Source organism: Callospermophilus lateralis, chromosome 5, assembly GCF_048772815.1.
Source record: "Callospermophilus lateralis isolate mCalLat2 chromosome 5, mCalLat2.hap1, whole genome shotgun sequence".
Lineage (NCBI taxonomy): Eukaryota > Metazoa > Chordata > Mammalia > Rodentia > Sciuridae > Callospermophilus > Callospermophilus lateralis.
In genome coordinates this window covers 5,757,487-5,901,665 of record NC_135309.1, presented here as the reverse complement: position 1 = coordinate 5,901,665, position 144,179 = coordinate 5,757,487, and the positions used below count along the sequence as shown (strand labels likewise).

Here is a 144,179-nt window from a genome sequence, read left to right as displayed (position 1 = left end):
GGAAAGGTGGTAACTGGAAGAAGACCAAACAAGAGAAGCTTCTGGGCGGCTGGTAATTTACTGTCTTTACCTTGGTACTATTTACAGAGCATTCACTTACAGAAAATTCATCAAGCTGTCTGCTTTTGATATATGCATTTTCATATATGCAAAACTTTAATTAAAAGTTTACCTTAGAAATGACATATTTTGGGAGCTATGAAAAAAAAGTGATTATATATGGGTGAGTCTCTCAAGAAGGATCCTATTTCTAACTTAAACACTTTACATCTCTTTAGTTATGCTGTGACTAAATCACCATCCGTGTAGGCTAGTGGGGGTAAATTCAGTAACGATTTACATATTTGCTGGCTATTTTCAGAAAATTTTGCAAGTTAGTTGATGTGTACAGCTATAGCCAATGTCTGTGAATAGGAGTGTTTAGGAAGAAAATGAATTTAGGTGTTTTGATGAACAGATTGAGAATCCAGATGAGCCTTGTTAGATATTTATTCACACCTCCCCACAACATATGAAAACCAAGTTTTTTTTGACCTTCTCAGGGAAAGATAGACCAAATTGTATTTACTCTCTTCCATTTCCCTCAGCAAGGCATTGTTCTAATAAAACATCACATCTAAATTTACTGAGTTAAATTCTGCATGAGTTTTCTCCTGCTGGATGACTAGAAATGGTTCATTTAGGGGGAAAAAAAGGCCATAAAATTATGTCAGTTGTAAATAAAACAATATCAATGTTTTTAAAAATTTGACAGCAGACTATAAACTGAAAAACCAACAGGCTTGCATGGTAGGAGGTGCCATATGGAAATAATGAGTCACTCAATCTGTCAACAAACATTTGTTGAACATCTACTTTGAGCCAAACACCATTCCAGCACTAAGAATATACCATCAAACAAAACGAACCTGACACCTGCCCTCATGAGGCTTGCTGTAGAAGAACTCTGTTCAGTTCATCAAAAATAGTTGAAATGAAAAATCATTAAAATGTTACAAATAAAGTCTAAGCACTTTATTTTATCCTTTATACATAGAAAAATGTTTTTTATTAGTTTGTGGATTCAATGTCAAGATTTTTATTGTACATTCTTATTTTGAAGTTTTATACTTTTTTAAAAAAAATTAAACACACACGTTTGCTCTGTGATATTCAGATTCATTTTCTTTGACTAAAAGTTACCAACACTCACCAAGTGGCCTGAATATAAAATCTTTCTAGCTTTGGATTATTGTCCTATATTTTGTTATCTCTCACTACTCCATCTATTTAAAAAATTAGTCTTCTTTCCAAAGCATCTATGCTAAACATTAAGCCTAATATATAGATATACTGTTTTTATATACTCAGGATCCAACCCAGGGCTTTTCATGTACTAGGCAAGTACTCTACCACTGAGTTATAACTCCAGTCATATTTAACCTAATTTTGTGGAAATAACTCTATTTGTTTACCTACTGATATTTCATTGGCTTATAAACAAATTAAATTATTGCAACTGCATATAATTAGCATAAATATGTTTGAAAACTTCCAACTGTTTCTACATTAGCCTGCAGTTCAGCTGGTGGGAGAAGATATCCATGAATGTATAAAAATATTGTTTGTGAGTCTGGAATTCAGATGCTATAAGCATATTTTGTTCACCAGAAAGAATAAAGAGAAGTAGTTAATCAAGTTAGTTGTTTAAATAGGTGTAGGTTAAAAGAATGAATAAACTGTGAAGGTCAATAATAGAACCACCAGCCAGGTGTGACCCTTCAGCTTCTGAAATGTGGCTACTTCACAATGTAAAGTGCTGTAGGTATATTGGTGTACTGGTACAACTATACACTAGACCATAAGTAGCTTCTGTGTTAAAAATGTAAAAATACATCCTGAATCATTTTTATACTGATTGTATGTTGAAATGATAATATTTTTGAATAAATTGAATTGAATAAACATTTATATTGGGTAAACATTAATTTTACCTGTTTCTTTTACTCTCCTTGAAATGACTACTAAAATCATAAAATTATGTGGCTCATATTTGTAGTACTGATTATATTTTTGTACAGTGCTCTAATGCAAGTTAAAATATGCATGTATAAATTAAGAAATCTAGGGACTGTTGCATTAAGAAACACACTAAACACCACATAGGGGGCAGCAGAGAGCTGGGCTTGAAATGAGGCTGTTGGTTTCCCAGGCTGTCCTCTCCTAAACACTACGCATTCTACTCCTACTATACAACATCCTTGACACTAGTGCAACAATTTTCATATGCTCCTGCAATAAAATGACAATTCTGACCAGAAATATTCAAACCGGATAAGTTGAAAAGACTTAAATAATGGATCAATTTATAAAAATATGGAAAATTTTTGAGAAAAGAAATAAGGAAAAATATATTTACTCAGATTAGCTATAGCAGGAAACCTCACTCCCCCTAGTGCTGAAAAGATGAAGTAGTTATCAGAGCTCAGAGAAATCACACAGGGATGCATTTAACTCATGGTAACTTAGTAAAAAGGAGCCAGTGGAGTATATAGCCAGGCTTCATCCTCCTATCCTCTGAGCTTTTGCAAGTGTCTCCCATTGATCTAAGTCAACGGGTAGCCAGAGGGCAAGGGCACCATTAAGTAAGCTATGTGGATCAGCTTATATCAGAGACCACAGAGCAGGGTGGAAAGTGGATAAGGGTAGATCTAAAACGGTAAATGAAAGGTATCTATAACTCTAATAGAATACAGTATGGACTCATTTTTCTAACCATCAACTTCTACACTATATAATGTACTTGAATATAATAAATGACAATCACAAATGTTATTGTATCAAGCTTTTTATACACCTCTGTGGAAATAATATATTGTTTAAGGGAGAGGAAATAGTTACATTGTGATACTAGCTTTAAGCACTTGCTCAACTGAAAAATAAGAGTATATAAATTTTGGAGTCAGATCCATAGCTCATTAAAAATATTTTATACCAGAGTTAAAAATTAATTGTGTAAAGCAACAATAATATTGCCCCAACTATGCAACAGGATTATTATAAGGGTCAACATTTTAATACTTGAAAAATACAAACTATGAAGTACTATACAATATAAGACAGATGTCTGGGCTATGGCACCTTAATATCAGAAAACTTTGCTCTAATATCTAAATAGTCCAAATATCTCCCCAAGGTTTTAGCCAATCCACAGGCAAGTATGTTTTCATACCTACCATCTCCTCATCCCCGCTCTAGGCTCCTAACTTTTGCTGAATCAATTTCAAACATGAATTGCCTCATTGACCACTTTTCACTTTCTCTGTACTGCAATGCAAAACAAATATATTTCTCAATTCCCATTAAAAAAATAAAATCCCCTTCAGAAAGATATTTGTGAGTGAAATAGTTTTGATTTTCTTTTAATTTTAAGTATAAAATATTCACTGTAGCAAACCAAATATAGTGCATTGTCACTACAAAATACTTGGCTTAACTTTGGGCACCTTACTAAAATCATTATCCCTGGATGATTTGGCTGGAACATATTTATAACTTTTGAGATTTTTTTGCCCTAAAAATAGCAATATAGAAATATAATAATATATAATAACAAGACAATATAATTATTAGTTTGCTCAAACATTTTCACTTCCTAGTGATGATGTTGATGTTATGTAGCCAGAGTAAATAGAGATGCTCAATAATAATTAAGGTAAATTTAGAGTTTTATAAAACCTCAAATAAAATCTCCAAGTCATTTTCCATATTTAATCCAGATATATTTTTTAAATCCTAAGTGGAATTATGCCAGTTGTTTCCAAGTACAAAATACCTCACCAGCTTTTTCAGATTCAGGGTCAACTTTAAACTCACCATCAAAAATGTGTATTCTCATCCATCCACTGGTATCTACTACCCGCCCCATTCACCCTTACCACAATCAAGGCTGGAATGAGATTATTTGTTGAATGTGGGTTTTTTTTTTTTCCCCCAAAATCCAGCTAAAGTAAATTGGCAAAACCTACTCTCCCCAGGATGTTGGAACTCAAACCCATGGCCTTGCACATGCTAAGCATCTGCTGTACTACTGACTGACATCCCCAGTCTGTACTATGTTATTATTGCGTTTATTTACTTCTCATTCGATTATCAGAAAATTTAGGACAGAAAGTATGTCTTATTCATTGTATTCCCTATTCATATTCATTCTATATCTTATTTTTTCATAATATGTATTACTTCTACTTCTCAAATACATGAAGTAAAAAATTAGCCACTGGTAAGAAAAGTAAAAGCCATTTGTTATAAATATGAAAGTTGGACAAAGTGATTAAATAGACAAACCAAAGAAGAAGAAAAATATGATAAAACAGAGGAGAAATTGATAATGAAGCCAACCCAGAGAATTAATCCTTAGGCACAGAGGTGTGTTACTACAACACCAACAAAGATGTTTAAATATAGGATGACAGTTAAGAAGCCAATTACGATAAATTTTGAGGGGAAAAAAAATCAAGTTGCAACACAATGATAGTGTCCTATTTAGTATCTTTCAATATTTCTGTCCAACTCTTTTCTTTTGATAGAGTGACACACACACAAAAAAAATGTTAGGTCCAAAGAGTCACTGGCTGTTTTTTATGAGCTGTCAAACCAAATTAGTTTTTACATATAAATTTGAAACTGATGTTTTTCTCCTTGCCCACATAGTTAACTACCCCTGGGGCTTTCATAAAAGTGTAATTGTTCTGGGAGAGTGTTATACACCTTAGCCTTAGCATCAATAAAGCTAAATTGTAAATCTGCATTGCAAACTGATATTTAAGGTCTCTGTCAAAGGAAAATTGTAGCAGATGGAGTTAAACAAGCAAGGAATACTTGAAAGGCTGAACTCAAGTCCCTTGCAACAAAGGTAGGAAAGTTTGTAAGTGCTGAGATGAACTTGTGGCAAAGCACTGAAGGATACTGGAGTTTAGAGGAGGCTGGGGACAGTCCATGGGGTAGGAGAGAGGTGTTAGTCTATGTGATCAGTCACCAGCGTTTGCTGGTTGTCACTGATGGACATCAGGCACCAAGTGTCCCGAGGAACCTGGGAAACGAGAGCACCATACCCTTCAATGGTCATATTTAAGACGAACAGCCCTGACGTTTCTCGAAAAGATATTTCTATGTCATGGAATATTTCTATCTCAATGGCTCAGAGAATAAACTTATAACTAGATTTTCCTAAATTAAATGCTTAAAGAAAAGGGAAATCAGGGGATTACAGCCAGAAAGAAATCTGCAATACTATGACGATTCCCCTGAAAGTTCCTCTCAAAAGAAGAATATGAGCTTTTTCTACATCAGTGTCTTTGCCTTTGACATATGGCTTCTCCCATTAAAAACAAATGACAGTAGAACAAATGCTAATTATGCATCTCACAATATCTCTCCCAATAGCCCCTTTTCTAAACAAAGCATGGTATTTTCTAATCCTTAGGTAAAAGAGATGTTTACTAAAAAATCAATTTTCCCTTTTATCAACCATATACGACAATATTCACAAACATTTACTGAATGCCCTTCATTGCTTAACCCTTTGCTTAGAAGAGCTCTAACTCTTAAAATGTCCTAGAAATGTTTTATTACACCTAATTTTTATAGGGGAACAATGAGGTTTGAAAAGCGTTTAATCTCATACATAGAGATGGCATCAGTCATGTTTTTATATTATCAGACATCCTAATGCCTTGTGAGATTTTGAAGATAAAACTGTTTAGAATACAGTTTATTTAGAATATACAGTCTATTTAGAATATAGAAGAACTATTTTTTTGTATTGAAACTAGTTTAAGTACACACACTCTCTCTCTCTCTCTCTCTCTCTCTCTCTCTCTCTCTCACACACACACACACACCCACACACACACACATACACACAAACATAAAAATATATATATATAGCCTCTAGAAATTCCACCATTATGTAGAGAGTATTATCTATTCAATTAAAAGTTGTATTTTCAGTAGAAATTTGAAAGGTAAAAAAGGGAATAGGTTTAACCAAAATGAACAAAATTTTTATGGAGAAGACTTTAAAGCACTTCGGAAAGAGAAGTAGAATTGAATAAATGGTAGGACTCTGATGTCTTCTTTGGGCTATTTCAACATTACCAAGATGTTAGTACTCCCTAAGTGAATGTAAGTTTGAGGAAATCCCAGCAAAAATTCCAAAAAGCTTTTTTTAATGGGGCTATAACAGTTGACATATAAGGATATCAAGGTAAAACTGTGGAGTATAGATAGGGAACTAACTGCACAAAACCCCAAAGCAAACCATAGAGCTGCTATAATTAAGAGTGTTCTGGCACACAGAAGGACATAGAAATGAATGAAACCATTGAGAAAGTAGAGAAATGGGAAAACTACTCACAGATATCTCATATGTGTGCAAGGTAAAATTGTGACTCAATATTTTTGTTGTTTGCTTGTTATAATAAATAATTGTGGTTCACCTGTTTTGGCTATTGTGTAGAAAGGTAAAAATTAAAACAAATATTCATAGCATACACAAAAGTAACCTGCAAATGAACCAAAGATCAAAATATTTTTTAAAGAATGTATTTAAGTATTAAAAGAAATTTAGACTGAATTCCTGTTTAAACTTGATATAAAGAAAATTTAAAATAGACTGAAACTTAAAATATAATTAAAAAGTAAAGATTTTCATTTTTTAAAAAGTAAAGATTTTTATTTTTTTAAAAAGTAAATATTTTATTTTTTTAAAGTAAAGATTTTTATTTTTATCTTTTGACAAGATTTAGAGGAACATATGCACACATTTACTGGAGAACAACTGTATAGCAAAATCAAAAGGCATATGACAAAGGTATATGCGAAAATATTTGCCACATATACCACAGAAATGAGAAAAAATGTCCAAGAACTGTATAGAAGAAAATATATAAAATTAATATGATTCTAATAATACAAAAAACATTGAAAATGTGTTCAATTTAACTCATGGTAAGAGAATTGAAAAGTAATAACATATAGGGTTATAATTTCCCAACTATGAAATGGGCAAAATTCCAAATACTCAACAACATAGATTTCAGCCAGAATGTGGCAAAGAGCCACTCACATACTTTGTTAGTGAGAATGCAAAATGACCCAATCCCAGTGAAGGGGAATTTGGTTAAATCTAAGAAAATTGCATTTATGCTTATCTTTCAATGCAGAAGTTCTACATCTAGGAATGTGTCCTAAAGACATACCTCCCTAGTAAAATTCACAAAGACAAGATTATTCATAGTAGAATTCTTATAACTGTAATATATTGAAGCTACCTAAATATCTAACCATAGAGAATGGGTTAAATATACACTGTTATATATATACAATGATATCATATGCTGCTATTTCAAAAGAAAAACAGAAAAATAGGAGGATCTCTATGAATGTATATGGAGCCATTTCTAGACAATACTGTTGTTCAGTTCAACAAAGCAAAGAACAAAGCATATATACTATATATATAGAATATATGCATATATGAATGTTTATGCATACATGTATATGCATATATTATATGCAATGCTATTCTTTTTACAAAGGACAAATAAGGCAGAAGAAAATGTACACATATCTGCTTATCCTGTCATAAATACCCCATAAAGTCCATCAATATACAGTGAAGTTTATCACTTCAGCAGATGAAGGGAGGGTGATGGGATTGATAGAATATAAGAGGAAGTAACGATGAATGTGATTGTTTTGTATTGTTTTAACTTTGGGAAACACACTAACACTGTACATAATCTAAAAATAAAATTGTGGCCTTCTTAAGAGTTAATTATAGTACCTGCTGATGAAAACACTTTATAGCAATAACTATAGGTTGTGGTAATATCTTGCAGCAACACATTTTTACCCTTTGAGGTCACTGCAGGACCTTTCCGTTTTCTTAAGAAAAATCTACAACAGTAACCAATATGTTGTGTTTTTATCTTACAATGTCAAGGTTTAAAATATGGGCATCAAATAGGAATGGCAATGGCTTTTCTTTTTTAATTATTTATCTACTGTTAAAAATTTGGCTTCCCATTCAGTTACTTTAGATCCTGTTGATCATAAAGTCTTGATTCCCAAGGGTAGGGAGAGAGAAATTGTGGTATAAAGGTGTATTAGAATTGTAATGCAAATGATAATAATAATAATAATAATAATAACAACAGCTCATGTAAAAATATATAAATAAATAAATTTTAAAAAGAAAACCCAATAATTGTTCTATTTGAGTGGAAGTTCAAACTACCATCATTCTACCTTGGGGTCCTTATATTGGTGCATTATAGGGCAAAGACAGAGGTTACTCACTCTGTCTAAAGTGTGTGATTCTGATTATTAAGTAGAAACTGGACTCATCTTACACAATAGGGATATAAAAATAGGTACATATCTGGAATACAGGAGACTCCTGAAACAGTCCCTAATATTCATATATTCAATGATTAAAATTAGTGAAAAAGTAGAATAATTCAGTATCAATGGAGCTGCTAATGTTCCAGGTTTTTCAGCAATGAACATTTGTTTTTCCAACCCATTAGTCAAAAGTCATCGCCCATGGCTGGGTTCAATGGCACACTCCTATAATCCCAGCAACTTGAGAGACCAAGATAGGAAGATCATGAGTTCAAAGCCAGCCTCAGCAACTTAGTGAGACCCTGATCAACTTAGCAACTGAGTCTCAAAATAAAACATACAAAAACCTGGAGATGTGTCTCAATAGTTAAGAACCTTGGGTTAAACCCTAGTAACAACAACATAAAAAAAAATCACCCCTCACAAAGTAGCTTGCTAAGAACAGAGAGCATATGGAATGTATTGTTGGAAAACAACAGTTTTCAGTAAAAACTATAGCCATGTGACCAGCTGTAGACAAGGACTATAACAGCTATAAGTATTCATTTTGTGTTTGCAATGTTAATATTTGTGCATATACTTTATTCCCATTCCCCCACCATGGGACCCATTACATGTTAGTAGTATTTATGGTATATTTCCTTATTAAAGTCCCAAGATGTCAAAGGAGGAATGTAACTCAGAAGAGATATGAACACCAAGGAAAAATGTACAAATCCTGATTTGTGAAGAGGATTTGGACATGTTTTCCATATAAGGAGTAATTGCCTGAAGTTAGGCAGAAGCACATATTTTTAACTAGATCTTTTTGAAAGTTAAATGTGGTCAAAACTTTGCAGATGAAAAATTAACAAGGGTTATCATGGTAAATTTGTTGGGTGTGAAGTTAGTGAAATTGGACATATATTTCTCAGACTCCCTTTCCATGGTGTGACACTCAAAATTCTGTTACTGTAACACATGCCAGAGGTGATCAACATATAAAGAATAAAGGTTTACTTTTTCTCACAGTTTTTTTAGGTTTCAGTCCATGGTTGGTGGGTCCCATTGCTTGGGGGCCTATGTTGAGGCAGCAGATCATGACAAAGCATGGGACAGAGCTAAGTTCTCTATGGTGGCCAAGAAACAAAAAGAAGAAAGGGCTGAGGTCCTATTATCCTCTTCAAGGGCACATCCTCAGGACCAGAGGTTCTCCCACTAGTTCCCATCACTTAAAGTTTCCACATGGATTTTAAGGAGATAACTTACAACTCATGGATAGGTCTGAGTTCACTTGGATCATAGAAACTTTGCCAACGGAAATGAAAGGGCACCTATAAAGGAGTGGTTATGGTCTTTGATGTTCGGGAAATCAATGACAGGCCTGTGATGCTGCTGCAGATCATGCATGCTATTCATCTGCTGCTTCAGATTGGCAGTGTGTCAATGACCAGGGCAACACTCCTCTAGTTTGGGCTTTAGTTTTTCTACCTCTTGGTTCACAGGGCTTTTACCTTCAAGATGTGGGACATTCCCAGTAGTGAAACTGGTAACTTGAATGTTTTAGGAGCTCAATCTACAAAGTTCAATTGTATGGGTTATACCTAAGCCTCAGAGATTTTAGATTTTCTTTGTTTTCCACCACCTTAGATCTAGCATTCCTATCAGCCTCAGCCTATAATGCCAGATAGAAATAGCCTCCTATAGATGGTTTAACCTACAACCAGAATTACAGAAGGTCAAATCCTAATAGATATACTGATGTGCTTATCTGATCAAATCATACTTACAGAGTTACCTGTATTAGTTATATCATAAAAATACTGAAGTAGAGAAATAAAAAACAATAATCCAAGTAATTTATAAACACAGAATAGGACTCTACTATATCAATCTTTGGCCATGTCGGAGAAAATACTTTTTAGTAGATTTAGGTTTTTAGAAGTTAAAATAGAGTATCGGTTTTTAGAAGTTAAAATAGACTACCAGTCAATTTTAAAACTATTTTAAATATTTTATCCTATTTTCAAATTATAAGATCTAGAATATTCACTAAGAAAGAACAACCTACAAATATATAAAGGAGAAAAGGAAGAAAGAATCTTGTGGAGATGAATTAGATTTGGTAATATTGGTATAAACTCATGATTTCTAAAATAGATAGAGGATAGATAGATGCATAATTTTTGTATATGCATATGTGCATTATGTGGGTGTATATATGCAATGTTTCTCAGCTTTATCTGTTGGAAGGACTTAGAAAAGGATAATTCTATATCAGTATATCCAATAACTAAATCTTGTTCTCTGGTATCCTTCTTCAACCAAGGGTACTCAGATAAAGAAGTAAATAACTAGCTGATATAAGAAGAGAGGAAAGGTGGGCATAAGAGAGTCTTAAAACATGTTCCATCAGAGAAGAAAAAAGTGCATGAAAAGTTAAGTCAGAAGCCAACTTGAAGGGCAATTTGTATATCAAAATAATGAGAGTAGTGGATTATTGATTGGGAAGAAAAGATCCTCAGTACATATTAATAATGTAAAAGAGAATAAATGGAAGAGAATGGAAGTTTCTTGCTAGAAAGCCAGCTGGTATATGGGGAAGAACTTTCGGAACTGGAAAATCAGAGCTTTGAAGGCATCATAGTAAAGACTGGTTTAGGCAAAATTATCAGTTGCTACATTTTGATGAAAGGCAGAATTTTTGTATTTCACTGTCTATATTTGATTTATTGAATATAGGAGAAATAATTAAATTACCAGTGGAAGAAATCAACAGTCTTTTAATCAGATAATAAAAATTAAAATTACCAATGAGGATAAAATTGGGTGTCCAATATCTGGGAGATATTTTCAGGTGTGATAATCCCAGAATGACAAAACATTGTTTACAGGGTGTTATATGTGGGAAGACATAATCAGAGCTGATTCTGAGGCATATTGGACAAATACGGAATAAGTGACCTTATGTTTAAAAAAATGTTCTTTGAAAATGTCATTATAAAAATAAAAGACAAAGGAAAGCTGTGTGAATATTCTAAATAAACAGAGAAACTGAGAAACATGACTTCGGAGCACCATATCTGACCCTAGACTGACTCCTGTAAAGGATAGGAAAAAATGTTATTCGGGGCATGTTTGTGTCAGTTGGAACAATTGAAATATGGATGGTATGCTAGTTACAAGTATTATTTCAGTGATAAATTTGCTGAATTTATTGTTATACTGGAGTTATGCAAGAGAACATTTCTATTTTTAAGGAAATAAATAATGGAAGTGGGATTGATGAATGAAACTTGCTCTCCAAATATTTACAAAAATATTACATTTGTACAAATATGCACAGAGAAAGTGTGAAAGAATAGATTAGTGTATTATTTTTTCCATTCTTATAATTTTGTATAACCTTAAAAGCATTCCTAATTTTATTTTTTATTAAACATACTTGAAACTATGATAACAGTTGTTGCCTAAACAAAATCTGAAATATCCTTATATCAATAGCATATATTTTATCTCATTAGATATGCAAACACAGCTAGAATATTTAATTTAGCATATATAAAAAAGGAGCATCATAAGATTTATGTACACTGAAACGTGGATAAACTCTTTTTTGTGTTGGTGAGAAAGGTTTTATTGGAACAATTGTCTTCTTCTCCTTCTTTTCCCTACTCCTGTTAGTCTCTGGCTCCTCCTCCTCTTTTTTCTGTTTTCTGGAGTCCTGAAGTATGAAAGAATTAATGAGTAGTTTTCACAAATGCTGATTGTTTCTCCCTTTTATATCAATTCTAGCAAGCTTCGGGAAGATTCCTATTTTATTATCTTTGCAGAGGTATTAAAAGAAGTAGTACATAATCCTTTAATTCAAATATACATATGGAGTCCAACTTAGTACTTGATGGATTCCCTCTTAGTTTGTTATTAGGAAGAAAATGTCTTCTACGGGTCGAGTAAACCCCAGAGAGTCTGATACATTTCAAGGAGCTAGTTGGGGGGCTTTAAAGAGATTCTAGATTACTGCTACTTTAGACAATTCAGTCAGTGAGGTAATTAACCTAAATTTATTAATAAAATTTTAAAAGAGATAGTGTAGAGCTAGTGGCTAAGATGATCTCAGAATTATCTTCATTGTTTTCTTGAGGTTAATCAACCATATTCAATTGTAGTATGAGTGGATTTTGAAATTTACTGAGTAATCTCTAGATCAATGGTTGTTTGAGTCAGTGAGTGATTCAGAGCTCAAATTGCCTAGCCAATTGTTGATTTAGGTTGACTAAAACTATTTAAGAATAAGGCATTGCCAATGCAAAAATGCATGGTTAATGACAAACAGCTTAACTTAAAATCGTATTTTCTTTTGTTATATTAGGAGCTATTTGAATTGGATTCCTGAATGTTCACAAACATGGAAAAGATTCTTGCATGTCTTTCACAGAAAGCAATTTTGGCCAAAGTTTCTCCTTTTCAGTTAAGCTGTGAAATCCATGAGCTCAGACCTCTGTGTGTTGCTGTTCTTCCTTTCTTTGGCTAGGATGAGGGACAACTGTGCTAAGAGACAGGGAAACTTGACCTTCTGCCTTGTGAGTTATTTTTTAACTCACGTTAGGCAGGACAGACAGGTTGTTATGTCCTTCCTTTCTGTAGACAAAGGGATCTTTTTGAATCTTCCAGAACCATTTTGTCTGGATAATATCAGTAGTCAGATTTGATTGAGGTAAAAATATAATAGTAGAATATAATAATATTTTACCATAAAACTTGTGACTGTCTAATTTTTATCCACAATCTGTCATTGATTTTCCTGAAAGATCTGCAGGTTGGTACATATACAAATAAAGCACACCACAGAAATATTGTATTCTGCTTTGCCCATATATTCTGAAGTGAAATTACAAGAAACTGAGTGAAATCATTTGAAAATCTTCTTTATTTTTATTGGTAGATATTTTGGTATGCTATTTATAATCAAATAAGTAGAAGAACCTCTTTCTATAGACACCAGAGTCCAAATCTTGATCTTTAAACTTACCCATCAAATGGGATGAAGGTTTGGGAGGCCACAATTTTCCAAACCAGAAATGGCTCAGTTTGTTTGATACAGATTTGATTATTCTATCTATAAAATGTAATCCAAAGACAGGTCTTAACTCTGACCAATCTGGGTAACTATTCCTTGCCTTTGGGCATGGAGTAAATGTGATATGAAAAAACTTCTTTATTCTGGTGAACAAATAAGGAGACAGCATGAGGAAATTTCTTATTTGAATCTATGTGATGTGAAATTAGAGACCCACATGATATCGGGCAGGTAAAAAAAAATCTGCTCTAAGAGTCTTTGTGATCTATGTAATCTTAGAACACTACAACTTTGAGGACAGTCTTTGGATTCAAATTTAGATTCCATTGTTTACTACTGGGTAAATATCAATAATTTTTCTGAATTATACTTTTGTGATAAATAAATATGACTCCTAATAAGATATATTTGAAAAGGTTAATATCAAGCTGAAATTCTGTGTAACAGGCACAAACTACTTGCCAGGCACTAATTTATCATTAACATTATGAAAACTCAAAGTTAAATAAGATAGAATCACTTAAATTGAAATATTGTGGGAGGGGTAGATATTCACATGAAATGTAGATAATTGGCAGGTAACATAATAAGCACTATGATTTTGGTATTCATGGGGCAGTGGGTACATGAATGCAAGACAACTTTGCTCAGTTTAGAGGCTTGATAAACACTAGTTAAAGAATTTTTTTTTTTCCCTGAGCCTTGACAGATCTATAGGATTTACCCAGGAGAAGAAAGTGAAATATGCATTCAAGGTGTTAAGCAGAAAGATAATATAATATATTCAGAGCACAGCTAGGAATTTTATATTAATAGAACAAAAATATGAAGAGTGAAGCTTAGAAGATAAATCTTTAGGAAGTAAAAAAGGGTCAAATCATGAAAAAGTTGGCTTAAAAAGTTTAGAGCCAATGAAGGCTTATCAGAACCAAAAAAAAAAAAAAAAAAAAAAAAAGAAGAAGAGACAAAAACATGTTGAGCAAAGAAAAAATTTGAAAACCTAAAAGCACTTAATTAAAACACTTTATCATTTCAATGTTTGTCTATTCCAAAAAGCTTTTGTAAAGATACAAAATGTAATCACTCTGATTTAGAATCATTGATTTCTGTGATTGAGTTGGCCTTAATAGACAATTGGAATTATTATTTTTGAATCAACCCAGGCTTACCTCTGCTCCTCTTGGGCCCTCCTTTTAGAGTTGCACATCTGATGTTAAGCTACTGATTTATGCTGGATCTTAAATTGTATGCAGTGAATACTAGAGAGATTTAAAGAACCAGAATATTCACAACCCAACACATGTAACAAATGAAAATAAACATGCATTTTCTGACCTACATGATTCTCTCTTTTTTTCATCCTAAAAGATGGAGCCAAGTTATTTCTGTTGTCAAAGTATTACTTAAACTATTTTAGGTGTGAACTTAAGTCAGACTGGGTTCCTGGTCTGTTTCAACTGGAGAAGCTGTATGCTAATCTGCAGCTGCTACAGTATTTGAGGAACATTGTTATCAAGAGCTGAACTGTGCTGAAGAGGGTACAGCCAAGTAAGGTCAGATGCTCAATTTATGGTAGTTTCAGGAGTGGAGAGAAAATGCTTGCAAAAACAAAGTCTGATGTTAAAAATAAATGGATAAAAAAGGATCAATTCTAGGCACAAATATCACAGAAGCAGATACATATTTTAACTCAGAAAATGAGTACAGAATATAAATCATGGCTTAAAGCTAAAGGTAGGAAGTTGGAAGGTTGTGTTTAACAACTGAAATTGCATAGTTTGAATGGTTAGGGTCAGAGGAAGATTAGGATCAGAGTTGGAGGAGCAATCTTCTAGAGAACAAACAGTATAATTTCAGTCAACATTGTCTCCTGTGTGTACCTGTGTGTACATCTCTTCCCCATGATTTATACTCTGCTCTACTTCCAGAGAAAAATCTTCTTGACCTCAGACAATATATGATTCTTAAATCCTCACTATTGAGGTGCTATCTACAGATCATATCTGCACAATGACCCTAGTGTTCAAATGCCCCCCCCAGGTATTGAAGAGAATTTTATTCAACATACAGAATTATAATATATCCCTTTACCTAATCAATCAGCAATATATAGAGAGGAGACTGCAACATATTCTTCTTGATGCCATAGAAGTTAAAGTATCTAATATACAATGACACAGAGTAAATGTTTCCATTCCAAAAGGGAGGAATAGCTGCATAAAGAGAAAGAATGGAAACACAACAATATTAAAACCCAGTTGGGCAAATATTTTCTGTAGTTTCACATCCAGAATTTGGGGAACCTGGTGGGAAGATATGATCTCCAAAGGGCTTGCGCAGCTTCACTCATTTGGCCTTTATAGCTGCAACCCACGTGACCTCTCTTTCATCTTGGCTTTCTCTATAGCCAGCAAATTTCCCTGGTACTCAGTACACATTTTTTTATTGGCATCTTTTACCCAGAGAGCTCTCCGTTTTAGCTTGAGTTTCAACTTTACAGCTTCACATGTTGCCCTTTCAGAGGCATCCTGCAGGGATTTTCACCCACTATACATTTACTGGCCTCACAGTCTTTTCTTTGAAATTTCAGTGGAAGCCTCCATGATACATTTAGTCCAACATCCTGCATTCCTACAGAACCAGCATTTATGTGGACAATATCAAGGTTTACCCCCAGCTGGAATAGTAGCTGGGCCCCTTAGGAGGATGGCTGCAGTGACCTCTGTGTCTGTGCAGCTGAGCATGGTAAAACAACTTCCTAGTCCCCAATGGAGAGCATGGTGCCCCTAAGATCTCTTGGGTCTATAATGGGTGTGGTCTTGCTGAATCTTGAGATGCTCTCAAGGCAACATCCTCATTGTTTTCATGCAAAGTACTTAACTTCTCTGTAGTGATTGTAATATCTTTAATGACCACAACTTCTTTAGCCCCAATTTTATTTACATCTTCTTTTTTTTTTTTCCAAATAACAAGTCTGTAAAAATTTTCCTTCTCTATTTCTATTCCTGATTCTCTTAGTGAAACTGGCTAAAAGCTGCCAGCAATGTCCATGCCATGGCCTGAATGCTGTGCTGCATTGAAATATCTTCCATTTGTTAATTCAGCCTCAGAAAGTCTCAGCACATGGACAAAATACAGATACCTTCTTTGTCAGAATATAACATAAATGACTTCTAGTTCAATTTCCAATAGAGTCCTTGTTCTCTGAAATCTTTACCGTCCTCACTCTTGTCACCACCAGAATTGCCCACTAAACTTTACACACAACATTGCAAGTCTTCTCCAGTTTGCTTTTACAAACCATTCAGAACTTTTCCTGCAAACTAGTCCCAAAGGCTGCTGAACAACATGGTCAAGTTAGTCTCAGTAATGTAACTCTCGGTGCCAATTTCTGTGTTAGACAGTTTTTTGTTTTTTTTTTTTTTCATTGTGGGCAAAATAACTGTCAAGAAAATGTTAGAAGAGAAAAATATATTTTCAGTTTCAGAGGTTTAGTACATAGTGAGCTGATTTCATTACTGTCAGTCCAAACTGAGGAAGAACATAATGGTGAAAGGGTATGACAGAGAAGACTACTTAGTCTACGGCAGGTGGGAAATGGTGGGGAAAGGCATCAGGGAAAATGGACCCTTTCAGAGCAGTTCCCTGGTGAACTACCTCCTCTCCCCATGCCCCTCTGCCTATAGTTAAGACCCCATTAGTCCATTAAAATTAGGACTAAATGATTAGATTATAGCTCTATTAATTTGATCATTGTACCTCTGAATATTGCTGTGTTAATATAGGAACTTTGAGGGATATCCCATGTCTAAACCATAAAACATACTGAAAAATAAAATGGGATATTAAAAAAAACTTTAGATAAAATATGCATGATTAATAAATAATATATTTGACAATGCAAATTAAAACAAAAACCACAATATTTCACCCATCAATTGACTGAAGATTCTTAATATTTAAACTTGTCAAGAATGTGACCTTCTAGCTGTACATATTATTAAGGAGAATATAAAATTAATACAATTTTCCACAAAGCAGGATGGCCATAAATTTCAATAGCCCTAAACACTTTCCTACCTTTTGACCCAGTAATTAAGTATTTTAGAATTTAGAGAAATAGCCTCATTTAGACAAACATGTATGCATTCAGATTTTCATTTGATCTTTACTAAAAACAATCACAAATCATTTATAGTGACCTACATTTCTAGTAAAAAGAATCATTTAAGAACATATTTAAATGATGTATGATTATAGACATTACAAAATATATCTTCAAAAATATTTGATAAAATGGAGAAATGCCCAGAAAAAAAAATTGCTGTAGGATTCTTATTGCCTTTTGTCTTTCCCTGGGCTGTGGGTGATGGGTGCTGCAGAGTAACAGCTACAGCTACCTGTTCAGTGCCCAGATCCTATTCCCAGATCCTCCTACTCTCTTCTTCTAACAGAAACAACTCACTAAATGGAACTTGATAAAATAAGTTGCAGGGCTACATCTCAACTCCACATCAATCACTCAAATAAATAAATTACATAAGGAGGTCAGAAGATCTAAGTTAATCCATTGCACAGCCAGGAAATGCATATCAATTTTCCTGAAGAAGTCTATTGGAAGCAAAAAAGAAATAATCTAGGAATTATTCAAAGTTGCCTCAGTTATTACAATAGGAATGATGAAAAATGTGTAAGGGTTTCACCTCGGAATACATATCAGTGTGACCTGGTTCTTGCATTCATCCGTCTACTTCAGAAAATTTTGTTTGAAAACTCCTGCTCCACATCTTCTATTCAAAATAAAACTAATAGTTATTTTCCATCCAGTTCTTAATTTCTATTATTCTACAATTCTAATAAATGAATGACATATTTTTATATAAAATTGAGAAAAGTTAATATAAAGATTGAATAAATTATGCAGAATGACTTAGAACACTTAATAACTTTTCAAAAACATAATTTAAGTAGTATAATATATAAATATCATTGTTATATATAATATAATAAAATTTTACATAATAAAAATAGCAATTTAAACCATCTTCATTTTCTCACTATCAAATCAAATAATTTTCTTGTATTTTGTGATATTTAGTATAAAACATATCAATGTGCCACTAAGTTAAATATCAAAATCCTTATGCTTGGTTTACTTGTAAAGAATAAGTTAAAATATTACAGTGGTCTCCAATATTTAAATATTGAAAATGAGTTCAGAGAGACAACAATATTTATAGTTGTGAAACACTGATATAATCAGATGTTAAATTTTTGTTTTGTTTTACAAAGGACTGGGGATGTAACTCTGTGGTTGAGTGCTTGCCTAACGTGCACAAAGGCCTAGGTTTGACCCACAACATCAAAGAGAAAAAAAAAAATTTAAAAAGCAAAACAGCGACCTTTTTTCAGAAGTTCAGATTTTGATTGCATAGAAGTGTTTTATTTTCACAGTATAGCCAAACAAATAAATAAATACAAAGTGCTTTTATAACCTGAAGGCAAAGTCATTCTACCTAGTATGTAGGTCATCCGTTGTTTTCTGGTTCTGTTTTTTTCCAAACAAATACTTCTTTTCACTCATCATTGACCATTAACGCCCACTACCATTCTTTGAACACTATTTCTTAAATTGTTTTCCATCAGTGAAATCTTGAAATCGTACAATGCAGAGTTTAGACTAGGCTTCGGCTGAATAAAGGCAACTCTAATGACAAGCTCAAGGGGCTCCACAGAAAGGAGGGTGGCATCAGGGTGATGTGGTATCACACTCTTCTCAAGCACAGATGGAAAGGCAGCCCCTACTCCATGTGGCTGGAGAGGCTCCAAACTCTCTCCGTCATTAACATTTCCCTCATTAATCTGTTTTGATTTCTTCCCCACTTACTTGGCCTAATTTTTTTCCCCTTATTTTTAGAATGTCAGTGATTAAGTAAATAAAGACAGAATAACCTCTTTATATGACAGCTTGGTACAGCAGTAAGAATATATATAATTTCTGCAATCAAGTGCCTTTTTTGAGTTTTGGCTCAGCTGCTAAAATTTAACCTATGTGGACCTCACTTTTTCAAAATGTGGAAGAGGAAAAGAGTGAAGAAAAGAGGAAATATTAAGAATATTTTTACTTCTAGTTTAAAGTGTTATTTTAAGGATCAAATAATATCAATAATACATACGGTCATGCTCTACAAACCTGATGACATTGTACACAAATTTGACAGTTTTAAGTTACATGTTTTATTTGGTTAGAAAATAAAGGGCCTTCTACCATTTCACTACATGATTAATTGTGGAACATCACATCACATCTGAGAAAGGAATTCAAGGAAGGTAAATAGAATATATAAAAATGAAAAAAAAAAAAAAGGTAGGAGGAACATTTTACAGCCTGACCCATGAATCTTACTGGCAGGAGGTATAAAAGCCAAGGTACAGGAACTTGGAACTGGAATGCACATTTCAGAGCTGTTCTTGGGAACTACCTGTGTCTGGATCTCACCTGAACTAACACCTTTATTTGGCTGCTTCCCCTTTGCTGTCCTGCTCTCTATCTCTATCCCTCTGGTTTCTCTTGGAAGTGGGTCCTTAAGAAATCATTTACAACTCACTCAATCCTTGGCTTCCGAAACCCAACCAATTAATTTGTTTATTGATTCAGCAAACATTTATGAAGCACCTTAAGTTCCAGCAATGTTCTCTTCCAAAAGGCAGAACAGAACACATTTGCTCATTCTCTATGCAAGGCATATTTTTATTTAAAAAAAGTGAGAAAATAAATAAAAAAATAGTCTATAATACAGTTTTTAATTTTTTTCACAAATTTTCAAGAAGTGATTAAAAATGCTACAACTAAAAAAATTAACCAAAGTAATTTAGAGAAGAGATAGAGAAGGACAGGAAGTTCTATTTTAGATAGAGAGGGCTGAAGGGGCCTAAGAATCATTTTTTATATGTGAACAAAAAACATATTCTCCTGACTAGTATTTATTTGTTATTACATTTCAAAATTGAAATGCTGGGTTATAGCTCAGTGGGAGAGTGCTTGCCTAACATGCCAAAGGATCTGGGTTGCATGCCAGGACTATGGGAAAAAAAAAAAAATCGGTGGGGAGGGTCTGGAATATTGCTTAGTGATAGAGCATTTGCCTAGCATGCACAAAGCCCCGCTTGGGTTGTCTTCCTAGTATTGCAAGTAAATGAATAAATATTAATATTCATGTTGGTTCAAGCCAGTGTAAGAACTTACCATGTGCTGAGTACCCTGGCCCTTGGAAGACATTTTATCACAGAGTAAGCAAGGATAGAGAAGGGCACTGGGCTGATATTAGTAGAGGCCCTGCGTAGGGTGAGCAGGAACTGGTGCTTCTTTCTTCACTGCAGGACCATGGCAACACAGGCAGAGGCAGAGGACATGTGAGGATTCTGGGATATATTTCTGAAGGTTGATAAACAGAGGCCATTCATACCAAGTACAGACTCTAAGAAAGAAATTTATTGCATTGTTTTCTTTCTGTTCTTTTAGGGAAAATAATGTATTTTCATCTATTCATATGCTCCATAATTAACAGAAATGGTTTTCTGCATACAATAGGTATTTCTTAAGTGATGGTTGATTTGTATGTGTGTGTGTGTGTGTGTGTGTGTGTGTGTGTGTGTGTTTGTGTGTGTGTGCAAGTTCAAAATTTGATTTTACACATAGACAAGTTAGTTATCATTCTGTCCTCCTGCTGAAAGTCATAATTAGATATTTTTCTTAACCCAATATTTACATGAATTATTGTATTTGGAACCAGATAAATGTAAAATTAATACATTTACTGAAATATACAGAAGGTATAGTACACAATAGCATTTATAAGTCGACTTTTTTGTACATTGATTTGGCCTTTTTACAACTCTTACTCAAACAAAGCAGTCTTCCTCTCTGAGGCATCTGTCTCTGCCTGCTATTGCAATAGGGTATTCTTAGAAAGAGCTAATATATAATGTATCCTAAGTCTCTTATGAATTTCAACCCTTGGAGAAAAATCAAAACGGAAATATAGCCCATAATTCATTCTATAAAGTTCAACTTACCCATAATCTTAATAAAATATCATCAAACTAAGCATCAAAAAAAAAAATCCCTTTTCGATAATCAAGTGCTGCCGACTTTGTTTCCTGGGAGGAAAGGCTAACTGGAATATTTTAAGCAAATCATGGATGCAAATGTGAAGCATTGCCTCAGAGCCTCTGTGCCTGATTTCAAGAACATGAGTTCACAGGGCTGCACCAGGACCTAGTCGAAGATAAATGAACCATTTGGACTTACTGTTGATCTGGATGGCAGCAGTTCAGTACAAGTTATTTCCATCTTGTGAGATTGCAATCCTCTTTCTCTGTTTCCGTGAAGAAAGGAAAAATAAATAAGCCCACCAATGTAATTTCTTTTTATATTGATCAGACTTTTGGCATTAAAAATGTCTGCCCTTTAACCTTATCTTTTTCAGAAACCTTTCAGTGACTCAGATGTGTTTGACATGAATATGTTCCCCAGAGACATTATAACCAATACTTTTTTTATTACTGACAATATAAAAAATGGACGTGTTTTAAGCTTTCTACAAATTACTATTTAAAAACACAAGACATGATTGATCACCAGATGGAGCAGTAAAAAATGAAAACTGGGAGATAAAGATGGAATACAAATATTTAATCATAAATGGGAAAACAATGAAAATCTGATCTGAGGATAACTACATTCTCCTTGCAGATAATAACCTTTCCTATGAGAATGAGTCACTTATGGAATCTAACGAAGGGATGTAAATCCAGTTGCATAGTAAATAAAAATTTTTGCTTATGACACAGTCACTATGACTGAAAACATGTTTTTAATTATTTTAATTTGGAAAAATCTCATATATTATAATTTTCCATCACACCATTTGAAAAACATCCCTTCACTTACCAAGTGAAAAAAAAAAAGTGATTTTCTTCTGTGACTTAAAGAAAATATGACAATATCATGAAACATATTGAAAGCTTTCTGACAAAGATATTTGGATCCATATAGTAGAGGCTATATGTCACATTTTCTTTATGAAAAACAGTGTATTTCTGGTAAGCCCCCAGAACACTGATGGAATGAAAATTTATTTGAAAATATTTAGCAGATAGCATTGTATTATTTTTTATGCAATTAAAGCTTTTTAAGTTGTGTGTGCATGCACATAAGATGTTATACTGTGTTTTAGTCAGTTTTTACCCTGCTGTGACCAAAATACCTTTTAAGAATAATTTTAGAGGCCGGGCATGGTGGCACACTGTAATCCCAGCAGCTTGCGGGGCTGAGGCAGAAGGATTGCGAGTTCAAAGCCAGCCTCAGCAAAGGCAAGACACTAAGTAACACAGCGAGATCTTGTCTCTAAATAAAAATACCAAATAGGCTGGAGATGTGGCTCAATGGTCAAGTGTCACTGAGTTCAATCCCTGGTTCAAAATAATAATAATAATAATAGTTGTTGTTGTTATTATTATTATTATTATTATTATTATTATTATTATTATTTTAGAGGAGGAAAAGTTTATTTTGAGTTTTAGAGGTCTCATTCCACGGACAGCTGGCTCCAATACTCAGGGATCAAGGGAAAGCAGAATATCATGGAAGAACAATGTGCTCACAAAGTGACAATGAGAAAGCAGACACACACATACTCACAAAGAGTGAGCATGAGTGAGCTCCACTTAGCAAGAACAAAATATATAGTTCAAAGGCACAATCCCCTTGGAACTCATCTCCTCCAGCCATAACCCACCTATCTATAGTTACCATTCAATTAATCCCTATTAGGGGATTAACAAACTGATTATGTTAAAGTGTAACCCCTCATTTCACCTCTAAACTTTCTTATGTTTCCTTTTGGGGAACACCTCACATCCAAACCAAAACGGACTGTAGCACATCATTTTATTAAACATTTACTCTTTTAAATATAATAATAAAATGGTAACATTGAGGCTCATTATACAATAATAAATAGGTAAGTATGGCAATTGAATTTTGTCACCATGCAAATTATAACCAAAAAAACTACTAAGTTAGAAGTTGCATTATAAATTTTTCAGCATCTAGCATGAGCATTGAAACTTAGTATTCAATTAAAGAAGATATGTTAAATTTATGAAATCAAATCATCTTCTGTCAACTAGTTGCCACACTAACTTCTCCTCCCCATTTCAGGGTACTCAGCAGAGATCATTGCCCATTCTAACATCCATTCCTATACTATCCACACATTCTGAGAGGCTTCCACCTCTGAAAGTTTAACATTTGGCATCTGCCTAAATACATTGCTGTAAATAAAAATATCCACTGTGAGATATGATTACCAATGAATATGTTATCATTTCATACTCACTGTGACTTTGACTTGCTTCTAAAATGCTTGAAAGTAGGCTTTTCCTACAATGTTATTTCCATTCTACAGTTGTGTACATTTAGTTTACACTCTCTGGTTCACTGACGAACAAGAGGCCCGGAGAATATGACAGTGATTTCTACCAAAGCACTTAATATGAGAGTCACAATATACTTTATAAGGATTCATATTTAAGGAGAATAAAAGGCTTGAATTTCAAGAATAAATGAAGTTGATACTGGTCTTGCTTCTCTTCCTTCCTGTAGTCTGTCAGTGCTGATCAGGATAACACATTCAAGAAAGTTCAACTGACAATACAGAAACATAGTGAATTCCACCCACTTGAAGAAGAATCTGAATTAAGCTAAGTAAGACAATTCTGCCTCTATCAGTCTGGGTTATTCCAATAAAAATATCTTCCAGGTCAATATAAAATATCTTCCCAGATACCACTTGTTTTATAAACATGTTTGGTTCTTTTATTCTTTCAGTTTCAAATTGTACAATCTTGGCCAAATTAACCACTGGTGCATGAAATTTATCAGCTTAGATCAAGTTAATAAACGACTTGAAAGCACACATTTTAGTCTGCCTCTGATATGTTTCCCCATAGCTCCTGTGATAATGCAGAAATATGCAGCATGATTAGATTATGAGGGCTATAACCTAATCCATCCATCCTAGTTGGAATGGACTAACTGGGTGGTAACTATAGGCAGATGGGGCATGGCTAGAGGAAATGGATCACTGGAGGAATACTCTGGAAGAGTTCATCTTCCCTGCATTCCCTCAGTCCCTCCTTCCTGGTCATCATGAGCAGAGGAGTACTGCTTTACCACACCCTTCCATCATTTTCTTCCTCTCGTTGGCCTCAGAGTAATGGAGTTGGCTGACCAAGGAATAAACCTCTGAAACCATGAGCCAAAATAAACATTTCCTCTTCTAAGTTGCTCTTGTCAGGTATTCAGTTTATTGTAAAGAAATGAGACTAACAGCAGCATGGAAATTCCAACAATTGTGGATATGTTTTCTTATCTAAAGCAAAGAAATGCCAACTCAGCAATGTTGAACTCAATATGAAATTTGCAGACCTCTCTTTTTGTTCAATTTCTCAGTTTCTTTTTGTTCAGTTTTACTTATTCTAACTAATGAGTTAGTATTCATCTCCTAGTGTCCCCACTCTGTTTGGAACATCTAAATTATAGCTCAGTGCTTTGGAATTCAGACCATTCAATAGGTCTAGGTTATTTGCTCAACAATTCAGTTCATTCATAGAGAATGCTTAGCAGATTATACAGTAATCCATAGCAATCTTTCCTTAGAGATTTTGCATGCCACTTCAAGGTAATATCAATCTGAGAAAGTAATATTTTCCTAGGGGAGACCATTTGCTCTATTAAAGTTTAGCTTCTTAGACCTAATATTCCATCAGTTCTTGCTAGACCTATTAGCTTTCTGGGAACAAACTGGAAAAGGAATAAAATATAGAAAACATAAGCTGTATCAAATCAACCAACTGCTACCTAGGTGGTAGCTTAACAGAAGCCTAGGGTCTGACCTATTCCTTACTATTAACCTGAAGTTAGTATCAAGGGCTACATACATGAGTAGAAACTAAATTAATAAAAATGATACTACTCAAGTGGGAAAATCAAGTATTGGATAGATACAATATTAAATTTACTAAATATTTATTATGCAAACTGAATAAGTTTATATACCTTGTTTCCTGGGTAGTTATCTTTTAAAGGATCATACCAGAGAAAAAAGAGCTTTGCATAATTAGAACAGTTTAATTTTGAAAGGTTTAATAACATTTGATAAACTTAAGAATATTAAGTGGAATTACACATGGCAAGTGGTTAAGACTTGGAACAATTAGAAGTGTTCATCAAATGTTCATTTTCATCATTCTTATTATTTTGTGTAGGTTAATTTTCCTGTATTGCCCTGAAGGGTGAAAATCAATGTCTCCCTGCGCAGTTTGAAATAGCAACTCAATATACTATAATCCCCACCTCAGTAAAAACAGAAGCAAAATCATTTGTCCTCACTGATTCTAGATGATCACATAATCTAGATGTTATGTTGCTACCTTTATCTTACAACATTGGCCAATGAAAACAAAAATTGTGACTCAAACCTAGAATCCTTATGCAGCAATCTAGGCAGCAGCAATTCTGAACTATGCCCCTCACATGGATCTATTGCTCCTGTGTCTTATCATGCCTGACATGTTTCAGTTCCTCCATCTAAAGTTTTCAATTCTGCATATTATACTTTTGACATGAGTTACTTGCATCAGCTAGGTTATGTGACATGCTACCTTAGAGAAAGTGCTGATGAATAAAGAGTGTTTGCTATCTTTCCTTAAGAGAGAGCATATTTGCATCTTAATAGTGTTCTGCTGGTTGACTTGAGTCACTCTTCAGGGTGAGTCAAAATCCAGGCTCCTACATTCCCACTCAGACTTGTGACTCATCCTTTCCCAAAGGATGTCTTCTGGTGAGTGCATTTGTGTTCCCCAGGTTGCTCTTCTCTTTGTGGGCTCCTTAGTGAAACATTAACTACCCCAGCATAATGCCACCTTAAGAATGTGCCTTCTAGTAGTCTGGCTGTATAAGGATCACTGGGGATCCAGGAAGTAGAAGAAGGAGAAGCAAGATTCCAGTCAAAGGCTGAGCTGTGTCTTGTAATCCTAGTTTTATTGGTTCTTAAAAATTAATATTTTTGATCCCCATCCAATTCCTCTACGTATGGTTCAATTACTTCTGGATATGGAGAGGAAAAGGTTCAGATGATCACCCAAAAGATGAATAGAAATTTCCTAAACCTCACAGTGAAGAACCTATTCCTTTGAGTTTATGAGATATCATGCTGTGGTTCTCGAGGCAAATAAAAATCTAAGAAAGAAAGTCAACAAACCTGAATGCAGAATGAGGACCACGTGACAGGAAAGCTGGTGATGATTCAGAGATGCAGTCATTAGTAAATTCTGGCAGGAAAACTGTATAGCAAGTGGAGCATCCACTGCCTTTTTAATAATACCTGCTGAGCTTCCAACTCCCAAAGTGAAAAGCAGATGTACTTGGTAGATTCATTTGTCAGGGTTTTAGTCAGCTCTTCATTACTCTGAATAAAAGACCTGACAAGAACAATTAAAGGAGGAAAAGTTTATTTGGCTCACAGTTTCAGAGGTCTTAGTCCATAGTTGGCAGACTCCATTGCTCTGGGCCCAAGTTGAAGCAGAACATCAGGGTGGAAGGGTGTAGCCTAGGAATGCCGCTCTGGACAAGAAAGCTTGAGACAAAGAGAGCTCCACTCAACAGGGACAAAATATAAACCCCCAAGGCACATCTCTAATGACCTATCTCCTTCAGCTACACACTACCTGACTATGGTTACCACCCAATTAATCCCTACCAGGGGATAAATGCACTGATTAGGATAAGACTCTCATAACCCAATCATTTTACCTCTGAACTTTCTTGCATTGTTTCCCACACAATCATTTGGGAGCACCTCTCATCTAAATCATAGTAGTCAGCCACCAGTAAGTCCAGATTTGAAAACAAGGCTGGTACTTCTCACTCTTTCTTCTTTTTACACTGTTATCGTATGAGCCTAAGCTGAAAATGTGGGAGTTGAACATAATATTGAGAGCCCTCTCTTGTTTCCTAAAAATGTTTCCATTTTTACTTTTTTGAATGATGCTGCTTTATCATGAAAATCATCACTGAAAATAATTGCTTCATGAATACCCTATGAATTAATTGAAATAGAGAGTCAAATGCTATTTTTAAAAAAGAAATCTCATGCTCAAGTATAAGGAAACCACTTTTTTTTCTAAAGCATGAAATATTTCACTTGATTCACAATAAGCTGCATTTTTCCTGCCTGACAGAGAAATGTGCTAAGGCCTAACAATGACAAGTAGATGTGCCCAGGGAAAAAGCAGATGCATTTTGTAATAACGAGGGATGATGATGATAATGATGATGATGATGATGATTTTAATATTCTTTTTGTTTGTATGTTTTGAGATGGGTTTACTATGTTTCCCAGGCTGACCCCATACTGTTGGGCTCTAGCAATCCTTAGTCTCCAAAGTAGCTGGAACTAGAGGTATTTTAGTATTTCTTAAAGTTATAAAACAGTTCCTTAAAGATTAACATATGCATTTAAAACTAGGATCTCTTAGAATAGGATCTCTTAGAGCCCCATCATACTTGTGCAAATCAATTAGTAAATTTTCACTTTTGCCATATTAATAAGGTAAAAGAATCAGTAAAGTTTTAGTTTGTGTTTTTGCAATTAGGAATGAGGTTCACTATTTTGTTAAAGCTTGAAGCAATTTCTTTTTCTATTCCATGAACAGTCTATTCATTGTTTTACTTGGTTTTCTATGACTGTGTATTCCTTTAGCTATTTGTACAAACTCATTATGTATCAGGAATATTAGTGATTTATGTTATAATTAATGGATTTTTTAGATCATTATTATTATTTTGACTTTGCTTATTATGATGTTTTTGTGTATAGAATTTTTTTTTATTTTCATGGGATTAAATTTAATGATTTTTCTAAAAATTATGTCTACTAGAATTTGAAATACTATAAGAAAAATCTTCTCCATTCTAACATGACAAAATAATTCTGTTTTCTGCAAGTATATTTATGTCTTGATTTTTATATATTCAAACGCTGTGGCTAGTTGGGATAGATCCCAATTTGTGATGTGATGTATGAATTCTTTCTAATGTTTTTATCTGACCATTATCTTACTTATTCCTGCATCATTACCTAATCATTTATAAACTGAGACTGTTCCTGGATTTTCTTTTTTGCTCTCCAAAGGACTGTCTTTTCCCCCATGTGTTGGGTGTATGGGAGACCTTGCCTTTTGGTTTTATTTCCCCCATTGGATTTCTCCCTGCTGAAGTTAAGTTTCCCTCTTGCAAGAAGAACATCACTTAATCCCTTACTCCTCCCCCTCCTCTCTGAAGGGCACCAAGCCTAAGGGCCCCAAAGTCAAAAAAGTTTTCTTGATCAACCCCCATGGGATACAGTGTCCCCTCACCCATTCCTGCCAATCAGCACCCGCCATGTCACCTGTGCAATCCTTCTTAAGCTGAAGCTTGCAAGAGCTGTCTGCTCTCTTCCTCTCCTTTCTGCTGCTCTTTTCCTTTTCTTCCCCTTCTGGCAGCACCCCACCCCCAATAAAATCTCTGGGTTGAATTTCCATCTTGGGTGAGTCACTGGCCTTTCACCATGTACCAGCAGCAAAATGCTTTAATTATTGACAGATTTTAAGATCTTAAAGAGCTAGTTTTTTTTTTTTCTATGCTTTCTTTTTAATTTTCTTGCTATTCTTTCTTATTTATTTTTTCTTTGGAATTTTGATTGATTCACCTTGTCCGGTCTCTTCTCCTCAAAAAAGACTTATTTGACTCATATTTAATATTCTCATACTTAACTCCTATTTAATATTCTTATATGTGACTACCTCAATAAAAAATGTTGGATTTTTCCTTTAAAAATCTTCTTACATTCCTCTCTGTGTCAATTATTGGCGTCACACCTTTGGATTCAACTTTACTATTTTATTGTAGCTTCTCCTTAGCTAGATCACAAAGTGGTTTTTAAAAAGTGATTCTCAAGCCAGGCTCGGTGGTGGCACATTCCTATAATCCCAGTGCTCTGGAGGCTGAGGCAGGAGGATTGCAAGTTTAAAGCCAGCCTATGCAAAAACAAGGTGTTGAGACACTCAGTGAGACCTTGTCTCTAAATAAAATAGAAAGTAGTGCTGAGATTGTGGCTTAGTGGTTGAGTGCCCCTTACTTAAATTCTCAGTAACCCCCCCCCCCCGGAAAAAAGTAGTCCTTAAATGTTTTTTTTTTTTTAAGTTATTTTCTTACAAAAAAAATTGTGTGTGTGTGCATGTATGTGTAAACCCACTGTCTTCATTCATTTCTCAGGATTCTTTATCACTTCTAAGTGCTGCTGGTCCTCAACAATTTACACAATCAACTCAGACCCCCTATTTTAAGTAACAAATAAAATATTTGACTCTGTTTTAATAAACAGACAGCCTTTCCATATAGCAGCAAGGCAATATCCACAATGCTGCCATTTTGTCATCTATCCAGTTTTTAATCACTGACAGAAGTTTCCCTCTCCTCACTCTGCTGCCAAGAATTTATAGGTTCTTGGGAATCAACGTGCAACAAGAAATGGATTTGTCCAGAGGCAGCAGCTAACTCTGTGGTCTCTGGTAAAGCTGGACTGTAGCTAGACCAGATGGCAAAAAAGCTTCTTGTGTGTTCTCTAAATGGAGGCACAGATTCCCACTGTCAGGTGATACTCAGGATAAAAATATCTCTTTTAAGAGGCATTGAAAACCTAAATTGAGTACATCTGGCATCCCTTCTTTATTTACTCTTTGTTAAGCATCATAAAGTATCCTTTCAAAGCAGAGAGGGAATGATTTACATTTGCAAAGCCCAGGCTGATTTATTCCTAACGAATTTTGCTCACCCAGATGATTTGTGTTCCACCTTCCAAGATCTTTTAAACTAGTTTTCCAGGTGCAGAGGTGAGAGTTGCCAATGTATAATTTTTGGATTACCCTTAACTCCCTTCTGCAAGATGTTCAACACTTTGGCTATACTCCAATTTCCAGCTATAGTCTCTGCTTGAAAGGATAAATTACATATTTTTTGTAATTATATAGAAATAAAAACACATTTTACCAGTGAAGGAGCCAAATCTGCCAACTATCTTAAAACATCTTTATTCTCATGCAATCCAATCTAAAAATAAGTTCTTTTGCAAATTACATCCCTTTTGCAGGGTTTTACCAGCTTATAATGAACCTTAAAAACAAGTGCCCTAAATTTAAAATACATTGAATTAGATAGCATAATAAATGATTATTTAATGAAACACATAGCAGAGTAACTGTATTGGATGCTAGACCAGACAACCCCATGAAATAAGCCCCTTATTCTGTTTCATCCGTAATCTTCAGTTTACCAAGACTTTTAAAATGACATATATCATTCTGTATTTCCTCAATCATAAAATAAACATTCATATATGTTTTTATTAGTACTTACAATATCAACAGATATTACACATGTGAATAATGTGTCCAGAAGGTGAGTTGGTCAGTTATGATGTCATCATTGCTGCATTAGAGAGAAATAGCAACATTTGGATATCTTGTCTATTAACTCCAGGTGTGTGGTTTCTCCTCAGAAAGCTCTCCTGTAATAGTTCTTTTAATTACTCAACATCAATGCATTAGCCCACTTTATCAATAAAATAATAGAGCATTATCTCAGAAGTATTTGCACAAAGCATGGACCAACATGTTTAAAATGGCAGTCAGGATGAAACTTTGTATTAAGACTTGAATTTTTCCTGGACTTTATCCAGGGAAGTAATCTTTTCTGTCCTTTCTCAGCATAACAGAATTTTAAAAATTACTACTAAAAAGAAAATTAAAACCAGCAAAAAATTAAAATCACAATCCCTAGCACCACAAAAAAAGTTAAAATCATATAATAGTTAATAAATAATAAACAATCTATAATAGTTAATCAGCAGAATAAACAGAAGTTCTTGTAAGAGAGGTAAATTAACATTAAGCCTTGTTAACTTTAATTGATCAATGTGTAAATATATACCGAGACCTAATGCATTTGAGGAAGTATATTAGCCTTTCTCAAACTAAAAATCCAAATCCATGACCTTGCATTTTAAATGGGTTTTTAAAATGGATAGTGAGGGAGAATAATTGAAATTAACCATAACTTTCCTAATGTATGCACAGAATACCCTGCATAGCTATCAATATTCTCTTTTTCATATTGCAATATCATTTATTTTATTTCTATAAAAGTAATTCAAAAAAGTTTGAAAAAATCAAATGCTACCAAAGTGTGCAATAAGATTAATAATTAATACCACCTCAATTTCCCTCATGCCCAGACCTTCTATCCAGAAACATTTATTTAAAGTATTCTTACATTTAATGCATCTAATGAAAACTTACAAAATTATAAATGGAAAAATAAAAATGTTTCAGCTTTTGATTTATCAAGTTTATATCTTATCTTTTGATGTCTAATTTTAAATAATGAGACTTAAAGCTAACTCATAGTTCATATATCCAGACTTCTTCCAAATAATTATCCTATAATCCTATTTCTTTCTGTACTGGTTCCATCTATAAATTCAAATAACTATTTATGTTAGGTAAACATAAACATTATGCCTTGGTACTCATTTTATTAGATGAGGACACAGGTATCTCCTTTTTTCCAAAACACATTTATTCATAACCTTCTCTTAAAACCAGATTTAGTCTTTCATAATTTGTCTATGGGTTTATTATGAAAGTATAGCACAAATGTAAATTAGAGTTTGGAATACAAATAGTAGTGTGTTGATTACATTTTCTCTTTTATGGTTTCTCCCTAATAATCACCAGATTATATAAGGACAAAAGGTAAAAAATATTATAATAGGATATGATATAGCTCTTCCACATTATTTCTTTGTTTAATTATTTAATTTGCTAGAGCATATTGTCAATTAATTTTCTACAAAGATTTTTGCCAAGAATTCTCCTTCAATTCTTTCAGATTTTGAAATATTTTATTCATTCCTAACATTTTAGTGAAAGCATGAGTAAGTCTGCATTGAAAATCATTGCCCCAAGGAATTAAAAACCATTTCTCAGTGTTCATCTAAGATATCAAGTTAATGATGGTCTGATTATCAGTCATTTATAAGTGATTTTAGGACCTCCAATCTTTGTTTTCCTTATTATTTTGTTATGTGATACTTTGTAAATATTTTAAGATACAATGCTTGCAAAGCCTTTTGGATTAGATTGTTTCTCCCTTTAGGAGAAATTTTTTGTACTTTGATTATTTCATCCCTGTTCTTTTTACCATCTTTATCAAGAACTCTTAGATAAATGCTAAACATCCTAAATTAATATTTTCTCTTGTAGATTCCTTTGTTACTATTACATTTGTATCAAATTAGTAATTATCTCACATTTATCTTCTAATTTTCATGTTGAATACATTATTCTGATAATGACTTAATTTCAAGCATGTTTTACTTTTTCATTACTTATTTTGTTATTTTTTGCCTTCTGGTCATTTTCATTATGCTGCTTAGAATGGAATGCAAATTAAACATAAATTGTTTTATTTCTGGAATTCTCTGTTTAATATTTTCATACCATAGGTCTTGAAGAGCCTTCTCAAATTCACCAGAGCATACATATGAGATTTTTTTTAGTTATCTTTATTTTCTAATCTATTTTCTAAGTTACTCCTATTTCATCACTGCCATTATTTACTTACTATGCCTTCACTCTTGTTTTTCTTATTGTAGTAGTTTTATTAATTTCTGGTGAATCATGATAGTCATTCTATGATTAGATTCAGAAGACTAAGGGGAGAATTTCTATTTACCAGGAAGTGCTTCAGAGTGAGAAATCATGGGGTTGACTCTTATGCAGGGAGTCTCATATAACAAGATAAGAAAATATTCACTCTGGTCTCTATTAATTAAACTAACTATATTTATTCTCCTCAAACAAGGTTGTCAAATTTGTAATCGGGTTAACTTTGGTACTGTGTGGCAACATGCAAAGTATATGATAAAGCCAGGCATTGAGTAGAGTCCATGCATCATCAAATCCAAAAATGTGGATGACAGCTGTTTTGTTTATGAAGTGGTTTTACCAATGCTTTATCTCAGATATGAAAATATATTTGGGAGAGAAAGGATTACAATTTAAAGTCCCACAAATAATACACAATGTGCCTGGCCATCCTTAATCTTTTTGCCATGAAAATCAAAATATATAGCTTGTGTTTTTACCTCTAAGTACAACCTCATTGCTTCAACCCTTTGATCAGAACATTATTCAGCTTGTTGAGGCCACAACTAGCTTCCTGTTATTTGACCACGCTTGATCAACAATTGATGCAGACCTTAATCTACTGGAAATAATTCACTATTGATGACAAAATAACATTCATGAAATATGCAAAGGGTAAATTAAAGATAAAAACTGTGTCTACTAGAAGAACTTATAAAATCATAAATGATTTTTAAAGCTTGTTGGGTAATGATGGAGAAGTTAGAAAAATAATTCACATGGCAAAATAAGTTGATGAAAAAGGATTTGCTGACATACTGGGTAAGAAATAGAAGAATATATTGAAGGCCATAGAAAGAAGTATTAACAAATGATGAATGGGGAAAACTTACAGAGACATCCACAGAAGAAAAGAAAGATGATGAAGAAGAAACTAAATAGCATCAGCAGTGCAAACATTCCCAAAATTGCCTGAAGTGCATTGAATTGCATAAACATTAAAGGATGAAATTATGAAATGCAGCATTAGAATCATTTGTGTAATCACCAAAGAATTACAATCTCCAATACCTCAATGAACTAAAATGAAAGAGACAATGTTCTTTCAAAATTTTCAACAAAAAAATCTTTCATTTCAAGGATCCACAACCATTGACATTATTCTATGATAGACAACCATCAATATTGTCATGCTCCATGATCCTGGGTCTCCCAAAGCAGAAGATTCCCTTCTGAATTATCACCTAGAGGTCAATATTAGCCTGATGCTATGTCACAATGCCACGCCAATCATCTCACTTCATCATGTTATGTTGGCATTGTATCATCTCACCTCATCAAAGTGGGATTAGAACAGGACAGTAAGATATTTTGAGAAAAAGACAATAGTCATATAATTTTTATTGTACTATGATATAATTATTCTATTTTAATATTAGTTTTTATTAATCTCTTACTGTGCCTAGAGATTAAACTTTATCATAAATATATATGTATCAAAACAAAAAATACATTTGAGGTTTGGTACTGTCCATAGTTTCAGGCATCCATGAGGGTCAGGAACAAGTCCCCCACACATAAAGGAGGAAAATTTTGGGGGCAGATGCTCTGCCACTTTGTCCTGACAAGTCTGTTTCCCATCTGAAACAGTGAGTTCCTGGAGGGCAGTGATCAGACTTTTTTTGCTATTTGTTTTCCTAGTACTTATCATGGTGTCTGGAATAGAAAAGAAAAAGTAAATTCTATTCTAGGCAATGTGTGGTATCTAAAGGTCATTGTATTTCTACTGTACAATTCTTCTAGAATACGGGGTTGTGCTGTTTAAAGTAAAAATGTCTCATTGATGACTATCACCATTTCCAATTCTTCATGTGATGATTATAGTGATATTATAATGAGAAAAAATATAATTATTTCCTTAATAAGGAAAACAGTTAAAACCATGAGACCATCAGATTAATATTTGTAAATGGAATATATTGACAATGAAATATATTGACAAGGAAAAACTCATTCAAGGGAAACACTTCATTTACATGAAATCCCTGCAAAGAACAGCCACAATAAATAAATTTGGATTTAATGGCATGTACTCGTCAAATACTCATGTCTGTGCATCATATAAAACATTTATATACAATTATGTTTGTCACCAATGCAGGCTGTTGATAGCATAGTAACTCATTCTACATTATTGCTTCAGAACAATGATCTTTAAATATCACCCACATGGTAGCTCTTGAAGGATTTTAAATGAATAACATTATTATAACTTCCAGAGTGTTTATGGAGAACATACAATTTAGTTTAACATCATAGTGAAATGCTGTCTTTTTAAAAGACAAAGTAAACCAAAAACAGTGTGTTTTCCTTTTAAAACTCGGGGAACATTTTTCTAAATGTCATTTAATATCTTACTTACATGAAAGAAAAAAGATAAATTCCTACTTAAAAGTCAACTGACACTCTGATGCTGTACAATTACCATCCCATTTTGCTAGTTTTTGAGACAAGAAAATAAAATACTAAGGATAGCTTAATGTGCACCCAATACTATAAAGTTATTTGCAATGTTAGCACTAGAAGTGAGGCTACCTGAATTCTAGTTTAATCTACTGTTCTTTGCATCACACAGTTTGTAAGACATATGTCCATATAGGGTGAAAACATGGGGAATAAGGAAACAATTTGAAAGGCACTGGCTTAAGCAGACCTACATTTTAAAAGACCAGGCTCCTGATTCCAAAGGACAAGGATATAATTCTTAACAACAAAGAACTTCCCTGAAGAAACTCAGGGAATGAAGTCATTTGAAAGAACCTGGGCTTTGCAGGAAAAAAAGTAGAAATGTTGCTTGATGATTTCATTGAGATGACTGGATATGTATGCATCACTCCCAGGCAGGATGTGTGCATGTTACTCTCCACGGAGCTACTGACCCATTCAAGATGAATAGCACTTTCAAAGTTGTACCTCCTCAGGTCAGAAGATGAAAGACTTGGGGCACAGACGGTGTTGTCATCACATCATCTTCTAAAGATATAGGATTTGGGAAAGAAAGACCTAAGATGTGAACAATGGACTGAGCAGATGGTATCAACTAATGTAATCCTGATTCCTGGATAATGGAATTATGTGTCAGAATTATGAGCTAATACCTGGAGTTCATCCCATAAGGATAGGACAAAAACATTTTACTAGAGTCTGGAGGACCTTCGCAACAGGGCTCTGAGCTAAATATAGATAGGTGAGGGAGGGAGGAAAAGGTAATACATGCAAGGCAGTGACTAGCAAATGAGTAAAGTAAAAGAGAGAATAAATGGTTTACATGCAGTTGCACATCATCACAAAATGCTTGGCTGGGGTTACCAGGTTGCCCCTCTGGCCACTTGCCCAGGCAAGTGCCTTGGCCACTCTATATTCATTTTGCTCCAAGGTTTTAGTGGTCTTGTAAAAACATTTGAAACGGCAGCCTGAAAAATGTAACATGACTGATAAAAGATGATCTGTTATTGATCTCCATATGGGATATTTCTAGGATGAAGATTGATACTTTCTGTAACAGGAATATTCTAGTCATGTATTAATAGTACATACTCTAAAGATCAGTAAGCTGTAGGATGTGCTGAGAACATAAAATGAGTTGTTTTTCTAAATATTTACTTTAAGGGGTACATCATCAATAGATTTATTACAGAATGGAGGTACGAGGACTCACTGTATACCTCCAGTGACAAACACTGTCTTCTTTTAGATTGAGGCCCCCAAGTGAAATACAGAGTAAGGACAGTGATTTCCATCTTATTTTACAATGAATCTATCATATGCATGACTGTAATATGTAACAATTTTGAGCCCTACATACTGGTTTTCTGAGGTTTTATATTTTCTTACAGTTGTTTCTGCTTGGAAGGCTAATAATTAGTTCTATATGGCATTATTTTACATTCATTGAGCTCTGAAAATTTCTGTTTTCTACTTTAGAGGTATTATATTATATATGTATATATGCATATATGTATGTGTATACACATATACATACATATATATATGTGTGTGTATACTTTTTATATGAGGACAAGTGTGTGTCTCTCTCTCTCTCTCTCTCTCACACACACACACACACACACACACACACACATGCTAGAATCTCTATAAGTTAACCCAAGAGAGGGTGGATGCAGGAATGAAGGTGGGATGCCTCCTATGGAGTAGAGGAAGTCAACTAGTCTTAAAGTTTTGAAATTTTTGAATGAATCATCAATTTTTAGGAGGTGGAGAATGGGTACTAGGGATGGAACCTGGGACCTTGAACATGCTACTTAAGTACACTATTACCAGGTTACTTTCCCAGTCTTGGATAATGTAAAAAGTAATTAAATCAAGAAAATTGACATGTGTATGTGTGCTCTGAGTTCAAGAGCTGTGAAAATGTAAAAGATATAGATAAGAAGGAGCTGAAAATAAAATTATTTTTCTTTCATATTATTTTTATAAGATTGAAGAGACAGAATGAAGGGGTACTCATCTTGCCCAAAACTTGAAAGATAGATATGTATGCTTTGAAAACACACACACACACACACACACACACAGACACACATATACACACACACAGTATATAACTTATGTTACTTTTCTTACTTCTCTCTTGGAATTGCAAAAGAAACAAACAGTTTCCTCAGTCAGTTGGACACTAAGATTTTAGTCTTTCTTACATAAATAAAAAGTACTATCTAGTTGGGTGTGGCCTGAAATTCCAGCTGCTTGGGACCTTGAGGCAGGAGGATTGTGAGTTCAAAGTCAGCCTCAGCAATTTAGCGAGGCCATAAGCAAGTTAGTGAGACCCTATCTCTAAATAAAATATTTTTAAAAGGACAGGAGATATGGTTTAGTGGTTGAGCACCTCTGGTTTCAGTCCCTGGTACAAGAAAAAAAATATAGTATCTATATGATTTGGATTCAGTTACTATTACCTTAAAGTTAATGTCCTTAAAAATTCTCTATGCATTTTTCTTAAAAATATGTAAAAAATATGATAGGTTTTTTTCCTTTCTTTCTCTCATTCCTTCTTTCTTTCTTTTGTTTTTGTTTTTTTCAGTATTGGGGGTTGAATCTCAGGCTTTGTACAAACCAGCAAGTGCTCTACCACTGAACTCCATTCCCAGACCTTTTTGTTTTATGCTAAGACGGGGTCTTACTAAATTGCAGAGGTTGGCCTCAAACTTGTGATCCTCCTGCCTCATTCTCCTGAGTAGCTGGAGATTATAGGTGTTGGCCACCATTCCTGGAAGTAAGTTTCTTTCTTTCTTCCTTCCTTTCTTCTTTCCTTCCTTCCTTTCTTTTTTAGGCATTTTCATATCAGAATTTAAAATTTGTTTTCTAATTCAGATTATCCAAGATGTCCTTAGATTCTAATGTTAACCAAACTCCTTGAAAAAGAAAAATCTAATTGCCACAAACAGTATCCTTGGACATAATGCATTACTGAGTCTGAATTAGTTCAAGTTGTGTGGGGGAGTCTATTGTCAAAACACTGTATATTAAAAAAATGTTTTGCCAATATATTTGAAATGAATTCATAACTCAATGAAAACATATACTTCCAATACATACATATAACATGGGCAAACCAAATCTGACACTGATAGGTAACAAAGAGACATGAACAGTGGGAACATGAGGTTATCAGGCTAATTCTATAAACTGGGCCTACTGTTCTGATGCCTATATATATATATATTTTTTTTTTTTTTCCAAAACACAATTTACCTGCAACCCTGTCTGGCTTAAGTGGATAAGATATGCTACATTCTTCAGCAAACAACCATTATATGCAGGAGAAATGTAGGCCTGAAAGACTTCTCCTTGCCAGACAACAAGAACATAAGTTTCCCTATAGGAAAGGGGTTATGTGATCTTTTCACAGAGCAGATTTCAGAAGTCAAGGAGTGATTATCAGGAGGAAAGTACCCTAGATATAAATTCTGTTAGAACAAGTTCCAATTAACCCTAGTCAACATGGGCCAAAGTGAACCAGAATTGCCTTTGATCTTTACCCTGGCCAGTAGGGATTCGGACAACTGATGTAATCCTACTATCAGTCAAAAATCAAGAGGAGGACCAGAATGGACTCTCTGGAAAATTCACTGTAATCTCCAAGAAAATTAGAGGACAGCAGGGGTGTGCCGTCCTTCTTTTCTGAAAAGATGCAATTTTTCCCTTGAGTGTGTTCTTTTTTTCCCCTTTTCCTATCCCTTCTAACAAATGGGTATCTGAAGTTAAGGCGCGAGAACTGCAAGTTCAAAGCCAGCCTCAGCAAAAGCAAGATGCTAAGCAATTCAGTGAGACCTTGTCTCAAAATAAAATACAAAACAAGGCAGGGGTCAATGGCTCAGTGGTTGAGTGCCCCTGAGTTAAAGCCCCAGTATGGTACCCCCATCCAAAAAAAAGTGAATAAATAAATAAATAGGTAAGTGCTACCCTCAGAACATGTCCAAAATCTTTCTGGTATGATTGCAAGAACTGGTAACTGAGAACCTCTGCAGCTGCATCAGCTCTGTGGTGGACCCTAGCTCTGTCACAACACCAAGACATATTCGTTTTCACTAAGGAACTTATTTTTGTAAAAGACAGCTTTCAATTCTTACTTGGCCAATCAAACAAAATACTGAATGCAGGCCTCGTAATATCAATTAAAAAGTAGTTTTGCAGAATGCCCCATTCAACGTGTCAATGAAATGTTACCAGCTGGCATTAGGGAAAAAGAATAATTTTCTAAGAGAAAAACATTGTGGCAATTTAGTTTTTTTCTATGCTTAATGAGATTATTTCCATAGACTACTATCTGAAGTAACAATAGCAAGCAAATATTCCACGAATTACTTGTTCCTTAAAACTTCAGATTTTTTTTTTTCTCTAGAGTAAAAACACCTGGGAAAGAAGGAAAAAAAAAAAAAAAACCACTAATACTTTATTGTCTTCCTGATAGCAGATTGGAAATTTCCAAGTAACTATTACTATAAGTGTCTGGTATTTTATTTGCTAACATTATGTGACACAATAACATCATATAATACATGGCATGTTGTAAATGCAGACGAAAATATTACCGGTTCCAAATATTTGGGAGACCTACATTTCATCCAGCTAGCCTGACCTTTTACATTGTATCAGTGTCTACTTAGAAGCCTGATAGATGTGAGTTGGCCTCCTCAGTCCCCATATATCACCAAAGTCCACTCGAATGATGTTATTAATGTAGTTAACATTTCAATTCCCTTATTTCAGGAACCTAGCATGCCATAAATCATGAAAAGACCAAGGGTGGCTGCCTTTCCTCCAAACTATTACAATGACTTTTCATCCTAAAGATTGTCAAAATGTAATTATCTGTTATTCCTAATGATAACTCAAGAGTATTTGAAAAGGGCCAGCATAATCTGGAGAAAGTGGCTACATCATCTGAAATCTTATGATGATTTTTCAAAAGATCCATAATTAAAGGCAAGACAGGAAGTATTTTTGCCTCTGCTTCAGCAACACATCAGATGGTAGTGCATACCAACTGACTCGGAATGTCAGATGGCCAGGGCAGAATATTTTTGGGTGATTCTTCATAATATTTTTTCTAATGTTGGTCAATATGTGATGGGCTAATTGCAACTTTTCAAAAGTTTTGCAAAGTTGAAGGGCTCCAGAGGAACAACCTGTAAAAATGTAATGACATTTAGAAGAAATCTTTAAGAGACAGAATATTAGGAAAAATTCTTTTAAAAATTTAAAACCTTTGAGTTGAGGTAGAAAATAGAACAGATTCAGGAAGCACACAAGTTTCATTGTCCTTTCTCTAGTGAAAAACAAACAAACAAACAAACAAACAAAAAAAAAAAACAGTCTACACTGGTCTAGGGGAGTTCACACTACTAAACTGACCAAGACAGACACACTGAAATACAGGGTATTTCCATTGATAACAAGATCCATTTAGCTGTGATAGAAGTGCACATGACTTTTATTTGTGTGTTTTTCAAGATGACAGGTCCCCAGAAGACCAAATAATTTGATAAGACAGAGCTGCTACTGTGATTCTCTCAAATGTATACAAAAATGTCTCAATCCAATTAATCATACCATACCAGGAAAAAAGGGAAAAACAAAAAAAAAAACTGCTGACACTGATTTTCCTATGACCTGAAACAACTGAACCAACAACTGAGTCATTCAGCAGGGTAGTCACAGATTAAGTTTCTGGAAAGAAGAAAGAAAAAAAATATTATAAAAACCAAGTTCTACTTTCTTCTGTCACTGACAAGGATGAAGATATTGATAATGCTTTATTATGAAATATACCATCCTGATGAATAACAGAATTCAAGCACATGAGAATAAAATTTTCACATGTTACTAGTAACATTTTTTTTTGTTGATATGTTTTTGTCTTTGTTTTTAGATTCAACTACAGAATCCACAATAGCTAGTTTAGGAAGTTGGTTTACTTCAACTCACAAATTATATACTCAGAAGCAAAAAAGTCAGAAAAATGTCCAACTACACCATAGGACTGTTTCAGAAGAAAGACACAGTTGTTACTTCCCAGTCATTGTCCACAAAACCTAGATCTATGCCACAATAGTGAAAGGAAAGAAAAATGAAATGCCTCCATGATCATGTTTGTGGAAGGATCTTCCCTTTGTAGTTTCCATGGGAATGTGTGTGGTAGAAAATTCCTGAGCACATGCAGAACACTAACTGCAAAGGAGTCTGAGAGATGTAGTTTTCAGCATTCAGACTATGAACCAATCCAGGGTATTGTTCACCAAAGTCTGTAAAGATAGGTCAAGTTGGAATCGTCACCAACTGCGAAAAAGAATAAGAAATTATTAGAAGTGCCAAGGAAATTAGAATCATGCTTTCAATGTCTTAAGAATTTGATTTTCCTTCAAAGATCACATAGATTGCATACTACTAGCATTCCAAAAATTATGTATTTATTTTACATTGTATTACAGTAACTGCCTGTTATGGTTTAGATATCAAATTCTCCCAAATTCCCATGTGATAAAGTCCCTATTGAGGGGTGATGGAATCTTTAAGAGGTGAGGCCTAGTAGGAGGTCATTGGGGGTGTTCCCTAAGAAGAAATCCTAGGACTCCAGTCACCTTCCTGCTCTCCAGCTCATCAGGAGGTAAGTAGTTTTGTTCCACCATGCACTCCCACCATAATGAGCTGACTTGCCACTGGCCCAGAGTCTTGGGGCTGACTGATCATAGATTGGATCCTCTATGAGCCAAAATAAGCCTATTTTTCTTTATAAGTTGATAGTCTCCAATACTTTTTTATACTGACAGAAAGCTGACTAAAATACAGTCCTTTTACTTTTTTTATATTATAGGTCTTAAGAATGTGATTCAAGAAGAAAATTGAAAAACAACTACATGAATGCTTTATCTAGCTGTATAAGAGATTCTTTTTCACTTAATTGGTGGAAATGCTAAATCTGAAGACCAATAAGTCTTTAAGTCAAATAACTATTTTATTAGTTTTCATACAAGGAATAATGGTATTTCCATGCTGGACAACCTGTGATCATTTATGATCAATTTAGCTTAAGCCATTTGGAAACAACCACGATTCCATATTCAGTTATCTGTTGCAGAAATTATGGAATGACATAATCCACAATATGATGTGAATTAGATGTCATAAGTTTGAGATTTCATAACCTATGAGAGTAAAGCAGTTTGATTTATAAGCAGTCAAAACAGAAAATAAAATTTAAAAGACTAGTCTGCAAGTTTCAGTCATTCACATTTCCCTAATGTTTCTTTCTACTTGCCAAACAAACATCATAGCTCCTTTCTCATATCAAATGTCCTCTGCCATTTACATAGCACTAGGACCACAATAAGCCAGCACTGCAGACTCACTTTTCAATCTCATCCTACTGTTATCACTAACAGAAATCCTTATTAAGATTGATATGTTGCTTCTGGGACCCATGACAAGCAGTCATTTACATTTACTTAAATAGGGAAAAAGAAAAAAAAAAAACTCTACTTATAAAACTAAGGAGTGGAACACAATACCCTCACCCCTCAGAGTTGTGATTATTCTAAATCCTAGTTTTTTACATATTTTTTCTTCCCATTTATGTACACCACTTTGTCGGGTGTTTTAGTCATCATTTTCACTGCTTGGATGGAAAGACCTGACAAAACAAATTTTAAAGGAGAAAGAATTTATTTAGCATTCAATGTTTGAGAGGACTTCATCCATAAATGGCTGAGTTCATTGTTCTGGGCCTAAAGTTGAAGCAGAAGGGCATGGTAGAGGAAAGCAGCTCAGGACTTAGCACCAGACCTCAAAGAGACTTGTTCATCAGGGATAAAATATATACCCCAATGTTGAGAGCCACAGCCAAGTCGGGATGGCCACTGGCATTTTGCCAGAAGGAGTGGTTGAGAGGTGACACCAGCAAGCCATTGGGATGATGGTGATTAAGTTAAACTGTGTATAATTATTGGGATGGTGACTGATTGCTGTAACTGGATGATGCTGGATTGGGGCAAGCTGTGTAGTCAGGTGTGTATGTGAACCTCTGCTGTCCAGCAGTGGGGCGGCTCCTGCTGCCTCAGGTGCCCACTACTTTTGAGTTCTCGGGGAGTTCCCGTTGAGTTCCCATTGGTTCTCACGGAGTTTCATTGGAGTTCTGGAGAGTTCCTGCGGGGTTCGGGCAATAAAGTAGTTCCTGTTTGAACCTACAAGTGGCTCGTGACCTACCGGTTATTTGTGCCCAGCCAGATGGCGGCACCCCAAGGGCATGAACCAGTGATCTACTTCCTTCAGCCACTCTCCATTTGTATATGGTGATAGCCAGATTAATCCATAACAGTTGTCAGGTTAAAGCTCTCATAATCTATGGGCTGGGGTCGTGGCTCAGCAGTAGAGTTCTCCCTACCATGTGTGAGACACTGGGTTTGATCCTCAGCACCACCTAAAAATAAATTTAATTTTTTTTAAAAAAAAAGCTCTCATAATCCAATCATTTCACCTCCACATTTCCTTGCATTGTCTTACATAATAGCTTTGGGGGGATACCTCATACCTCATATCTCAAACATAACCTCATGCTTCTGTATTTGTAAAGTATCTGTGAAAACTAGAAACATAAGTGCATTGTAAAGAAACGTCCCCTCATCCCTCCTTAAAATGTCAACAAACACAGACACACACACATGCACACACACACAAATGAATATTTGTGCTTCTTTATTTTAATTTTATTTTTTAGTTGTAGGTGGACACAGTACCTTTTATTTTTTTATTTTTATGTAGTGCTGAGGATCGAACCTAGGAGGATCGAACCTAGTGCCTCAAGCATGCCAGGAAAGCGCTCCACCTCTGAGCCACAACCCCAGCCCCTTGTGCTTCTTAATCTCAGTTTATTCAAACAACTCTCATTTTAAAGATATATCTGGCTTCTAATTTGAACGTATTCCTGAATTGATTTCATTTAAAAAAAAAAATGTGTTTACAAGGGATTCTCTCTTGGTAGTTGGAGAAGTGGAAACTGGACATATTTTGTATTAACTAATTATTTTTATCTTTTGAGAAACTTCACAGAATGTTATGCTTCACAGTGTATGAAAATTGTAAAACAGCTTCCTTCTACGAAGAAGTGGAGCTGCTGTTGGCTAGCACTTCATCAGTGAATTTTGTGGGCAGATGTTCATTTCCTTTCTACATAGAACCTCCTGTTTTTAGGACTAAAGATCTTAGTCCTGTCACATTAAACTATGACAGGCCCTGAGCCATGCAACTGATATGAAAACTCAAACAGCTTTATTTACCACCAAACGTACTGAAGGTTTTAGGGGGGTGGGGGAGACTGTGAAATCTAGAACTTTCAGAGGATTTTGCAATACTACTAATGGGTGTATATACAAAGGAAATGATTTGTTTCAAAGAGATACCTGCACTCCTTTGCTTGCAGTAGCATTTTAACATATGAGAAGGCCATTTCATGCTGGTTACGGGAATCATCCAACAAAATATAATCATTGTATATATTTATACCCCAAACATTCATGCAACTACCCACATAAACAAACCCTTCCCAATATAAAGATTCAAGGAAACCAGAACACTGGGAGATTCCAACACATATTTCTTCCCAGTAGATTGATCATCCAGAAATATACTAATTTAAGAACGTTCAGAATTAAAAATCATTATTAATCAAAAGGATCCAGAAGACATCCATCAAATATTTCATTCACTGACAACCAAATTCAGTTCATTTTCAGTGGCACATGGAATTTTCCCTAAAATACATCATATTTTAGGGCTCAAAGCAAGTCTATCAAATATAAAAATTAGAGATAATTCCTTGCATTTGAGATTATAATGCAATAAAATTTTTTAAAAAAACAAGATAAAAAGCAGAAACCATTATAACACCTGAATATTACATAATATAATTGTGAAAGAAGAATCGATCATAAAAGAAATCCAGGGAAAAATAATTTTTTTGAAACAAATGAGAGAAGATACAATATGCCAAATCTTTGAGAGAATATGAAGGCAATTCTGAAAGAAAAAATATATAACTTTTATTTTCTACATTAATAACAGAAAGATTTGGCTAATGTTTTCTGTTGCCTTTATTTCAATATCAATTCTACTGAAAATTGTACTTACTTCTAAAAGGACCAAGTACTTCTTTTAGAGTACTCAACAGCTTTTGACATGTACCATGAGATTAGACTTACAGCATCCCCTTTCTCCAGGAGCACAGGGTTGACCTTACATTGCTGACATCCTCCTCCAAGGATCCCTGACACACTCTTTAAAAACAAGCAAATCTGACACTTTTTAGGCTGCAGGGGACCTAGTGGTAATGTGTTCCTCACTTGTAAGTCTCACACAATCTCTATGATGATGCCATCTACAAATCAGGCAAGCCCATATGGGATTCTTCCACCAAAAGGCTCTGAACAGACAGGCACTCTTAATAGCTTCAGAGACTCCTGTACTGCAGAGGCTTTCACAACTCTTTTAGGAATAAAGAAATCATGGTCACCAGTAATGACCATCAATTACTGAGGATTCCCAAAGCAGGAGATTGTGGGAATAGTCATTATGAAATTTTTTTTTTTATATTTCTTACTCCTCCCTACTGGTTCAGCTACTCAACAAAATACATCAGAAGGAAGCCATCCACCTGCCACCTTACATAACAGTCCATTGCCCAGAAGTGGTAGGCAGCTAGTGCCAGGAGATACTATGGCCCTCCTAGAATTAGTTTCTAATGGGTTTATGTACATTTATGTCCTCTAAAAAGTTAATTTCAAGTATGAAACCAGAGGTTTAAAATATGATAACTCTTGCTATCTCATTGTTTTAGAAATCCATATACTTGTGTTTTTTTATTGAATTTGTTCATTTTACAGAATTCCTGCACTACCAAACCATGGCTGAGAAATCAAAGGGAAAAAAAGTGGTATAATGGACAGGCCCATCCTCCCATCATACAGTATATTAAAACTTGATTCATATGTATTTTGGGAGAAATTATAGGGGATTAAACTCAGGAGCACTCAAAACTGAGCCACATCCCCAGCCCTCTTCTGTATTTTATTTAGAGACAGGGTCTCACTGTGTTAGTTAGTGCCTCACTTTTGTAGAGACTAGCTTTGAAATCACAATCCTCCTACCTCACCATCATGAGCCACTGGGATTCCAGCTGTGTGGCACTGCACCTGATGAGTCATAGCATTTTGAGAATTTTCCAATCTTCCATAAAGTTGTAACAGGAGTTGGAATTTAAATCTGCTGCAGGTCTTCAAAATTTCCAGAACACTATGCCATTGTATAAAACCTCTTCATATCCATCTCAGTTCACTCCACAAAAGGATCAAGCTACAAAAGTTTGTGGGGAAAAGCATACTTGAAGGAAAATATGTGGCTCAAGTCCAAGACGTTAAGGTTTTGGGCTCTCAAAACATGTCTTCAGTACAGTGAAGAAACTTGTATTTCTTATTCCTCCCTACTGGTTCAGCTACTCAACCAAATACATCAGAAGGCAGCCGTCCACCTGCCACCTCACATACCAGCCAATTGCCCAGAAGTCGTAGGCAGCTCCTGCCAGGAGATATTTTGGCCCTCCTAGGAGTCTGATTCCTGCACCCATGTACTCACCAAGACTGAACTCCTACAGAGCATGCCCCCACCCCAGGACACTTGCAATCACTCATGCGCTTCACACTGGCCACTAGCAAACCTGTAACTCCTGCCTTTGGCAAATGGATTTATTACAGAGAAACCCATACTCTGCATCAACTGATCACAGACCAGTATGCAATATTTCTACTGAATCAAATATATAAAACTAGGAAATTGCCAGATTGTCTTATTAGGTTGAAAGAAACTTTTTAGTAGTCCTGGGGAGCTTTCAAAATTCTCTTTTAAAAGTGATACTGAATAGCCAAGCTATAATTATTAAAAACAGAAGCACAGAATCTTCCAGCTTGAAGGACATAAATGTACATAAACCCATTAGAAACAAATTCTTGCTTTTGAATTGGTCAACACCTGGGAACTACACACAAACAAGGCATGTTTTGATTTACATCAGGGTATCAAGAGACATCCAGGAACCAGGCATGCTAGCATATGCCTGTATTCTTGGTGGCATAAGAGATTACAGCATGAGCATCACAAGTTCAAAAACAGCCTCAGGAACTTAATGAGGCCCTTGGGAAGAATTTAGAAAGATCCTGTAGCAACATAAAAAAATAAAAAGAGATAGGGATGGGGATCAATGCTTAAGCACTGCAGATATGATGATGATGATAATTTTACTTTTCTGCTCCCCCTTCGTTCTCTTCTCTGACCTTGGTAATCATATTTAAAACCTCTCACATTTTTATTCTGTCACAACATATATAAAATTGTAAGATATTTGAGACAGAAAATATTAGAATTACACATGGGCCTCTAAAAAGTTAACTTTAAGTATGAAACCAGAGGTTTAAAATATGATTTATTTGCTAAGGCCTTTAGTGGAAAAAAATAGATAATATGAAAGAAAATGTTCTTAAGGAAGTAGATAGATGGAAACTTAAAAAATAATTAAAATGCTGCAAATAAATGTTTATAAATTTAAACTAGAAATTTTGTCAACTATTCTATATAATATATACTTCTATATACAAAATTATACTATATACTAGGTTTACACACATATTTATGCATAGTATGTATAAGATCGTGTCATAATATGTGAGAGTTGACTACAGATGCAAAAAAAAAACTTAAAATACAGGAAAATTGAATCTAATCATCATATCTGCAGTGCTTAAGCATTGATCCCCATCCCTATCTCTTTTTATTTTTTTATGTTGCTACAGGATTTAACCCAGCAAAGAATGCTGTTTTCACATCTTCACACTGATGCAACACTTAGTTCCATCCCAGGGTGCCATTCCATTACCTCTGAATAGAAAAGAGGAGGAATGAAGTCAAACATTCTTTTCACACACCTATAGTACTTTTCTCAAGAAAGAGGTCATTTGCTGAAAGCAGTACATGATTGTAATTCCAAAGGCTCAGTAGGTTAATGCAGGAGGATCACAAGTTCAAAGCCAGAGTCAGCAACTTAGTGAGGACCTAAGAAATTCAGTAAGACCATGGCTCAAAATTGGAAAAAAAAAAAAAAAAAAAGAATTAAGAAGGGCTAGGATATCACTCAGTGGTTAAACATCTCTAGGTTCAATCCCTAATACCAAAATAAATAAATACATAGATAGGTAGATAGGTAGATAGATAGGTAGATAGATAAATAGATAGATAAAATAAAATTCCCTTAAGTCTGAACAAATCTGAATGGATTTGAAACAACTGGAAGCCTCACCACATTTCTACATTCAAGGATTTTCTCCAGAATGAGCTCTTTCATGCTTTTTAAAGACAATTGGAAAGTTGAAAGTGTTACCACACTTTTTAAAGGGCAGAACGGTTTTCCCTGATATGAATCTGTTGATGTCTTTGAAGGAAACTGTGAAAGTTGAATACTGCCCCACATTGCTTATTTACAGGATTTTCTACAGTATGAGTCTTTTCATACAACTGAACAAAACTAGAACATCTGAAGACTTTACATTTCTTACTTGCACAGGATTTATTTATTTGGCATAAATCTTTCAATAAGAATCTTCCTAGTCCATAGAAGAAGCGGGGAAAACTGGAATGTTTCCCACATTTCTCCCATTCACAGGGTTTCTCTCCATGAGTATTTTCATATATGAGCAGAAAAATGGAACATCAAACATTTAGGGGGTTTGTTTTCAAGTGTGAGTGAAATGGCTTTGAAGACAACTGGGGAAATGGAATGATTTGTCATATTTTTCATATTTAAAAACTTATTCAGTCGGACTTGGTGGTGTACACCTGTAATCCCAGAGACTCAGGAGGCTGAGGCTGAACGATCGTAAGTTTGAGGCCTCCCTCAGTTCCTTAGTAAGACCCTAAGGAACTCAGCAAGTCCATGTATCCAAAGAAAAAAGAAAAAAGAACTAGGAATGTACCTCAGGGGTAGAGCACCACCAGACTTAATCCCAGGGACAAATATATATATAGATATATTCATCAGTTTGAGCCCTTTCTTTGAAGTTGACAGGAAAATTAATTTACCACATTTTAAATTCAAAGAATTTTTTCCCAGCAAACTTTCTACATGTTTATAAGTGAAAAAGTAATAACAGAAGACTTTGCCAATTGTTTCTATTAGTATGATCTCTCTGCAGTATGAGTTCATTCATGTGAGTGAAGTTCACTGGATGAAACAAAGGCTTTTCCACATTGTTTACAATCATAGGGCTTCTCTCCAGTATAAGACTGTTCATGTGAGTAAAGGGTAGAGGAACAAGTGAAGGCTTTGCCACACTGTTTACATTTATAGGGCTTCTCTCCAGTATGAGTTTGTTCATGTATTTGAAGATAAGAGGAAGTGTTATAGGCTTTACCACATTGTTTACATTCATAAGGCTTCTCTCCAGTATGCATTCTTCCATGTATCCCAAGGTGACTGGAACTAGTGATGGATTTCCCACATTGTTTACATTCGCAGGGCTTCTCTTCTGAATTTGTTCATGTGAGTGAAGGTTAGATGACTGAGTGAAGGCTTTTCCACACTGTAGAGCATCTCTCCAGTATGAGTTCTCCCATGCACATGAAGGTGAGAGGAATGAGTGAAGGCTTTGCCACACTGCTTACATTTATAGGGCTTTTCTCCAGTATGCATTATTTCATGGATCTGAAGGTAACTGGGTTTAGGAAAGCATTTACCACATTGCTTACATTCATAGGGCTCCTTTCCAGTATGAGTTCTCTGATGTATTCTAAATAAACTGGTCTAACCAAAGACTTTCCCACATAACTTACATTTAAAACTTCCATTCCCAGTGTGCATAATCATGAGATTTGAAGACTTTTGAGTAAAAAAAAAAAGGGGTGGAGGTTGACCACCTTCATAAGATTTCTCTCCAGAATGAGGTCTTCTAAATAATGAATAAAAATGAAAACCTTCCCACATACCTTACACTGAAAAGGTTTATCTCCACTGTGTGTAATCATGTGTCTTTGAACACTTGTGAGAGAAGAAAAGGCTTTACTACATTGTTTATATTAATAGGATTGCCACCAAATATGAGTTTCCTTGTGTCTTTGAATGGAACTGGAACAAATGAAGACTTTCCCACATACTGTACTTTTATAAAGTCCATCTTGAGGTTGTATTAACATTTCTGTATGAACACTTTTGAAAGAAACCAGTGATTTCCTATACTGTTTAAATTCACACGGGTTCTCTTTACATTCCTCATGCTTGTAGCTTTTCTGCTCAGAGTGAGATGTAACCTGCCTATGAAGGAAAGAAGGACATATGAAGTCTTTTGCATACATAATTCAGTCACATGGATTTACGCTATTAAAATTTATCTTTGTCAGGTTAAGAATCTCACTGAAAGTTTCCCCACATTATCTTCTTTACCTTTGAGGTTTACCATATGACTTCTTGGAATAATGATCACCACATTATCAATATTTGATTCATTCATGATTTTGTATTTATTCATGGGTCTTAGGCTTACATTACTACCAACATCAGGTAAAGGTGAGATTTTCTTACTTGTTCAAATTGCCTGAAAATAAAAGAGATTCAAAGGAAACAATCCTTTGCAATACAGCTTCCCTATGGCTATTATCCAAATAGTGATATTCACACTAGCAGTTTCATATTATTTTCTGCATGTCAAGTACTTGAGAAGACTGAATATCTGTCACAGATAAGTATATATTTCCAGTTAAAAAAAAATCTTATAAAAATAAATTAATTTCAAGTTGTGCATATTCCTAAGTTGGTTTGTTTTAAAAATATGACATTCTCAGATTCCCTCAAGGACATTGCTTCCTTTTATGAGTATGATTACTTTAGATTGCTCCCAGAATTTTCAATCTGATCTTCAATGTTCTTGCCTTCTCCTTTCCCTCCCCCCCATAGAACACCAATCCAGAATTATCATTATGACTTCTTAGGAACTAGAAATTCCTTAACAAATTCTAGGTGCCTTTTTTGCTGCAATAATTCACCAAATGATTTCCTTTTCGCGTTCCACATAAATGACCAAAATAAACATTAGATCTCTATTTGATTAAATAAAGAAACATCATTATTCCCTATAGAAGCCAGGTTTCTGAGGAATTCCTGCATCACATCTCTGTAAAGTTTCTTCTGAGGTAGATCCATCAAAGTTCACTCCTCCTGGGTGAAGTTCACAGCCACATCCTCAAGGGTCACTGAGATCTAAAATATCCCCCAAATGTATGGTGGAGGCCAGGAGAGATTGACAGAATGAGGAATCAATATTCAAGAAGCATGATGTATAATGATTCTCTGGACTCACAATCAATTCCATGATTTGGTCCACCAAATCTTTACTGCACTTAATTCCTTAGTTATTCCAACACTGTAATTGGGTCACTCAAAAGGAAAACAGTAGAGTGTTTTACAGCCTTCCTTTGATGAGTTCACAGTAAGAAAGACAGGCTCCCACATCACTCCTAACTTTTTTGTTGGTTGCACCTTCAATACCCATTCTAACAATTCCTGTGGAGTAGAGAGCAGATATTAGCACCCCCAATATTACTTATACTTAGAAAGAAAGTTAACTGATTAGGAAATTGCTAGAATCAGGAAACTCAGCATTTGGGACAGATCCTGCCAACCACAGTGGTTTACTGTGCCTACAAAGTTAATGTAAACAACTTGGCATTTACTGATCTACTGTTTCCTTCTTAAAGTATATTGTTTCTTCCTTTAAAAAGTGCCTATATTCAGCCCCCATGCAAAAACTCTTGGTGTGGGGTCACTAAGGAGTTCACTCAGAAAACATTTAGAAAATCTTTCACACAGGTGGTCACAATGTATTAACTGGGGACTGAGCTCATCCTGTGTGATTACACCAAGAGAAGAACTACAATTTGCAGGCGCTTTACTCCAGAACCACTTTAGCCAACTAGTAAAGTACAATGATTAATAAACACAACAATTTGGTAATTTGGTTACTGTAAAAGCAGAATGAGGTAAGTGGAAAGATAGCATGTGTCTTAGAAATAGGTGATATCACCCCAAGATATCACCTTGTCCAAATAACATCCTTACAAAGTTTTATATAAGTCTCAAAAACAGTATTCTTAATAAATAGCAGAAACTACTTTTCTAATTTTCATAGCAATAATGAATGATAAATGACTGTCAATTTCTTCTGAACAGTAGCCAGTTCATTAGCATAAGGTACAGTTACGTGCCACATAGCCATATTCTGCTCAAGGGTCCTTTGAACAAAGATAGGCCACATGTGCAATGGTTGTCTGTTGAGAAAGAGATTCCTCATGCCTGTAACGATGCTGTTACAAATAAACCAAACACGGGAACACTTCCAGGGTGAGGTAAATCAGCCCGATCCTCACCTATTCAACACAGTCTGGGTGTGAAACAGGCCACCACAAGTACAACTGTAAGCACACTATGGTGTCTGCACAGTGATGGAACAGTCAAAAATATCACCCACCAGAAGGTGCCCCTACCACTGACATACAACCATACTCAAGGACTTAAAACATGTGACATTCTGAGCACCACAATATCAGCAGAGATTAGAAAGGTACCATGAGAAAGCCATCATGAGCTGGCCTTCCCAGAATGGAAAGATGAGTGACAGTAGATGTCATGGAGAGAAATCACAATGATGCTGTAGGCAAACTGGAATCTAGGTGGCAAAAGGCATTCCATCCCTCTATTCTGTAGACAAAATTCCATTTATTATACATTCAAATGTGGAAGACTAACACTTTTGAAAAGCATAGAAGAAATGTAGTTTTATTTATTTGTTTGCTTGTTTATTTATTTATTTATTTATTATGAGGCAAATTAAAAAAAAAAAAAGGTGGGATTAAACCAAGGGCACTTAGCCACTGAGTCACATCCCCAGCACATTTGTTGGTCTGAAACAGTACTCACTAACTTGCTCAGGGTCTCGTAAGTGGCTGAGGCTAGCATTTAAACTTGTCATCCTCTTGCATCAGTGTCCCCAGCTTCTGGAACTACATGCATGCACCACTGCACCCAGTGGAAATTTAGTTTTATAGAATAAGCTAAACAATTCTACAAAAATGATGAGCAGTAAGGAAAAAGATAAACACACCAAAATGACACAACAGGGAGTCTGGAACCATCACAGTACTGTCATAAGCTACACAATTCTATAAAAATCATAAGCACTAAAAAAAAAAAAGATCAACATACACCAAAATGACAGAATAGAGAGTCTGGAACCATCAGACTACGGCAATGAAACAGAACAGAACTGAAAGCCTGGAACCATCCTGGTACTGCCATAAAATACACCAGAATAGAGCCCCCAAAATACACTCACACAAATACATCAACTGATCTTTGAAGAAGAAAAGTCATTTAAATCCAAAATGACGATGGCTCCAGGGAGAGGGAGTGCTCCACAAGCTTGCCCTCCAGAGAAAAGTGGAAACACAAGCAGAACCGTCAGAACAAGAACATCATCATGACCAAAAGCCCTGAACTGTTCACCACAGCCACATGAAGCAGTCATGAAGAACAGTGGAGAATAGAAAGCATGATGTGGCCTTCACTCCCCTTTCAGACGGTCCCTCTCTTATGTAGGACAGTGGCCTCACATCTCAGTGTGAGACCCTGGTCACTGGCTACACAATGCACACAGCATATCTCATCCAAGTTTCTGTGTTTTGTACTAAAATCACCACAGGATTATCTTAATGTTCAAAACAACCTTCACTCTTCTATGTTAGAAACAATCACTGTGAAAAATTAGCAGAAATTCCTTAAAAGAATTTAAGTAAACAAACAGCCTGCAATTGGTAAGAACAGCAGATTATTGTTTATCCAGTCAACCATCACCTAAAATCTGATAAAGAATGCTGCAGGAAAAGTGTTTTTTGAAATCAGTTTTCAAAAAACACCCAGGTTCAGGAGGCTGAGGCAGGAGGCTTTCATGTTCCATGCCAGCTTCAGCAACTTAGTGAGGCCCTAAGCAAGCTGGCAATAATCTGAATCAAAATTTAAAAAAAAAAAAAAAAGAATTATAGAGGGGGCTGGGTATATAAATATAATTATAATTATAAATATATATATATATATATATATATATATATATATATATATATATATGAATCTCTTCCAGGGTGGGACACGTACATCATTCAGGACGAGATGAATTCATGTGTCTGACTATCATCATTAATATTTGAACCAAAATAAACTATTTTCCTCGGGTGGGATGGCCAGGGCCTTTAATCCCAACAGCTTGAGAAGCTGATGCAGGAGGATCACAAGTTCCAGGCTAGGCTGGGCAACATACCCAGATCCTGTCTAAAAATAAAGCTTAAAAGGGATGGGGATGAAGGACAGCAAAATGAACTAGATATTACTATCCTATGTGCATATGTGACTACACAACCAGTGTGAATTTACATCATGTACAACCAGAAAAAGGAGAAGTTACACTCTATTTATGTATGATGTGTCAAAAATGCATTCTCCTGTCATGTATAATTAATAAAAACAAAGTAAAATAAATAATTTACGACAAAAAAACAATAAACAAACAAAAAAGGGCTGGTGATGTACCCCAAGATTCAATATTCCTAGTACCAATACAATCTCCCTTATTTCATTTAAAACACTTACTTTACCCAAACACAGTTTGTGTCAGGTGATTATTCTTTCCCCTCAAGTATAATATTGTATAACAGAAAAAAAAATGCTTTCAAAGTGTTATTCTTGCCAGGAATAGTGGCACAGGCTGTAATCCCAGGGACTCTGAAGGCTGAAGCACGAGGATCAGATTTTGGGGGCTAGCATCCAAAATACCTGGGAGAAGATCTCTTAAAAAAAAAAAAAATTAAAACAACGGGGAGGGGGGGCTGGGATGTCACTGACAAAGCTTCCCTAGTTTTGCTCCCAATATAGATAGATAGATAGATAGATAGATAGATAGATAGATAGATAGATAGATGCTTTGCAATATTTCACAAGGGGGAAAAGTGAAAATTGCTAAGATGTGTCCGTTGGAAATAGCAGGAAGAACGACAATTTGACAAAGCTGTGGAGCAGATGGCGCTTCAGAAAGCAGAGGGCAAGTGCAGTTTCAGCACCCACAGCCAACTTCAAAGGCGCCTAAGTGGGGGAAGAAAAGCGATCTGAGGTCCTACTTGGGACACATGTGGAAGAGTAGGAGTACACAGCCGGCAGGGAGGGGAGAGCAAGCAGGGACCCAAGCCGCCCACTCAACACTCAGAGCCACGGACCAGGGCCACCAGCGGGAACTGCACGTCCGCAGTTGACCTCAGGGACTAGCCACAGAGCTCAGCCCTCAGGCCCAGGGGACCAAGGCTAGGGCTACCTGCCAGGGGGGGAGAAGGCCGCACGCCTGCTTCTGACTTCAAGAACCTGCCCCTCAGCCCAACCCGCGGGACCAGGGGACAGAGACCGGGGCCACCAGCAAGGACCGACTCTGCCAGGCTCCGCAGTTCACCAGCACTCCAGGCCTCAAGGCAGGCGCTGACAGGTGCCCTCAGCCCTGGTCGCTAACTTGCCATTTCTGCTTTCCGTAGGGACACGATGTCCTCTCGAGGGACCTTCAGGCACACAAGCTAGCGCGGTACACAGGCTGCGCAGTCACCTGAGTCTTCCGAGCCGAGGACGACGGGCTCTGAAAGGTAGGAACGGAGTTGCTGAAGAAGAAAAGACCGCCAGACCGCTAAAGCCCGCCAGGCCTCGGAAGCCCGCCCTCCCCCGCCGTCGGCGCACCTGATTGGACAGTTCCACCGGGCTTCCCTGATGGACCGCCTCCAGGCGCGGCTCCGCATAGTGAGTGACAGCTAACATCACCCAATCAATGGCAGACCTAGGCTAGAGGGACAGATCCTTGGGCCCCGCCCTGTTTCTCGCGGGCCTCATTGCGTTCTGGAAACCAATCCCAGAAGGAAGCCTTTGCTGGGAACCCGACACAGAAGGTGACCTCTGGGCCTGGGCTGTGGCTCTAGGGAAAGGCTTTCCTAGCACAGGTTGTAACCTCACCTCGGAAAGGAACAGCAATGATAACAACAGTTCCTGGGGAGTCTGAAGCAGGAGGAGCCCAAATTCACGCCAGCTTCTGCAAACAGTGAGACCCTGTCTGGAAATAAAGTAAAAACTGTTGGGGACCCGCCTCAGAGGTCGAATCACACTGGGATTATTCCACAGTACCTCAAAAAAAAAATTGAAACTTTTGTCACACATATATGATATCTAAAAATGCAAACAGTTTGGCAATTACTTTAGTAATTCTCATCACCTCCTGCCACTGTTTTTTAGAGGAGGCAGCCTGAGCTATGAAAGGAAGCAATTGGTGTTGGTGCCTTGGCTCAGTGTCCCATCCCCAGCAGAAGGCGGGTGGGAGAAGGAGGCAATCATGTAAGGCAGCAATGTGCAGTGGAAATAAATTGGATGCCTGTGCATTTTTTGTACATGTTCTACATTCTACGGTTAGAGGAGTCCTAGGCAGTGTCCTGACTCTGGTGATCCCACAGGTCAGGTCAGCTGTTTACACCAAAACCAAATAGAAAAAAAATGTCATGATGAAAAGCAGGAAAGGAACTTTGACTAGTGCAGCTGCACCAGGAAGACAAGGGAACCCTGTGCTTAGCCCTGTCTTCAGGGGCTGACAAGGATTTTGAGGTTTTATAGAAAGAGTGATCATGGGCAAGTATGTATAGGAAATACTCTATGTAAGGTTTGCTATTATCTGTGGCTTCGAGGATCCATGCATCCATGGATCCTATAACATGTCTGTGAGCTCATGTGCATTTGTCCCCTTGACACCCATCACTTCATTGCACAGACTGACCTCACTTTGTGTCTCAGGAGTCCCCCCTCTCATGTGTTCTTCCCATGTCAATCATTCAAAGACACCTACATTTTTTTAAAAAATCCACAAGCCCACCTGCTCCTGCCAGGAAAGCAACATACTCCCAGATGCTGACCCAGTGCTCTCAGCTTCCTGGGTTTCAACTGATAGTCAAACCAGAAAGAAACAAAAACCCTGCTCAGCTCTGCTCATAGAGCCTGCATATGAAAATATACTTGGGGCAGATAAGGCCTGTGGTATCTACCCCTTCCTGGAAAGTAAATAAAGTTTTTTTCTTTACTGTAAACTTGGACTTTGTGAAGTCTTCCACATCCTGCACACTGGCCCTAATTCATGCTACCTAACAAAATCGCCCATGAACAAGGGGGGGTGGGGGAGCTAATGTATAAAGATCATATCTCCACAAGTGTGGAAAAGCAGCCACACACCTGTCCAGGGCTGAAAGCTGAATTCCAGGTGGTTTTTGTTGTTGTTGTTGTTGTTGTTTTGTTTTGTTTTTTTCTCTCTCCTATTCTAGGGATTGAATCCATGGCAGGGGCCACATCCCCAGTCCCCTTTTTATGTAGTACAAAGAAGGTGGGAGGGAGCATATATGTAATGGGTTTTAGAATATAACTCCAGATGGTGACTCCAATCTATTATTGATTAAATAAAGAAAATGACAAAAAAGATTAGGCTGGGCATGGTGGCACACTCCTGTAATCCCAGTGGCTTCAGAGGCTGAGGCAGGAGGATTGCTAGTTCAAAGCCAGCATCAGAAAAAGGAAGGCACTAAACAACTTAGTGAGAACCAATCTCTTAATAAAATACAAAATAGCATTGAGGATGTGGCTCCATGGTCAGTGCGCCTGAGTTCAATCCCCCATAACAAAAAAAAAAAAAAAAGAAAAGAAAAAAAATTCTAATTATACCATTTCTCTCCCTTTAATGTCCTCAAAAGACATAGTTTTACATAATGCTAAAACTATTCCAGCCAATTACTGTTCAATCTATAATTTTATAGGTATGATATATAAAATAATAATATGCAAAAACAGAATGTAGAAAAGGGATATACAGCTATATGTGTAGGGGAATATAGAGCTATGTAGGATAATGTTTCTCTTTATCTGGAATTGTTAGAATGAATATGTGGATGATTCTGATGAGATATACATGGTGTGAGAAATAAAAAGTCCAAAGATCAATTTCCAGAATATAGTATTTAGCCCTTAAATGTAAAATTGGAATGTAGGAAAGGCAGCCTGATGGGAAACAGAGCATAATTGGAGGTTACCAAACAGCACCACAGCTTCTGCATGTGGCAGATCCAGAGTTCATGCACCTGAAATACACTTGACCCACAGTGCCGGGGTCCTGCCCTAGCAGGGTCCAGGGAGTCCTGAAGGATGAGTGGCGTCGTCAAAAAGATGAGACAGGAGTCATTCCATTGGAGCAATCTCCAGAGAGAGAACTCTAATGCAGCTTTCTCTGGGTCATCTTTTATTACAATTTTTCTCATCATTATGGATTCAGAATACGTCATTGATTATATAATTTAAAACTTTGCCAAGACATGACATGTCCTTAACCATGATTGGGGGGTACAAAAAATGTAACATTAATTTACATTTTTCCAGGATATGACCTTTAGTTATTTAATTATTAAAAGTACATAATCATTAATAAATACGTCACTAATTTACATTTTTCAGATTTTCCCAAGATTTACTATTTTCCACAAGATATGCTATTTTCTTATTAATTAATGCCAAACTACGTAACCAGACTCTCAGTCTCCTAACCAATCATTAACCTTTAAGTTTAAAGTACACTTGTACTTTATTTCTAATCTAAAATTCCCATCTAAAAAAGTCCCCTTAAATCTTATACTTAAAACATCCTAAAGTTTATAAATTATTCTTAAAACATATCAGAAACCCATACAACTAAAAATTTAAGAATTTCTAAACTTAAGAATCTAAATAAAATAATATTTCTAACATTATTCTAAAACTGTATCTTATAAAGCTATTTTAATTAATTCCTAAATTTATTCTCATAAAACTGGTTGAGCTGCTTTCTCAAAGAGTTTCTTTGTTTCTCAGTCAAGGTGCACTTGTTCTCATATCTTTATAATCTTTCTCAATAGAAAGTAAGTTCTAAACATCAATCCACTTTCCACCAATATTAACTATGCTCATCATATATCCCTATGTAAAGTAAAAAAGGGTTTATAAAAAGAGAAGAATATATCTTTATATGTTTTAACTTTCCTAAGTGTATAATATAACTTTCCTTAATCAAAAATGAGACTACATGTGGTGAACTTTGTAAAATAAGCACAATGATTAGGTTTTCTAAGAGGCTGGAAATACGGGCTTGGGTTCTAGTTGATATAATCAATGTGGTGCCTAAAATTCTCATGACCTTTCAGAGGATGATTGTTGTCCATTGTCAGATTTGTCCTCAATGAACTGAGATAGAAGAACAGCCTTCTACTTTGTCCTTGATATGCTGAGGGGTAGTAGAACAGCCTCCAAGGCATGAAATACCTGTTATTTTTCAGCCATCTGAAATTTAATTTGTTTGGTATTTAACATGCTCATGCCTCCTGTCAGGAACATAAGCATGAAAATGAAAAGTCCCAATTACATAAAAAAGGGTCTCATGGTTTTGGTTTCCCACCAACCAGCGCGGCTTTGCCAGCATTCATCCTCACTGTGACCCTGTCAAGACAGTGGGAGAGCGGCTTTGCCAGCACTTTTTCTCACTGTGACCCTGTCAAGACAGTGAGTGGGGGATCACCTTCACCACCACAGGAGGTAGGTGAAGGGATCAACCTCACCAACAGAGATAGAAATATCTGTTAGTTTAGAAGAAGTAAAAACTCTGTACATGCCAAGATGTACTCAATACACAAAGACTTTCCTGCTGCAAGGTAACAAAGGAAAGTGAGGACAACTAATGGTATATTTCTTTAAATACATAAATATAATTTTTTTTGATACCAGGGATTTAACTAAAGGGGGCTTAACCACTGAGCCAAATTTTCAGTTCTTTCTAGTTTTATTTTATTTTGAGACAGGGTCTTGCTAAGTTGCTTAGGACATAACTAAGTTTCAGAGACTTGAAATTGCAATCCTCCTGCTTTAGCCTCCCAAGACCCTATGGTTGCAAGTATGTGTGACTGTGTCTGGCAACACATTACTTTAAATGACCCAATGGGAGACAGTGGAACCCAGGTGATGATCCGGAAGATGAACACCCAATATTACTTAGCCAATGAGAAACTGGGTTAGGTAGAGGGGACCTTGTGCACCTGAGGATAAAATGCTGATCATAACGGCTCTGGGTGTGCCTGCTTCCCCAGACATTCCATCTTGTGAGACCATCAGTAAAGCTGTGCTTTCTCTGTACCTTTGTCTCAGTCTTTTAGGGTAAAGATTGAAGTCAATAGTGGGAACACAATGTAAAGAGAATTATTCTATAAAATGGGCCCACTGTGCTGATCCCCACATGCTTTCCTTGCCAAAAATCAATTTACCTGAAACCCTGCCCAGCCAACGTGGACAGGTGATGTCACATTCCTCAGCAAATCACCTATTATCTGCAGAAGAAATACAGTCAGGAAACACCCTTAGAGGAACCCAAATTACTTTGCAGGGAGAGACTTTTGTGACCCTTTTCACAGGCAAGATTTTGGAAGATAAAGATAATTTTTTTTATAAGAAATCCAATTAAAACCACTCGGCATGGACCAAGGTGACATAGAGTTGCCATGACAGTGGCGACTTGAAAATCTGATGTCACCCTACAGTCAGCCAAAAGTCAAGTGTATGGACCTGCACAGGCCTCTATGGAAACTTCTCTGGGATACAAATTGTTGTGGGGCCAGTCACTTAGAAAACACACCAATTTGTACAAATTGAGGAGTTTTTATTTAGCTGGCCAACCAGCAACTGCACCCCACAGGACCCATAACTGTCTCTGCAAAGAACAGCCCTGAGCCTGAGCATTTTAGGATATTTAAAGGCAAAAATCACATCTGGGTTGACATAGCTGCAAGCAGAGGTACAGAAGATGGATTGGGCAGTTAGCAAGATGATGCAATGGGTACATTGGCATTTCCCACGGGGCTTTCCAGGTTGGCATAGCAGCAAGCGAGCAGAAGGAAGTGGGTCAAAATGATCCTAGTACAGTACACATTAGAAAATGTTTACTAATGTCCAGACAATCAATCTGACAAGGTATCTTACCCAAGAAAAATGGAACAAAAAATAACAATTTTACATTGTATAAGAATTGCTATGTTGTGTTGCCAAGTGTGCTATGCTAGGTAACTATTAATGAGTACAGAGGTGGTGCTTTTCCATGGGAGAAGCATTTCTTACATGATATGGAATCTCAGGTAAAGTGGAGCCTATTTGGTCACTGCCCATAGAGCCTGGCCCATAACACAATAAAACTGGAGTGCAGGAGAAGCACAGTGTCCTTCTCCTCTCTGAGAGAAACCACATTCTCCCTTGAAAGTGTTCCCTTCCCCTTTTCCTATCCCTTCAATAAACTCATGCCTATTACCAGGTGACATGTCTGAAATTTTTCTGACTTGATTGCAAGAATTGAGATTTGAAGGGGATCTTTATTCTGCCTCAGTTTCTCAGAAGGCCCAGGTCTATAAAAAGGCAATTATTTGGGTTGGACAAGTGAGCATATTTCTCACACATGATAAGTTATCACTAGACCAATACATAAAAACACTGAAAACAAATCATTGAAGACATTCTTCATTAGCAAACAAAACAAAATAGAGCTGTAGCCTGATATGGTGGTACAAACCATGCTGGTAGGATCAAAAATTCTAGGCCAGCCTCAGCATCTTGGCCTCCACCTCTCTCAAAGTAAAACTTTAAAAGGGACAGACAATGTAGTTATAGTGCACCCCTGGGCTCAATCCCCGGTAAAACACAAACACACACAGTAAAGAGGAATAGAGGAATAAAAACAACATAAGAAAATAGAAGAATGTAAAAAGGCAGACATAAATTTTTTAACTGCATCAACAGTAAAATGAAATGTGAAATTACTAAAGAATCCTATCTAAAGCTAGAGATCATCAGGCAGAATAAAAACAAGGTCAAATTCTATATTATCTACAGGAGTCACTGTCTGGATGCAAATATATAGTTTGAAAACAGAAGGATATGAATCATACACCATGCAAGCACACAGCATGATTAAGCTATGCTATAGTACTTCTCCTAACATCAGGCAAACTGTTTCAAAACCAAAAATTTGCTGATAGATAACAGCTATGAGTCATGAAAACATGCAGTTAAGGTGTTACTGAATGTTTCATCCTCTGCCCCAATGCCAATCCAATAATAACATGACTTTGAGAGAAAATGTATTTAAATTTTTTTTTCTATCAAAGGAACAGCACATGAGTTCCTGTCCCAGAGGCTGTGATTCTGATCATCAGAAGAAACAGGGGGCTTTTTTTGGCAAGGGGAATGCCTGGGACTGAACTCAGGGACATTCAACAACTTTTCCATATCTCCAGCCCTCTTCTGCATTTTATTTAGAAACAGGGTCTCACTGAATTGCTTAGCCCCTCACCTCTGCTGAGGCTGGCTTTGAACTCTTGATCATCCTGCCTCAGCCTCCTGAGTGGCTGAGATTATAGTCATCACCACTACACCTGGAACAAAGCAAACTATTTTAATAATAAAATAAAAAAGTCCTTAGTTTGAGTTCAATTAGAGTTTAGAATTAAATTATTCCACAGAGTCCTGTAGACTCAAAAGCTGGCAGTGTCCACAGAATATTAGATGATTAGCCTTCATGGCCTCCCCTGGATTATGGAAGCATCCTTTCACATTTTTACCAAGATGAATGATTCCAGGGTCAACTGAAAACACAAGCTGACTTTGGGACCGGAAATATGGCCTCATGTCTACACAGAAGAATGGGATGCCTTGAGAACAATGGGTGGGGAAGCAATGACAGAATGGCAGACATGCCACATCTTACTCCCATGAGAAGGTTGAGTTCTGGAGACTACTTCTGCTTCTTTGGGGACAGGATCCCAGGCCACCTGGGTTGCAGATGTAATCTGGGGCTCTAAACAGACTACTGCAAGACCCATTTCCAGGACAGTGACAATCCCAGACTGGTGTAAGTCCTCCACCCCCACATTTCATCAGCTCCTGGGGCCCAGAAGAGAAAATGTGATGAGGAACTTTGTCCCAGGTATGACCCATATCTCCTTCCTGGCTGCTTGAGTGCATGCAGGTTGGAACTCTGGCCCTCTAGGAGAGTCTGAGTAGGAAGTTGTGACCCACAGAGGTGTGCTTTTGCCCTAGTGGGCGACCATATTTTCCACAGTCATTAGAGCCACAAAGGGCTTGGGGGGTAATGTTTGCCTGTCTTCTGGCAGCAAGGGAAGGCCCAACAGCCTAGAAACAAGAGTTCCTTTAGAGGGGAATTTGAAATGGAAAGAGAGGATTGAAAATCTTCTGCCCACCTCAGGTTCTATTCCTTCCATACTGGATGCATGTCTAGACAAATATCCAAGGAAATTCTTTCAGCATCCTCTTTTGCCCATGTTTAAAGTGAAAGGTAATGTGCCTAGGGGAGGATGCCTTGGTCTAGGTAAATCTGGGGTCACTGGTGGATGGACACTTTGTCACACACTACAGAAAAGAACAATACTGGAGCTGGGGTTGGAGCTCAGTGGTAGAGTGCTCGCCTAGCACATGTGAGACCCTGGGTTCAATCCTCTGCACCACATAAAAATAAATAAAATAAAGATATTGTGCCCAACTACAAGTAAAAAGTAAAATATTAAAAATAAAAAGAATAGTAGTAATGACAAGATTCTTCCCAGGGCTGTCTTATATCTTGGGCTAGATCAGATGACCTGGATGGCTTCAGTCCCATGCCTCCTGTTTTCCCAAAGTAAATGATTTATGGCCTCTTTCACTTGTGTGGGTTGGATGCATGGGATGTTTTCCACATGACAGGCACACATGTGGGCACCAGCAAGTGGTGAGAGCAGGCGCACACTAGACAGTGGGGGCGAGGAGGCTGCCCTAGGGTTCTGAGGGAAGCCTCATGGAAACCAAGCCTTCCTTGAAGTCTCCTGGCCTTCATGTCATAGCTCTGTAAGTGGAAGAACCCCCTCCTTACATAAGGTCAGTTGCACCCTCTTCCTCAGCAGAAGGATGAAGTTGTGACCCACAGAGTTCCAATCAACCCCCCAGCTCTGAGGAGACAAGCTGGCCAGTTTTCACCCAGCCTCCCCCTTGGATTCCAGGAAGATTATGAAAAGAGCTGATGTCCCTATCCCTCATTGGTGACAGCACTTCCTAGCTCCTATTATTATGGTGAGGGAGAAAAGCATTTAGTTTTTATGATTAGTTAATGCTAGAGTTCAACATGGTATTAACTCTGTCATCTATAGCTTTGGTGTTGTCCTGTACCTGTTATAGGGACAGATGAGGCAAGGCACTGAAGATAGCAGGAAACAGTTTTATTTGGCTGCAACCAGGTTTGGAGGGCACAGCTTTTGGTGTAATCAATGAATCCCCTGAACCACAAGCTCAGGTAGTTCTAGAATTTTATACCCACTATGTAAGGAGAGGGACTCAGAAGTTCACAGTATGCAGAAATTCACATAAAAGCAGCTTTTTTTTTGTTAGTTTGTTTTTTTACTGTTTTGGGCAAGTTAACCCTTCAAGAACAACATCTAAGAAGGGGAGAGCTGCTTCTCCCCTTTCTTTCCTCCTTCCAGCTGTTACCATTGAGTCCATTTGGTAACTTATGCTAAAAATATAGACATCTCTGTGAAGCCCAGCTCAAGATCAGAGGCCTTGTTTGCACATTTCTACAAACTACTATACTGTATACATGGGTTTGTGAAAAACTAGTATGGGGTGACCAGCATCTGGAGTGCTGATTTCTTCCCAGCCAGTGGCCAAGGAAACAGGGCAACATGAAAATAGGAAGTTTATCTACATTGAACTCTTTTGTAGAGACTCATTTGCTGAGAGTCCTAAAATCAGCCACGGTGAAGATTTCTCGAGAGACTCTGTTAAGACTTTTCTGTTGAGAAAGGAGGTTCCACTTTATTACTTCACTTGCAGTGAAAGCATAAGTGAGATTCAGACTCCATCATTTCTCCTTGAATTAGGAAATACTGCAGGAGAAGTCATGTGAAGTATGTGGGAAGGGTGCCCCCTGCCTGGCTCTGCAGGATCACATGGCTGCAGAGCTTTGTGTCCAAGTTAGCCTTTGTCAGAGGAGCAGCAGGTGGAGACAGGCCACTGATTTTCCAGACTTGAGAGGTGCCAAGTATTTTCACAGAGCATATCAATAATCTTGGATAAACAGACAAATTAAAATAACATTGTGGGGACTATGTCCTAATCCAGGACAGAGGCAGCCTTTCTGTGGAATCATCTCCGTTATCAGAAACCAAAGGTTTACAACTGTCATTTTGAACATCATCCTCAGGAAACATGATAAAACACAGCAGCCATATTGAGGGTTTCACATTCAAATCTCACTGCCTTGCTAACCCATGTCCAGAGGGCAGCAATAAATGAGTCACTTTCTGGGTAAACTACTTGACTCTTTTTCAAGTAAATGTACCTCTTCATCTTCACATCTTAGAGATCTCTATGGAGATGCAGAGAAGCCATGGGTCCAGTCTCCTTTCACCTAGGGGTTAAGGCCAATGATTTGCTTTTATTTATGAGTGTGTTTCTCAGACCTGGACAACAGAGGCCAAGTAAGTAATGACACAAGACAACCCTGAGCCAAGGTTGAGGAGTGACATTCAGCAAGGTATTGATCTATTTTCAAGACATGTCAATTCTAGAGATCCGCTTGAATTTAGACCTAGCTATAGGCCGGGACGCAAACGTGGGTGGTGAGGGTAGGTCCTAAGGAGTATGAACATCTTCATGCTGAGCAACTGAGTCACAGAAGGTTTTTACTGTTTCCATAAGTTTCCTCCAGCCAGGGTGAAGAAGCCAATGCCACAAAGGTGTGTATAGGGATTCCTCTGTTGTGGCTAAGGGTGGGAACTCAGGATTTCTGGCAAAACAAATTCATTATAATATGGAAGTTTAATGACCCCAGCCACTTTAGCCTCCTCCCATACATCACCATCCCAATTTGCAGGATCCCGTCCTTTTCCAAACAGAGCTCTCACTTTAACTGTAGACACCTTCTGAGGCTCAGAGTTAAACATCCATCTTAATTCAGCCAATTGCACAATTAGAGCAACCTCAGCCCTTTGACTACAAGAGAGAAGAGTCTCCTTCAGAATACACTTAGCAGCTTTTAGATCAATTATATGTGATGGCAGCTTAGAAACTAAATTTTTGAGCTCATCATTCTCCTTTGTTACTTTTTTCCATGAAACCAGAAGCCACCAATAAACATCATCATATTTCTTAGTTTTCCAGAATTGTTCAAAGCTTTCATGTACAGAGTCACTAAACATCTTGCTTTTAAAAGTGGTGAATTGGTAGTATCAAATGTAGTTACTTTACAAATCTCTTTAAACAGTTCACGCCATGAATTATCAGTGCTCTTTTTAGTACCAGTAGGAGAGACTTTATTAACATTAGGTCTAACCAATTTAGACAGCCTCTCCAAAACCCACAAAACCAATTAAGAAAATTTATCCTTACAATACTTCCAGTGCCAATTAATGTATTAGTCAGTATTCTCTAGAAGAACAGAATCTGCAGGAAGTATAATTATAACAGGAGGACTTAGTAGGTTGGCTTATGTAACCAGAAGCTGGATAATCCATTATGGCTTTCTGCAGGCTGCAGAGCTGGAAAAACCAGAAGCTGTGCAGTCCAAAGGGCTGAGCCCTAGAACAGGAGGTACCAACAATGTTAATCTAGTCCGAGAACAAAAACTTCTGGGGCATGGCTTTGGAAGATTGAAAAAGGGATATTCTGATATCCTCAGATGATCACAGCAGCAATCTAGAAAACATGCAAGAAAAATAGAGCTTGCATTTGCTGCTGCTTTCCTGTTTTTCCAGTTTTTATTCTTTCCCATGCTTAGGGAGAGTCTCCATTTCAATTGGCTAACCCAAATGCCAATCATTCCTTGACACACCCTCACTGACATCTTTTAATCCTTGGCATCTTTTAATTCAATCAAATAGACAATTCAAATTAACCAATACATGTTTCAAATGACCACTATGATATTTGTGTTCAAAAAATCAACCTAAGGTCTGTCATCATGGCTTGCACACTTTTCGAGCCATGTTTTATTATTCCATGTGGATTGTGATCCCAGGCTGCAGGTGGGCTTAGCTTGACTGGAGTTCTGCTGGCAGGTACAGGGAGCATCACTTGGCACAAGAGGGAGGCAGAAGGCACTTGCATAAGATGAGCAAAAATAATAAAAAGTTTTATATTTATAATATAGGCTCTCTTGAAATTTGAAACAATGGAAGTCATTTTTTTAAAATTTTTATTGTTGGTTGTTCAAAACATTACATAGTTCTTGATATATCATACTTCACACTTTGATTCAAGTGGGTTATGAACTCCCATTTTTACCCCGTATACAGATTGCAGACTCACATCAGTTACACATCCATTGATTTACATATTGCCATACTAGTGTCTGTTGTATTCTGCTGCCTTTCCTATCCTCTACTACCCCTCCTCCCCTCCCCTCCCCTCCGCTCTTCTCTCTCTACCCCCTCTACTGTAATTCATTTCTCCCCCTTGTATTATTTTTCCCTTTCCCCTCACTTCCTCTTGTATGTAATTTTGTATAACCCTGAGGGTCTCCTTCCATTTCCATGTAATTTCCCTTCTCTCTCCCTTTCCCTCCCACCTCTCATCCCTGTTTAATGTTAATCTTCTACTCATGCTCTTTGTCCCTACTCTGTTCTTAGTTACTTTCCTTATATCAAAGAAGACATTTGGCATTTGTTTTTTAGGGATTGGCTAGCTTCACTTAGCATAATCTGCTCTAATGCCATCCATTTCCCTGCAAATTCTATGATTTTGTCATTTTTTAATGCAGAGTAATACTTCATTGTGTATAAATGCCACATTTTTTTTATCCATTCATCTATTGAAGGGCATCTAGGTTGGTTCCACAGTCTTGCTATAGTGAATTGTGCTGCTATGAACATTGATGTAGCAGTGTCACTGGAAGTCATTTTTTAAAACTTTTATACTTCTTTATATTTCCATGATATGAGTTACAAATATTTATTGAATACAATTTCATTAAATAATATTGTCATATCATGATATGAAAAGAGATCCAGGTCAAAGTAAAGTATCCAAAAGAACTTGAATGCACACATCTCTGTTTTGTCAGCCTCTGGATTCAATAAGGTAATAAGAGATCCACATGTCTATCCTGCAACAGATACTCTGCAAATATTTGGCATTCCACTTGTTTCTCAGAATGTCCTTCCAATTATTCTTGTTTAAATTATTGGTCAAGAAACTTGTATTTCAAGTGTTTATTCCAACTCAGTCTCCTAGTCAGTGGTGTATCTGGTAGGACAGACTTGTTTACCTGTATCTTAATCTTCATTTTATCATAATTTGTCTACATCAAATTTTCATGTTAGTAGAATTTCTAACTAGGTTAGTATTATCACAAAACCATATCTACCTCTGCCCAAATAGAACAATATATTTTTCATAGCTTAATTTAACTTAGTCACATTCTCCAAAAAGTTCCCCTGGAAAACAAGCATATTATAGAAAATAATCTCTGCTGCTACTAATGTAGCTATTATCCAACAGAAGACTCATAAGTGATTCCTACATCTGGTTGTTCCTTAGATCTCTAATTTACAAAAGAAGGGGATTTTAGTCACCATTACCTAACACCACTGACAGTTCTCCATCCTGTTCTGAAATAGCTGGGTTGCTCCCTCCTGAAACTAATTCTGGGCAGCAGGCAAGAGATGTGAAGGTGAGCAGGTTAAAAGAAATTTGCTATAAGTTTGAATTGAGTTCATCTTCAAGTCAGCAAAGTCAGGTGAAATGGCCAAGGCTCCTGTCCCTGTGGACTTGGACATTGGGGATCAATTAGAGAAAAAAGGAGGACATGTAAGTTTTGCTGCAGGAAGGTCCAGCACATCATGTTTAGCAGTTCATCCTTCTGATCCTCTTGTAGAACCTGAGTAAGTGAGAAATGTTTTACTGTTTCCCTTTGAACAATGTAATAGAAAAGGAAGATGTGTGGACAAAATAATAACACAGGGAACACTGAACAAGGGGAAGAGCTTTGTGATTCAGCATAAAGACAAAAGGTAGAGGTGGGAGCAATAAGCAATGAATGCGTTCTCATTTCTGCTCAGTGGCAGGCCCGACTGCTTAGCCTGGCAGACTGAGCACAGACCGGTGTTCAAACATTTTGAAAAATTCAAAAATTGTAATCAGGGAATCTTCTAATTACAAACTTACTTCTCTCAAATTTTATTTTTATTTTCATTTTTAAAAAGTTAAAGCAGTGCATTTTTATGGAGAAATGGAATGAAACATCAAATGATTTTACTTTGCTGGGGTTGTTTCCTCAAAACCAAACTGGCCTACTTCTCTTGCTCCTGATCATCTCTGTGCTTTTTCTCGCCTGTTTGGGGAACTCAAGGATGACTGCCCTCATCTTCTTGGACCCCCAGCTCCACACCCCCATGTACTTTCTCCTCAGCCAGCTCTCCCTCATGTACCTGATGTACTTCTCCTCCACGGTCCCCAAAATGGTGTACAACTTCCTCTCTGGCCAGAAAAGCATCTCCTTCCTGGGCTGTGGTGTGCAAAGCTTCTTTTTCCTGACCATGGCTGGTTCTGAAGGTTTAATCCTGGCCTATGCCTGCTTTGTGGCCATCTGCCACCCTCTCCACTACCTCATCCGCATGAGTAAAAGGACTGGTGTGAAGATGATCATAGGAACTTGGATACTGGGCTCCATCAGCTCCCTGGCACACACTGTCTATGCCCTTCATTTTCCTTACTGCAGGTCCAGGGTCATCAATCACTTCTACTGTGACATTCCAGCCATGTTGCCCCTAGCCTGTGTGGACACCTGGGTCTATGAGTACATGGTGTTTGTGAGAACAGTTGTGTTTCTCCTTGTCCCTTTCCTTGGGATCACTGCCTCTATGGACGGGTTCTTTTTGCTGTCTTCCACATGCGCTCAAAAGAGGGAAGAAAAAAGGCCTTCACCACATGCTCCACACATTTAACTGTGGTGATGTTTTACTCTGCTCCTTTTGTCTGTATTTATCTCCATCCCAGGAGTCTCTACTCCCCAGCAGAGGATAAGAACCTGGCTGTCTTCTACACCATCCTCACCCCCATGCTCAATCCCATCATCTACAGCCTGAGGAACAAGGAGGTCCTTGGGGGCCATGGGAAGAGTTTGTGGGATGTTCTCCCCCAGGAAGAAGTGAGCATGGCTGTTCCTGCTTCTCTGCATCACTTCTTTTCATGCAAACTTCAGAGCAGTGCTGACTAATAGAAGGATAATGCAAGCCACCTGTGCAAATTACATTTTTTTTTGAGAGAGAGAGAAAGAATTTTTTTAATATTTATTTTTTTCATTTTCGGCAGACACAACATCTTTGTTTTTTATGTGGTGCTGAGGATTGAACCCGGGCCACACGCATACCAGGCAAGCGCGCTACCACTTGAGCCACATCCCCAGCCTGCAAATTAAATTTTATAGTGACTCATTTAAAAGTAAAATTAATTTAAATAATATGTTGGTTATTATATAGATCCACAATCATTATGGATATTTATGTTAGGAAATATTATAATTATTTATGTTATGTTAGCAATGTGGACATTAATTATACATTATTTATATTTTATATGTTACACCTATATTACTATAATATACATAACAATATTTATACTGATATTAGATTGTTATCATTTTGAAACATTATGAATGTTCTTCAATAGTTTTTTTTTTTTTTTAATTCTAATTTGTCAAGGTTTTGTATGAATTTTGAGCTTATAGCACATAACAGTGTCCACCCTATACTTATCAAGTGTCCCAGAGAAACATGGGGCCTGAGTTTATAAAAGTCCAGGGACATGAAACACTTTCATGGTAACACTGTCTTGTTATAATGTTTTTTAATGCAGATTGTCAATATTTCATTAAAAAGTTTTACATCTGTATTTATCAATTATATTGGCCTGAATTTTTCTTTCCTTGGTGTGACTTTGTTTGGTATCAGGGTGACACTGACTTTATAGAATTAATTTTGCAGTCTTCCCTTCCTTTCTCTTTCATAGAATAATTTGAGGAGAATTTAAAGGCCTGGTAGAACTTGGCTAAGAATTCATCTTTTCTGGATTTTTATTAGAAATCTTTTAATGGTTGCTTCTATTTCATTTCTTTATATTGCTCTGATTAAGTTTTCTATATCCTCATGGAGTGATTTGGGTAGGTCAAAAATCTCTAGGAATTTGCAAGTTTGTTTGAGATTTTCTAGCTTATTGGAATATAAAATTCAAAATAGTGTCTGATGATAGTCTGGTCTTTAGTAGTTTCTGTGGTGATATTTGTTTTCTTTTTTTTTATCTCTAATGTTGTTAATCTAGTTCTTTCTTTGGGTTTGCTTGACCAAACATTTATCAATCTCTTTACCTTTTTAAAGAAACACCTCTGTGTCTCATTGATTCTTTGTATTGCTTGTGTTAGTCCCAATTTAATTGATTTTGGCTAGAATTTTAGTTATTTCTTTTCTTCTACTGATTTTGATGCTACTTTCTTTGTTTTCTAGAAATCTGAGGTTAAATGTTAGATTATTTATTTGATGACTTTCTATTTTTTTCAAATGTAGGAACTCAGTACTGTTATCTTTCCTCTTAGAACCACCTTTATAACTGTCCCAGATATTTTTATATGTTGTATCTCTATTTTTGTTCCTATTTTTTTATTTCTACTCTGAGTTCTTCTATGACCAATTCTTTAAGATGAAATGTATTATTCATACTTCAGATGTTAGAATGGTTGTTTTTTTCTCTGATGTTTAAATGGTGTAGAGTTCCTTTAATGAGCCTGTAGTATCCAGTATCCATAGGTAGCCTCTGAGTTGCCTTGTGGTCTGGGGTAGAGGGTATTTTCCTGTGGGGTTACTCTTTCCTGTCCTAGCTTGCAGGTTCCTTGAGATAGCTATAATCCTAAAGTGGGAAACAGGTGAGCTGGTGGGGCCAGGGAGGAGTGATTCAGTCAGGAAGGTGGTATATGAAGTGAGAATCCCTTGGACAGGTTACCTTAGCAATAGGTTGGAGCAGAGGCAGGTTATTGATAAGGGAGGAGGAAGGGCTCTGAAGGAATTAACATTTCAATCTCTCCATTCTCTGGATCTGATCCTTGCTTCTCTGCCTATCTAATTCTGGCTTCTTCAGGCCCAGGAGTCTTGGCTTATCAGCAGAGGATGAGAATCTAGCTGTCTTCTACACCATTATCACTCCCAATGTGCAATCACATCACCTACAGCCTGAGGGACAAGGAAGTCCTGGGGGCCACGAGAAGAGTATGTGAAGTGTTCTCCCCCAGGAAGAAGTGAGCATGACTGTCCCTGTGTTGAACCCTGATGCAATGAAAAGACCACCAACTCCAATTTTAAATCAATTAAAGCAAATTTGTATTTGTGTACACAAAGAAAGCTGATCAGTGGCTGTCTCTCTTAATGTGGGCTAGAAAGCAGCCCCCCAGCTCTTCAGGAACAAGGTTTATAGCACAAAAAGTTGCAAAGGGGAGGTATCTTGAGAACTTATAGTTAACAAGATTTTGACAAGCATAATACAAAGGCAGATAGCAGGTTACTGATCTGCATGGCATGATATTTCAAAGTAGAGAATAAATTCAGATCCCAACATCAGAATTTATGAGGAGCTGCTGAGGTTTCAGAGGGTTGTTATCTGGTCAAGGGGAGCCAGGATTTATCAGTTGCCACTAAGGTTTCAGAGAGGGTTGTTATATGGGCAGGGGAAGCCAGGCATGGGAGAGTTAAAGTCATGGGCAGGAATTCCAAACAAGTTTAGAAATTGCCGTAATTTATAGTAAAACAGAAATTAACTTTTCATGACTTTGTGACAAGACGGCTCCCAATCTTAAGGTGGAATTAGGCTAGGTTCATCACCTGCTTCTCTCTGTTGTGTTGCTCCATGCTGACTAGCACACTCTGGAGCAGAGCTGACCAAGAGAATTATGATGTGATTTCACATATGTAATTAATTTCTAGTAAGATGTTTATTAGTAAAATTAATTTAATATAGTGATCATTATAAACAAATATAAAAATAACTAATGAGTTTAATGGAATACATTAAAATCCATGTTAAGATGAATGATATAGATATTAACCATAATTTATGTCATTATAAGTTATCATATATATGATATGTTCTTATATATTAGTTAATGTTCTAATATTCATACTGATGTTGATATGTTAGCGCATCTACATGCTTCACATAAAATTATTATTTTCTGTAGACTTTGTTTTGCTTCTATTTTGTCAATTCTGTGTGTAATTCATACTAGCCCTCAAGTCCCAGCAACATGGACTATAAACTCTTCTAGTGACTCACAACACAGGAGGCCACTGTCCATAAAATCACAGGGTTTCTGGGAGACTCAAAGTTTTCTCCTTCAGGGAAGGAGAGGGTGGGGCCTGGTGAGTCACACCTTCCACAGCCCATAGTCACAACCTTGAGAAAAAACAGTTTTTCAAGTTCAGGCCCTTCCCTGCCTGGTGGCCTGGACCCTCACTTATCACAGAAGCTATCACAACCCAGTCACCTTGGCAACCAAACACCAAGACCACCAAAGGAAAGCTTGATGAAAGTGTCAAAGGGTGATAAACCAAATGAGGGGGCAGAAAATTGAGGCATATTCAAGGACATACTGTCCTCAGTGAGCACCTCTTCATCTCTTGGAGAAAGAGTAAAAGCGTCTTTGGCTGCTCAATTGGAACTTAGTCTTGTTTCTACTTCCAAAATTCCAAGAAGGAAAAACAATCCAGTCTACAAGGTCAAAAACTGGTGTTGTTTGTTCTTTCAGGAACATACTTTGGAAGCAGAAAGTTTGGACATCCCCAGATGCCTGGGGACAAGGAGCATGGAGTCCACTCAGAACACCAGTGAGCTCCTTCCAAAAAGAGGAGAGTTCCCCAGGGGTCCAGGGAGCTCTTCCCCATTCCCAGGAACCCCTCCCAGGGCTGGCTCAGCTCCAGCAGGATTCCTGGGTTTCATTCTGGGGAGGGTCTCTCAGGGAGCCCCAGTTGCCCATTCACCCTCAGTCTGGTCACACCCTTAATCCTTTGCACAGGGGACTTGCATATTCACACCTGGGTTCCCTTGAAGCCTTGCAATCCCATCCAGGGAGCTCTGGTTTGCTTCCACTTAATCCCACCCTGGGGCTAGTGACTTGTGGGGTGGAAAGGAGGAAATGAGAGGTGGAGTGGGGACAGCACAGGCCAAGGAGGTCTGGGAGGCACAGGGCTGAGAAGGGCTGTGGTGGCAGAGGAGCTTGGGTCACCTTCTCCCACCTCCTTTCCCTGGGCTGTGATGTTGTCCTAGCTCTTCCCTAAAGGTATCTGCCCTCAGGGCAAAGGTAACCTGCCCCTAGGTCCTCAAAATGCAACCTGAGTCCCAGGAGTGTCACCTGGTGGATGAGAGAAGTGTAAACCCTCAGCCTTCCCAGGACCCCTGAATCAGAGTGTGCCTCCCGCTCAGGGGATGTGGGTGCACAGCAAGTGGAGGAGCCCTGGGGAGAGTCTCCACCTGTCAAAGGCTAAAGGACTTTTTTACTTTGAAAATTTGCTGTGCAGTAGGAACCTCAGGGATTGGAGTTAGAGAGGCCCTGGGTAAATCCTGGTTCTCTTCTCCTGAACAAATCTCCTGATGCAACCTCCACATCCCAAACACCAAGTGGGTACAGTGGGAAAGATGCCAGTCACACTGGCCTCTAAAAAGCACAGAGGTGAGATGAACTGGGAGTACCAGGTGGGAACCTGGCAAACACCAGGTGCTTCTCACAAGCAAAATTAAAACACAACTGCAAAATCATCATGCTTCAAGAGTTAAATGATTCAAAATCATTGTCACATGTGAAAATCTTCATGAATCCAGAGTTTTAATCCAGACATGAATCCAGACAATGACCAAGCACAATGAATCAGGGACAATGACCAAGTTTGAGGATGAAGATATTACAGGTATGGGGCCTTCAGGGAAACTGAGGCACAGGAAAGACTACCCTTCAAACCCTGACTCTGTGATCATGTCATAAAGGTTTCAGACATGTCAGTCAGAGTAACAGGCATGAGTTCACTGAAGGGTTAGGAAAACGGGGAAGGGGACACTCTCAAGTGAGAGACTTGGTACACTCAGAGAGGGACAGTGTACTATTGGAGAGGGACAGTGTACCATTCCTGCACTCCAGTTTTATTGGGGTCTCAGAGAAGTTTCCAGAAAGTCCAGCCCAGGTCTGCCTCTTGACTTTAGAATGAAAACAGGGTGACCTCAGACTTTCAGGTTCCCACTGTCATGGCAACCCTATGTTACCTTGGCCCATGCTGACCAGGTCTAATTGCAGTCTTCACTACACATTCTTACAGGTTTATGGTTAGGAGACATTTTCCTTTTCTTTCAGAATCTGGTATGGAAAAAGGGTCACAAAAGTCACTCCCTTCAAAGTGTCTTGGGTTCCTCTCATTAATGCTAATTCCTACCTGCATTTCCATGCAGATAACAGGTAGTTTGCTGAGGAATCCACACATTCTGTCCACTTAGGCCTAGCAGGGCTGCAGGGAAATTGCTTTTTGGTAAAGAATGCTTGTGCAGTGGGCACAGTGGACCCATTTTATACTTATTCTCTTAAACTTGTGTTCTGACCATACTCATCTATAAATAGATGAGTATGGTCAGAATAGAGACATCTATAAATAGATGTCCTAATAAAGGACAGAAAAAGACAACATGATCCTATGTAAGCCTGTGGTGCAATATGGGAGAGAAAATACCAAGCCACACTGAACTCAGCCTTTGATGCCATCCAGGAAGAAAAAGGTGATTCACACCAAGAGCCCGGATACAGCTGGGGGATTCTAGATAAAATGCTGAGAGCACAATGTGAACTAACAACAAGCTACAGAAGCAGAACTCAGAGAGGGGCTACTTCCAGTGAGGCCCTGATAGGAGCTGGTGGGGTGAGGTCTGCACATCTGGGTGTGGATGACAGGCCGTGTGCTGTACTCTCATAAGCAGGTTTCCAGAAGGCCAGCCCTGCTAGGATGTTGAGAGATGCAGGCTGAGACCAGTTCTGCTCCACAGCTCAGAAGTCAGCAGTGGCCCCACTGCAGCTGACCCTGAGGCTGGATGCTGGGCAGTCCAGGCCCTCACTCCTTGCCCCCTTTTCTGTTTTTCAACAGCATCCTTCTCAGTGTCCCCTTCACCTCCTTGTTTCTGAGGGTATAGATCAGGGGGTTCAGGAGGGGGGTGACGATATTGTAGAAGAGGGTGAGGAACTTTCCCTGGTCCTGGGAGGACCTGCTTCCTGGCTGCATGTACATGTAGATGATGTTCCCGTAGAACAGGGAGACCACGGTGAGGTGGGAGCCACAGGTGTTGAAGATTCTGTGTCTTCCTGAGGACGACTGGATTCTGAACACAGCCCTGACAATGTGGCCATAGGAGACCAAGATGAAGACCAAGGGAGACAGCACAATGCCCACGGCCAGGACAAAGACAGTGCCTTCTATGGCCGCTGTGTTGACACAGGCCATGCGGATCAGTGCTGGCATCTCACACAGGAAGTGGTCCACCTTGTTGTGCCCACAGCGGGGTAATCGTAGGGTCACTGGAGACATGACCAAGGAGTTGGCCATTCCACAGCCCCAGGCCACTGACACCAAGCCCAGGCAGAGTTGTGGATGCATTATAGTCATGTAGTGCAGGGGCTTGCAGACGGCCACAAACCTGTCATAGGCCATGACGGCCAGCAGCAGACACTCCACTCCACCCATGCCCAGGAACAGGAAGAGCTGGACCACGCAGCCCACATAGCTGATGGTCTTGTCACGGCCACTCAGGTTGTAGAGCAGCTGGGGGATGGAGCTGGTGGTGAAGCTGAGGTCCAGGAAGGACAGGTGGGTGAGGAAGAAGTACATGGGCTTGTGGAGCCGGGAGTCCAGCCGAGACACTAGGATGATGGTGCTATTGCCCACCAGGGTCAGCAGGTAGGCTACCAGGATGACCACAAAGAGGACCCTCTCTAGGTGGGGGCGGTCAGAGAAACCCAGGAGGATGAAGTGGCTCTGGGTGCTGCTATTGGTCCTGTCCATCTCTACTATACCTGAGGAGAGGTGTCAACACCAGTAGTGGCACCAGCTGATGCTGGAGTATGGACTCCTTGCCAGGCTTAGAGGAGCACAGAGCAGGTTTTTTTACTCACCTAAGCCCTAAATACTGGTGTGGAGGCTCTGCTATGATTATTATCTCCAAATTATAGAAAAGGAAACTGAGACACCGGTGTGTTAAGTAAATGTCACATGTGGAGAGGCAGAGCTGGTCTGCCCCAGGGAACGTGCCTGACATCTTTATCCATATCCAACCCTGTGCTCTGTCATTCCACAGAAGAAAGGCACACACCTGCCAAGTTCCAACCTCTGCTTCTTCCAGAGTCACAAATTCCTGAGCTCAGAGGCACAAAAGAACACTCCAAAAACCCCCTGATAGGATTTAGGAAATAACAAAGGCAGCTCATCCTTGAATATCACAGGTTTAAACTTCATGGGTAAACTTCTACAAAAATCTTTTTTTTTAGTAAATGCATTGGAAACATGTTTGGAGATTTGCAAGCATTTGATAAAACTTGAAGAAAAAGCATGTTACTATAAATACCACCCCCCAAATTTAAGAAACATTTAGAATGTCATGAATGCATGAAATACATGCTGGTAATGCTACCTTTTTATCATTTACTAACATAAAATATACATAAATCTTAGATAAAGTTAAAATGTATCAATATTTTCACAAACAGAGACCATACAACCTGCCACTTGCAAAGGAGAGAAATGGAAACCAAAGCAAACTATAACCGGCATCATCAATGCAGGAGAGGAACTCAGGGAGCCTGACTCTGTGTGATGACCTGGTGTGGGAAAAAATGTGTCCTTCTCCTCCCTTAGTAAATGGGGACAGAATTCAAAGCCTGGAACGTGTGTGGTGGTTACCTGGTTAGGTTTCTGATGCCCACCAGGAAAAACAGACCCCTAGGAGCACCAGCAGTCCTGACTCCTGTGACCCTCTCCCCACAGGGCAGAGGAACTCACCTATAGACCCCCAGAGAAAGGGCATGCTGCACATGAAACCTTACCTGGAAGAGGTAATGACGAGCTGAGAGGAGCTTCCTGGGTCCTCAGTCCGAGGGAGCCCCTCACCCTCTTCACCCAGTGCACATATTGCTTCCTTTTTAGGTAAAATTCTAAACCATAGCTCCCATGAAATCAAACCAAAACTATCACAGATTCTATGGTTCCACATTCACCATCATCCTAGTTCAGACACAGTACCTCCAACCCGGAAATGAACAGTAGTCACCGTTCTGCTCCATTAGGTCATGGCTCAGACGCTCAGTCTGAGTGGAACAACTTAAAATGACACTCACTTAAAGCCTGTGACCAGTGCCCCAGAGCTTGGAAAGGGAGGAAGACACAATTTTAACACTTCAGCAGGCCACAGTAGAGTTGGACAAGCTGAGCACTGAAGACCTCAGAAACTGACAGCCTCTCTTTTCTCCTACAGCTTTACCCAATAAGTGATTGGCTTTGTAGTGACGGGTCTGAAGAGAGCCTCGGCTGATGCTCCTACTATCACACACATTGTGCATGCTGACCTCCCAAGCTCCGAATTCTGGTTTTCCTAGAAATCCCTTTCCTATTGATTTAGGCCCTTAGGTAGTTGGTTGCAGTCAGGATGCTGGTACAGTGGACATAGCCAGCCACTCACTGTGGTGTCTTCTGCCTCCCTAATGTCACCAGTCGAGTGAAAGTAGCTGGAACAGTGGTACAGTACACAATTTCTAGACCTGCCAGGGAGCAGAAAAACACACAAAATATTTTATCAAAACTGGGTAAAATTCCCATGGTGTTGGCTATTTTGAGAACGTTGACCTATACTACAACCTTGCCTTTTTCCAAGAGCATTGCTGAATGTAATGAAACATAAAGTGCACTTGTGAATTTTGAGGTCACATTCAGAGAAAAAGGCATGCTTGACACACAGATAGAGAATGCAGTGGCCCTCAGGGCATGCCCCTTCAGGTGGAGGCCATACAGTCTAACAAGCCCTGATCTGTCACACTGTGGAGCCTGTCCCCACTGAGCAAAATTTACTCTATGTGGCACCAGATAAATGTAAGATTCTTGCCTTGATCTCCTTTCTTCAGTTGTCACTAGATACTTGGGTATTGGGCACAGCTCATTAGAGTCAGAATCCAGGCAAAGAGGTAAGCACACAGGCAAAAAGGTGTACCCTAGGTAAGCACTCACATCACACACCTACCTGGAAAGTGCAGATAAGATGTACTCATGTCCTCTTCTCAGCTTGACATTGGGTTCACTTAGCTGGGCAGACAGCTGCCTAGCAGCTCAGTGGCTGTTTGAGGGCATATGCCTCCCTGCCTGCACCAAGCCCCAAACTTTGGACAAGAAGATGAGGTCTGGAAAGATCTCTTCTTCTAGACAAACAGCATACAGGTTGTCTTTCACTTTATAAAACACTCAATTTAAAAATCACTGCAATAGATTTATATAATTGCTTTCAAAAACTCTTACAAAATTTTTTGTAGAAGTGGAATATTTAAGATATTGGAGATTGGTTTACAGCAATGCACAAGGATTCCCTGCCACCTCACATGGAGGTGGTGGTTAGAAAGTCCCAGAACTTCTTTGAAAAGCTTTTAATTAAAATTATACAATTTGTCAATCATGCATGTTAAAAAGATATGAAAGGAGAAGCACATATCTAAGCCATCAAGCTATTTTTTAGGAACTCCTGAAATAGACAACCTAAAAAATCTAAGTTGAACACTTTTTAGTAGCATTTTTCACACTGTGACTTTATAAGATCATTGCTTTTGGGCTCCAGACAGTAACCTCTTAATCACTTAACCTTAAAACAAAAGCAAATTTTCCTTAAAGCAAAATGGAATTCAAACAAAAGAGTGTGATTTTTCTGAGCCATTTAAAGACTCTGGTGCCTCAGTTTCAATGGGCTGGCTTCCTGGTGAAGGCTGAGCCTCACTAGGCTCCTGCTCCCGCACTCCTGGGAAAACATGGTCTCTCTAGTCCACAATGAAACACCCAGTGGACACAAAAAGTGACACTTCACTAGCACTACTATCTGAACTTCAAAAAATATGGTCAAATTCAACTCATTCAAAATAAATAAGTAAAATATACTTGTTCCAAGGAAAAATATAATTTTTAACTGACAACCTAATAAAATTCTTATTCTATTGCACACTTAAGATTTGCACATAGATTGACTCAATGTTTAACTGATGATGTATAATCTTTGCAAACCACACAATTATGATATAGCAAGGAGGTACATAACACAGGGTATGGTCTGTGTCACATACTACAACATTTATACCCAAAAAGAATCTTTAAAAAGATTGCAGTGACCATTCACAGTTGGAAACTCTGAGGTCTAAAGGGCACAGGTGCAAGGCAAGGTGGTTGCCACTGTCCAAGTTCATGGGGCAGCCCTAGGACACTTCACTGTGCTCAAACAACCTTACTGGGTGCAGAAGGTTTATCCCATCCAGGAACTATAATGTGAGGTTAAATGTCCACAGTCAGGCTCCGACCTCATTCCATGAGAGGTTGGAAGACAGCACTCTGCTCAAGAGTGACAACCAGAATGTGCAGGGATCCCAGAGGCAGGCTGGGGTGGGCTGCAGTGAGAGGGGCTTATGCTCCTGTGCACATCAGGCCTGCATTCTCTCCAGGTGACTGTGTGCCTCTCATGTCACTTCCCCTGCACTAGCAGAGATTCTGTAGCTTCAAATGTCACCTCTCGGTTTTCTGTACAGCATTTTTAATAGTGTCAGCAGAAAGAAAACTGTTCTCAGTACCCAGTGTAAGTTTCACAGGTAAATCACAAATGGGGTCATTTTTGATAAGGTTGAAGGACAAACCTACATTTTGAGAAGCTGAGGCATATTTGGGGTGTGGTATTGTCCTTAAGAAAAGGAAAAAAAAAGATATGGCTTGGGAGGCTTGGAGATGCCAGGTGCCCTGGTTTGAGCTCTGGGTCCCCATCTACCTCTGGCTTTCTGTGCCACCCATTTTTGCTGTGTTGAGCATTTTCTTCTTCTGCTTCCCCACTGGCACTGTGTGGGAAAAAGATTTCAAGGTAACAACATACACACAGAAGCACCCTACTTAGGAGGGTTATAAGAAAGCTACCTTGAAATGCTGCTTATGATAGGAGAGCTGCTCTCCACCTGTAGATCTTGGAGGGAGCTGGGTGTGAGTGCCAGAGCTGGACAATGCCCCCCCCCGGTGGAAGTCCTCTGTCCCTGCTGCCCTCACCTACACATTTCTTCCTTCCTTTTCCCTGTGTCTGGTGACTGCACCTACCCCTCAGATGGTAGGCAGAGGCAGATGACTCACAGCCTAGCAGGAAAGGGGCTCCAAGGCATGTACAGGGCTGGAGGCTGCCCTCTGCATTCCTCCCAGGTGGCCTCAAGCCCTTTGCACTTATCCGTTATTCCAGCTTGACCCAGTTCCTCTAAAGATTCAAAACCCATCTTCAGACATAGCCATTCCCCCTCAGCATTCCCACCTGGTCAGTGTCACAGTGAGAGTCCTCCCAGTTGGAAGCAGCATCTGGCCTGGCCGTGGCTCATTGTCCCTCACCTGGCACCCACCCATATCCCTCCCTGGGCAGCCTCTGGGCCCACACATAGGGGCCCAAGTCCTCATAGAGGCCTGGCAGAGAGCCCAAGACTGTCTTCCACATTTTATCTTTCAAATTCTGTTACTTTTGATCAAGTTTAATAAAGAATTTACACCAAGTTAGGGGAATGGATTTCGATTATCAGGGTAACAGAGCTTCCCATCAGGCCTCCTGAGATGTCACAGGCACCTCTGTTCCTTAATCAAGGATAATTTAAGGAGTAGTATTGCTTCAAAGTGAAATTCAAAAGCAAACAACACAGCCTGAGCATGATGTGAGACCAAGTGAGACGTCAACCCCGGTGTTCCAGAGTGTGGTCACCCTCCACCTTTGCCTTGCAAGTCAGCTCTCTCTTGTTCTCCCTTTCACTCATTCACAACACCCACTGATGTTGAGTAAGCTCCAGGGACCAAGGGAAGCCCCTAAATATGGAGACGTGCTTGCTGTTCCTCCCTCCAAAGACCACAGAGGACAGACAGGCACAGGGCGTAGCCCCATTCCATAGAGTGAATTTGCAGTACTGTGGGGTAGATGGTGCCCATGCTGAAGGACCCCCACCTGCCAAGGCCAGCAGGTGGAAAACAAGAGTGAGGATGAGGATGAGGGGCCAGGGGAACAGTGTGGAAGGGGACAAAGCTGAGCGGAGACTCCTTGAATAACTGGAATTTGGACTGTACTTTGGAATAACTGGGTGGGACGTGAGGATATCCTGGGTGAACTCCACTTTTGGCCAACATCAACCTTATACATACATAGTCCACCCATCTTTAGCAAAAAACTGAGTTTTTACAAAGGGATAAAATCAAAGTTACCAGAGTTGTGCTGTAAATGTATCTGTAGCTCTAATCCCCTAGCTTCTAGTCTAGCTCTCCTTGATAAGACAGTAAAAATGGCACTAACATTTTTCCTCTTTATATAAACTTGTGCACATACATAAATTAGGTCATGTTCAGCACCAAATATTATGTTCTCCTCACACTTTTTTGCCTCCAGAAAAAGAGAAAGAATTTGTAAGGACAGTTATTGAAACTCTCAGATTCTCCAATAGCTTTGAACTGGGGATTTAAACAATTATCTTATTGGATTTCTCCCCACATTTTATTTAGTGCAAACAGAGAACTTACATAATCCACAAATATTAGACTATCATGTATAATGTTGCCACGACAGTTTCATTTTAATATTTTTTTACTGTATAATAGATACACAGAATAGTGAGGGACAGGCTGAAATTTTCATACATGTATGGAATATAATTTGCTCCATTTCAATCCCAGTACATCTTCTTTTCCTCCCCTCCTGCCTGTCCTCTTCCCCTTCCTCTAGTCTACTGATCTTCCTCTCATTTATTATTTGGTTGACTGGTTGATTGTGCTTTATACGTACACATAAAGGCATTATTCATGGAGATATGTTCATACATCTACCTCCCACAATTTGGTCAGTTTTATTTCCTAGTTCCTCCCTTTCTCATTCCTCTTCCCTAACCTTATCTCTTTTTCTCCTACTGATCTCCCCTCTCTTTTCAGGGAGTCATTTCTCTATTTTTCTTACTTCACTCTGACTTCTGCATATGAGAGTAAACACCCACCCTCAAGTGTCAGTGTCTGGTTTATTTCATTTCACATGGTAGTTTCAGGTCTATGCATTTACCAAGTAAAATAATTTCATCCTTCTTTATGGTGAACAAAGCCACATTTTCTCTGTGAATTTGTTTGTTCATGGGCCCCTTTATAGGTTCCCAAACTAGATTTTTTTGTGAATTGTACTGCCTTGCACATTGATAGGCATGTATCACTGCATGCTCAATGTAGTTCTTTTGCATAAATACTGAGAAGTGGGACAACTGGGTAATAAGATGGTTTCATTCCTATACTTTTGAGGAATCTCCATGCTTTTTCCCAAAGTGGTTGTACTAATTTACAGTCCCTCCAAAAATGTATGAATTTACTTTTTTCCCCACATTCTCACCAAAAATTATTATTGTTCATATTTTGGGTGACTTTTATATAGTCTTGATTTGCATTTCCCTGATTACTATGGATGTCTTCTGGTAGAGTTTCTTGTGTCTTCTCAGTGTAAGAAGATGTCCTCAGCAAACAGAGATACATCCCCTTCTTCCTTGCCTAGTTATATCTCTTTAATGACCTTCTCTTGACTCAGCTAGAGTTTTAAAAACTATATTGAATAAGAGTGACAGTGGACATGCTTGTTCCATTCTTTATTTTAGAGGAGATGTGTTTATTTTTTCTCCATTATAGATGATAATGGCTTTGAATCTGTCATATATAGCTCTTAAAATTACAGTCAGTTCCTTCTATCCCTAGTTTCTCCAGTGTTTCAACATTTATGGGTGCTACATTTTGTCAAAGGCTTTGCCTATGTCTATTTAGATAATCATGTGATTATTGTCATTAATTCTGTTGATGTGATGAATTAAATATATTAACTTGTGTATATTGAACCAAACTTGCATTCTTGAGATGAAACCCACTAGATCATGGTTCAATATCTCTTAATGTGGTTTTGAAGGCAGTCTGCTGATATTTTTAAGGATTTTAGTTTCTATGTTTACTGGGTACATAAATTTATACTTTTCTTGATGTATCTTTGTCTGGTTTAGGTATCAAAGTGACACAGAGTTCACAGAATGAATTTTTTGAGTCTTCCCACTTTTTATATTTAATGGAATAACTGAAGAAAGATTGGCATTGGGTTTTCTTTAAAGGTCTAGTAGAACAACATGACTGAGAATCCATCTGAACTAGGGCAGTTCTTCATTGGAATGTTCTTCATTGAATTGCTATTTCTGTCTCATTGCTTGATATTGGTCTTTTTACATTTTCCATATAATTATGGTTCAATTTGGGCAGCTGATAGTGTTAAAAATTTATCAGAATATTTTTAGATTTTGTCATTTATTGGAGTATAAATTTTCAAAGGAATTTCTAATTATCCTGTGGATTTCAGCAGTGCCTGTGGTAATATCTCCTTTTGTAGCTCAAATCTGGGTTATTTGTGTCCCTTCTGTCTCTTTCAGTTGGTAAGTCTAAGGTTTATCCATCTTCTTTAGCTTTTCAAAGAACCAATTCTGTTGCATTAATCTTTTGCATTTTTTATTCTCATTTTTTTGAATTATGGTTATCATCTTAATTATTTCCTGCCTTCCACTGGTTTTGGAATTAGCTTGCCTTTTTTTCTCTGGGTATTTGATGTGTAACATGATTGCTCATCTATTATCTTTCTTTCTTTCTTTCTTTCTTTCTTTCTTTCTTTCTTTCTTTCTTTCTTTCTTTCTTCTCCTTCTCCTTCTCCTTCTCCTTCTCCTTCTCCTTCTCCTTCTCCTTCTCCTTCTCCTTCTCCTTCTCCTTCTTCTTCTTCTTCTTCTTCTTCTTCTTCTTCTTCTTTTTATGTAAGCATCCAATGCTTTAAACTTTCTTATTATGACACTCATGCTGTGCCAGAGAATTTAATATATTGTATATATGTCCTAATTTGTTTTTATTTTTTCTATGATCCATTCATTATTTAAATATATTTTTAACCTCCATGTGTATATCATTTCTATAATTTTTCTTGCTGTTCATTGTAATTTCATTCCTATATGATATGATGATAAGAAATATATCATTTTTTACATTTTCTAATATTTTCATTGTGACTTACTCAAATGAATACTCCTAAGTATTCCCTTCATCATGTTGATCCTTAGATCTCTAACCTAGGAAAACAGGGGATTTGGATGAACATTACCAAATATCTCCTACAGCACTCCATCTTCTCCTGAGACTAATTCTGGGCAGCAGGCCAGAGCTGCAGAGCTGAGTGTGTTGGAGAATTTGCTCTCGGCTTGAATTGAGTCCATTTCTACATCAGCAAAGTCAGGTGTAATGGCTTAGGCTCCTGTCCCTGTGGGCTTGGACACTGGGGATCAATTAGGGTCAAAGGGAGGACATGTAAGGTTTGCTGGAGGAAGGTTGTGTACACCAAATGCAGCAGCTCAACCTTCGTTGCCCTTTGTAGAACCTGACAAAGTAAGTGTGGCATATCCTAATTTGTTTGGGCTTTAACAAGGCAATAGCAAAGGAAGATGTGTGAGCAACAACACGGGGAATACTCACAAGGTGAAGAGCTTTGGGATTTCAGCATAAAGATGATGGTAGAGGTGGGAGCAGAGAGCACTGAATGTGTTCTGAGGATTCCTTCCAGGTGCCCTTGACGTCTTGTGTCAGGAGAATTTGGTGGGAACCAGGGCTACTGCTCAGTGGCAGGACCTAGCTCCTTAGCCCTGTTGACTATGTGGGAACATTGCTGTTTAAACATTTTGAGTTCAATCCACTGTCAGCTGGGATTCTTTTACTGATAAAGATACTTCTCTTAAAATACAAAATCAAGCACTTCAGACAAGGTAAGTCAAGATGATATTATTGAACTCAGTTGATTTGGGTAAAATTTAAATAAGGGAAATAGTTTGGAGACGAGTTCACACATTTTTTGTTGCACAAAGAACAGAAAAATGGTTTGTTGTCGTGGTTCCTTAACAAACTGGAAAAGCTAAGGGTAAACTTAAAGGTAAAATGAGGCCATGTGAACCTGTTAAAATTATACAACGTGCTGCTCTCAAGGATTTGGAGCTTCGCTGGGACAACAAATTTCTCTGATCCTGAGTCTTCTCAGTGTTTAGCATATGGAAGGAAAAGAGGAGATGGACTTCCATTCAGACCTTCTATGTGCTGAACACACAGAGCTCACTTACTTCTGTCCCCTAAATTCTGTCCTCAGAATTCTCATAGGAAAATGCTGAGATTGATTTATTTGAGGCTCAGACAAGTTGCTGGTTGTCTTGGACTGATTCTCTGTAACATTTCAAAACTGTGCAATATTCATAACATTGGCAAGGTAAACTTGGGGTCCAACACTTGCTATGTTTACATGTATTAGGCTCTGTCAAATTGGATTTTCATTTTTTCTTTTTTAAAAATTCTATATATTTGAGCAATGGGCTTTGCAGGATGACCACCTTGCAGCCACAGGAGTAGTTCTCTCCAAAGTATAATACAGCAAAAAAAAAATATGGTATTTAAATGATTCTGATGTAGGAAATAAGATTTCATACCTAATTTAAAAAAACAAAGTTGCTGGTAATCAATGAAAATAGTCCCACATGTACCACCCAAAGGTTCCAGATCATAACAGCTCAATTACCAGGTGTACAGGATCCTGAAAGTAATGATTCAGGCCCATTCTCTGAACACATGAAAAATTTTAATGTTGCAAAATTAGTTATTGTAGTAACTTCCATCAAAACTATTTAATCTGTAAAATATACTTCACATAATCTAAATATAAACATAGCCTACCTCCAAAAATGGCCCAAGGAAGACATAAACAGCAGACTGAAATTAATCCTGGACTAAATAATGAAAGGAGGAAAGCACCACAAGTGGCTCTGTGCCCTCCAAGCCCGGGTGTGTAAGGATTGATTTATGAAATGATCTATTCACACCTTGTTAGTTTGGTCGATGTTAAGAATTTACTTCTGAAGCTAATATTTTGTTCAGTTGATCAGCAGATCTATTGAGAGCCTTGAGCCGGAGGCAGAGACAGAGTATTCAATGGGTCCTACCCTGTCCCTAAGCAGCACCCAGCTGTGCTGATGTGCCCAAGCCTCAGGATCCCTTGCATGCTTGACTTCCTTTGCTAAACCCAGGGTAGCCCAAGCTGTCCTCATTGCCCACTGCCCAGTCTCTGCCCTGGGCTCCTCCTCTCAACTCTCTGCTCAACCAGAGCCTCCTGTGTGAGCTCCAGAAGTGGACCTGACCCCATGCCACACCCACTGTCCTCTCATCTGGTCCAGAGCACAGTCTGAGTCCTCCCCTCCCTACACACTTGCCCTGGGGCCTGGAGCTTCCAGAGCCCTCTTGTCTCTGCTGCTGTCCTATATGACCCAGGCAGGCTCCCCCAGGACTTCTCCTGCTGCTCAGTCTGTGCAGAGTGTTCCAGAGCCTGAGGGCCCCAGCATCACCTCCTTGAAGTGGTGCTCAGTGCTGCTGCCCAATTGTCCCTCTGTCCTTCCTCCCTGCTCTGTTGTTCTTGCTGTCACTAATGTGCACACACCTTGCAGCATGTATTTGGGCTGCTGCTCTATTATCTGTGTCACCCACTGAATTCGAGCTCCAGAGTGTGGAATCTTGTGTATTTTAACCACTAAATCCTGTTGATGCCCAGCAGCCCTGCCACAAACAGAAGCAGTGAGCACATTTTGACAGGATGAATGTGTCTCAGGGCTGGGCACATTGTGTTTTCCTTCTCTGTGAGGTCAGAGCTCTGTCTCTAGACCTGCTGGAGGCACAGGAAGCCTGAGATCTCACTGCTCTGCAGGTAAAGTGATGCTGTGCTCCTGTTGGCTTCCTGACCACGACTTTTTTACTCTCAGTGCTTGTCAACCTGACAGCTTTCAAAATGTGTCCCCTCTTATGTGAAAAGATCTCCTTTGCAATTGTATTCCTGTTTACTACAGTATATCAAGGAATCACTGCTGTTTACTTACTGAGATGAATCATGGCAACAAACTATTGGTTGCTTTTCTTTCCTGTCAGAAAATCATTAATCCAAATTAACATCCACAGTAGTCTGTGGCAGCATCCCCATGGAAGAGCTCAAACATAAATTGCAAATCTTTCTAAGACTAGACACAGGGAGAAGTCAAACATATACCAGCGATATAAGAAATGTGACGATCTCATTTTATGAATATTTGTGAGAATAAAAACAATGAATATGAAATTGCCAGATCTGACATGGCACAAGGAGAAGAAGGGAGGCTGTGAATGGCTGAGAGGCAGATGCACATTCCCAAAGAACAGCCTAAGCAACCATATCACCTAGGAGAGGAACTCACTCATTTTCCTCTCATTTTGGTTTCTTTACTCTAAATGATTAATAACTAATTATGGTTTTGCTTTCCCTACATAATTAAGTCTGGAAAAGGCAAGTGCACACATATGTAAGCTACAATCAGGACACTGCCTTGGCTCACGTTCCTTCCTAGGTGAGCAGCTCAGCAGCAGAGCCAGCTCCTGCTTGTAACTTGGGAAACTAAACTGCAGGACAGGAAGAAACATCCTTTCCATGGCCCATGTGCCTGACCTAGAATTAGGCCTGATCCTATGGAGTAATTACACTAATTACTTTGAATGCTTTATTGCCCACACAGTAAATCACTCACCAGTTACTAAATGTGCTATTGTGAAATGATTAGTAATATGATGCCAAATCTCTTCCAAGGCATAACTGTATTTGAGAATGTTAGTCTTCACATCCATGAATTCTTCTTATTATCTGGGAAATAAAAAAAAAACTTAGTGTCTAAATCACATTAAAATAAATGAAGTAATGAGAAGAACCTTTCGTGTAAGTTATGTCACACGTCCAGGTTTCTTGTATACACAAAAAGTCTGTTCCTGTATGTGCTTCCATTATCCATACCTGCGTTGTATTTCTGTTACTGTTCTAGTTCTAGCTTGCCATTGTGAATATAGAATAAAAAGATTGCATATGATTTAATCTGTCAACTTCATGCTATGTAATTTGCTTCCAAGAAGAAAGGGAAAATGTGTATAAAAACCTTAATATTTGAAATTAGTTTGTAAGGTTTTCACAATGAAAACCACATTAGGGAAGAGACAGTATCCCAAGAACATGCCATACTAAGGTTGATTATATAGGACTCATGATGCCTTTACAACTTAAGAAAGATGCTTTTGAATGATGACCCACTTCTAGGACCAGCCAAACAGCTTCTGTTTAGAAGGTGAGCAGCGCAGCTCTGGGAGAAGACCCTGGCTTACTCAGCTGCAGCAGTGCCAGTGGGGAGGGGAGAGCAGGCACTAAAGATGTGGAGGAGGCGAGGTCACTGAGGATGCAGACTCAAGCACACAGGGCACTTCTGCGCCCCACAGGCCATGCCTGTGGTGAACCTGAGTGCTGAGTTGGGGAGCCATAAAGAAAAAGGATCCTGGCTTCCTCCAGGGCTGAGCCTGGTGCATAGTTCTAGTAATGCTCCTGCCCAGCATTATCTAGGAAGGACTTCCTCAATTATTTCATTTGTATTTGTTGCATATGGGAGTAGAATTTGTATTTCAACTTGAGATGGTTACCAGAAAGAACTGGGAAAGTGATTTTTATTTTCGATATCAAAATTTATTGAACAGTATTTTTTCACATATTCGTTGGCTGATGTATTTTTGCTATTGAGAAGTGTCTATTTAATTCATTTGCCCATTTATTAATTGAGCTACTTTTGCTACTGTTTTGTGAGTTCTTTATGTATTCTAGATAATAATGTTAGAAGAATACCTAGCAAAGATTTTCTTCTATTCTCTCTTTCTTCACATTTTTATCATTTCCTTTTTTGAGCAGAAAGTTTTTAATTTGATGGCACACCATTTATGAACTCTGAGTGTTATCTCCTGAGCTTTGAGGTCCTATTCAGAAAGTTGTTGCCTCTGCCTGTATGCTGGAGTGTTGACCCCATGTTTTCTTCTAGTAAAGTTTCTGGTTTGATTCCTAGATCTTTGACACAATATGAGTTGAATTTTGTACAGAGTGAGAGATAAGGTTTTGTATCTTTTTTTTCCATATTGGATAACCAGTTTTTCCAGCACCATTTGTAGAAAAGACCATCTTTTCTCCAATATATGTTATTGGCACTGCATCAGGGATCAGATGAATATAGATGTGTGGGCTTTTCCCTATGTCTTCTTGTGCGCCATTAGCAATTAGAATCATACTGCAGTGATACATGCATACCCATGTTTATAGCAGCACAATTCAAAATAGCGAAACTATGGAACCAGCTATTTACCCAGCTATAAAGAAAAAATAACTTTATTTAAAGAAAAATGGATAGAACTAGAGTTCATTATGTTATGGGAAAGAAGCCAAACTCTAAATATTGAGAGTCATATGTTTTCCTTCATATGTAGAAGCTAGAGAGAGAAAAGGAAAAGAAACTTAGGGGAAGTGGAAATCTCATGAACATCAGAGATCAGTAGAGGAAAGGGACTGGGAAGTTGGAGGGAGGGAGAGATGGGGAACATTCTAGGGAGATATTTCAGCCATATTGTATTGCCTGTACAAACATGTTAACAGCAAATGTCATCATTATGTCCAACTGTAATGCACCAATAAGAAATGGGGAAAAGGACACATTTAGCAACTACTACACATTTGTTATCTGAAGCGTAAAGTTACTTATATAAAAAAAATCTATTGAACAGAATCTGTGGTGTTGTATGGATGACAATTCATTCAAAACAAACACTAATAAACTTAATTTCTTTTATTCTCCTTTTCTATTTGATCATGTTTATTGCTTAGTTTTGTTTCTATTTTTCTTTTAAGAAAATTAAAGCAGTGCCTTTTCATGGAGAAATGGAACCAAACTTCAAGTGATTTTATTTTGTTGGGATTGTTTCCTCAAAACCAAACTGGCCTCCTTCTCTTGCTCCTGATCATCTTTGTATTTATTCTTGCCTCAGTGGGAAACTCAGGAATGACTGCCCTCATCTTCTTGGACCCGCGACTCCACACCCCCATGTACTTTCTCCTCAGCCAGCTCTCTATCATGGACCTGATGTACATCTCCACCACTGTCCCTAAGATGGCCATCAACTTCCTCTCTGGCCAGAAGAGCATCTCCTTCCTGGGCTGTGGTGTGCAAATGTTCTTCTTCCTGACCATGGCGGGCTCAGAAGGTTTAATCCTGGCCTCCATGGCCTATGACCGCTTTGTGGCCATCTGCCACCCCCTCCACTACCCCATCCTCATGAGTAAAAGCATGTGTTTGAAGATGATCCTGGTGCCCTGGACACTGGGCTTCGTCAACTCCGTGGCACACACATTTTACATCTTTCATCTTCCTTACTGCAGGTCTAGGGTCATCAATCACTTTTTTTGTGACATCCCAGCCATGGTTCCTCTGGCCTGTATGGACACCTGGGTCTATGAGTACACGGTGTTTGGGAGCACAGGCCTGTTTCTCATCGTTCCTTTCCTTGGCATCACCGTGTCCTATGGACGGGTCCTTTTTGCTGTCTTCCACATGAGCTCAAAAGAGGGAAGAAGAAAGGCCTTCACCACGTGTGCCACACATTTAACCGTGGTGATATTTTACTACACACCTTTTGCCTACACTTATTTCCGACCAAAGAATCTCCGATCCCCGGCAGAGGATAAGAACCTGGCTGTCTTCTACACCATCCTCACCCCCATGCTCAATCCCATCATCTACAGCCTGAGGAACAAGGAGGTGCTGGGGGCCATGGGAAGAGTGTGTGGGATGTTCTCCCCCAGGAAGAAGTGAGCATGGCTGTCCCTACTCCTCTGTCTCCATGCAGACTGGAACACCCTCATGCAGCACTGACCAACAGTACTATAGTGCAAATGATGCATGTCACTATATGTCTCTAGTGACATTTATAAGTAAAATTAATTGAAATAATATATTGATCATTATAAACTAATATAATGATTAATATTTTAATTTAAAACAAAACATTCATGCTAAAATTTACAATGCAAATATTAATTGCATTTTATTTTATACTATTATGAATTATTTCATACAATACTGTACACGTTCTTACGTATATTAGTCAATGTTATGTTTACATGCATTACATGAAATTATTATTGCTTGTATACTTTGTTTTCATTCTATTTTGTCAAATCTTGTGTGTAATTTATACTTACAACCTACAGCTACTTGGACTATAGATTCATCAAGTATCCCGCAAACATATGTGACCCAGTGTCTACAAAGTTATAGGGCTTCTAGGTGACTAATGTCCTCTCTTTCAGAGAAACATGTGGCTTCATTTTCTGACTATGATCCTGGTCTTTGGACAAAGAATTGTACTCTCAACCCTTAAAAATAGACATTCACTTCCTGTAAATTTCAGTTGTAACTCTTGTAGCAATATAGTACCCTAAGCAGCTCCTAGAACCCGCCATCCCCCACATCTCTGATCATTCTCCTGGCATATACTATGTAAAGAGAATTCTCTTCCCTGGTCAGATGCTGCACTTTTCCTTTACTTCCCTTTTCAAATTATTTGACCAGCAGCATCCGTGATCCTTGACTCCATTAGGAGGTTCTCCTTGGCTCGTATCACCAGTGGCTCCTCTGAGTGGCTCTTTGGGGTCTTCTTTCCCACCACCTGGGTAGTCAACATGGTGTGCCTCTCTCAGGTGCATGGCTGTGCCCTCCCCAGCCTCACAGACAGCCTGTATCTGCAGGTATCACTGGGTCTTGTGCTTTCTAATCTGCCTGCTTGGTCAGTTCCATGAGCCATCGGCCACATGCCCACCTCCATCCTGGAGGTAACTCTCCATCCACGTTCTGTCCCATTTCACCAAACTGGGTTTTTAAAAATGTTTTAAAGTGCTTAACCCTGCTCTGTGAGAACTGTTTAGTGAATGTAACTCCTGCCCCCAACTTTCATGATGTTGTGTTATTGACATGATGGGTGACCCAGGCGACACCTGGTTTTCAGTGCCAGATCTAGTTTGTAGCTGTGTATTGCTGTTGCTTGCATTAAATGTTGACCCACTATTCTGCTTTGTGTGGCCATTAGTAATATACAGGTCATTTCATGTGCCAGATATTTATTTTAAGGCTGCATATTGGTCACCACCATAATTATTTCTTGCCTACCTTTTTCCTAAGAGCAGCTATGAAGTGATTGGGATGCTACAGATTCATGAAAATCTCCATTCCAAATCCAGAGCAGGGAAAAACAACTTATGAGTGGAACAAAAATGATAAAAAATGTGGTGAGCCGTTTCTGCAGATTATGGTCGCCATTGCAAGATGGCGCTGGCTCCACTGTGGCCTGTAACAAACAACTCCTTGTTTGGGAGAGTTGGTGCATGGTTTCTCAGCACCCTGTGAGAAAGTTCCACGTGGCAGCTTCGCATTGGGGCTTGGGATGCTTTATTAAGGCTGGGAGGGGCATCCGACCAGAGAGGAATTAGAAGAAATATCAGGGGCCTGAATAAACTGCTGAAAGAAGATTCCTGAGTTGCGTCTTCCTTGCGGGCAAGGGGTCGCGACAAAAAAATGAAACATCAAACACACCACACACACACACATACACACACACACACACACACACACACACACACACACACACGGCGCACTCCCCTGGAGCCCAGGCTCAGAAACCTCACCAGTCCCTGCATAGGCTGCACATACTCCACCACATGCACATTCCCCAGGTCAGGCCTGGAGTGCAGATGCAGGGTCTGGATACTGTCAGTTCTCCTCCCAGACGCCTGCACCAGCTGCCAGCAGTCAAGGGCACCCTTAGGCCTGGGTATCCCCAGCTCGAGCAGAGAAACTCAGCATCTTTCCATCACCAACTTGCTGCCTTTCTGGGTCTGTTGAGGTCCAATTTCCTCTCTTCCACAGGTTCAGAGGTGCCAGGTTCATTGCCAGGGCTTCCCTCCCTGGCTGCCTGAAGGAAAAGGGGGAAGGGGAGGGGGGAGCAGCAAAACTGGCTCATCTCTAATGCAGTACTTTTTGTTCTATCTTCAAAACCTGTAAATGTCTCTCTATGGTTATTTTACTGTCCAGTGGGAATTCCAGTGAATTTCCTCCCTCACCTTCCCTCACCCTGTTAGGAAGCAATCCTCCTGCTGCTGGGATCCCAGCTCAGGGGCAGCTGGTACCTGAGCCTTCCTCTACTCCACCTTCCCCCACATGGAGTAAGTTTCTCCTCCAACACTTTCACCAAGTTACCAGGGAAATCCATCTTTTCTCATTGAAGAATAACACTGCTTGGTTTTTCCACATGCAACCATGTAATCACTGTGTGTTCATCTGAACTGATAGGAAATCAAGTCCCACCTTTGACCTTTGTTTCCTGACAATGCCTTCCAGAAGCATCTCGTGTGGAAGGCAGCATTCCCTGAAAGGCAGAAGTCACTCAACCTTTTCAGAGTGTATATGACTGCACCACTGGCAGTAAGAGGCTTGTTTGGTTTCTGGAATGGTGGGGACAGTGAAGGCCACCCTGGGGTGCTCTTGAAAAACACCTGGGAGCTGCCACAGATCTCAGAAGGTATGTGGTGTCCCCCTGATGGTCTGGGTCTCTGGCACCAACGTGGTGCATCCACTGAATGATGTTTAGAAGCTGATCATAATCCTGGCTGCCTACATGCCAGCCTGCCTCAGAGAGGACTGCTTTCATTCTCTTCTCCTCTCCAAGGAAACCCCATTACTGGCAGGTGACAGCAGAGGTCACATAGGGAATACACTCCTGTCTGATGGTTTCCCCGCTCTCCTCTGCCAAGCAGCTGAGAGAGATCTCACACTTCAATGGAGTGGCCAACACTCTGACAATAATTCAATCAACATAAAAATGCAGACACATGTTCAGAATACGGTGACCTAGAGAGAAAGTCATGCTTCCTTAATGAAAAGGAGAATTTTAAAAAACCTTGTCTTTCCATTTTTTTTTATTGAAAAAATAATAATAGCAAATAAAAATAAATAAATAAAGCCATAGGTTATTTTTTTTAATTCCTGAAATATTACTGTATAAATTTTTAAATCCAACTGAAATTCTAAAAATTATACAAGATTAATATTAAAATTATATTTTTTTTTACTAATTCTTTTTAGTAACTGTAATGCAAATCATTGTATTTTGTTTCTTCTAAGAATTTGGTGACTCTTTTGCAGGGAGCTTGGTTGGATCTAATGGCATGTTGACTGTAATGATTTGGGATTGTGTGAGGTGCCTCCTGGTGTTGATTTGCATTTCTATTTGATTACCTTATTTTCAGTATTTCTTAGCAGAATGAAAAAATATTAAATAATTTTTTCTGTGATAATACATAATGTATGGCTGTAAAGAGTTGGACAAGATCAGGGAAAATGGAGATTAATTATTTATATTACTCAAACAACTCAATAGCAAGAAAATAACCTGGTGGTTAAATGGTCAAGTGATCTGATAGGTATTCCACTAAAAAATGTACAAAGGATCAACAGATGTTTGAAGAATGTTTAACATCACCAATCATAAGTGAAATTCAAACTAAAGCACAGAGATTCCACTTCATACCTATTTATTTGTTCACTTCATACCTATTTGAATGGCTATTATCAAAAAACAAAAGCTACATGCTTGTGGGAATTCAGAGAAAAGGGACTCACACACTTTGCTAATGGAAATGACAATTGGTGCAGTCACTTTGGGAAAAGGTCTAGTGGCTCCTGGAAAACCTAAGGTAGAACTAGCATAGGATGCAGCAGTCCTCAGCAGGGTGTGTCCTTAAACCACACAAGTCAGTGTGTCAAAGAAAGTCCATGTCTCTAGCAAATGGCAGCGTCATTTCCAGTGCTACACAGGCACAGAATTAACCCAGGTGTGCATCAGTGAATGAATGAGAAAACACGTGTATGTGCAGGAGACATCATACCACTCAGCAGTAGAGAGGAGGGACAGTCTCTCACTAGTGACAATGGGTGACCTGGAGGACATTGTGTGAAACAAGCCAGCCTCAGCAGAACAAGCAGCACATGACCTTGACCCTGGAGTCAGAAAAAATGATACTCATAGAAGCAGAGTGGCACTGTGGTCAACAGAGCTTCTGGGAAAGTGATGTGGCCTGGCAGGAATTCAAAGGAAGCAGTCAAGAGATCTACCATGAAGCATGGCGTCTTCAGCTATAATCATGAACCACATGTTGAAAACAGCTGAGAAGACAAGGTTAAGTGCTGTCAGGACAAAAAATCCCCAAGTGCACAAGGTACTGCATCTGCTAACTGGTCAAAGCTAACCATTGCAAAACACATGTCTATCAAAAGACCATGAGGTACAGCAAGAAATAAAATTGCTAAAAATAATATTTTTAAGGTTAATTCTTACATAATTCCATAATCTGCATGTTTGAGGATGTCAGTAGGTGAATAAAACTATACTTTATGAACTAATTTGTACTTCTTTATAAAATTCAAAGTCAACCTAAGAGGCGTAGCTCTAAATATCTTGTGTGTAACTGGCACTCTTCCAAGAAGTTTTCAATAACAAATTAACTTTATACCCACAGACCATATACACCATGTACCCTAATATCATCGAGTTTTATAGGTGAAGAAACAAAGAACCAATTGCTTACACTGTAAGTAATATAGCTGAGAGCAATAAAAAATCATGAAGCCAAGAAACAGACATGATCTAGATCCAAAGGGAAAATGTGAAATTCTGAGCTGAGATTGCCTCATGGCCTTCTTCAGTCGGAGGCTTCTGGTGCTGGTGACTGTGTGACTCATTGATAATTTTATTTATGTTTTTCCAAGGAAACAAACTCGACTGAGCTCAGAATTTGAAGGACAGTTTTTAATTAGGCAGAATCCTACCTGAGGGTAGGCACAGAAAACAAGGAGAGTTCCTCAGAGGACAGTGCAGGTAGGGGCACACTGTGGCCTGAGTCTCTGTGGGAGAGTCCTGTGGGCCTTGAATCTCCTTACTCGCTGGCAGAATATGACTCCAACATCAAGAAAAGATGATTGTTCTGGACACTTTCCTGGGCAACTTTCATTCCTCCTGAATACACTCCTGGGGACATCGCAAGTAAAGATAACAATTTACATTTAGCATTTCTGAAAAAATAGGATTTATTTTACACCAAAAGAAATTAATCAAGTTTCAGGCATTATGATGACCAATGTGTTGTTCTGCTTGAGTGATTTCTTAATCTAACATCCTTCATTTTACTTCTAATACACAACTGAAAATAAAGTTATAAAGTAACCCATCAAGTCTTTAGTTCTGGGTAAATATAAGAAAAATTGAGAAATGCTCTGAAACATAGTTTTTATGTACTTACCAATATGTTTCTGAGGTTATACAACCTTTAGAAGCTTTTCAATAGCTAGGGAGGGCATATTAGACTCACAAAATTTTTGAGTTAAAAAAAACATATCCTGAACATATAATTATTGAATGTTGTAACATGGATTGTTGAAGAGATTGACTTATTTATACAATTCTGATGGCTCAAATAAGATTAAAATTAAGATTTCAATAAAAGAATTTGAATTTTATACAAATATTACATTATAATCTAAAATAGTTACTCTGAAAATAATTGTTTTACAGAAAAAAAAGATCTTTTTCTACTAGGTGTATTAAAACATAAATTAATGCAGATGAAATAGCTTATTGTAAATATTACTCAAAAATGTAGAAACTGCCAGGCATGGTAATGTGCACTAGAATCCCAGTGACTCACAGGCTGAGGCAGGAGAATTGGCAAGTTCCAGGCAAGGACAGGCAACTTAGGGAGATGCCATCTCAAAAAAAAAAAAAAGAAAGAAAGAAAGAAATTCTGGGGATCCAGCTCAGGGTGAGAACACCTGCCAAGCATGAACAAGGCCCTGCATTCATCATCCCCAGGACCAAAAACAGAAAAGTAAAACCAAAGTTAGGTAAGAAGTTGCAATTAAAAACAAAAGGACTGGGATTACTTCAGATTCTCAGATCCTGAAGAATATTTTAATAGAATAACTTGAGTAATCACAACCCAGAGAGTCTAGAGAAGGGTCTGCCATGTCTCTCTCTGTGTAAAAACTGTTCCTTCTGCATAAAACTGTTGAGCACAAAAGAACTGCCACATTATGGAGCAGTATATTAAGCATTATAGGTGCAAGTCATTTAACAACAGAAGTTAAAATTATATAATAATTCTAAAATGACTGTCTGATGCTATATCCTTCTTATTTATAGGTTGAAAACGAAATGCTCAGCCCTGGAATTATGGATTTCTAGATAATCACATACCATGCATTTGGTGAACAGCCAACTAGAAGTAAACCAAACTTTCACAATGTCCTACTATGTGTCTAAAGTCTTAATGTCTCAGTAACACTACTGTTGGAGGGAGAACATTGTTCCAGCAGATGACTAAGGCTGTAGAAATAGAACTTTTTTTCAGCCTGTTTACCACATATCCCACCTAGGTGACATCTGTACTCCTGTTTGACACAGACCAGTGCTTTAGAATGGTGACTCTGTCATTCAATAGCAAGAACACACAGTGTAGATGGAGAAGATGAAACCAGCCCATTTCAGAGTGCAGCGGGATTCTGGGTGGAGAGTGGCAATGAAGTTCCTGTAACCCTCTCCAGGGCAGCAGCTGCAGAATGGGATGGAGAGGAACAAAAGGGACCATGGGAGCTGACATTGTTCTCCTGAACCGGTTTTACCACACCCAAGCCCCCAGGCTTCTTTTCACCCTTGTCTTCCTGGTTTTCCTTGTGTCCCTTGGGGGCTATGGCATGATGTTGACTCTAATTGGGCTGACACGTACCTCCACACCCCTATGTACTTCCTTCTCAGCCATCTGTTCCTCTTGGACAGCTCCACCTTTTTCCCCAAGATAGGCATTGACTTTTTGGCTGGAAGAAGCAGCATCTCCTCTGCTACCTATGGATTTCAGCTCTTCTTTTTCATGACTCTAGTGGGTGCTGAGCGCCTCCTGCTGGCAGTCAGAGCTTACTTACGACTGCTACATGGCTATCTGCCACCCACTGCACTATGCAGTCCTCATGTGCCCCATTATCTGTATTGTCCTTGTGGCTGGAACCTGGCTGGGGTGCTCCTCAATGCCTTGGTCCAGGTCGTGTACAACATGGCTCTCCCCTCTTGCATCCAGGGAAATTCATCACTTCTTTGGTGAGATCTGTGCTCTGCTGAAACTCATCTGTTCTGACACCTCTCTTTATGAAAACAGTCTCTGTGTCAGTAGCATTGTGTTCCTGCTCATTCCAATATCTGCCCTAATGGCCTCATATGGGAGACATTATAGGTGCAAATCATTTAACAACATAAGTTAAAATTATATAATAATTCTAAAATGACTGACTGATGCTATGTCTCTCTTATTTATAGATTTGATCATTGGAAAGGACCCAGATAAAAAAATGATCAGTTCTGGAATCATGGGTTTCTAGAAAATCACATACCCTGCATTTGGTGAACAGCCAATTAGAAGTAAGCCAAACTATCACAATGTCCTAGTGTGTGTGTATCCAAGAGTAGCCTCCTCTCCACTATTTTGAAGTCAGGATCCAACATGGGGGTCAACAAGGCTCTGGCAACCTGCTCTTCTCATGTGATTGTGGTGTCCCTCCTCTATGGATCAGCCATCAGCAGGTACTTCCTGCCCAGAGCCTATCACACTGCTTAGCAGGATGAAGGGTCTTCATCTTCTACACCATCCTCTCACCCATGCTCAACACACTCATCTATAGCCTGAGGAACAAGAGGGTGACTGCAGGAAGGTTCTGGCATGATGAATTACCAGAAGTTGGCTTTTATTGTGAACATGTTGGGGAAGGATGGACCTCTGCTGCAGAAGGGCATTATCAGAACAGAGATGCCAATACACAGCAGGCGAAGGGCACTTCTCTGCAGACAAAGCAGTCCACTTGCACAAGCAGACTGCTGATGGGGCAGAGCCCTGCTTCTTGTGAGCTTCTACTAAGTATAATACTGAAAATAAGAAATATACCAGCATATTTGATCAAAATAAACCACAACTTTTTTGTTTAATTTGAAAATGTGAACATATTCAATATTGACAGTATACTGAATTTTATACTATTTCTTAATAGTAGAATATTACAGCAACATTTTGAAAAGTAAACATTTGAATACATTGCCCAAAATTCATTTTCTGCTTCTTAAGACAAAATATTTGAGTATATAAATACAAGTGCATGTTTTTTCTTTTAAATTCTTTATTTATAGATAATATGCTTTTAACTAATTGCTTTAAACATAAATTTAAACTTTGATAAATATTTACAATATTATCTATATAAGTTTGACCTGATTAACCCTAATTATCTATTTAAATATTATCTTATTCATCCATCCACTTTATGCTTTTAGTAGCACTACCTTTTCTATGTTTTTGTTTCTTGACAAGTTGTCAAAAATAAAATATTGGGATTAAGAGAATTTTATTATCTTCACTTATTTCCTAAATTAACATCATTTGCATATAGATTAGTGAGTAAAACAAGAGATCCTTTGGTTTTGTAACCAATATTTTATGCCAGTCAATAGTAAGGTCTTTTCTTACATCTCTGTGCTGTTTAGCATGCTTATTTTAGAATTTATTTGTAACATTTCTTTTCTACATACTTGCACTGATATTCATAATTTTTTACACATTTAACTGCTTTTTTATATTTTTAATAATGAATAAATAATCCATTATTTACCTAATAATTGTAGGGCTCTTCCATGTATTTTATATTTGAATTTATGCAAATTTCACTCTGCAAATTCAGTTATTAGAAAATCTTTATATTGTAAATGTTGAAAACATATTGTGTTTTCTCTCATTTTTCAATAGTTTATATTTTGCTTTCAAACTTAAAATTCCAAGTTCAATCAATTTATAAAGAACAGTATTTTTTGAATAGTAATCTACAAATTCTTCTATCATTTATGTAATAAGAAATTAAAAAATTACTTAGAAAATATTAATTACATAAAAAGTTTACAAGTAGAACTGACTCAAAATAGGAATACAAACAATCATATTGTTAAATTTTTAATTCAAACCAACTTTTTACAATTTTATAGGTTTTTAATCTGGCAGTACTTTCTTTGTTTATGATTTCCTCTGATGTTGTAATTGCATGATACCCTTATATTATTATCATGTTTTTACATGAGTAAACTTTTCTTGTAGATATGAACAACCAAGAGGTGTCAAACCTAACAGCATGAGCACAGAAAATACTTTCACCCTCCTGAAATGCAGTGAAATGTAAAAATAGAATGAAAGTCTTGCATATTGTTTTAATGTTGTTATTTGCTTACACACAAAAAAAAGGATATAAAAAATCTATGTGTTTGAGTTTGAGTTTGTAGGACTTCAGAAAATGAAAACCTCTTTAGGAAGGACACAATATCCAAAGAACATAATTATAATTAGGGTGGATTTCATGTTTTTATTGATTTTATTTTAAAAAATAAATGACAGCAGAATGCATTACAATTCTTATAAACTATGTTCATACCAATTTGTGTCTTTATACATGTACTTTGGATGATGATGTCTATCACATTCCACCATCCTTGCTAATCCCCTGCACTCTCCCTTTCCCTTGACCCCTCCGCCCTACCTAGAATTCATCTATTCCTCCCATGTTTCCCCTCTTTACCCCACTATGAGTCAGTCTCCTTATATCAGAGAAAACATTTGGCATTTGATTTTTAGGGATTTGCTAACTTCACTTACCATTATCTTCTCCAATGCCATCCATTTACCTGCAAATGCCATGAATTTGTTCTCTTTTATTGCTGAGTAAAATTCCATATATCACATTTTTTTCCTTTCATCCACTGAAAGGCATCTAGATTGGTTCCATAGTTTAGCTATTGTGAATTGTGCTGCTATAAACATTGATGTGGCTGTGTCCCTGTAGTATGCTGTTTTTAAGTCTTTGGGGTATAGAGCAAGGAGAGGGATAGCAGGGTCAAATGGTGGTTCCATTCTCAGATTTCCAAGGAATCTCCATACTGCTCTCCATATTAGCTGCACCAATTTGCATACCCACCAGCAATGCATGAGTGTGCCTTTTTCCCCACACCCTCTCCAACACTTATTGGTTGTTTGTCATCATAATAACTGCCATTCTGACTGGAGTGAGATGATATTTTAAAGTGGTTTTGATTTGCATTTCTCTAATTGCTAGAGATGATGAACATTTTTTCATATATTTGTTGATTTGTATCATCTTCTGAGAAGTGTTTGTTCAGGTCTTGGCCCATTTATTGATTGGGTTATATATTTTTAAATATTTAGAGCAAGAAACAAGAATACTTTATGAGTGTTTAGAGTGTGGCAATGGGATGAAAAGGCTGTGCTTAAGGATCCAATACCAAATGGGTCCTCCAATTTGTTGGAGGTTTCTGTGCACCTCTATATCCACTGAATTTCTGTAAATTCACAGTGTTTAGGGATTGATAAAATGTTTGCTCAGCACTTTTGTAATCCCAGCAGCTCTGGAGGCTGAGACAGGAAAATTGCAAGTTTAAAACCAGCCTTAGCAATGGTGAGGCCCTAAGCAACTCAGTGAGACCCTCTCTCTAAATAAAATAAAAAATAGGGCTGGGGACATGGCTCAGTGGTCTAGTGCCCCTGAGTTCAATCCCCAGTACCAAAACAAACAACAACAAGTAACACTTGCTCACAATGTTAAGACTATTAAAAAAAAAAAAAAGAACAGTGGGGTTGAGGTAAATATTACAACAGAAAGTTAAACCTTTATAATTTGCACATTATCACACTAGTGAACCACAATTGTGATGAGAAATATACTCATTCTTCAAAATATGAGGAAAAAGCAGAAGTGGTGGCACATACCTCTACTCCAAGTGGCTTGGGAGGCTGGGGCAGGAGGATTGCACATTCAAAGCCAAATTCAGCATTTTAGTGATGCCCTAAGTAACTTGGTGAGAACCTTTCTCAAAATAAAATAATAATAATAATAATAATTTAAAACAGGCTGGGGATTTGGCTTGATGGTAAAGCACACCTGGATTCAATCCCTGATACAAAAAGCAAACAAACAGAAAGACTAAAAGGATAAAATATTCATTTCCCTTTCCCTAAAGCAAACTTGCCTAAAATGCTATTTAAGAAAACTGTAAGATTTATATGCCTTATAAATCTAACTTAAGGAGATACCATTATTATAAATGTGCACATCACAGTTGGAGGGAAAATAATGAATGTGAAAAAGTGGAAATAATGACTACAGATTTAAAATTGTGTGAAACATGGCCAAAAAGTGCACAATGAACATGGATCGAGGGACCCTGTAGGAGGAGAGGGATTAGGTCAGTCTCCCCAAGAGGCACCATTGCCCAACATGCAAGATGATCTGGAGTAGATGCTTATAAAGATGGTAGCAGATGGCACAAACTTGAACAATGCTGCTTCTTTCTACCACGCTCCTTGTGATGTCAGAAGAAGGAGAGCCACTGGGTGCAGTCCCATGATAGTAGGAAAACTTTATAATTCTCCTGAGTCAGAGGATCTAGGAGGATTTCACAAAATCATTTCTAATCGACTTTGAGCTCTCCATATATGCTGGTAGTAAAGAGATAACTGGCACGAAATATTAGATTGTCTCTGACATTCTTTGTAAGAATGTCACTGGAAAAACCAATAAAAAATAGGGAGATGAAGCACCAATAAAAAAAAAATTTATCTGGCAATACATTAAAGGGCTTCACTGCAGGATGCCCACACACAGGCTGGTGCAGAATTGGGCATGTCAAGAACGCAATGAAGGTTGAGTTCCTTACAAAGAGAAATCTGCACAGGTCATTCAGCAAGCAGGCAAGCTCTGAAAGGAGGGTTTAGCAGTTATTTTGCAAAGGTGGTCTTAATGTCATGGTGGCAGATCCATCAACAGTTAAAAGAACAAAAACTATAATCTTGATAAAAAAAAAAAAAAAAAACACTGGTACAGAGAAGGTGACTCTCTCAACACAAACTGGTATTGTAGATGTATGAGAACAGGAAGTAAAACATTATGTTGTCCATAAAATAGAATATGGATCCAAGGTTACTGATTGATACTCAGGATACAAAGTTGTAGTAGTGTGATTGTAGAAATTGCATAATTGCTCCAATGGTCTAAACTTTGTTCATCAATTAGAGACAATATTTTTATTAATATTTAAAAATGCATCTGAATCTTCTAATTCAAATTTATATTTTTCCAGATATAATTACTGATCCTTAGATCTTTTAATACACTACATACATGGAATTCAATCAGATAAATGCAGGGCCTCTCTCATGGAAAATATAAACTTACCCCATGTCCCAATTAGTGATGAAAGAACTACTGAATCTCAAGAAAATTTATTTATACTTCATACAACTATAAATTACCATTAGTGTAGGAAAAAGTTTGGAGCGTTTACTTGAAGTAAATTTTTATATACCAAGCAAAAGTTTTGTAAACTGTGTAGTCTGCCTTACATGTAAATTATTTAAAAATTAAAAAGATAATTATTTTCAGTTATTTATGGACATTAAAATTTCAATGTAATTTTGTGATAATTTACTAAACACAGGAAAAAATATGGTACAATCATTAGGCAGAATAATTTCAATAGTTTCTACTTTTTACTTTTTCATTTCAGCAAATCAACCAGACCCTAGTGCCTTCATGTTGTTGGATAATACATATCCATTATTTTGATGAGAAAAAATATAATTATTCTGTCTAATCTTAGTATTTCCACATCTTGTAGATTAATTTTCGTTCCTTGCCTGTAGTCACTGGATAAGGTTATTCTTGCTGTTTTACACAGTTGAATAAACGTCACCTGGGTTATAAGGATTAAAGCAGAAAACTTTGACTACATTTTCATGGACCAAATTCTGTGAAGGACTCTTCTCAGGGCTCCAATCACCTCCTTGTTCCTCAGGCTGTAGATGATGGGGTTGAGCATTGGGGTGAGGATGGTATAGAAGACAGCCAGAATCTTGTCCTCTGCTGGGGAACGGAGGGATGTTGGGCGTAAATAAGTGTAAGCAAAGGGTATGTAGTAGAAGGTCACCACAGTGAGGTGAGTGCTGCAGGTGGAGTAGGCCTTCTTCTTCCCTTCCCCTGAGTGCATGCGGCAGACTGCAAGGAGAACCCGGCCATAAGAACATGCAATACCCGTGAATGGAACCATGAGAAAGAAGGTGGTGCTCACAAACACTGTGTATTCATAGACCCAAGTGTCCATGCAGGCCAGACGCAGCATGGCAGGGAAATCACAGAAGAAATGATTGATGGCTCTGGATCTGCAATAAGGGATATGCAGAGCATATACAGTGTGAGCACAGGAGTTGACAGAGCCCATCATCCAAGACCCCAATATCATGAGCGTACACACTCTTTTGTTCATGCGGATGGGATAGTGGAGAGGAAAGCAAATAGCCACATAACGGTCATAGGCCATAGATGCCAGCAGCAGTCCCTCTGCACCTGCTAGAGTGAGGAAGAGGAAGATCTGAACCCCACATCCAGTGAAGGAGATAGACTTGTTTCCCACGATGAAAGTGGAAGCCATCTTCGGGACAATGGTGGAGATGTAAGTGAGGTCCATGAGGAAGAGCTGACTGAGGAGGAGGTACATGGGTGTGTGGAGACGGGCATCCATGAGGATGAGCAGGATCATGGACAGGTTGCCAACGGAAGCCAGTAGGAAGATGAGCATAGTGAGTGCCAAGAGGAAAAGGCCAGTTCTCGATAGTGGGAACAATCCCAGCAAGATGAAATCAGTTGACGTTTGATTATAATTTTCCATCATTCATTTAGGTTTTCCTACAAACACATGAAACAATAAGTTACATAAACAGTAAAGTATTTTAGAATCATTCATTTATTTTGACTGTGAATTATTAAAGTTCTTAGATAAAGAATAAACTATTCTGAAAACGGAATCTCATTTTCCTTCTTCATAAATATATCTTAAGGTAGCATACATGGCCGACATTTTTATAAAACCTGTGCAGTCATGAAAATAGTATATTTCTGCAATGATTTTATTAGAATATGGGTATTTATTCCCCTACAGGATCAGCTGTCATCAAGATGAGCTCTTATGAGTAAGTGCATAGAAATCAATGTAAATGTCTAAATTATAGGCTCATATTTGAATACATTTTTATCATCCCAGGGGCGGGGGTGACTTTTCTTCTATATTTCAGTCTTAGCTTTACCTCCAAAAATGAACTCACTTACCAATTCAAGTTTAAACAGTTAGTTCATTTTGTGAGCGTTCATTACACATGACTGTTGGCATGATTGCAGCCATCTTCCTTTCCCCACCCCCACTTTACGAATACTGTTCTTATTCCCAAGAAATAGAAACTAGCCAGAGATAAAACGTACTGGTCTGGAGAGGTGCCAGTGTCTCCCTGTTCTCTCATTGAGAGATAGACACAGCTTACCAGCCCCTGAGATGGGTACGTACTGGCTTCCCTGTTCTCTCCTTGTGAAGATAAAGGGACATGCCAGTTTCCCTGTTCCTCCTTCTGAGAGATAGAAAAACTGCCTGTTTTGTTCCTGAGAAACAAACTTGCCTTCCACAAGATCAGGGGGTTGCTTTCTGTGTCAGTCAAGACTAAACCCGCCCCTAGCCTGTGGCCATGATTCTAGACTGTCAAAGGTGACATTCAAGGGGGTCGCTGCTGCCCTCCCTTGCTGTGGTTCTGGTCAATTAGTTGCTTGGCTACCTTGTCGCGGGGGTCGGGGGGTAGAGACATGTAATCAACACACAGACTCCCGGAGCTGATGAGAGAACTGGCTGGAGACCCACCTCAGGTTTTTGTCCAGTAGCTCAGTTTATTTTTGGAATGCATACAACTGTTATAGGGTTCGAGTGAGCATGCCCATCAATCATACATGAGCAAGATAGTATCCATAAGCCAATCACCTTCTGCCTAATGTAACCACACTATGAGGATGTTCTAAATATTGCTATTATCAGGAAGGGTCTTTGTCCCTAGGGGAGGGGATTTCTAAGTTAGAAGTTCCATTCCTGAAGCTCCTGGTTCTCAGTTTCCTGATCTGGCAGCTTGGCTAACCACAAGTGCTCAGGATGTGGTTTCGCTAAGGGCTCGCTAGAGCAAAGCATCCCATCCTGCAGGTGCTCCTATCAGGCCTGAACAAGTGTAGATTCTTCAAGCACTCCGAGCTGCTCACAGCTGCTAGCTGCTAGCTGTAAACTGAAAGTCATTCCAACATTTCCTCCTTGCTGCTGCTGTCCCTCTTTCTGCAGATCAGCCTTGTCAGGCTCCTGACAATAAACCCACTTTTTATCCCAGGTGTGTGTTTGATCAGCCCTGCGCCACTTTTCTTTCAATAATGCAGAATCAAATTCCCTTCAAATCAGGTGCCATCTTTTAGTTCATGTCTTCAAAAATCTATGATGTATTCTTATGGCCCAGTGTAAATTACCAAAGGTCCTTCTCCTCGCTTTCTCACTCACACTCAGAACGCTGTGGTAGACCCCTTCCCTGAACATGTGAACACCACAATCATCTGCTGGTGGTTATGCTGTCTCCCCTTCCCTACAGCTCACAGGATATTACACCTTGCCTTCCAATGCCTTTCCTTGCTCCTTCTTTGTTTGCTCTTCTATTTCTTGTATTTATGTCTATTTTTATTTCAAAATAAGTATTGGAATTTGAGATCTAGTGCAGTGCTGTGGTTCTCTTCAGGGAAAAATGCCATCAGCAGTGACCCCTGCTGGCCAGACCCAAGAGTAGCCAGGTCCACTGGCTGAGAAAGCCTGCAGATGAAAGAGGGAAGCACAACATACATGTTCATGCACACACACGTGCACACACACACGTGGGCACCCACATACACAGGGGCACACACAGAATGCCTTAGAAGAGAAGATGGGGAGGCCAGGTGCAGTGGTGCATGCCTGTAATTCCAGCAGTTCAGGAGGCTGACACAACAGGATTACAAATTCATGGCCAGCCTCAGCAACTTAGTGAGGCCTTGAGCAACTTAGCAAGACCTTTTCTCTAAATAAAATATAAAAAGGGCTGGGGTGGTGCCCAGATGGTAAGATCTTCTGCATTCAATCCTCAGCACCAAAAAAAAAAAAAATGACAATGGGTATGCGCAGGAAATTTAATGACAAATCATCAGAGTCTCAGGAAAAGTGATTAAATGTACAGGCAAATAAGTGTCATGACAGCAAATAGTAGAGAACCAAACTAACTTGAAATTAAAATGATCACAATCGATATAATGGACTCAATGAGCCTATTAGAAATTTGAGACATACAAAAAGTTAAGAGACACTACAAGAAAGAAAACTAAAGCAACATAGGAACATGAATGCTTGAAGTTTAGAAAAGGGAGAATAAGGGAAATAATATCAGATGGCCTTCCAATATGCACGGGCATTCCTGATAATACATGTGACATGAGTATTGAGTTAATAATGGTCAATACAACTAGTTTCTCCAAACAAACAAATATACATGCTCCATACTTTAACAGCATGTAAAGTTGAAAAAAATGAGAAATAATATATTGAAAGGTATTTTATTAAAAATTCCAAATGCTATCTTAAATATAATCCTCATAAATTATCAGTATCAGCTACAGAATAAGTTCCTAGAAGTTTCTTAAGGAAACATCACAATAGTGAGAATAAATGCAGAACAACAATTAAATACCTACAGGTTTTGTAATAATTTTATATTTTTATATACTATCAATAAACTAAAATATGAAATGATGTTTTCCACTGCTGCCCCAGATAGAAAGGGGGCTGTGGGTGTGTTTAGAGGATGGGTAGGGCAAGGGACATGAGTGAGGGGGGTGCAGGGTCCACGTCCATCCTTGCTAGTTTGAGTCATAAAAGATGGCCTGACGTTTTAGATTTAGGAATCAAGCATGAGATGAAAAGCATAGTGTTTAAAATATTAGCAAAATTTGGAGACAGTGAAGCATTCACTGTGGTGACAATGGGGATGGTTTGGAGCTGGTTGTTTTATTCTGCGGATGTTGATGCTCTGGTCATGCGTTATGTGGATAATACCTTAAAATATATAAAATTACATCAGGGTAAACAAATAAAAAGCTCTGAAAGTATTGCACATGTGAATCCTCAAGTGGCTAGTAAGAAACTCACCGAGGTACCCTGTGCCTCCATGCAGCAATCAATTCCTGAGGACTCTGTGGCCACTGGCATGGCTCAGGAAAAATTCTGGGAGAGAGATCTTTATCACATCCTAGCATTTGGATTCATCACGAGGTCAGCATATTAGGTGGGTACCAGAGCCTGAAGCTATGTAAATAGTTCAGATGATTGACAAGGTTGAAAGGTAAGCTATAATCATCAGTAAAATGAACATTGCCATTTCATCCACCATTGGCATTTTACATAGGACCATCCACTATGTCCTGTGTCCCTGAGGCAGCTAATATACTCTGACTTTAATGGAGAGAAAAAAGCATCACCAAAGAGAAATAAAGAGGGCCATATCAAATCTGCTCTTTGAGATCAGAGCTCATGACTGCAAAGTAAGCATTCTTCCAATTATGTGTTTTCCTCTTCCTGTGAGATGATAACCTCATTTAAATAAAGATTGCATCTGACAGGAAAGAGCTCCCCGACATCAATATCTGTATCAAAGTCTAAAAGGAAAAGAATACTTTTGTGTTTGTATAAAAAAAATGCAAATAAACTATTTTCTCTTTTATTTTCATTCCTCCAATGAAGTAACAAATAATCTATTTATAGACCACTCACAAAAATTTTCACCTGTCTCGATTCCCCTACAAGTTTGTGGTTTGGGCATTAATGGTAGTATAAATATGAAGAAAGAGCAATAAAAAGAAACACCCTGACAACAGCTTCTTAGAGAAGAAAACACTGGCCTTAGACAAGGTCTGGGCAGAGAAAGGAAGACAGGGACAGAAACTTTCCCGACAGTCCCAGCTGTGGGAACTGACAGATGCCAAGAATTTGTGCCAGTTTCAAGTCACATTTTATCGCAACCTCTCATCCTTGGTGTTAATGGAAACACTATCATTACAGAGATCATAAAGTCAATTTAAAAGAGGCTGAATGTCTTTCTTTTGATTGCCTGTTAGTAATTTAGACTTAAGGATGGATAGATACAGATGCTTACATTTTAGGCTTAGTTAAATTGATAACCTGTCTTACACTTCAGTATTTTGAGGCAACAATTCAGAAATAGGGTTGCTATCTTTCTAACTCTCCAAATTTAAAAAAAATAATTAAGAAAAAAAACTAATAAAAGTAAAAATTTATTGTAGGTGTTAGAGGATTCAGAATTTGGGGGAAATGAACCTTTTTATCCAGATAAGCTTCTTTTAGTGTTTACAATTTAAATATTTCAAGATCTTGCTTTCTTCTACTTCTTTTTCATGTTATTTTTACCACATTTGCATTGTTCCACGCAACCAGCCTCTTTAATTAGTGGTCCAGAAGACACACTCACCTGTATTTAGCACCCCTAGGTGAATTCTCCTTGTATACCTGACAACTATGTAGTCCATCCTTGTATTCCATCCCACTATGGAATTCTGCTTAAAAGGAGCAAGCTCACTGTCTGCTTGTCAATCACATAGGATGTGTAGGTCAGCGTGCTCCCCAACATTACGCCTGCATGTCAAAGACGGGCTCCGGGCACACACTCATCCTTCACCTCTCCTTCCTCCTATCCCGAGGCCATATAGAAGGGTTGGCGCCCAGGCTGGGTTCAGTTACAGCACTGCAGCCACTTTTGCTCAAACTCCACTTCCCCTCACTTTCTAAATGTACTTTCCTACCTTGATTACTGCACTCACTTACGAAATGATTGGCCTAAGTGTGGAATGGTTCCAACCTTAATCTTATCATAAATCCAGGAAACAATTTCACAGAGAATATCAGACATTGGTTGTATTATCAATTTCACTTTCAAATCGCATTAGGTATTAGCAATTACACTAATTCTTGTCAGAATTGTATAGCAATCTGCTTTAGATATAAAAAGAGCTTCATGATTTGCAAAGCTTATAAGTATGTAAGGAACACATGTATTTTGTCTACTTTTAAGAAAAAGAAAGTTCATCATCTATATACTGTGGGCTTATCACTATGGATGTAACTTTCAATCCCACTTTAGTCAATTGTTTTTAAAAGTTCTCTGGTGAAAGGAAATTCTAAGTTTACAAATTGCTTACTCTAGTACTTTGTAAATGGCAGCTTTTAATTAATCTAATAATGGAATAAACTAATATGAATTATATCAATAGAAATACCTTTAGTATATGTTCCTTTCTTCTCAGTCCTCTTTTATGAAGTTCCTGGATTGGGTAGCTGCAGGGCTCCTAGCATGTACTCATTGTCAAATTCATTTTATGAGTAAATTTTTTGAATATTTTTCAAACTAATGGCCATAGTCATTTCTTATCTCTTTATTTGCCTTTTGAAATGTTTCCTGGAAGACTCAGGAGCAACCATGAGTCACCCAACTTTACATGGATCTGAGTTAGCCGTGTGTGTGTGTGTGTGTGTGTGTGTGTGTGTGTGTAGTTCTGTGAGCAATCTCCACTGAGACATTGCTGACAGAAATTAGTCAAAACCAGCACTGACTGGCCTTTTGCCAAGATGGGAACAAGTTCTTCTTCTTCTTTTTTTTTTTAAACATGTATCCCAGGTGTGTTAATGCTCAGTTCAAATGGAAAACAAACAAATGCATTTACTCAAGTATCTTATGTATTGTTATTAATTTAGTGCATCTTTTTATGCATTGTCATTCATTTAGTTCATCACCATAATGTGTCTACATGAGAATTATAGTTCTGAATCATCTGATAGTAAATTTACGTCACCACAATGGAAAGCTGTAAATTTAATATAAACACATTAGAAGCTGCTCTTAGAGCATTAGACACTTGGGGAACAGTCTTTAATTTGCTTTTGGTAACATTTAATTTCAAATTGTTCTTATGTCAGAAATTAAATATTAAACAAACAATGGCATAATTAAACAAACAACGGTATGTTTCTATTGGGAAGGAGGTCCTCTGGGTCCAGGTTAACCTTATTTTTCCTAACCTTTTAATTGTAGTAAAATATAAATTAAATAAAATTTATAATGATAGTCAATTTTTGCTGCACCAGTCAGTTACATTTAGCAGCCTCACTTTTGGTACAGCCATCAACACCATACACCTCCATATATTTTTCATCACCCAAACTGAACCCTTCCCCACTCAAAAAGAAAAGGATAAAATTCCAGAGAAGGACTATAAAAAACTGATAATAAAAATGTTCAGTGAGCAAAAATAAAATAATAAAAAGAACAAATTAAGAGAACAAATATAGGAAGTGAAAACCAATTCTAATAAAGAAATAGAGATTCTAAAAAGAAACCAATCAGAACTCCTGGAAATGAAAATCACAATGAATCAATTAGAATCCCCTTGAAAGTATCTCCAACAGATAAGATCACATAGACAATCAGGCCTTGAGGACACAACTTCAGGTCTTGAAGGCAGGGTATCTGAACTTGAACACTCAATATGCAATGAAAAAATAAAAACAACTAAAAGGCTATGATCAGAAATTTCATATACAATTTGAGCACACAAAGATGCAGCATACTCAGGGACAAGGTCAAGGGAATAAAAGTAAGAGTCATTTGGATAGAAGAGAACATGGAGATGTTGACAAATGTCATTAAAAACCTTTTTTGATAAAATAATAGCAGAAAACATTCTAAACCTTAGAAATGAAATGAATGTACATATGTAGGATGCATAAAGAACACAAAGTAGAAAAGATAAAAAAAAAGAAGTTATCCAAGACACATCACAATCATAATATCTAACATAGAAACTGAGGAAAAATATGAAAAGCTGTAGGAGAATAATGTTAGATCATTTTAGAGGTAAAGCAATAAAGGCCACTTCTGACTTCTCAACTTAAACCCTAAAAAGAAGAAGGGACAATATTCCAATCTGTAAAAAAAAAAAAAAAAAAAAAAAAAGGCAGCCATATTTGCTATATCCAGCAAAATTATCTATCAGAATCTAAGAAAAAAATAAAATCTTACCTTCGTAAGAAATAACTAAAAGAATGATCTCTAAGAAAGACATCACTACAAAGAATAATGACATGATCACTGACACAGAGAAAACCCCACATAGCCACGCCACCTGATACTGACAAGGTGGCGTGTGTTGGAGAAAAGTTAGCCTTTTAAAAACATGGTGCTGGGAAAACTGCATATTCATATATAAAAGAATGAAATTAGATCTAATCTCTCACTCTGCAAAAAAAGTGAAATCAAAATTAATTGAAGACTCATAATTTAGACAAGAAACTCTGCAACTGCTAGAAGAAAACATAAGGTGACATTCCCTCCTACAGGTTCAGGTATCAACTTCCTCAAGAAGACCCTTAAATCTCAATGAATAACACTAAGAATCAATAAGTGGGATGCCATCAAACTAAAAAGCTTCTGCACAGCAAAGGAAATGTTAAGTGCATGAAGAGAGACCTACAAAATTGGAGATCTGTGCCAGCTATGCCTCTGACAGGAGATTAATATCCAGAATATATAAAAAAACTCAAAAACTCAACACACAAAAACTCAAATAACCTTATCAATAATTGGGTAAAATAAGTAAACAGACACTTCTCAAAAAAAGGAATATCTGCCGCAGTCTCTGGCTGGGCACAAATCACGAGTCTCCACACAGCTTGTAGATTCAAACAGCAATTCTTTATTCCCGAACTCACACCGGCCGTCTACAAACACGCTCTGGGGGAATCCACGTTCCCTGCTCAAATCCACACCGCATGGGCTTCTGTCTCCCAAAATATACTGTCTGACCCTAAGCACTCAAGAGGAATTCAGCAGCAGGATATGCCCTATTCTAAAGGGGGAACACCCTAATCTCCTATTATGCTAAACTGCCCTATTCTAAAGGGGGAACACCCTAATCTCCTATTATGCTAAACCGCCCTATTCTAAAGGGGGAACACCCTAAACACGGATCCTGCCCTGGTCCTTGAGCAAGGTCACCTTTCAGAAGTCCTTCCACTAGACAGCATGGGAGTAAGCTGGCAAGGAATTTGTCATACCTACTTGGCTGATGGCTCCCAGCAAATATCGATGGCCAACAATTATATTTTTTAAAAAAATGCTCCACGTCTCTAGCAATTAGAGGAATACAAATTAAAAACCACGTTGCAGTTCCATCTCACTCCAATTAGATTCACAATTATCAAGCACACAAATAATAATAATTGTTGGCAAGGAGGTGGGAAAAAAAGTTATGCTAATCCAGTGTTGGTGGGACTGCAAATTAGTATTAAACACTCTGGAAAGAAATATGAAGATTTCTGAACAATCTGAGAATGGAACCCCTTATTACCTAACTAACCCACTCCTTGTTATTTATTTAAAAGAACAAAATTAGCATACTAAAATCAGTGATTGAGTCACTTCAATGTTTATTATAGCAGCACAATTCACAATGGCCAAGTTATGTAATAAGCCCAGATGCCTATTAATAGATGGATGGATTAAATAAAATGTGGTGCATGTACACAATGGAGATTTACTCAGTCATAAGTAAGAACGAAATTATGGCATGCACCAGTAAATGGGTGGAACAGGAAATCGAAACAAGCCAGACTCAGAAAGTCAAGGATAGAATGTTTTCTCTAAGGAGTGGAAGATAGAGAAAGGCAGGTAGAAAAAAGGAAGGGTTGGCTACCATAAAGATAGAGGGAGTAGAAGAAGGAGTTCGGGGTGGTGGTGGAGGAAAGAATAACAAATTTGACAACATTACACTGTGTGCATGTATACATAGGTGAATTTCACCTCTATGTATAGCTATAAAGCACCAACTGAAAACAGATAAGTGAAAGAGCAAGAAGAATAAGGGAATAGACAGGGGAGGAAAATATGAAGGAGGGCAACTTGGACAGGAATTGAGTCCTAAAATTTTGTGCATGTCCAGAGAAACCCAGCTTTTGTGTACAACTACACTGCAGTAATATAACAGGAGAAAGTGGGAGAGAGAGAAGAGAAGAGGGAGAGGGAGAAAGGAGAAGGAGGAGGAGACAGAAGGGGTGAGGATGAGGGGCAAGAAGGAGAAGGAGAGAGAAGGAGGAGAAGGAGAGGGAGGAAAGGGGAGGAGGAGGAAAACAGGGAGGAGAGGGAGGAGAGGGGAGGAGGAGGAGAGAGAGGGGAAGGGTGAGGAGGAGAAGGTGGAGGAGGAGAGGGAGGAGAAGGGGGAGAAGGAGAAGAGGGAGGAGAAGCAGGGAGGAGGAGGAGGAGATAGAAGGGGTGAGGATAAGGGGGAAGGAGGAGGAGAGGGAGGAGAAGGGTGAGAAGGTATGAGGAGGACAAGAGCCAGGAGGGAGAGAAGCAGCAGCAGCAATGTTAATTAGGGTGACTTGACAAATACCTAGAAAAATAATGAAAGAGAACATTTTCAGGGTATTTCCTTGAAGTTAACAGGAGCAGCTGGCCCTGGCGTGAAGTCGGGGTCCCAGGCTGAGCCGCATGCCTAGGGAACACACTGAGGACAGTGAGAGGACTCCGGTGTAGTCCCTGACCTCTGGAGCTGAGCCTCCCGGCTGCTGGCTCTCCCGGGCAGCCTTGGTCAGGAGGAGCCGCCCCAGGACGCCCAGTGGGCTGGGGCGGACCACGCACCTGCACCTCCGAGAATGGGGGCTCTGCCGCACACTGCAGCGCACACAGCCCAAGGGTCCTCAACCTACCGGTCTGACCTGACCCCTGCTTCTGGGCCATGGAGCATCCCCAGCAGCCACTTCTAGACCCCACGGAGGAAGAGGAGTCCACAAGAGTGTGATCACAGGGGCAACGACCTCAGTGTCCCGAGAGGGAGGTCGGACTGAGGCCACCTTGGGCTCTCGTCCTGGCGTGGCTGTAGTATTGCCCCTCACAGACTCCTTTCCCCCACCCCAGGAGCTCCTCTCCCGTGTCCTCCAGTGTGTTACACCCCATGCGTCTCTCAGTTCTCCTCTGCAGCACACCCTGGGTTGTGCACCTGCTGGACCAGCCCAAATGGACTCCTCGGGTCACTCGTGCCTGTTTGACTTCACCTATCACCCATCTGACTATCACCCATCACCCACTGACTCCTTAATGTGGCAGCACCGAGGGCAGGGCTGTGCCTTATTCCTCACCATTCAGGTAAGAATTTCAAGGTTAACATAAACCACTCCACACACAATCTGTGATTACAAAAGCTCTCCCTAGAATTGGACACAGGTATGTTTAAGGAACACAGGAACCTTTATATCAAAGCACACATACATGGCCATCCAGTTGCTCAATTGAAGGAATGTATATGGCACTTATATGCATTCAATTAAAATAAAATATCCATTTTGAAGTTGAATTACTAATGAGACCTGTAAATTGCAGGTCTTCTATCCCAGTACCTTATAGAGGGTGACTTTTCATAAGCTGTAATCACAGTTCTGCTAATGCAGTCACATGCTTCTCTGTGACAACATGGTTGGAACCAGAGCCTCCCTGTCTTCCTGATGGCTGGGTAGTGCCACCGTCATCACACTGGCCAAGCTGTAGAGGGGTTCCTGCAGAGAAGCCCAGCATCCCTTTGGGGCCATACTTGACACTTCAGAATATTCAGTGGCCCCTCTTCTGTAGCCCTGACTCTGGGCATCTCTACTGGAGGAAGTCCTAAGGTTTGGTCAGTGCTCATGTGGTGAAGCCCCCAGTGCAGGTACAGCCCCACGTCCTTGTAGACACCGGCCACTTCCACTTCTTCGCCAAGTGCCAGGGAGTGAGGAGAAGAGGGAAAGCAGTGAAACCTTCATTTAGCAGAGTATGAAGCTTGCACTGACACTTGTCAATTCAGATGTGCCTCTGGCACCTGGGAGGGATAAGTTATTAATTTTATTTTTCATTCTGTACTATGAAAAAATGGTCTCTTGAATTCAGATGAATTCAAATACAAGAAAAGTAAACTGACCCATCAGAATGGTAAGATAGTGGAAGTAAAATACAAATAAAATCAACTTCAACAAAGTAAAAATTAAAACCTGCATGGTCAGAACCCATCGCTAAAGCAATCAATCACCAGCTGTTCTGTGTGGACGAGAGCCTAAAAGTACAACAGATACTGGATTTCTTGCAGAGGGAATACCACTGAGCTACATCCCCAGTTCCTCTCATATTTTTCTAAACATATTTATATGTTTCCACATAAAATATTTTTAAAAGTAGGAACAAATGAAATCATGAGTATTAGCACATTTTCCTTTACTATGTCGGCATTAGGTTGACTCACTTTTATCATTTTTAGAAAACTATTAGGCTACATTCTGAATGTGTTTTGAGCATCTTAGCTGGAGCAGCCCACACAGCTATCACAGTGTCTAGAGCATCAAGGGAGCTCTTCCAGGGCCACATTCTGATGTGGTGGGAGACCTTGATGCAGCTGTACCACAGGATCTGCAGCCGCAGCATGACTGCAAGCAACAGAGGTGCTTGGCTGGAAGTCACACCATCCACATGAGCTAGGGTCAGGGTGGCAGAGGCTTCTGGATCTGAAGCTGTCAAGTGTGGTGATGAAGATGAGAGTTCCAGGACAGCTGGAACATATAGAAAACCACAGTGGCCTTCCTCAGAACCAGCTTGGGTACAAATGACTCATACAACATGACATGAATGGACCAAGTGAATAGAAATGTGATTCTCAAAAGTCATCTTGTCTGTAGCTAGAAAGGTGGAGTAATAACTTTGAATGCTTCTTTTATTCTATTTTATTCCTTAGAATTGATACAGAATGATTTGTTTCAAAGAAATGATTAAAATACTTAATTAAATATGAATGTAAGGATAAAATGGGATCGTAGGTCTCATACTGAGTGTCCATATTCAACCTAAAAAGAAAAATAAATTATCAAACACATGATTACTTAATTATGAATATAAGAAAAGAAAAATAGTTAAATCCCAATCACATTTTTGTGTGTTTCTGTAACACAATCTGAGCTAGTGAGGCATGTTTCTAATCAATATCAAGGGCCTCTAGTCCAGGGCTTAGAGTGGCCACATTTTTCAGGATGATCTTTTACTTGCTTGAATCAAATGATGATATTTTCCATATTGAAAGGACCCTCGACCCATGTTGAGTCTCAAAGTTTTATTAATTCCATGATTTTTCTCGAAATATAGTCTTTTCTCAAGGTAACCTTCTCAGGAGCCCCCTGCTCCACATGCACCCCCTTCTGGAAATGTTATCTTCCTTGGATCCCCATCTCTTCTGGCCCCACTCACCTTGTAGCTTGTAACTCCTCATGCAGACTTCTTTTCCTTCTAGAATTATTTGTTGACATTATATTGTTGAGCAGAAGACAAGAAAAAGACAAAAATAACACTATGAACTCTTCATGAAAAATGTTCATTTTGACAAGTGTTTTTGATATGAAAACCTTGTGAACATTAAGTCTGACATGAGCATTTGGATTTTTTACTATAAGAAAATAACAAATTATTCTGAGACACAGTTGACATCATAATTGCAACTCATATCAAAAATTTGAGATAGGGGACTTAGCAGGTTAGTGACCAGATGGTTGAAAACAGCTGGTTATTATTCATAATTCATCAAATGACACTGAACTTTCACCCGATAGGCAGCAGTCAGATGCTGAATCAATATAAAGATGGAAGGGATGTGATCCCTTTTGTGTTACAAAAGGTCTTGTGAAGAATGACTACAGAAAGACATAATCCTCCACCCTATCTAGGTAGGAGCACACCCTTGGCACAAGTAATTATGAAAAAATAGTAATGGACAAACTCTATCTCCTATGAAAAGAAAAAAAGAAGAAAAATTAATCATATGTAGTTTCAGAAAAGATTCCATTTGGGGCCTTTTTGTTCACAATCACCTATGAAATTACATCTGCAATAAATTTCTAATAAATGCAGTGAGTCACAATTTTGCTTTGAAGGTTAAACAAGGCATATTAAATAATGTGAGAGTTGGGTAAGGAGCACAGTCTGCCACAGGATGTGCTCAGGGTTTGTGCTCACCATCGCTGTCTCTATGATTACTGTGTCCTTGTAAATGCTACTATCCTGTCACTATGGCTTCCATCTGCTTCAAAGAGACCATTAGAAAGTGATCTAAGATATAAGGGAATGTGACTGAGCCAACCAACATGCAGGAGAAATGCATTTTGTGCTCACTGATGGGTCAAAATGTGCTCACATTTTGCTGTGGTCCTGAGCTAAAGGGGAAGATGGTCAACCACTTTGACCTCTTCTCTAATGCCCCTGTTCCAAACTGTTGCTAAGGTAAACTCTCCCAGGGATTGTCTCTCCATACAGGGAGTTATACAAGTTGTTAATTATGCCCCCTTCTTGCCCAGACCATTCCATCTTGGCCCCTCAATCCCATCTGCCCCTGAGGAGCAGGGGCACCTGGGTCGGAATGCTTGCTGTGGCTTCCCATATGTGCAGGGCTGATGGAGAGAGGGTAAGGCCATGTTCCTCCCATGAAGTCAACCACCTGAACCCACAGGCCCACTTTATACCAACCACTGCTTGAGTTTGTCCCTCTGAATTTTCAGAGCACTGCTTCTTAATCCATGAGATAACTGCCTGGTGACCATCTGTCATCTGCTAGTTGTTGTCACTGCCCTTGATGGGAATCTGTGATCAGGTGTCACAGGGACATCATCTCCACCAGGTCTGACATGGACCTGCCCAAGTGAGCCCTCTGACAGTGAAGGTTTCCACCAGGTGCAGTAGGTCAAGCCAGAAACCAGCCCACCAGCTCGACCACTCATTGCTGCCCATTCCCCACAAAGCACCATCACTCTTCCAACACAAATGTCTCTGATAAGCTACTGTCTCTCCTCTATTCTGTCCCTGTGTTGCTGTGGTGGCTCTAAGGCATGCCTTCTCTATCTCTCTTTTAATTCCACAGAACCTGGGTGAGCTCAGCACCACCCATGTGGGACACGACTACTCTGCACCCTTGAAGCCAATAGTGTGGGATTGGCTGTGTGCTGGACGATCTCAGCCCAGGAGCCGGGAGGACTTGGAAATACAGCCCCCATCCCCCCTTTATCCTGGGTTCCTCATGTGCTGTGATGGTCTATGTCCCTGCAGGGTTTCTGCCAGCTTCACAGGACCATCCCTGGGGATTCAGATGGAAAGAGAGCTGGCACCGCCACGTACTGCTGATGATGAGGTACCAGCCCAGTTTCCATCTGCCAGAATCTGCCCCATCCCTGAGGGACAAGCAAAGAATGACCCTTCTCTTAGTTCTCTACAATAACTACAGTTGTGTGTATTTGAGATTTATAACATGATAACATGGGGTGCATATCAACAGTGAAGTGACTACAGCAGTAGGGCAGATTGATTCCCATCATCACCTATGATTACAATATATCTGTCATCACATTGTTATTTTTGTGAAATAAAGAGCTAAAATCTAGTCATTAAACAACATTCCTTTATACAACATCACCTTATTAAATTTAATCTTTAAGCACATTTGCTTATTCTTCTTTTTTAAAATTTTTTTATGAGGTCATTCATACTAATGACAAAACCTAATTCTCTAATGATGCACTATAAATTACAAACAATAGAGTTTAAAAATTATTTCCATGCTTTGGTGTAGGAAATTAATAGTGAAGATTCAAGGAAGTCTGAGAACCTAGGGAGGTGTGTAATGTGATGATTATCAGGGTATTAGATTACTCTGTTGCCTGTTTTAGCCTTAGAAGGCAAAGGATGTAGCACATGAGATATAAAATCCCAGAAAAGTTTGCTCTTTCACTTGCTATTTTCAGTAAAGAACCATGAGTGAGATGAGTGAGGAGTGATGGTCTAGTGACTTGAGTGGATGCAGGAAGGTGGAGGGGAAGGGCGGGGAAGGAGGAAGCAGAGCCCTTGGGGACTGTTTTGTTCCTGGACCTCCCCCATTTCTCTCTCTCTCTCTCTCTCTCTCTCCCTCTCTCCCTCCCTCCCTCCCTCCCTCTCCCCCCCCCACCCCGCTTCCTGGCTGCCATGAGCCCAGCAGTTTTCCTCCACTGTGCCCTTCTGCTACAGAACTTCGCCTTGGAGACAGCAGGACAGCAGACCATGGACTAAATCCTTTGAAACTATGAGCCACAATAATTTTTTCCTCATCTAAATAGTTTTTGTTAGGTGTTTTGGCCACAATGTTGAAAGGCTAACACCGTTTCCTACAGTTCTCTGGAATTTACATTTAATTAAATTTAGATTTAACTGATACATAAAACCACACACACTGTGCATATTAATGGGGTTCCATGTGGTGTTTCAACAAATGACTACATTGTGAAATCTTTAAATCAGCCAGAACATGTATATCTCCTCAAGCATTTCTCACTTCTTAATGATGAGTACTTTCTAAATCCTTTGTTCTAGTTTTCTGAAATGTGCAATGCATCCTGTCACAAGTTGTCACCCTACTGTGCAATGCACATCAGATTTCCTTTTCCTTGTAACTACAGCTTAGTTAATAGTGATCTACTTTCCCCATCTCTCCTTACCTCCCTACGCCCCACCTCCTGGTGACCACTCTCCCACTCGCCTATGAGATAATTATTTTTCCACATTTGAGTGAGAGTATTGACCCTTATTTTTCTGTCCCCATCTTATTTCATGTGACAGAGTGATCTTCAGTTCCATCTGTGTTGTCATGAATAACAGAATCACATGTGTCCATGTCTGATGGTGTGTCTTTTGTGTGTCTGTACAAATTTCCTCTCTCCATTCTTCAACTGATGGACACTGAGGTTGGTTCCATTTCTTGGTTATTGGGCACCCTGCTGGGATGGACACAGCAGTGTCAATGTTGCTTGATGTGCTAATGTCATTTCATTTGGATATACAGGGTGGGGTTGGTGGGGCGTGGTGGTTCTGCTTCTAGTTGCTTGAGGCACCTCCACACACTGCTTTCCACAATGACTACACTAATTTCCTATGTGTTTGGGGAATCAACTGTTTAATTAGATATTGAGGCCAGTTTTTCTGAGAGAGCTTTGAAATTTGGGGGTACATAAATTCACATTAGTTTCTTTTAGTGCCTGTTCACACATTAGTCTGAAAAAAAGGATTCATTTTGTATTGCCACCTGCTGTGCAGAACTGACAATATTGAGTGGCTTTCACAGAATTAGAAGGGGCCGTCAGAGGAGAGCACAGCTGTACCGAGTCCTTCATGGATTTTTCGTGCAATTCTTCATGGTTTCAAGAGTTTTCACAACTGATTCTGCTGAAAAGAGATGAGCAGCATATGGTGGGATACACCAGATTGCTGACACAACCTTAATGGTCTTATTTAATACACAAGCAATTTGAATTTCCAAACATGTGGGTCCTGGAGTTTGAAAGCCATTAGATTATGTTGGCTCTTGTCAATAATTTACCTCCAAGTACTCTCCCACCATAGTGGTGAGCCAGCACAATGGAAGGATGAGCAGATTAGTATGAAGAGACCTATTTCTGAAGCCAGAATTAGACAAGAAGTCAGGGTAGATAGGAAAATTGAGTCAGGCCAGATAAAGGAGGCCAGGAAGTTGAAGACTGTTCCCTGAGGCACTGAAATGCCTTTAGAGTCCTTCCTTCACCCTTATCAAATAACCTGCCCCTGCTCCAACCTGTTGCTAAGGTAACCTGTCCCAGGGATTGTCCCTCCATACAGGGAGTTATACAAGTTGTTAATTATGCCCTCCTTCCTGCCCAGATCATTTCTTCTTCCCCCCTCCAGCCCATCTGCTTCTCACCTTTGGGCCATCACACCTGAGCATCTCCTGTGCCTAGTCATATATGCAGGAAGGAGAGAGATAATGGAAGAGAGCAGGAGAACAAAGGAAGCCTGAGACATATTAAAAAAACCAAAAGTACCTCACTTCTTGAGATACCAGGATACCAGCTATGGCCCCCTTCTCCTCCTGGGAGAAGTCCATGTGACCCCCTTTTTAGATAAACCCTGCATTTTATGCTTGCTGCGGCGTGCTTCTCTAATGCTATACTTCAACATGTGAGGGAGCAGAACTCATCATTGGAAACTGGTAACTGGTGGTATCATTTCCACCCACGAAGGAGATGGTTGAGTGAACATATTCTTTGAGCTGGTATTTTAGGATGAGATTAAGTTTTTTCTACTTCACTGCACACAAATGTGCTGAAGACAGATTAGGGTTAAAACCATCCCTAATTCCAGCTCCTTCTTTTATAGGAAATGTAAGCTTTCACTCTTGAATTTCCCTCATGAATTCTTTATCTTATCAGTGATATAAAGACAGAGAGACAGGTCTGAAAAGCTATTTGAGACAACATATAGTGAAAACTGACTGCAATCCTTTGTGTGAGTTGTCACTGAAGAGTCACTGCAAGCAAAGTTTCTGAGGGGCTATGCTGTGAGGACAGTACCTCACAAATCCCCAGTCCACACTGACCACTAATCTCCTACTCCTCAAGATGTGGATTGGCTCGTGTCAGGGCCGAACCCTGTGTCTTCCACAGATAGGACTTATTCTGAAGGGGCACAAGGGCAACCTGCTCCTGTGAAAGTCACCAGGAGGCAGGACACAGCAGGGCAGAGGGCTATACTGAAGAATTACTGCCAGCCTCAGAGGCCACCTGCAAGCTGAGGGTAATGGTTACCAAGCAGTCCAGGGGTCCTCAAAGGATAGTCTCTTTGGATCTTATTCTTTAGGTTCTGTAACAACCTTAAACACCCGCAGTAAGGTTTGCCCGCTGTTATTTTTGAACATGATGTATCTCAATAAATGAGTCTAAATACCTATCCACACAGAAGGGGAATGTCGTGCAGTCTGTACAGGGAGTTACACTGGGAGAACCAGGGAAGCTTTTTCTTGGGAGCACTGGAAGAACCTAAGGCCATGTGGTTGCTGATATGAATGTAGTCTTTCCAGAGCTCTTGGATAAAAATCATTAAGGGTAACGCAGACACAGTTTTTGCCTGGGTTTACTCATCCAACATGTTTATGTTATTTCAACATAGTGTTCAAGATGATAAAACATTGAATTTAATCTAAAAACAAACATAAAGACAGAGCATTTAGTGTTTCATGATTGAAAGAAGACTAACTTCAGGCATCTTTCCTGTTCATTTTCTATATGGGAAACTACTTTTGAGCACGTTTTTCATGGCTGTCAAGACATCTTTGTTCCGGAAGCTGTAGATGACAGGGTTGAGCGTGGGTGTGACAATGGTGTAGAATATAGCCAAGAACTTATCCTGGCCTGGAGTGTGGTATGACTTGGGTCTCATATATGTGAAAATAAAGGGCCCATAGTACATTATGACCACAACCATGTGGAAGGAACAGGTGGAAAAGGACTTCTTCCGGGCCTCTGATGACTTCATCTTGAGGACAGTGAGAAGAATTTGCACATAAGACACTGATATCATGAGGAAAGGAATCAGCAGGAAAATAATGCCACTCACATAAACCCCTCATTCATAGTGTAAAGTGTCTGCACAGGACAGCTTCAGCATGGCAGGAACTTCACAGAAAAAGTGATTGATGGCCCTAGAGTGACAGAAGGGTAAGTGCAGTACCAGCCCTGTGTGCACCATGGCTTTGAGGGTCCCAACCAGCCAGCACCCTGCAGCCATGAGCACACTGACCCTTTCGCTCATGATCACTGGGTAGCGCAGGGGGTGGCAGATGGCCACATAGCGGTCACAAGACATGGCAGCCAGGAGGAGGCACTCACCACCCAGCAGCGTGAGGGACAGGAATACCTGGATCCCACAGCCTGCAAAGGAAATAGCTCTGTGGCCTGACAGGAAGTCGGCGATCACCTTGGGCACGATGTTGGAAACGTGCAGGATGTCCATGAAGGACAGGTGGCTGAGCAGGAAGTACATGGGGGTGTGGAGGCACGGGTCCCTGCGGATGAGCAGGATCATGAGGGCGTTTTCTGTTAGGGTCACAATGAAAAGGCCAAACAGGAAGGAGAAGAAGACCACACTGGAGTGGGAAGAGGAGAAGAGTCCCAGAAGGATGAAGTCAGTGTTGGTGCTGTGGTTGTCGGGCCTCATCTCGATTCTGCTTTTCCTAAAAAGATAGAATTAATTAATTAGAAAACAGTGCTGCATCTCGATGTCACTTACATAGGTCTGCCTGATAAGTGAGGTTACTGATGCGTGTTTTGTAATCAAGACTCATGGCTCGTTTCACAGAGCAGGCCTGCACTTGATCCGCTCCTGGGTCATGCTTAGCTTGCTCAATTGGCCTTTGAGTCTATGTTGGGTCTCAAAGTGTCAGTTAATTTCACATAACAAACTGAAGTCCTCTCTTTAGTCAGCTCTCACCTTCTCAAAGAGGCCTACCCTGCACAGGCTTCTTAAAATCCCAATGCTCCCACTGGACCCAGACTCCTCTGGTCTCCTTACTGTTCTGCTGTGTGGGGTTTGCAGTCCACCTTGGCCTTCTGTTTATTAAATGAACAGGTCAATTCCACTCACCTCTCATTGTCGTTGCTCCACCAGGGTTAACCTCATGATGGACACTGCCCAGGACAGACCTGGCCTTCAGCAGTTGCTCAATCATGGGTGTTGAGCTCATGACTAACATACATGGGCCATGCTAGAGAGACCGTTCTACCATGAGCCTGGTATGTGAGAGTCCTCTCTCAAGGGCATGCACCACAGCAGCCCATGAACAAATGAGTAAATACACAAATAGACACATAAATATCATGACAATAAAACTGCATTTTAAATAAAATTTTAAGTAGATAAAACTTACAGAGGATGAAATATAAGATGATTTTAAATAGTTTCCTTGTTTATATGTAAGAAATGAAAGCTATATGTAGTCAAAATCAACAACCTATCTTTACAAATATATTTTACTTTTCTCTGTTTTCTTAATGTGTAGAATTTGAATCATAACTTTTTTATTCTACATATGGGAAATCATACGTGTTCATGTTATTTATTTATACTTGGAAGGTGGTTACTTGTATCCTTACTTTATAGTTATTTGTAATGTTCTGTATATATAATCTCTACCTCAAATGGAGATTATATACATCTATAATTGATATATATAATTAATATAGACATATAATTGATATATATAATTAAGAACAACAAAAATTGAGCATCTCATTGATAATTACTATTGAGCTTAAATATAATCAATTTTTATATTTGCATATATGAAAATTAGGTCACTAACAGTGCATAAGTGATTTAGCCTTGCATATATTTTTTATAAATGCTGTTTATGTATCATGCACTAGATCAATTCTTAACCTTATTTCTAATTCCCTGACTGCTAGCAGCATTTTGCTGTGGTCCTTTTTTTAATGAAATGACCTAGAAGTGAGTCAAAAAGACCAGCGCTGAGTGAGGTTTGGGACCCTGCTTGTGCCCCTGTCCTGGCTGTTCCAAAGGCTCTGACCCACAGTTCAGAAGCCTTGATGACACACTCAGGTGGAGACTTCAGGCAGTGTGGCTCCTGTGAGCTGGTTGGTCACAAACATTTCCCACATCAGTGAGAATCACAACTCAAACTGAGCAATACTGTGTCTATGGAAGCATATTTTCCCTCTGGTTTTGCTTTTTCAATTTTCCACTTTATTAAAGTCACCCCCTGACCATTTACTACTGAGATCCCTGTGTTTAGCAGACCCCGTGCCCATTGCAGGTGCCATTAAAGACTTACCACAGACAGAATTTTGCCCAGCGAACAGCGCTGGCTTCATTAAAGAAGGTTCTAATTGTGAGAAAAATGCTAGGGAGTTTTAAATTAAAGAGTCAAGACTCAATTACCTTTAAAACCAGCTCCAGGACGGCTTCTCCTAGCTCCAGCTTCTAGCCACCTAATGTGGTAGCGAGGTTTACTAAAGAGACTAGTGAGAGAGAGAGAGAGAACACGCCAGGGAGTGGGCTTTTATTGGGGAACCAAAAATTCCAGGGAAAATCGCATCCAATGAAGGTTAAAGGGGGTAGCATCCCATGGTCAGGGGTGACAATTGGGTCTTTGGGTGAGTGGTCAGACATGCCTCTGCACAGACAAGCCCTTGGACCTGGAGAAGGGTGGGGAAAGCTCTGACACAGCTGTATCTAAGTGCCTCTCACCCAGCCATGGAGGTAACTCAAATCACGTGCAAGGATGGCCTCCCACACAGAATTTTTAAATGGACTACAACATCAAATATTTTCAATTGCTCTTAAGTTCTTCCTCCTATGCATTTCTGAGTTGACTGTGTTCCTGTGGTGTTCACTGAGTCTACACAGCCACATCCACATTTTCCCTGCAGCCCTGGAAAGCCAACATCGCTCACTCCTGTCTCCCTCAGTGTCCTGCATCTACCTCTGGGGGAAACTTCTATGAGGCACCTAGAATTTCCACAGGCACATTTCACGACTCTGCCCACCCTTCAACCCAGGTCTGGAGCACACTCCTAAGATACCAGGATTATTAATGAAACTATACCTTCTGTGCCATTCAGTGCCATCTGGATTGACAAGCAGAGCTACACCTGAATCCAAAGATGAGTGCTCTAGTAGCAAGCTAGTTAATGTGTAAGGATGGAAAAAGAAGTTGGTCCACACCTGGCAGCTTCTCCCCTGGACATACAACTCTTTCCCAGGGTGAAGTCTGTTTCCCCACCTCACTCCACAAATCCTTGTTAATGTTGGAGAGACACGCAACACAGACTTCCTACCCACCTCTCCTCTATTATCTTGCAAACTGGCCCCAAAATGCTCTCCACATGAGTTTCAGACTTTAATTTTTACATGAATTTTATGTATGGATGGATACATATAATACATTATATATATATATATATATATATATATATATATATATATATATATATATATATATAATCATTGTAGAATGTTATACATTTTGAAATAAGAATTTATTCCAGGAACATATTAATGAAAACAAAATTCACTAACTTGGGCAAGTGAGATCTGGGAAGGGAAAATTTACTGCCTCTCATGACAGTTCGCTGCTCTGAAAGTTTCTATTAAATTGTAATTTGGGATAGTAGAGGATAGGAAAGGCAGCAGAATACAACAGACACCAGAATGGCAATATGTAAATCAATGGTTCTGCAACTGATGTGATTCTGCAATCTGTATATGGGGTAAAAATGGGAGCTCATATCCCACTTGAATCAAAGTGTGAAATATGATATATCAAGAACTATGTAATGTTTTGAACAACCTACAATAAAAATTAATTTAAAAAAAATTCTCTCTCTCTCTCCTTACTCGCTCTTTAAAAAAAACAAATAAATAAATAAAATTATGAATTTAAATAAATAAATAAATAAATAAATAAATAAATAAATAAATTGTAATTTGGGGAATCTTCAACCAAGAATAATTCTAGTACCTTTTACTCAAAATGCTGAGCCCTCACCATTTCATGAGATAGAAATTTTAAGTAGTAAGTTATAAAGAAAACTAAGTTAATTATCGTCCTCTAGTTTTGCCACATACACATACAGTTTCATCCTAATGCAGACATTTCTTTTGGAACTCATTTTTGAGTCTGTCTTTCTTTCTTTCTTTCTTTCTTCCTTTCTTTCTCTCTCTCTTTCTCTCTCTCTCTTTCTTTCTTTCTTTCTTTCTGTGCGGGGGGTTGAACACAAGGGTTTGTGCATGTGAGGCAAGCACTCTACCAACTGAGGTATATTTCCAGCACTTGGAACTCACTTTTAAGTACACACCACTCTGCTCCATCACATTCCCTCACTCCTCCTAAGTCCTGGTCTGCAGGCCTTCCACTGGAGTCTGAGAGTTTGGGTGGTAGATCTTACCTACCTGCCTCCCTTCCATGCCAGGCTGCTTTCTGCAGCACACACCCTCCACCCAGCACTCTCAGAGGATTCAACGTCTTCAGTTCTCCCATTCAGTGGTAAAGTCCCCCTCCACTGGATCTCATGCTCTTGGCAAACAGATCAGTCCCCCGGAACCAGGCAGGCCTGGCAGGATGGATGCTCGGTGCACTGGTGAAGCATTGAGGTGGCTGTGCGCTCTGCTGAAGGCTCACCCAGGAGCCTCGAGTGCCACACGTGCACTTGCAGGGCCGCCTCCACCTCCCTGTACCTCACCAGGTAAACACCACAGGAAGCATTTCTCACTTAGCCTCCTCTGCTCACTGGGGCATCAGTCACCCTCACCCCAATGGCCCTGAGCCCTGGCTTGTGCAAAGAGACACGTCCAAGGGAGTGGCTGAGGGCACCAGAGCTGCCTGGACTTGGCACTCCTTCAGATGAGATGGATTTGGCAAGCGCAATGCACAAGAGTCATTTGGAACCAGCAAGCAGAAGCACAGAGGGCAGGTCTTAATGGGAGCCCTGTGGCAAGTGGCCTCAGGGAGAAAACAGTGGTCTTTTCATAGGGCAGCAGAAGGAGCCAGTCCCCATGGCATGGCCTGGGAAGGAAGGGGCGGGAGCAGGCCTAAGAATCATGGTGATAGTGGTGGACACCTAGGGCAACCCTGGCACTCCCGCGGGAGCAATGGCAAGGCTGGCTCTCAGGGGAGAAGGGATGGACTGTTTTGCCATCAATTAATCATGTAGAATTAAATTTATGGTAATGATAATAGCAACAAGAAAAAAGATTAAGAAAAAAAAGTTTTTAAAAGGAAAATAAAGTTTTCCTTAGCCTCTCTACCCTGCTCTGTTTCCTCAGCATATTTTATTCCTGCTCTGCTTAGAGTCCTCTGCAGCTTCCACCACGTGACCAGGGACAACTACTGAGCCTCAATCAAGAGAAGAAAAGGTGGTGAAGAGGGGAACCAGATCCAGACAAGATTATCAGAAGAGGAGAAAAGAAACACAACAGTAAACACTATAGGTGGTATTTTAAACCACAGCTGCCACAGTCTGGCTGGGCACAAATCACAAGCCACCACACAGCTTGTAGATTCAAACAGCAATTCTTTATTCCCAATCTCACACCGGCCTTCTACAAACACGTTCTGTGGATTTTGGCCTTCTACAAACACGTTCTGGGGAAATCCACGTTCTCTGCCCAAATCCACACCTCCACTGGACTTCTGTCTCCCAAAAATACTGTCTGACCCTAAGAACTCAAGAGGAACTCAGGCAGCAGGATACGCCCTATTCTAAACCGGGAACACCCTAAACACGGATCCGCCCTGGTCCTTGAGCAAGGTCACCTTACATGCAATGTCGCTACAAAATGTCCTATTTCCATGAGTCCTTCCACTAAAGAAACATGGGGTACGCTGGCAAGGAAATTGTCATACCTACTTGGCTGATGGCTCCCAGCACACAGCCTTGGGATGATTTTTTTAATTCACTAGCTTTGTCTTCGAAGATTACACAAATATGTGTGAAAGATAGGTCTATTAAAAATTCATAGCCAAATTTATTTTCTTTACATATTCAAGAATTTGTTTAAAGGTGTCAAATTTATTCCTTATTAATTATTTTGAGTATGTAATCATTTGTTAAACAAAGACTGTTCCAAAACACCCAAGTCCAAATTTCAAAAAGTTCTTAGATTTTCAGTGAAATCTGCCCTCCAATGGAAGACCAGTAGTTTGTAAGAAATCATAATTAAAAGAAATAAAGTTATAATTTCTAGCAAAACAGAGGAGGTGGAAGAGAAATCTCTCTCTCTCTCTCTCTCTCTCTCTCTCTCTCTAACACACACACACACACACACACACACACACACACACCAATTAAATTGGACAATGAATTACAAGATATGTTAGAAAATTCATAACACATGACTCTTATTTCTAAAACTCCCAACAGTGTTCTGAGTGCCCTATACTTTCTGTTATGCAATCAATGGCTGTGTTTGGTTTTGAAGTATCCACAGACTCCTTTTCCAAAACTGAAATAGTTCAAAAGACAAAAAGGAACATAAGCATGAAACCGCTGTTGACCGGTGAGGAGTTCTTGCTTCCCCGATGTTGAAGAATAACACCAAAGAAGCACGCCGAGGCAAGGTCAGAATAGAAATTAGAAGTTTATTAAAGGACAGCAGAAAAGACTTCTCCCTGAGGAAGAAGGGGACCCAAGAGGTGGGAATCCGTGGAAGTGCGGTTGTTTCCCCTTTTTATAGTTTTGGTGATGGAATGTAGGTTGGAGGGGTGGGACACAGGTGGGCTTAATTATCACCTTTTGGGATAGGCTATCTCCAAATCTGTTGGGGCTGTTTCCTGGGCTCCATTAACATTTCTTTGAGGTGGACTTTGGCCTAGGGCCTTTTCAGGACTTCATTAACATTCCATGAGTTGTCCTGCATTTTCCCTGAGTCATTCCCAACATGGCCTCCATTTTAGATTTCACTCGATATTAGACCCGATTTACCTAACTACACTGACTACCTAATTTTAAATCTGGCTTCAAGCACATAGACAATCTGCTGATGGCAAGTCCTCAGGGCCCATTTGTCATCAGGAAAATTCAAATGAAAAGCCAAGTGCTCACAAGAGTTGGCCAAAATGGAAAAGTTTCCATAATACTGGGAACATTTGAGATCCGTGTTCATTGCTGGCTGAAGTATGCAGAAGCTCTGAAAAGCGGCTGAGTAAGTCACCACCATTCCAAGAGGAACAGAGGCACGTGACCCAGAGAGAGGTGGAGGCAGCCAAGTCATGGTGGTTCTCACTGCACACCGCACAGATGCCTCTCCGCTAAGCGATGGGCCTAGGAATGCGAAGGTGCCAGACTGGGAGGATCACTGGCAGGAAAACAGCAGACACACCAACAGTGCGACACGGGACTCTGACCAGCATCCTGACCTTGGAGGGAAACACCCAGGCAGAGACAGCACCTGCAGCCACTTGGCCTCTAGACACAGTCGCAGAGCGGCCGCCCCCAGGGCCAGGGTAACCACGCAGCTGCGCAGCCTCGTAGGGCCGGCAGGGGGCGCTGTCCTGCGACGCTGCAGCTCCATATGTGCTGGCTGGGGGCTCCAGTCTCAGGAGCTCAAACTCCAAGCTTCCTTTAGTTTCCAAGTCTCCATTAGCACCAGGGTTGAGACCAGGCTCTGCTGTCCAGGAGAAAGCACTTTACAGGTTCTGCAGTTGGCCGTGGCTGGGGGAGGAGAAGGGACACTAAGTAAGAGCCCCACACCTGATGCCTTTGGGGCAGTGAAGGATGCTGTCCAGGCCCATGTCTCCTCCAGGATGGCACAGCCTCCCTGCCTTGTTCCCTTGCTGAGGCCCAGGTCCTGTCCCAAGGGGTGCTGTGCCTTCCTGCCCCAGTGGGCCTTGTTGCATGAGGTGGGTGTGAGCTGCAATTGCAGAGACTTGTGGAAACCTCTGAAGAGGATGCCTGCAGTCTAAGCTTCCAACTGTGGAAATCATACACTGACGGGCAGCAAAGAAACTCAGTACTCAAAATCACTAGACACTTAGTTCATTATTTAAAAAAGAAACCACTGTGGTGCATAACATAGAAATGTTACTGACATTTTAACTGACAGAGTTTTAACAATCCACAGTTTGACCTGCTGAAGACAGCTCAGTAAACAAACTCAAAGTGTGGACCTTCACGCATGATCCAGAGTAAAGCAGAAAAAATATATTTATATCTATATCTATGTATATATGAAAGTTAAATACCTTCTCCCTAAGAAATACCAAGGTCTTTGTACAGGCCTTCCTGTTTGGGCAAGTAGATGACCTTTTAGTCATTATTTGCATGGGCGTGCTTTTCCAGTGAGAAGGTACTCTGAACAAGGTAGAGGAGAGTGTGGCTGTGGAGTAACTAATCAAGACCTCCAGAGAGCAAGCAGGAAGCAGCCCCGCAGTCCGGCTGCAGCAAAATAACCAGGGGGTGACGAATAACTTGTGTACGTTGATGCAGCAGGAATGAGAGCCGTTTATTGTAGGATAACAGAGGTATTTATACATTTTGCACAGCTTATCTAATTAGCATAAAATAGATACAGCAGTCAACCAATAAGGAATCTCCACACTTAATGGCTTGCTTTTGTTACTTCACAAACCACTCCCTCTGGCATTTGGCCAGGCGCCATCCAGACTTGTTTACAAACTCTAACAAAGCAGGTATGATTTTAGTGTGCAGATACCATGTATATATACTCAGGCAGTAGCTAAGCAGATTACAGGCAGCCACCAATGCAATTTTTGCTAACTGTCCTTGCAGTGGCCAATCAAGGAGTGGGCCGTGGAGCAAGCACAGGGACTACAGCACATGGCCTCTCACCCAGGGCTGTGTTTATGGGGTCAATGGTTTGTTTCTCACATGCCTAGCACAGGGGAGTGGCCTGCCACTCAGAGACCCTTTACATATGCCATTTATGCAGTACCCCAGGCACTTGTCCCCACATCTCCCCCTCTGACTGTGCTTCAAGAACTTCAGCCAGCAGTTTGGGGAGCGCATGTGGAGGACAGCAGCCAGGATGAGACTGTAGGAGGTCAGGATGAGGCAGAAGGGCACCAGGAGCATCAACACACAGCAGAAGTACATGACATCCTCAAAGACAGACGTGTCAGCACAAGCCAAGCACCCCAGCGTGGGGGCCTCACAGAAGAAATGGTCTATCTCTCGCCTGCAGCAAAATGGGAAGCTCAGGGCAACAACTGCCTGCATCAGCCTGTCAGCTGCTCCCAGGAACCAGGACCCCATGGTCATCCTCAGACACAGTGGCCAGCTCATGAGCATGGGATAGCGCAGAGGGTGGCATATGGCCACAAAGCGGTCATAGGACATGGCTGCAAAGAGGAAGCACTCCAGAGTGCTTCTCACTCTCACACAGAGTGAGAAGGAAGAACATCTGCAAGCCATGCCAGCAGGGGAGATGGACTTGATTCCAGTCAAGTAGTCAGCAGTCATTTTGGGCATACTGGTGGAAACCAGCATGGCGTCCATGAGGGAGAGTTGGCTCAGGAGCAAGTACATGGGGGTGTGGAGCTGGAGGTCTCACTGAATCAGGAGAATCATTAGGGCATTGCCCACTAGGGAGGTGAGAGCTAATGTCAAAAACATCCCAAAGAGAAACTGTTGGGCACTGGAGTGGCCCAAGAGTCCTGGGAAGATGAAGGTGGAGCTAGTGTTCATGTTCACACCTGCCATGATTTCAAACAGAAGAGGCACCGGCAGTTCACTTTTTACAGGACAGGTTGACTAAAATTTTAGACTCTTGAGGGAAAGATTGGCAGTCTTAATGTTAAAGTTTAGTGAGAAGGATAAAAAAGCAGAAAGAAAACAATTAAGGTATTGCTTAAATCTTGCGATTCCTCATGGGATATTGATGGTTAAAAGGAAAGAAGGCACGTTTGCGTTCTACTATCATTGGATGGAAAATATATGTCACAATTCACAATCATCAGGAGGAAACTTTGTGGAAACAGAATAAAATAGAGCTGAAATTTGAAAGCTTCCAACTTCCTGCACCACAGTAAAGACAGAAAGACACACATTCTAGCCATTCTGCTTCTGCTCCTGTCAGTGCCTTGAGTCAACTATCACTTTTGAGCAGCTGCTGGCCCTGTGATGACACAGAGGCTTCTCTGGTTATCCCCACCCCCTGCTTTTTTTCCCTTGCAAAGCTTTCACATATTGAGAATGAAGTGGTGGCTACAGATGATTTCATAGTAACCGTCAATAAGCAAGGACAACCACAGAAAACCAAGCAGATGCCCCAAGAGACCACACTGAAGTGGGACAAAAGTGTCAATGCATATGACATAGCAATGCTACATTCATTACCTCATGACAGGAACTTCTGAGGCTAATGGGGCCCACACATGATATGGGACATTCAACAATAAAGAAACACTAGATGGGTATAAAAATATAGCCTTTATGACTTCATCTTAGATCCCACTCAATTTATTAACCATCCCAGGAAGTGTTGACACTGTAACATTTTAAGAATTTAGTACAAAACAAGAAACTTCTGGGGAAAGGTTGAAAATACAAAAATGAACAAATAAATCCATAGTATTACAGGTGATAAAAAACAAATACAAATTAAAAGTGGATGATAGGTGAAAAGAACAGAAACAGTGCTCACTTCTGAGGTGCCATCTTGAATGGCCTGGTTGAGTGAGACCTATGTGCAGGACCTGATGTCTGAGTAGAGCTCTAGAAGAGGGAGGTGAGCCATGTGAGGGGGTGGGGACATTAAGCAGTTTTGTGCTCAGAGGAGGAATTCTTCTCCTGCAATGGACAAAGCAGGCCCTAGACAGTGGAGCTGGAGAGCTGGCATGGGGCAAAGGGAGCACAGCTGGGGAGGAGAGCACAGAGATTCCTGGGACAAAATCTCAGAGTGTGTGAATCCCTCTGAGAAGCACTGGATTTTAAGAGTGAGGTGGAATTGTGGCCATTGGGTGGAAACTCAAAATAAACACAATAAATATTGCCTGCAAAATATCAGGATAATTTGTCCACAGATGTTTGAGATTTTAAAGATGAACACGCTCTTCAATTTTTCTGACACTTAGTCTACATTAATATGGACAAAAACCAGAATATGAATTAATTACATTTGATTGTGAATAGTTGTGTCTGCCTAGGAAAAAATATTTGCATTTATTGTTTTTTTAGGTATAAAAATGTTGAACTCCATAACTTGGTGATATCTGGCAATAAAATACTGTGCCAAGTAAGATTTATGTAGAAAAATAAGGCCTGAAATTAAAATGGAATGAAAATAAATTGGGGCAATAATATCAAATAATGTTAAGCATCTCTTTCTGTTATCACGATACTGTACAGTTCTAACAATATGTGCTAAAGATGTTTCATCACTTAAAGGAAATAACTCTCTGGTAGAGCTGATTACAAGGGTACATTTAAACAAGGATGGAATGAAAAGAGCTCTTAAACACATAATGGGCCTGTCAATAGGCCCACTCTTCCTGGATCTGGTCCCTCCTCTCCCTGCTGGAGGCCATGCCTTCAAGAGCAAATCTACATTCCAAGCCAGTCACCATCACCATTGCTTATGTGGCATAAATGGGTGGGAGGGGAGCTGCATCAACATGATCAGCAGTGCCAGAGGAGCAGCACTGCTTTAATTCAGTAATGTTGAATTTGTATAAAAAATTCCCTCTACAAAAAACCTGGAAACTCAAACACCTAATAATTTCAGGTGAAGGTTTTCTGCTCACTGTGAGGCACATTTAATTTAGTAGATTTGTCCGAGTCCAGCTCCAGCAAGGGGTCTCAGGAGACAAATGGATGGTGAGGAGGCGGCGATAGGTGGCCGAAAAACAACATGGACACGAAGTGAAGGTGCTGAATCCCAATCTTTACTTGTGAAGTTAATCATATATACTTTTCATTTTGGCAGGCTCCCAGTACTTTGTGGTTATAAAACAGGAATCATTATTCAAAGAAACAAAGTATTACGAAGCTACAATTAGATAAAAAGAATATATCTTGGCTTATGCATAAGCAAGCATTTTTACTTTCAGTTCACATTTTGCTTTGAGCTGTTTCTGCTTAGTTAGCTTTTAATAATAGTTAGAAAAGTCCCAAACTATTGGCCTATACCTTGACTATTCATTCTTCACTTACTGACTAGAACTGGTGCCACGGTTATGGCAGGTGGTTAACTTGAAAAGAGAGGCTACTAATTTTAATCAAACAAGAGTAAGAACACCAAACCATTGTGCACAGGAACAAGTTGCCCAGTACCAAGCACTAATCTTTCTTCTTAATATTAATTTTTCTTCTCCAGATTTTAATTTAATTTCTAAAAAACTTCCTTGACTGTTTTTCCTATAGGGGGTTTCTTATTAAACATTAACAATTTACATTCCACAGCTGAATCATTGCATTTAGAGCAAACAGATTTATTCTTTGGAAGTGGTTGCATTAATTGGGAAAGTCATGTTTTTTCCTTCATACTTAATGGTCATATGAGAAGTTGCAACTATACTTATTTGCAGGAATACAAAAACAAATCAGCCCATTCCCAGAAACATACTGCGCTCCTACAGAGGATGGATGCCTTGCACGATCCACCTCAATAGGGCCTTGCCTTTGCCTGAGTCAGGGGAGGGGCACAGCATAGATTGATAATACAATAAATCTACTTCTACACCTTTTTCTACTTTATAGAGTTATAATTTCTTTTTGAATGTGACTGTTTTTCTTTTAAAAACTGAGAGCCACATTCCTAATTCTATATATACAATTCACAGTATTTATAAGATTCTAGTCAAGAAACTGTCAAGATAATATTGAAAATTGTCTTCACAGATGTACATCTGGTCTAACTGGAATGCATGCTGAACTCTTTTCTGTAAACATATCGAGAAGAATGGGATCACTGCTAGTGGCCAGACATTACCTGAAGTGGGCCTGGAGCTGGGAGGGGGGTGTGTCACTCCCAATCTCCATGGTGCCCAGTGCAGGACATGCCCCATCCATGTCCTGGTGAGTGTGAGTGCGCCTCACCTCTGCTCCACAGGAACTTTCCTTCTGCTTAAACTGCTGCAAACTCACTGGCCCCTAGGAAGGCTATGCCCCAACCACAGCAGACAAGAAAATGAGGAGCAAGAGGAAGGCTCCCAAAGCTTCGGCTTCCACAAGAACCCTTCCTTCTGTCACTTTTCTTTTGCAAGAATGAGTCCTGAAGTGACACTGCCATCAAAGAGGAAGAAAAAGGTTTACTGCTCATGGTGCATCAAGGGAAATCTTCCTCTAGTCTCCAGAGATAGTGATCACACCTCCTCAGTCATATAGGAAGACACCACACGTGGATAAATCTGTACTTTCCATTCTGTGTTTTGGTACAAGTGCACATTTGACACAATGTGAAAAGACAAACACAATGTCTTACTGTCAGAATTCTGACTCACTTCTCTCCCACAACTGTAGAGTCAGCTGGTCATACACTCAAGTTGATTCCCTGTCTTGTACATCATTCCCCTTGGAGTATTGAAGGGGGAGTTGCTGCTCATAGCACGTGACTTCCTGATTTAGGGTCCACATCAAGCAGAACACTGCTCACAGAGTAGGCTGGGAACAGCAGAGCTCCTATGTCACCACACGGCATTCACCAGTAAACACAGGCGCCAAGTCAAGGGTCAGGGAAAGACAAGGCCTTGCTGAGTATCAGAAAGACAATTAGAGGAATAAAGCCCAGTGAACAGAGAAGTCTGAAGTCAGAATCAAAGCACCAGCAAGGTTCTCCTTAGTTCTCCTTAGTTCTAAGTTTTAAAGGTGAATCTATTAAAAATAACCATTATTTATTTAAAATTTCACAAGATACAAGGTTATAGATCATGACAACTTACCTTGAAAATATGAGGAGGAGTGGAGTTAAAATGGAGTATTCACATTTATGTATTTATATTTGTGGGGCCGGTGACAGAGCACAGGTTCTTATGCATCCTAGACAAGTGCTGTACAACAGAGACAGAGAGACGCCTGTCTTGTTTTAGTTTTCTTTTCTTTTTTTTTTTTTTGAAGGTAATCAAAATTAAGTAACCGTTTGATTAATATAACCTGATATTACTGTAAAATAGTCTCTACAGAGTTTGTGGTAATCATTAAGCAAAAAACCTGATGCAATGAAAATCAAAAGCAAAGATTCAAAACATAACAATAGATGAAATTGCTTAACTATATGGAATTCAGTAAGAAAAAAAGAATTAACATACAGCAAAAATAGAAAAAAAAACAAGGGAAAGTAATAAGTTCTTACCTGTTAATAATTACATCATTTGAACATCAAATGAATAAATTGAATACACAATGAATAAATTCTTTGATTCTAAAATGTTAAGCAGCTGAATGATTAAAAACACCAAAGAGCAACCCCATGTGCTTCCAAGAGACCCCTCACATGTGAGAACACACAGAGGAAAGTGAAGGAAAGAAGAGGATATTCCATGAATAGAAGACAAAGAGAGCAGCCACCTAGGCTTGAATTCAAATAAAATGACTGACGCTGAAAGAAACAAGAGTTGAAGTCACCATATTTATTCAGGAGATGATTCAGCAGAATAATAAAACATACCCAATATATAAAGCAACACTCTTTGCTGTGAGGACAGAGACAGCAGTGTAATAATGACAGGCACCTTCAACACCTGCCTTCAGCAATGGGAACCTCAACCAGACAGAAATCCAACAGGGCAGCCCTGGGTTTAACTGCACCTGAAACCAAGTGGATGCAGTGGGCAGCCAAGAACATGGCCCCCAACGTGTTCTTATCCAAAAACTCTGGCATCTACCCAAGGAGATGGTGTTAGACCAGGACACAAAGAAAAGACCACTTACTCCAATTAAAATCAAATTAAAGCAAGTTTATAATTTCAACCAGCTGGGCTGCCTCTCCTACAAAAAAAAACACAGGAACAAAACAGCACTACAGCTTTCTTGTAGCCCAGCTTTATAGCACAGAAAGTTACACAAAGGGGGGTCACAGATAACAAAATTCTGAGGAGCATAACACTAATACTAGTTTACATTTTTGCTGGCCCTGACATCAGAATTTATGAAGGTCATTAGAGCCTCAGTGAGGGTCCTTATCTGTCCAGGGAAGGCCAAGATTTATGAAGCATCATTAAAGTTTAGAGAAGGCTGCTATCTGGTCAGAGAGAGCCAGGCATGGGTGAGTTCAAGGCATGGGCAGGCATTCCAAGCAAGATCAGAATTTGCAGTAATTTATAGTAAAGCCAAAATTAGATTTTCATGTGCCAAGATGGCTCCCAATTTTAAGAGGGAATCAGACTGGGCCTATCACAATAAAATTTTTAAATGATTCACCAAACACTGCACAGAAATACCTTAAAAGATAAAATGGCAAAGTGAAAACAAAATAAATTGAAAGAACACAAAATCAGCAGTTCAATAGAGCAAATAAACTAGTAACTTGTAATGACAGCATGAGTACATTTTGGGAGGTGCCATTTCAGTAAATCCTCGTGTTGGAATCACATAGCATGTGTCTTGCCCAGCCAATTTCTGAAGGCCCCCTTGACATCTTTATTCCTCACACTGTAGATGAGGGGGTTCAGCACAGGAGTAAAGATGGTGTAAAATGCAGAGACTACTTTGCTGTGGCCCACTGAGTGGTAGGACCTGGGTCTCATGTAAATGACCATGAGGGTGCCATAGAACATCCCTACCACAACCAGATGAGAGGAGCAGGTGGTTAAGGCTTTCTTTCTGGCTGCAGCAGAATGCATTCTTAACACAGCAGCCAGGATGAGACTGTATGAGACCACAATGAGAGACAGAGGGATCAAGAGCATCAGGATGCAACAGATGTACATGAAAAACTCAAAAACAGTGGTGTCCGCACAGACAAGGCGCATCAACGAAGGTGCCTCACAGAAGAAGTGGTCTATCACCCTGGAGTGGCAGTAGGGGAAGCTCAGAGTGGCACTGGCTTGCATCAGCCCATCAATTCCTCCCAAAAGCCAGGAGCCTGCTATCAGTTGAGAACACAGCTTGTGGCTCATGAGAACATGGTAGCGCAATGGGTGGCATATGGCCACATAGCGGTCATAGGACATGGCTGCCAGGAGGAAGCACTCTCCCCCTCCCAGAGTGAGTAACAAGAAGATCTGGGAAACACAGCCAGCAGGAGAGATAGACCTGGAGTTCAGCAGGTAGCTGGCTGCCATTTTGGGGATGATGGTGGAGACCAGCATCAAGTCCATGAGGGAGAGTTGGCTGAGCAGGAAGTACATGGGGGTGTGGAGTCTGGGGTCTGTGTGGATGAGCAGAATCATCAGGGCATTGCCCACCAGGGAGGCGATGAAGGTCATGAACACCAGAGAAAACAGGACTCGATGGGTCTTTGTGTAGTCAAAGAGCCCCAGGAGAATGAAGTTCATCGCCATGGGGTCAGTGGAGTTCTCCATGGCTATGGGCAACCTGGAAGGCAGGAGAATGTTTGAGAAATTTGGCCTGGTTAAAATGAGAATCTGGAACTTCCTTAAAATGGCTTGATCACCTGACAGAAAGCCTTATCCTGGAGGCCTAGTTATTTAATTTTCTTCTCTCCAGCAAAACATTTTCTATAGTATTCACGGTTCATAGCTGCCAGGAGTTTAGTATATTCTCAATTCCAGCTAAATTAGAAAAAAAATGTACACACGGCTTTTATACAAGCCTCTCTCTCAGGTTGCAGCAGAGTGCTAGTCTGAGAAGGCTGATGCTTGGCCTGTCATTGCCAGTGTGATGCCTTTCATGTCATCCTGGCCCAAAGAAGCCATGTTGTGTAATCCCAGGTTTCTACATTGGAATATCTCCCTGTTGGAGGACTTTTGAATTCATGTAGATTAGTGGATGTTGCATTCTCTCTTGTGATTGTAACTTTTCAGTTTTCTCACACTTGTATTTAAGGGAGTTTCTGGAGATTTCCTTCAATGCTAGGATGAATTGAAATTTAAAATTTAAATAAGCAATCTAAGCAAAATGTATAACCACTGAAATCAGACTTTGCTGTTTAGGAAAGAAAACATGACTAAATCTCTCTATTCCACAAAGGCAGGGGTGTGCCCCACCACGCCCACCTCCTCACCTGGTCACCACTTCTCCTCCTGATCAGGAGACATTGGTCAGTAAAACACCCTCAGGGCAACTGTCTTCCACATCTAGGAGGTACTCAAAGAGCTGCTATGTTAGACTGAAAATTCCCATTTTAAAAGTTGATAATTTCTTAGAGGAACTTAAATAACATGAAGAAACAAACTGTGCTACTTGCAGGCTCTCACACTTAAGTAATCCTAGGTTCTTACAGGCAGGAGACAAGTGCCAGTCTGTTAATTAAGACTGGTCCAAACAAGGTTCTTCACTTGAAGTTAGTGTGGATTATGAACAGGACACAGAGCCTCTCTGTTAATAACAGAGATGGCTCTCTTGTAACTGAAACCTCCAGATGGCATTTCTCTGCCATGATGTCCTACGTGGGTGAAAGGCTCTCTTCTCACACCTCAGTGAGATTTATCTTCTCCTTATAAATTTAAGTTTGTACAGAGAATAATAGATTAATGACTACCAATAAAAAATGCATGGGTTCAGTCATAATCTATGTGTAGCAGGCCATTTCTGATTTATTTTTTCAATTTAATTAAAACCCAAGATAAATTTTGTAAGTGGGCAGCACACCTCTAATAAACACTGCAGCTATAGTGACTAATGTAGTATGCTAACAATTCTCTTTAAATTTAAATACTTAGATGTTCTTGTTATCAAAACAGCCATTGTTCTAATTATCATAATATTTAACATTATTGTTATAATATTGAACATGTTACTATCATGCTCTCTTAATTGCATATGTATGTATATATACATCCAGTTTACCAATTCTTAATCACTGTTGCATCAGTTAGACATTATGCATATAGCATATTGTATTTATAAATGCCTGGTAACTCTCTAATACTCATATTGTGATCTAAGTCCTTTATATGTGGTAAGACTTTCTGTAGTAATCAATCTTAAATTGTTGCCTTTATTCTTTGAGGATAAATGAATCCCTTACTTTCTCACTATATTCAGCTGTCAATCTTTTTCAATTCCTGCAGCTGTGATGTTGTTAGGTATTTTCAGGAGCAGTAATAATTTGCCAGTCATAAAACCATGAAAATAAGTTTTGAGTCACATTTCCCAAGATACCAAGGTGAAAACTGTTCTACTCCTTGAAGCCTGGATTAATCTGCAAAATCATTGTAAAATATTTTCCTCTTCTTTCTATTGAAAATGTTTCTTACACATCTTTTTATTTATACACAATTGCTTTATTTTA

The 144,179-nt window shown here is 38.9% G+C and overlaps 5 protein-coding genes, 1 long non-coding RNA gene and 3 pseudogenes across 6 annotated transcripts in view; 2 read left to right on the top strand and 7 right to left on the bottom strand.

Annotated features, from left to right (window-relative positions):
• Positions 1–56,641, bottom strand: part of LOC143399376 (uncharacterized) — a 139,683-nt gene extending 83,042 nt beyond the window's left edge. The window contains exons 1-2 of the long non-coding RNA XR_013091405.2: positions 56,557–56,641; positions 21,759–21,825 (exon numbers count right to left, since the gene is read on the bottom strand). This is a non-coding gene — a long non-coding RNA (uncharacterized LOC143399376). The remainder of the gene's footprint in view (positions 1–21,758; positions 21,826–56,556) is intronic.
• Positions 56,642–70,426: 13,785 nt separating this feature from the next.
• Positions 70,427–71,292, top strand: LOC143400196 (olfactory receptor 2L13-like). The gene is made up of 2 exons (XM_076857512.2): positions 70,427–70,944; positions 71,073–71,292. Exons 1-2 carry the CDS (start codon positions 70,427–70,429, stop codon positions 71,290–71,292), a joined length of 738 nt encoding a protein of 245 aa, XP_076713627.2.
• Positions 71,293–77,200: 5,908 nt separating this feature from the next.
• LOC143390366 (olfactory receptor 2W3-like) lies at positions 77,201–78,145 on the bottom strand. The gene has a single exon (XM_076842786.2). The coding sequence runs from the start codon at positions 78,143–78,145 to the stop codon at positions 77,201–77,203; it is 945 nt and encodes a 314-aa protein (XP_076698901.2).
• A 14,186-nt stretch (positions 78,146–92,331) lies between these two features.
• LOC143400195 (olfactory receptor 2L13-like) lies at positions 92,332–93,141 on the top strand. The gene has a single exon (XM_076857511.2). The coding sequence runs from the start codon at positions 92,332–92,334 to the stop codon at positions 93,139–93,141; it is 810 nt and encodes a 269-aa protein (XP_076713626.1).
• A 13,111-nt stretch (positions 93,142–106,252) lies between these two features.
• On the bottom strand, positions 106,253–107,191 carry LOC143398908 (olfactory receptor 2L2-like). Its single transcript, XM_076855620.1, has one exon. It carries the CDS (start codon positions 107,189–107,191, stop codon positions 106,253–106,255), a length of 939 nt encoding a protein of 312 aa, XP_076711735.1.
• Positions 107,192–125,567: 18,376 nt separating this feature from the next.
• Positions 125,568–126,509, bottom strand: LOC143398907 (olfactory receptor 2AJ1-like; annotated as a pseudogene).
• Positions 126,510–133,119: 6,610 nt separating this feature from the next.
• On the bottom strand, positions 133,120–135,514 carry LOC143641704 (olfactory receptor 2T8-like; annotated as a pseudogene).
• Positions 135,515–141,351: 5,837 nt separating this feature from the next.
• LOC143400194 (olfactory receptor 2T33-like) lies at positions 141,352–142,287 on the bottom strand. Its single transcript, XM_076857510.1, has one exon. It carries the CDS (start codon positions 142,285–142,287, stop codon positions 141,352–141,354), a length of 936 nt encoding a protein of 311 aa, XP_076713625.1.
• Positions 142,288–142,289: 2 nt separating this feature from the next.
• The window catches only part of LOC143400193 (olfactory receptor 2T8-like), a 9,256-nt pseudogene continuing 7,366 nt past the window's right edge, over positions 142,290–144,179 (bottom strand).

Bases quoted from the DNA above. Each gene is read 5' to 3' on its own strand.
- LOC143400194 (XM_076857510.1), bottom strand. From the start codon at position 142,287: ATGGAGAACTCCACTGACCCCATGGCGATGAACTTCATTCTCCTGGGG.
- LOC143400195 (XM_076857511.2), top strand. From the start codon at position 92,332: ATGACTGCCCTCATCTTCTTGGACCCGCGACTCCACACCCCCATGTAC.
- LOC143400196 (XM_076857512.2), top strand. From the start codon at position 70,427: ATGACTGCCCTCATCTTCTTGGACCCCCAGCTCCACACCCCCATGTAC. The intron at 70,945-71,072 runs GTTCTTTTTGCT...TCTCCATCCCAG, and splicing joins ATCACTGCCTCTATGGACGG to GAGTCTCTACTCCCCAGCAG.
- LOC143398908 (XM_076855620.1), bottom strand. From the start codon at position 107,191: ATGGAAAATTATAATCAAACGTCAACTGATTTCATCTTGCTGGGATTG.
- LOC143390366 (XM_076842786.2), bottom strand. From the start codon at position 78,145: ATGGACAGGACCAATAGCAGCACCCAGAGCCACTTCATCCTCCTGGGT.